The sequence below is a fragment of the Mytilus trossulus genome, chromosome 4 (assembly GCF_036588685.1).
Source record: "Mytilus trossulus isolate FHL-02 chromosome 4, PNRI_Mtr1.1.1.hap1, whole genome shotgun sequence".
Classification (NCBI taxonomy): domain Eukaryota; kingdom Metazoa; phylum Mollusca; class Bivalvia; order Mytilida; family Mytilidae; genus Mytilus; species Mytilus trossulus.
Genome location: NC_086376.1, coordinates 33,444,941 through 33,549,147, shown reverse-complemented (window position 1 = coordinate 33,549,147; position 104,207 = coordinate 33,444,941). Strand labels below are relative to the sequence as shown.

Sequence of the window (104,207 nt, the reverse complement as noted above, 5' to 3'; positions counted from 1 at the left end):
GATCTGCTTACCCTTCCGGAGCACCTGAGATCACCCCTAGTTTTTGGTGGGGTTCGTGTTGTTTATTTCTTAGTTTTCTAAGTTGTGTCATGTGTACTATTGTTTTTCTGTTTGTCTTTTTCATTTTTAGCCAGTTTGTTTTAGATTTATGTGTTTAACTGTCCCTTTGGTATCTTACGTCCCACTTTTATTTAGTTTATTTTGTTTTTACTGGGATTTAGCGTACTTATCTACATCGCTTTTGGAATATATCGTTGCGAAAAGTAATTTATTGGTTGAGGAAGTTGGAGTAACCGGAGAAAACCACCAAACTTTGATAGGAAAACTGTCAATCCTAGCTAAAGTGCACCCACACGAGCGAGGTTCAAACTCACAACCTCACTGTTTTGTAGCTAGTTATAACAGTAGTAACTACTTAAATAGTTATCAAAGGTACCAGGATTATAAATTAGAACGTCAGACGTGCGTTTCTTCTACATAAGACTCATCAATGACGCTCATATCAAAATATTAATCAAGCCAAACAAGTACGAATTTTGAGCATTGAAGATCCAAAATTCCAAAAAGTTGTGCCAAATACGGCTATGGTAATCTATTCCTGGGATACTTAAATTATAATCCTGGTACCTTTGATAACTATAAGAAAATCCTTAGTTTTTCGATAAATTCAAAGTTTTGAAAACAGGAAAATTATAAACATGACCACATAATTGATATTCATGTCAACACCGAAGTGAGGACTACTGGGCTGGTGATACCCTCGAGGACGAAAAACCACTCTTCTGCCAAGGCTTCAATTCGTGTGTAGACGATATGAACTTGTTGCGTTCAAAAGCTTAAGCCATCACCTACCATACCGTGTGAGGCGTATCTACAAGTCATAGTTTCAATTTAAAACACCGATGCTGACGTGGATGGACCTACAACTTTAATATTTTCCCGTTGTACCCGCAGACTCATTTACTTCTGTATAGTTTTGAACTAATCAGATAATTAAAATCAATGGTTTGCCAGGTAGTAGAACCTCACTTAAATTTATGTGGGGTGGACGCGTGTGAAGCTAATACATTATAAATCCCAATATAACTAGAATCTGCAAATTTAGAGAATTTATTAGGGGGAAATGCCGAAGAAAGGCATAAATATTCAAGTCAAAAAACATTGATAGCATTTTTTGAATTCAGAGTATTAAATGTTATAAATAAAATGTCAAACAGGACATGTATACACAATTTCGAAAAAGTTGTGGACCTTGAAAGTGGGACGAATGATCCCAGAGGGTCAGTCAAAAATCGAAAATAAACTGACAACTCCATGGCTAAAAATGAAAAAGACAAACAAACAAACAATAGTAGACATGACACAACATAGAAAACTAAAGAAGAAGCAACTCGAACCACACCAAAATCTAGGGGTGATCTTCGGTGCTGTGGAAGGGTAAGCAGATCCTGCTCCACATGTGGCACCCGTCGTGTTGCTCGTGTTTTTGAAAACCCGGTTAATAGGCTAATTCGGTAGGTCATATTCATGAAAGGGAAGGGGATTGTAGTTACAACGTAAGGAATATATCCGATATCATCTGGGAAAATGTTATTCCATAACGGTCAACCAACTCGTGATTGCGTCCGTAAAATTTACGAAGGGATCATTTCATCTTAACCATTTGGAACACTTTGTTTAATAGCTTCCTTGTGATCAGCAAACCTCTATCAAGAAAGTCATGATACAAGAACAGGAATATCGTATTAATTGGGAGATATACACCCCGTATGCAGGTGCTGCTGGAATGTTGCTACTTAGAAAATGGAAAGTTTATAATTGGAAAGCTGAAATCTTTTCTTTTGTCGTAAATTTTTTTTTTCAACCGACCCTCATTGTTCTTTGTCAATTTCTATATGTAAGTCAAGATATGAGGCCGACTTAACTGTATCTATTGTATCCTTTATCTCTAGTTCGATGGGATAGATGCGTTCAACATAGTCACCAAATGTTGAATTATTTAGTTAGAGAACATCATCTATCCTATAGTAATCTATGATCGTTCATAATGTCATTCCGTTACCTTTTTTGGTTGCATTTATCTCGTGAATAAACTACGCTCTGACGTCACTTTTCACATTTCACAGCGTAAAAAATAAAAGCCACAATCGCTTCCAACTCGTTTGAAAAACATTAGATTCCTAAAGGTATGTATGATTAAAAATAAATAATTAGTTCATAAAAGTGCCATTTTCCTTAACCTCTTTTGAAAACATTTTTCAACAAGTCTAAAATCGTATTTATAGTGAGGAACAGACCCAATGCGGCAATCCACCTTTTTGTTTGCATATTTTTCAAGGTCAGAACTCATATCCGTTTCCTGTAAGGCCAACCAAGTTGTTTTAACGGCTTTTGAAAAAAGCAACCACCTTACATTATTCTATAAATTTTACGGGAAAATATGTCAAACTGAGATGAGAAAATCAAAATGGTTGAATGTGCAATTAAAACCGAACATGAAAGTACTTCAATAAAAATAATTGTAGAAAACATATAGTAATAAACGGACATTCAAAGTAGATATATTATTTAAATAAATAAAAATATTTCCATTTAAAACATTTTTTTAGTTTTATCATGTTTAAAAGGCAAATTATACCTAAACACATATGAAGTCAAATGTTTTACTGATTTTTTTCTGCCCTTTTTTTTAAACACAAATAGGTAAGTTAAATTAAAAACTTTTTGTATTATATTTGTAGATCAACCAAGTTCATCAAGCAGGGGGAAAAGCAAAATACAGGACTTATAGTTCAACATCTTTAATTAATGCCTACACTGCAGTTAAGGAAGATAACGTATCAATTAGAAGAGCAAGCATTACTTATGGGGTACCATTTCAAACATTAAGAGACCGCATAACTGGTATTGTTGACCCAGAGTGTTGCACAATGGGCAACGGACCTTTTTTTACTTTAGACGAAGAAAGCAGGCTGGTTTCACATCTGAAAGAAATGGCCCAACTTGGGTATGGTTACAATAGACAAGAAGTGGTTGACATAGCAACTGACTACGCAGTTATGCTAGATAAAAAAAGTAAAAATGAAAAACCCTTAACCCTTACCTGGTTTTATGGAATGCTTGGACGATTGCCCGATCTTAAAGTTGTAAAACCAAGGGCATTGGAAGTTGCAAGAGCAAAAGCTGCCAACAAGGAGAACATTACTAAGTACTTCAATGAACTTGAGAAAGCCCTTATTAAATATGATCTGATGGACAAACCTCATTTGATTTACAATGTTGATGAGAAGGGTGTAACCACAACCACAACCCATCAAAGGTAGTATCAGGAGTAGAGACATCACCGCAGGAGGTTAAATCTGAAAAGGGTGACATCGTGACTATCTTAGGGTGTGGAAATGTGATTGGCAATGCATTACCCCCTTACTTTGTCTTCAGATGACATGACAGAGAATGAATGATCAGTTGCTGGAGAGGTCTACACCAGGAACAGTTGGCACTGTCTCTAAGTCGGGGTGGTCTAACTCGGACCTGTTTGTGGATTTCCTCAGCAATCATTTCTAGAAATGTGTTCCAGGCAATGGGCATGTGATGTTATTGTTAGATGGACATAAATCTCATGTTGCTGTAAGCACAATTGAATGGGCAAAGCGTCACAACATTGTAATACAGTTACTTCCAGCACACACCAGTCATCTTTTGCAGCCATTGGATGTAGGTTGTTATGGTCCTTTGCAAAATATGTACAACAGCATATGTCACAGAACTATCAGAACAAAACAATGTGCACTAACTCGTTATGATGTTTGTAGCATGGCATGCAAAGCTTACGGAAATGCCTTATCAGTCAGTAATTTGCAGTCAGCTTTTAGAAAAAAAAAGGCATTTATCCATTCACAAAAGACATTATTATGGAATTAACACTGACACCATCAGTGATATTGTAGACAATGAAGAAGCGTTAAACAGTGCTGTAGTTGAGAGTGTGAATGATAGTGAAAGAGTGGGAGTTATGAGTGATGAGGAGAATGTGGGTGTTGTAATTGAGGGAGAGGTTGGTTTGGAGTTAGGTAGGAGTGGTGTGAGTGATAGAGATGAAGTTTAGAATGATAAAGAGAATGACATTGTTGTGAGTGTGGGTGATAGAATTATAGATGTGGCACTGCAAGAGAAAGGAAGTAAGAGTGATTTTTTTGTACAGAAAATAGTAAACATGAAACGAGTGAAAGGTGAGAAAAAAAAGAAGAGAAATATGTTAAGTAGAATCATCAGTGGCAAGACTGTGACAGAGGATGATAAGTTAGAGAGGATAAAAGAGCATGTGAGTAAGAATCCTAGGAAGACTGTGAGTGAAAGTGTGACTGAAAGTGGTAAGAAAGGCCAGAATGGATCTGTGGGAAGTAAGAGGAAGAGAGGGCCTGAAAAGAAACAAACAGCAAAATCTTTAAACAGGGGTTCTCGGAAGCCAGGAACCAGTGGAGTGAGTAGATGTGTGAATGAGTGGGCAATTGACAGTGAGAGTGAGAGTGAGAGTGAAATAAGAGAGGATGAAAAGTGCTGTGTGTGTAAGAAGTTTGTTCCAGAGCAGGTGAGGCAGAGTAGCACTTTGATTTTTACAAAGTGGGCACAGTGTGAGAAGTGTGAGAGGTAGGTGCATCTAATTTATTGTACGAAAGTGAGAGTGATAAGAAGATAGTTTCATGTGTGTGTTTTGAGAGGAAAATGTGGATTAGTTGATAAATGAAAAAAAATAAAAATCATATTCTGAAACATTAGTGTACTCATTTAACAAAGAAACTGCTTTTGAGATTAATTTCAAAAAATCATAATTGGTGAACTCTCTGAAAATTTTCATTGATTTTTATTTTCATGGTAATAAATGATGTTCCAGGTTACATCAGTTCCCAAGTTATTGAAAACAGTTTCAAAGAACTGTTTTACAAACAAATAATGTAATTGCCTTAGACTAATAAATCCCCTAATTGACAATAGAGCAATTTGATTGGGTATAACGGAATGAGGTGTCACGTGGTTTTGACGCCATTGGAATTTGAATGTAAACAAACACGATAAGGAGGGGTAGCATGGAACAACATCGAGCATGCAGTGCCTGATAAACAATTATGAGTAATCAAGCTTGACAATGCACGGTAATAAAAAACAAAGCTAGGTCTACAGAGAAAAAAAATGTCCTTAGGATAACGACTTACCATTACTCCAGGATATATACTAGTCACGGAAAGTAGAGTTAAAGGATATTGCTAACTTCTTATCTTTCTTCCTGAGAAGTTCCTGTTTGAAGTCAGCCTCATAATAAGAAAGAAACAAGTGAATATGTATAGTGTCTTTCACAAAAGTTTACATAAACATGTAGATGTGCAAAAACTGTCTAAAAACGACAAGTAAAATTATCAAAATTTTCTTACAACGCAATATATACTACTAAATTCATCAAAGGCGAAATGTACATAACTGCAGAGTATTTCCCGAAATTCTTAGACTATCTACTGTACATTGATTAAATGATATGGTTTTGCTGTAGAAATAATGTCTGTTTGCGTAATTCATGAAACATTGCTGTCATCACAATAGTCTTGATCATAATTTCACTTGAAATACGAATATATAAATACAAGCAGATCTGGTTTGAGTACCAATGAGACAACTATCCATCCAAGCCTCAATTGGTAAAAGTAAACCATAAGAGGTAAAATCACGATCTTCAACACGAACCCTTAGCTCACACTGAGCATATAAGTCTAAAATGAGATAGAGGAAGCCTTATTTTCCTTGATTTCTGGTTCTGGAGTATCTAGTAATTGAACCCAATCAAAGAAGTTGATTATTGTGTTTGTGTACAATTATTTGTCTATATGTCTTTTTCCTTTTTAGCCATGGCATTGAAAGTTTATTTTCGATCCAAGAGTTTGACTCTCCCTCTGGTATCTTTCGCCCTCTTTCATCAATATATCTGAATTTGAAAATAAATGATGTAGTTATTTTGATCTCTTTGTTTTGACAAGTGTTTAAATGAACTACGATACATCAAATAAAAAGAGGTCAGTAAGGAAAGGCGCATAGTTTGTTCCAATAGGAATGCCAAATTCAACAAATATGTTGTCAATAAAAAGTTCAAGAATACAAATTAATTAAACTTAATTTAAGCGACTAAATAGTGTATTGACAACTTTATTTCCCTAATCAGTCTTTTTCTTAATTTTTAGGATGCTAAATAACTTTATTCTCAATTTGTATTCAAAATCTAAAAATCTGTAATTTTTTTTATAATAAAACAAATAAACGGGCAATTGTAGCATTCTAAATGCCAAAACAAGCAGAAATCAACACGGTGTGTCTTTTTTATAAGTGTTAGTTATATTTTGTGTTTCATGCCAATATGACGATGTTTGCCATTTTCATTTGATCTTAATTAAAGGCAACAGTAGTATACCGCTGTTCAAAACTCATGAATCCATGGGCAAAAAACAAAATCGGGATAACAAACTAAAACCGAGGGAAACGCATTAAATATAAATGGAGAACAACGACACAACACAAATATGTAACACACACACAAACGGCACAAGCATCAGACAAAATCCGACGAGAATAACAGTTTGTTCTTATTTCGTATGTTACGCCATTTTCCCATATAACGGAAGGATTGAATATTCTCAAACATGTTTAACCCAGCTATATTCTTTATCTGTAAAACAACCTATTTCAGATGCCTTAGGTTTTCATTGGTTCATGTCTGACATATTTATTTTCGTAAATTGTATTGTAACAAGTAAGGTCGTTGGTTTTCTCTGTGACTTGTTTCACAAATTTCATATCGGTGCCTTATGAAAAGATATCTATTGATCGTATTATTCAAAACCGTATGGCGACTAATACTTTTGTATACCATCACCATTTAAACTATTGGATATTTGTCTCAATGGCAATCATACAAAACAACGTTATATATACATGGATGGACAATTATCACTTAAGTGCCAGTCTGCCTAAGAATCAGGCAGTGGTGAAAACATGACAAAAAAAACCACCCAATTTGACATTGATTTCAGTTCATAAAATGTAGTTATGCACAAAAATGACATTCATTTCCGTTTTCTGTTCTGGTAATAGAAGATACAATTTGGTTGAAATGCACAAGAAATTAACGAATAAGGGGAGATAACTTTTGAAAATTTGCTATCAGTCTAACCAATTTTCTAACCAAGTTATTTGATATTACCAGACACACACAAATGAAAGACCAATTATTTTTAACTCAGGATGATGGTAAGTATTAAATAGCATGATTAGCTCAGTGGGTTTTTTCTGATCATGTTTTGATTTTTACCTAAATTGCCTGATTCTCACAAAGACTGGCACTTAACAAACAATTATTCTAGCCTTAAAGAAATCACTGATTGTACTCCAAGTTTTTCTCTTCTGTACATGTTACACCCCTCCCCAGCTTCAATTTTTTAAAGATTTTGAAAACAAGAATTTAATTATTGCCAGCTTTCCCTATTTGCATATTTTCTGTTATAAAATGCCTAAAATCTTTTTAAAACTGTTATGATAACATGCTAGTATTGAAAGCATATTCGAATACTATAAATGTAATGATTATAACATACAAGATTATATAAAGTATCCAATCCTGCCTCTGTCTCCACTTCACATCTTACAGTATGCCTATTTGTCAATAAAAGTTAAAATGGTCAATTTAGATTTTTTTCACAATAGCATCATCTGTAACCATATATCTGACACAATTTAACTTATGTATATACTAGAAATGTTCAAACAAAGTCATATTTGCAATAGTTGTATGGATGCAGATACCAGTCTGAGATACAAATTCATTTAAAATGTTATAGAAATGACCTTACATCTGATTTTTGCATAACTTCCAAGCAAAGTTATTGTTTTCTATATTAAAAACTTGATAATCATAAAATCATAGCATTTACAAGTTAAATTTTTTGTTTGATGACACAGCTACTTTTGCATAGGTACTATTTCTGTACTAAAAATATGTAGTACTGGAAATTTACTTTTAATATTCAGTACTATTTCTTTACTTTAAAATTATTGTAATATTTAGGTACCTGTTTTTTACAGTACTTAATTTGTACTTGAAATTTAGGTACTACAAATTTGTGGGATCTACCGGTACATTTTCAGCATTTTGAAAGTTTTTCTATTTCAAATCTCTTAAAATTATGATTTTCAAACATGGAATATTGTATTATTTCTGTACCAAAATATTAAGTAAAAATCGAGTACTGTAAAATACAAGTACCTAAATATTACAATAATTTTAGGATAAAGAAATAGTACTAAATAATACAGGTAGATTTCCAGTACTACATATTTTTAGTACAGAAATAGTACCTATGCAAAAATAGCTGTGTAGGCAATATTTTATGTTTTTTGAGCCCTGGGGCCTCAAATTTCCTAAATCAATCTGATGTTTCTAGCAATTTGAAATATTTAGTACATATTCAGGTTAGAACACACTATTGTTAGTTTTGTTGAGATACTTTTGTATTTCTAGATTATATTTATTATACCGTGGTGACAAAAAAGCAGATTATGTGTAAATATAAGCACTTTTTAACAATTTAACTTACAAATATGCAAATATAATGAATTAATTTTGTATTCAGGACTTTGAGTAAACTATGCATGTTGTGAACTGTCAATTTATGCTGAGTCATCATATTGAAGTCACAGGATTCTATCAATCTTCATTGGAACCAGTATGTAAACAAAATTATTTCTTTATGAATATTCAAGATCTCCCAAAAAGAGAGGCGTGGTTTTAGAAACAGCTGTATTTACAAAGTGCAACCTATATGGTAATTTTTTGTACCAAAAATAAATCTAAACATTGTAATACCTACACAAACCAGTTTCATTTCTTTAACGAATTCTGTATATTGACTTTTGTTGAACTCTGATGGATAATTTTTTTTTTCATATAGAAAGTTACAGAATTAACCCCGCCTAGGTAGGGTCATGCTTGACTACAATAAATTGATCTCAGATACTATATAAATATACATAGTGGTAACAATCGGTGGTGTTTGTATCCATTAAGAAAAAAGATGACATGAATAAAGAAACGGGTTAAACCCCTTATTTTCTACAAAAGAAAATATCTGTACCAAATCAGGAATACGATAGCTGTTATGAAATTTGTGTTATGTATGTGGGCTTTTGATTTTTCAATCGAGAAAGGACTTTCCGTTTTGATTTTGTCTTGGAGTTCGGATTTTTTTTTATTATTTTATTATTTATTCTTGTGAAAGTTATTCTGAATTCCTTTAAAACAAAGTTGAGCTGGTGGTTTTTTTTTTCTGTACTCGACTATTGACTTTTGAAATGAACTAAAATTTGAGAAAAAAAGTTGCGAAAACCCTTTTACTGTCATCTTTACATGTGACATGACCAATACAATTATGATCTAAGTTATCTTGGTAAAAATTATCATACACAAATATAAATGTAGTGTGTACTTGATAAAACTGATATTATTTAGCATTTCGTAAGTACAATTCTATATAAATAAATGTTTTAATGTGAAACATATTTCAAACTTATTCATTAAGATTTATTGCAGTTGATGTATAGGAAGGTTGAGAAACAGGTATTTCATTTAATGTAACAATGTCTAGATATAGTCAGTAATCTTTTTTCTTTCTCGTTTTCATCTCTAGAACAAATAAGTTTATGATTTAACTATTAGTATTAGTGTAAAACTTTTTTTTACCTTAGCCTTATTTAGCACATTTTTGGGGGAATAATAAATTTTGGTCCTCAATGCTCTTCAACTTTGTTTGGCTTTATAAATATTTTGATCTGAGCGTCAGTGATGACTCTTATATATACGAAACGCGCGTGTCTGGCGTCTACAATTATAATTCTGGTACCTATGATAACTACATTTTGTATTGATATTGATTTATGAGATACTATAATTTTCTGTTTCTCAACAGTATTAATTGAAGAAAAAAAATACTTAACATGTGATCTTTAAAGAATACTAGTATTTAAGACCTTTCTAGTGTACCTCCTATTCAAGATCAGCAATAAGAGTAACATGTTGATTAATTTTAGTATTTCATGATTGATCGATACCCAGTTCATAATGTTTTTATTTTTCATATTCTCATCACAGAAATGTTATGAATATTGAAAGAAATAAATAGCATAAAAATCTGAATTAATTGATAGTGTTTTATGTGGGTTTTTTTAATTTATTTATTTTAAAAGAATTCAGCATTAAACATGAGAGTAGTTTTGACCTTATCAGTAATGGTTGGTCTTTGTGAGCATGTCACAGCATGGTTTGACAATAGTGGTAAGTTAATCATATTAATCTTTTTTTGTTTTTGTTGCATTCATTAAATTTATAGAAACAACGAATGTAGATTCGGAGTGTTCCGTTTGACATGGTTTTGACGTTTCAATGAAGACCACTTTTTAACCTTTAAATCTCTTTACCGGTTTATACGATTGGAGGATCCTTAATTCATTAGTCTGCTTGTCTCTAATGCTACAATTGTTCGTTTATATGTATTATCAGCATATTTTTTTTGACCAAATAAATAGATTTTGAAGAAAAGTTAACAAAATAAATAGTTTTTAAGATATATATGATATCCTTGATATTTTAGCATTCTTAAAGAAAAGGACAACGATTAGAAACAATAAATGTTATTTTGATTTTCTAGATTATGCTATATAGTCCGTCTTATAGATAACATGAAACTGATGAAAATACTATATTGGTAACACAATGGACCTCTATTTGGCTAACAACTTTACGATATATTTATACTATTGGATAGCCGAGATAGTGATTTCAAAATATGTAATACAGGAGGATCGTAAAGAGGGGTATTTTCATTAAAAATACCGGTAAACGTTCACAGTAATTACTATTTTTCATGACGATATAATGATAATCACGTTAATTCTTTAAAAAAATCGATACCGATTAATTTATAGAGACTTGGGGCAAATCATGATAAATATATTTTGACGATTCACAATAACATATTATCTATTTTGACGCTAACGGTAGAGGAAAACGACTGTTTGACGCCTGGCGGTAAAAGGCGTGTTTACACTTATACATATTTGTTGCGTCTCAATTTCAGATAATAAAAAAAAGTAAGGTTTGCAAAGGAGTAGGTTCAGTAAGAACCATTTTTAGCCCCAAAATATAGCAGTTTTACAAACTTCTGTTTTAGCTATTTATTGGAAAGCAGACTAATATGGGCTGATTTTGACATTTACAATGCACATATATCGGGTACTACTATCATTAAGTCATGCTAAATTACTGACATCTTCACAATTTTAGCATTTTAGTTAAATTTTAAACGGTTTCCGTCTTAAATTAAAGTGGTCGCATTCGTGTTCATTCATAATATTGAAATGTAATTTGTAATTGATAATAATACATTAAATATATAAAGGTTGAGGAAGAACACGGATGTGGCCACTTTCATTTTTGATGGTATATAAGTGTAGTTCGTCAGACTTTCTACATTACGGACAGTGGCGTAAGGCTTGGAACAAGGGATAAATAAGTATATCGTTCCTGAAGTGGAACATGAACTCATAAAGTTCCTTCTTGTAAGTAAATTTACAAATAAAATCAAATGGAAAGTTTTAAAATACATTTTCATATGGATGTTCTATGTCTGGTTTTGTAATCGGCTCATAAGAAAATGGGCGGGGGCGAAATAAAGCCCTAATTTCACTTTATATATGATGAAAACTTTGAATGAATATGATGTCATTAGTGTTCGAAATCAGTTAAACATAAACAAATTATAAAGGGTTATGATCTTTATTTCAGTTCACTTTGGTGATTGTTTTTCCGTTCATTCCGTAACTGAGGACCACTCCTACCAATTATCTTGGAGCGGTTATGACCACTTTAGCAGTTGTAGAGTTTCTTTCAATGGTTATGATTCGGATAATTCAATGGACACATATAAAGTATGCGTAAAGGCAACAAACAGGACGATTGAAGATTACGGAGTCACTATGAAATATTACACCAATAAACGTGCCACCTATCTAGAAAAGGTATGCCGTACGATGATAGTTGCCTACTTTGAACAGTGTTTTGTAAATTTCCATTCGATAGTAACAGCCTCACATACATATTTTTAAGATCATTTTGGTCTCTTGCTGAAAGCTGTCTCATTGGAAATCATACCACAACTTAAAGGCTTAAAGGAATTTTCTGGTGCAGATTTTTATGATATGTTCTTTTATGCATATTTTCACCAATCGATATTTATCATATATTCTCATGCCTGTCAAAAGCCTTCTTCAGTTGTTGCCCTATGTCTTATTGTGTTGTGTTTTTTCTTCGTGAAGCTAGTATTTGAAATATTTGGAGTTAAGGGTAGTTCTTATACATTTCACACAAGTCATATCGGAGCCCTTATTTATACCTTAATGTTCGATGTGAGTCCAGCATCCGTGTTGAAAGCCGTACCTTGACCTTTAATGGTTAACATTTACAAATTGTAACTTGGATAGCGAGTTAATTCCTTGATTCTCATACCACATCTTGTTTTATCTATCATTCTATAGACGGCGTGCACAAAGTTGACGGCAACTGTAAAATGCCCTTTTTTAATACTTTAAACATATAATATTTATATGTATTTTTAATATGTTTTGAAGCAGTTTTTTTCATGATAAAATGATGAATGCATGCCATAAGAATCCACATTACTAGTAAGGAAAATTAATATTTAATCTATAAAGCATGAAACGGACATATAGAAAACGGCAAAAAATCGGTGTAACTTGTAACATTAAATTAGTATAAAATAGAGTTTTTGACCTTAAACTTATACAAATTTAACATTGTATTCCACATTTGGTATAATAGAATTGTATAGATTCGGACTCTGACATTATATGCAATTTACCGCAAAAAAAATCAAAAACGACCATAGTAGATATGCTTGGAATAATCTTCGGTATGTGTAAGAAGTAGTAATTTGGAAGGACTAATAATCAAAATGGAAGAATCGGTAAGAAAAAAATGGTCAACTGCTACCTTTTTATTTTTAAAAATAACTGGGTATTCGTAATGTGCAAAACCAGAGGTTTAATAAAATCTGCAACATATAAATGATTCGATAGTCCAGACTGAACACCTGAATATTTTAATTGTCCAGCTATTATGTTACAATCTAAAGAAATGGCGCTTTGACGCTGTTTTCTGAAAAGTATCCACGACATCGTCGCTAATTATTTCCATTATACTGCTTGTAGCAAATATTTATTTATATTTTCAAAATGTGCATTTGCTGTACATTTTTGTTTGGAAAAAAAAAGAAATATGTTGAACGTGAATGCTTAAAATTATGTTGTAAACTAAGTGTCCAGTGTAATTGTTACGCTTACGGTTTCTGAGGGAAAATACCGACGTCGTAAATGGTTTTTGTAATTTGAAGACGTTACATTTGTAGACTCAGCTTTGTGCACGCCGTCATAACGTCACGTGTATATATATATATGATCCTATGGATAATTCTGTTGTAGAGTTGTCACTTACTCAGACATACTTATAAATATAATTATTTTCTGTGACTGTATCTTGCATTAATTTTTAGGAGTTATATATATATATATATATATTTACAGATCTAACATTGTTGGGTTGATATTTAGACGAGTTGTATATGGGCGTTTTTCAATAAAAGCGTACTTTTCAGACCTAAAAAAATTTGAAAATCAATTAAATTTTAAGAGTTATTTTGAATACCTCTATAATAGACCTGTTTGTAAACAAAAAGTGCAATCTTAAATATTCTTTAAAATGATATTATTTTCATAATGTGTACTGTTTCGGAGGGGACTTTTACGAAACTTCTTCTAAACACACATATTTTTTGCAATTTTAAATGTTTCCTATAGACATTCCAGTTTGTTTACTTTAAAGACTAAAAACTGAATCTCATTTTTTTCTGAATTGGAAAACCATTTTTATCGATAAAGATAGACAGTTCTTCACATATGAAGGTACAACTCATGTTACGTAGTGGACATTTTGATGCGTTTCGTAGTGGACAAACCCGTTTCGTAGTGGACGAAAAGTTTCGTAGTTGACATCAACCCTATCATATGTTAATAAAAACATAATGAAAATTACATAAAACTAACCCTTGTTATTTGTTTTGCACGAATATAATGGAAAAAAGATTAAAAAAAGACTGCACGGTAGTGGTAGTGTCCACTACGAAACGTTTTTCTCCCATACTTGTTTCGTAGGGGACGTATTCGCATGTTTTATTTTTTCCCCACAATCCCTATATTGCAATAGTAACAAGACTGATTGTATTCATCAAAGCATTTATTAAGATGTACACTGATATTTTTTTCATAATTTTAAATTTTCAGATACTGAAGGAGATTTGACCCGTTTCGTAGTGGACATTTACAAAAGTACGTTATCAGTCTGGTCCATTTGATGTGCTAAATTTTTCTTACCAACAATTTAATTGTCATTATAAAAGTATGACTTCTTTTGTAAGACCCTAATGTTTATATCACTTGCAAACAAAAATTACATTGATTTTATAAAACTGTTTATTGGCAAATTTTAATTACTTCGTTTCGTAGTGGACATTTTGAGAGGGACACACCTTCTGAAATTAAAAATCCTATATTGAAAGCTGTTTATTAAAATATGTTGGCTCTGAACATACTTTTAAATTATTAAAGAACTGATGTAGAGTAAAAAAAACATTTATTTCTTCATTTTTTTACGATATTTTAGAGTATGAATGTTGAACAGGCGGTCTAGGGACATGCCATTTTGGTTGTTTTGGACCATTCAGGAGTCGATATCTTATCAATCCCTCTAAAAAATAAACTGTTTCTTTGCTTTAAAATGTTAAATCTAATTCAATGTACTGACTGCACAAAAAATACTTGCAAAGATCAAACACGTGTTTTTAAAAGTTGCTGGGACAAGAAAAAACGTTTTTATTGAAAAACGCCAATATATATATCTGTATATGAAATTTGTTTAAACATCGTGGCCACAAGTTAACTTTTTATTACTGTTTAGAATTAAATTTATATAAGGATCCTTTTTGTTACTTCTTGTGATCAATTTTATTTGGCAATCACCAATGGCAGTAAGCAGGGTTAAAGAACATCAGTTGTTCGACCTGTTAGTCAAATGCGTTTTGTTTAAATATACTTTTTCACTTTTTTGGTCTTTTGGAAAATGTTGTTTGTGCTGTTCTTAGACCCTTCTACAACGAAATTTGATTTACATGCACACGTATAAAAATTGCTGTTTTTATCCAACGCAATCATAGGTTTGAACGTAGTTTTCAATTTAGACTCGTATATATAATATACAACTCGTCTAAACATCAACCCAAAATTGTTAGATCTGTAAATTTGCTTTCGCAAATTTTTTGGTATTCCCTCGCAGGGATTCGAACCCATGCTACTGAGATATCGTGACACCATATCGACTGCACTGCAGCCGTCCCGCTAGACCACACGACCACCTGGGCTTCACAATAATAAACCTTCGGTGGCCGTGTGTTACCTTTCCTCGTCAGTTTTAATCTTACGTCGTAATACAGTACTTGATATATAAGGCGTGGAGATGTTATTGTTACAGATCAGCTCAATTATTTATAGTAAAGGATATTACAAATTAATGCAAGATACAGTCACAGAAAATAATTATATTTATAAGTACGTCTGAGTCAGTGACGACTCTTCAACAGATTTATCCATCGGATCACCAGCAATGATGGTGATACGTGGCTGTGTACATTATGATTATACAACCCGTCTTAACATCAATCTAACAATGTTAGATCTGTAAATTTGCTTTTGCAAATTTATTTTGTTCTTTCCTCGCCGGGATTCGAACCCATTCTACTGAGATATCGTGACGCCAAATCGCCTGCACTGTTTCCGGTGCGCTATATATATATATATATAGGACACGGAGTTGAATTGCGATGGTCACACTAAAGTGTGTAGTCTACGCTGAAATGCGATGATGGTCTATTTGACGCGGAATGATAGCTAGTTTGAAATTTACAAATTATTATGGGAAGTTAATTTAGGAAAAACGGTACTATTACATTTCCCCAGGATTAAGTTGGCTTTTTGTATACCCAAGACAGGTGAAGGAAGTCAACTTAGAAGGGCTGTGATTGGATGTTAGGGTACAATATATTTTTTTATTTCTATGAATAATTGCAGTGTGTAAATATACAATTTTAAAACCTATTGAAATATTTTCTAGAGAATTATTCGAAAAGGCTTCCAAAATTTCGTAAACTTGGTGTAAAATGACGGTGGGCTTAGATGACATAAACAAGCTCCGTTAGAAATTGGTAATGATATTATTTGGCTTCAATCTTTAAAATAGAGTAATAAAGTACTAACACCACAAATAACTGTTTTATTCAGGTTTTTATTGTCAAAACTGGTAAATTTTGAAAATGTTAGTATTGTCGCCTACGGCATAATAAATAGTACCGTTTCCCCTTTAGATTATCTACATTCATTATTGTCTATCTCTGTCTTTGATTACAGATGCATTGTAAATGAGAGATGGTTTTATACATGTGGATATGATTGTATACATGTATAAACATTTTATCTTTTATTCCACTTTATTCCTCTCGTGAGATCCTCGTTTGACACAATTGTGTTAAGGGAATGTCAAGCAGACTCAAGCTTCATTGTACGTACAAAGGAATCTTTTTCAAATAGGAAAAAAATTGCTACAGTCGGTTAACTTTCCACCGAATTTACTAACAATGCGGGTCTCATATTGCTCAGTCATTGATGTTTTAGAGTGATTAGGACTATAATACTGTTGTTATCCTTTTTTGACATTTAACCTATTATGTATGTTTGTTTTTTTCACACATCGTTGTCAATGTAATGGAATTTGATGCATCTGTCATATACAGGTGAGGGGTATAGCTAGCTATAAAACCAGGTTTTATACACCATTTTCTGCATGAGAAAATGCATTTTCTAAGTCAGGAATATGAAATGTTTTGCCATTCGTTTGATGTGTTTGAGCATTGATTTTGCTTGTTGATTGTAGGCGTTCTGTTTTGAAATCCTAGGAGTTCAGTTTTTGTTTGTGATTTTAATTTTGGTAATAATATGTTCTCTATGCTCTTGTGTAATATACTTGATTTTTGTTTTTTCTAAATTATCAATTTTCACCTGCTTCAGACATACTCTAAAAGTCATGGTGATCCAACAGATAAATGGTGTGCAGATCCAAACGACATTATATCTATAGTTCTGACGACGTCTACCTTAAGTTTATATCAAGGTCAGATAACCTTGGAAGTGACTGCTGTAAAGACATACTCGTGTAAGTTTTTATTTAAATTACAGTCTAGTCCTTCAATAAACTCATCATACATTCCAGACATTGCCTTTTGTACGCCAAACGTGCTTTTCGTCTTGAAAAGTCTGGTCAGTGACGATCGAATCAAACATGCTAAACAAAATCACAGTTATGAAAGATTAACCGAGCAGATGTATGTTTTCAAAGTAAATGTATCATAGAAAAAAAATAAAACTTATCATGGTTGGACCATTCATACAATATTTGAGTCGTGTAATTGTTGTCTCCTGTTTTGTTTTGGATATAAACAAATGCGAATTATCACAAAATATTAACTTTTTTGCAAATGAAGTTGATTTAAACGATTATGGTTCACCGTGGGACCTTCAACAATGGACAAACCTCATACCGTAAAGTCAGTTATAAAGGGCCTGACCTGACATAATGAATTGTGAATCATTTAAAAAAATAACATAACAAAATTCAAGTGCAACTTCTATAAATAGGTTTAACTAATATGCAAGGATAAGTCTTGACAAAACACAAAAATTTGATGGTCCATAAGCAAGCTTAAAATCCATGCAATTACCGTCATCTTGACAGCTAACTATTGCAATAAATAACTGAGTATAAACATAACAACTTTAATTCCATTGAAAGCGTTATCAAATATATGCAATGATTGTTTTATTTGTTTTATCTCTATCAACAGATCACAATTATGGAGGAACGATTGGTGGCGCTGTTGGTGGAGTTATCGTCCTTGTTGTTGTATGTGTTGTCATTGGAATTGCTTTTAGACATGTTAGAAGACGTTTTTATGTCAGATCAACAACTTTAACATCTCAAACTCCAGCTTCCGCTAGAAGTACACAGTCTGTGTCTCAAAATATGGGAGGTAAGCCTAGGTGTTTGTTTTCTTTAACGTAAAATTTGGACTATTATGCACCAAGGGATTTACTTATCGATTTCCCATTGCATTTTCATGTTTTACTTTTGCTATTTGTAAATTTTTGTATGCATTTTCGTCTTTTCATGACGAAAATAAACAAATATGTATAAACAGATTGGAAATAATTAGATATGGCCTTATTGGCTAATGACAAAATCCCTACACACATCTATTAAAACCAAAAGCAAAGGAGCAGCGTTTGCATTGCTGACTTTCATATTTAAAAATAAATGATTTGAACTTACACCATTTATACACGTCAGCACTAATCCATAAGCCTCATGTCCAGCGCTCTAGACCTCGTCCACTATATAAAAATATAACTTCAATACACGTCATGTTACCCTGTTACGGAAGGCGAATCTAAACATAAGACATGTGTTTTAATTGTGTGCCGATGTTGTTTTATTATTTCCTACACAATGTTTTTTTTATTTGATAGCAATCTAACTCAACAATTGTTTATCGTATGGGTTAATGATTCAATTTATTAAACAGACACTGGAAATATAATATAATTATATATCTATAAATACGCCATACCATTGTGAACAAATAAAAATACACCTGAAGCACCTTTTCCTTCCTTAGTCCTTGTTATGCCTTTTGGCACATAGGGCAAGGACAAGTTGCCGCCACTCCTCTCTGTTTTCTGCTTTTTTCTCAATAATTCCCCAGGTGAAACCTCTCTCTCTCATCTCTGTTTCTATTGTTCTACGCTATGTTGTTTTGGTCGTCCTCTCTTCCTTTTTCCCTCTGGTGTCCATCTTAATGCAACTTTGGTCATATCTCCTTGTGGTTTTCATAGGACATGACCAAGCCATCTCCATCTTTTCTGTAGCAGAGTGGTTTCAATATCTTGGCTTTTTGTTTTCTTATGAAGATCTTCGTTAGTTATTTTGTTTGGCCAGTATATCTTCATGATTCTACGTAGGCAGGTGTTGTGAAAGCTGGATAACCTGTTAATGTCTTTTTCGGTCATTCTCCATCATTCAGCTCCATAGAGTAAAACTGATGTTACACAGCTGTTATAGATTTTCAGTCTGGTCTTTTTTCTGATTGATGGTGTTTTCCAGATGTTTCTTAGTCTATGAAAGGCTGATCTTGCCTTGCCAATTCTAGTTTTGATGTCTTGTTCAGCTCCACCTTCTGATGTTACAACACTACCTAGGTAAGTGAAGGACTGTACCAATTCCAGTTGTTCTCCATTTACTTTGATGTCTGGTGTATTTAGCATGTTAACTGTCATTATTTGTGTTTTCTTAGAGCTGATTTTCAAACATCATGTTGGCATTCTGTTCTAATCTCTCCGTTTTTTCTTTCATTTGATTTTCAGTATGGGATACTAATGTTAGATCATCTGCATAGTCTATGTCCTCTAGGTTTGAAGTGAGTGTCCACCTTATTCCGTTGTTGGTATTTGACATTGTTGATTTCATCACCCAGTCGACTGCAATGATAAACAAAAGAGATGACATCAGACATCCTTGCCTCACTCCAGATTTTACCAAAAAACTAGTGTCTGGGTCAAAGTCTACAGTGCATTTAAAGTTATCGTAGAAGGCTTTGATGAGTTGTATTATTTTTTCAGGAATTCCATAGCTTTTTAAGATGGTCTATAACCCCGGTCTGTGTAAGCTGTCAAAAGCCTTTTCCAAATCTACAAAATTGATGATTATTTTTCTTTGCCATTCTGCACATTTCGAGGATGTTTCTGAGGACAAATATGTGGTCTGTACAGCTTCGTCCTTGTCTAAAACCTGCCTGTTCTTGTCGTAGTGTTCTGTCTATAGCTGTTTTAATTCTTGAAATTTGGATTTTGCAAAATACTTTACTAGGAATAGAGAGAAGAGTGATACCTCTCCAGTTATTGCAATTAGTCAGATCACCTTTCTTTGGTATCCTTATGATGTCACCTTCGGACCAGTTGTCTGGTATGGTGTTGTTCTCCCAAATTTCTTTAAAAACTGGGTAAAGGATATCTGATGTTTGCTTAGCATCAGCTTTAAAGAGTTCAGCATTCAATTGGTCAATGCCTAGTGCCTTTTTATTCCTTAAACTTTTTAGTGCTCTCTGGATTTCTAGTTTGGTTGGTGCATAAAGATCTATATCTAATTCTAATAGTGTTTCTGTGATATCGATGCTAACTGTATTGTTTGGTTCTTTTCTATTGAGAACTTCTTGAAAATGTTCTTTCAATCTTTCCTTTTTGCCTGAAGCACGGGAGACCCTTAAACATCACAAAAGCCAATTAAACAAACTATAATAAATTTTATAAAAAAAAAGACAGAAAATGGTGAAAAATGCACGATGAAAATCCATACATGCACTTGACAAGGATCGACAGTTTTGGTTTTAGCATCAATTTGACTTCTTATAACAGTACGATTTTTGTATTCTTCAGGAAAAAGCAATCCGGGATATCCATCAGACCAAGTGGCTTCTATAGGTGGCTCGGTTGTATTTGCATTCCAGAATTCAGGTTGCTCTTTTGTGAACCCTACTTAAATCAATGTATCTGATTTGTGTGATTGGACAAAAAATACAGTATCAACTGAACATACTTTCCCAAACTGAGGGATGAATCAAGTGTAGAAAAACATGAAATAATTTTACAAACATATGAAAATGAGTTTTTAAGATTTTTTTTTTAAATTGTGTTTTCACTGCTTGATAAATGACTTAAAAGCACTAGTGGCCTTAGGTTTTTAAAAATAGCAAAAAAAGTAAACGGTCATGATACACATTCAAATTAAGTTCTGAATAGTAAAATGAAAGTACTTCAGTTAATTGTGAAAGTAGAATTTTTTGCAGTGTTAGAAAGTGTTGAAAATTCTAAAAAGGCTATCATTAGCTCTTACCGTGCCATCTATAACGTATTATACTCCATCAAATGCCGGTTATAATTTCTCAACAACATGGATTCAAAAAAATACAACAACTGGTCAACAGCCACCACCTTATCCCAACAACTGATCAACAACCACCACCTTATCCCGACAACTGGTCAACAACCACCTCCTTATCCCAACAGTGGTAAACAACCACCTCCTTATCCAAACAGTGGTCAACAACCACCTCCTTATCCCAACAGTGGTCAACAACCACCTCCTTATTCCAACAGTGGTCAACAACCACCTCCTTATCCCAACAGTGGTCAATAACCACCTCCTTATTAAAGTACTACACTCCAAACTTGTTAATCGTGAAGACCAAAAACAATACACTGATTATCTTGTTATATAAGACTATCAAGGATTATATTGTTGCTGTTTTAAATAGTGAATCAAAAAAGACATTCACATTGATTCTTTTTAAACATAATTCATATCATATTAATTAATGATTAAAATATATTCGGAGTATTATTAGGACATTTTTATTATAATTCATTAGCAAACAAGTTATTCGTCAGCCTTTTCACTTTTAAAGATGAATAACATCAAAAGATGTGTTATTTTTGCTGATGAGACAACTTTCCAACCCTTTCCTATCATACAAGTGAGAGGTTTAGCTAGCTATATTAATGTGTTTGAGCATTTAATTAGGGACTTTCCGTTTTGAACTTTCCATCGGAATCAGTATATGTGTGATTGACCTTTTCCTTACATGTGACAGTGGTGTTAGAAACAACACAACGTATGAAACTATTATAAAACACAGTTGAAATTAGCTTAACCTAATAAACCGGTACGAGGCACTTAAACAACTCACATAAAGAAAAAAAATCTTAATTATATAAACCTTAGATTTAGCTTAAATTTGAAGACTAAGAGTACTTAAAAAAAATCAAATCAGGATTAAAATATTGACAGCATCTTATTAACTTATCAAAGGAGTACAAATAGAAATACATAAAACAAAAACACAAAATAGACGTGGATGGGTACTTATACATCCAAAAACAAAAAGACACTCAGGACATATCTGTGAGTACTCGCATTTAATGATAGCTAGTTAAATGCCAATAATAGCTAATGAAAAAAGTAATGTATATAAGACTAATATAGCAATCAGTACACATCCAATATCCAATTGGTTTAGAGTGGAAACGTCATCAACAGTTAGACAAAAAATTACCTTGTACATTTCATTTTGTTTCCATATTTTAAACTCTATTCTTGCGTTGGCAATATAGTTTTTTATATGATACTGTAACAAGGCTTGAATGACGTTTTACAAACGTATCTGCTTCAGACATATACCCGAAATTATCTTGATCCAACATATGACGACGTCTTCTTCAAGTTCATATCAAGGCCAGATAACCTTTGAAGTTACAGCTGTAAAGACGTACTCTTGTGTGTTTTTATTGACAAAAGATTGGCCGCAACAACCGTTAACCGATGTTAAAGTGTCATAATATATTTAGAAAATTAAAAAAAAGAAGTTACAATACAAAAAAAGGTAGGTTGTGGGAATTGAACAACAAGAAAAAGTTACAAAACATCTTGTGAGGCTGACATAAAAAACAAATACAAAATGCATACAGCTATGAGAAGTGGTATGATTGTCAATGAAACGACACTCCAGAAAAGACCAAATGACCCGTAGTTAAGCAATTGTATACGTCAACCCTCGACTTATTCTGGGACGGTGATGTAACAGTACATAACAAACTATAAAAATCAGTTGAAAAAGGCTTAACTCGTTTGATGAATACAAATAGGAAAAAAACTAACAAAAACACAATGCTGAGGGTTAAGTTTGCTGTTCAAACATATTATTCTTAAATCAATATGATTCATGGCAGAAATAGGAAAAGATCTTTTAATGAAGAAAAAAGACCAGTTTGCAATAAATTGTTTTCAAAAGAGTGTCTTGTTTAGTTTTGATTGTGACAGTGTATTATATATGGTACAGGATTACGTCACTAATTATATAGAATGGTACAGGAATACGTCGCCTTGGTAAGGTCGTTCCTAGTATACAGATATTTGTTGTTTAATTCGTGAATGTGTGTATCTGTCACACAAAAAATGTGACATGAACAAACAAAAAACAGTTTAGTATGAAATTTTCTACATTTCCCTAGATTTTTCTACGAGTGGAGCTGATAGTGGCTTTTTCTTTACTCAACTGTAGACTTTCGAAATAAACTTTTAAAAAAATAGGATAAACCTATTGCTGTCACCTGTGTATTTATATAGTATGCATGTGACATGACCAATACAATCTTGATCTAAGTTATCTTGGTAAAAGTTATCATACATAAATAGTGTACGTGATAAAACTGATATAGTTTAGCTAGTCGTAAGTAGAATAATATATAAATAAATATTTTAAATGTGAAAGATATTTCAAACTTATTCATTAAAACTTATTGTAGTTTATTGTAAAGGGTTGTTTGAAAACAGGTATTTCATTTAATGTAACGATGTATAGATCACAGGCAGAAGTATTTTCCTTTTTTTTCTTTCTTCTCCAGAACAAACAGATTATGGCTAAATCATCAAGTGTATGAGTGTAAACGTTTTTTTTTTAAATCAAAGATAAAATATTTGGTTCACTGTTCCAGTACCAGCATACGTTCAGATAAAGAACAACAATCAACGCGTTCCTTTAAAATGTTTTTTATTCACAGTTGATCATGATTCATTGAAATCCACTTCATAATGTGTTTCCTATCTATATTAAAAAAAAAGAATTAATAATATATGTGTTATGTTTTTTTTTCCTTCCTTTTGCCAGAATTCAGCTGTAAAAATGAGAGTCGTTTCGACCTTATTAGTAATGGTTGTTCTTTGTGAGCATGTCACAGCATGGTTTGATTATAGTGGTAAGTTAAATAATATAATTATTTAAAGTTTTTGTTAAATTCATTCAAACTTTATGTATGCAGATAGGGGGTAATTTACAGTTTGACATGGTTTCGACGATTGTCTTTCAGTGAAGACTGCGTGTTAACAAAGGCAACAGTAGTATACCGCTGTTCAAATTTCATAAATCGATAGAGACAAAAACAGATCCGGGTTACAAACTAAATCAGAGGAAAACGTATCAAATATAAGAAACTACGAAACAACAGAGACCCAACACCGAAATGTAACACACATAGAAACGAACTATAATGTAATAATGACCATTTTCTTGACTTGGTACAGGGCATTTTTTGAAAAACAAGAATGAGTCCCAAGTACACGAATGCCCCACTCGCACTATCATTTTCTATGTTCAGTGGTTAATTTGGCATTAAAATTAGAAAGATCATATCATAGGGAACATGTGTACTAAATTTCAAGATGATTAGACTTCAACTTCTTCAAAAACTACCTTGACCAAAAACTTTAACCTGAAGCGAACGGACGCACAGAAGGACGGACGAACGGAGGCACATACCAAAAAAAATAATGCCCCTCTACTATCGTAGGTGGGGCATAAAATGGTGGGTTGAACCTGGTTTTGTTGAAGGCCAACTTAATTGTAAAATTGAAAGGACAATATTACACGACAGGGTCAAAATAAATGGGAGAAAATATAGGACAGAGAAACAAACGAATAATAGCCATCAACATGTAACAGGTTAAACAATATTTTTATACGCCAGACGTCTTAATTGTCTTAATCTCTTTACCGGGTTATTAGACTTTAGGATCACTGTCTCGCCTGATTGTCTCTACTGTTGCAATTGTTAGTTTATTTGTATAAGGATCATTATTTTTGGCAAGATTTATAGATTTGAAGAAAAAAAGAAAAAAATGTATATATAAAGATATTAAAACCCATTATATTTTAGCATCCTTAAGATTAAACAAAATAGAAACAATAAATTGGATTTTTTTTCTACATTATGCTAGAATGTTTATCTTATATATTACGTTTCGAAATGTATTACAATCAACAATAACACATGATAACAACGATGAACCTAAGTAAGGAGGGCAAGTAGCGAACCATATAACTTATATTGTTGCTTCTCAATGTCAGCTAAACAATGATGATTTTCAGAGTTGAATCATTCCAATAAATTCAAAAGGAATGTTGACATATCAAATTTGCAAATATGTCGAGCACATATAGATGTTCTATTTCTTGTCCTTTGTATTATCATTAGTTGTAAAATATTTAAATAAAGTCATAACATAACGTTGAACAAGATGAACATTGTAATTAAATGTTATCAGTGTAGGAAATTATTTTGAAGACGAAACGCGCGTCTGGCGTATACTAAATTTAGTCCTGGAATCTTTGTTGAGTTTATTGATAATAAAAACCTTAAACAAGGTTGAATTTTATATTTCAGTTCACTTTGGTGATTGTTTTACTGTCAATCACGTAACTGATGACCACTCATACCAATTGTCATGGAGCGGTTATGATAACTTTAGCGGGTGTAAAGTTTCTTTCCATGGTTATGATTCGGATAATCCATTGGACGAATTTAAAATATGTGTGAAGGCAACAAACTGGAATGTAGTAAATCCCGGAGTTACTCTAAAATATTACAGCGGAAGTTTTGCCACCTATCTAGAAAAGGTAAGATGTATGATGACCTTTACTTTCATTGACAAGTTTTGTGTAAATTACCATTCGATAGTTAAACACTCACATACCTTATTTTACAATCCAAATAAAACACATAAAGAGGTTTACCATTGCAGATTTTTATTATAAGTTTTGTGTATGCACATGTGCACCAATCGATATTACAAATGAAGGAGGTTTAAAAAAAAAAAGGTTTGATCCCACTGTAAATGTTCGTGTCTGCCAAATCATCGTTATTTTTTGTCCTTTGTAATATCTTATGTTGTTGGGTTTTTTTGTCACTAGTATTTGAAAGATTTTGTGTTAATGGCAGATCTTATTTCTGATGTTTCTGTTGTGGTTTCGGTTGGTTTATGTGTTATGTCTTATTGTGAGTTTTCAAACTAGTAATAGAATTGCGTTTATTACCATCATTGTCATGTTGTTTTACCGAGTTTGAATTTATATTGCTAAACGGCGTGTTTCTGTATTTTTTACATCCAACATTCATGTATTTATCTTTTATGTTTGTGTTCTGGTTTCGGTTGGTTATGTTTTATGTTTGATCGTTTGTAGTCCAAATAACTATAAAGCTGCATCTCCACACCTTCATTGTCATGACATCTGTTTGAGGAATAGTGAAAATAATTGTAAAAGGTTCGAGATTGCATGTACGTTACGTTTATAGATTTATGAGTTTGACTGTCCCTTTGGTATCTTTCGTCCCTCTTCTTTTACGTAAGTGCGTCGCAATTTTGTGATATCCTGTGGTGTATGTCGTTGATGGAATATGTTCGTTGTTGTTCTGTGGTTTACATGTTGTGCCTAATATTTTAATTTTTGTTTTTCTCTGTGATGAATGTTTTTGAATTTTTCGAAAAACTAAGGATTTTCTTAACCAAGGAATAGATTACCGTAGCCGTATTGGCACATCTTTTTGGAATTTTGGGTCAAAATGCTTCTCAACTTTGTACTTGTTTGGCTTTGTAACTTTTTTTTTATTTGAGCGTCACTAGTGAGTCATATGTAGACGAAACGCGCGTCTGGTGTATTAAATTAAAATACTGGTACCTTTGATAACTATTTGAGTATATTTGTGCTGTATTTCTGTCACTTAGTGTTGTCGTTTTAACGATATTATAATACATTGTCATAAAGCAGGAGGTTAGGCTAGCCATAAACCAAGGTTTAATTCACCATGTGTTCTTTAAACGTCCTGTACCCAAGTCAGGAATTTGGCAGTTATTGTTAAGTAGTTGTTTCTATGTAAGTTGGCGTTTGATTTTTTGTTCCTTTGTTTTCTTCTTATAGTTAATGTGTTTCCCTCGGGTTTAGTTTGTAACCCGAATTTGGTTTCTCTGAACCGATTTCTGACTTTTCAACACCGGTATACTGCTGTTGTCTTTATATAAACACATCTGTTTTGGCATAACTTATTTACAACTTTTTTTCTGATTCGGACGATTAAGATTCCCATGACAACATCTTCTTGTCCATTTGGTCCTTTAATAGGCATATTTCATACAGGGGCTTCACATCAAGACTGACAATTTTTTCGGAAACGATCTATTCTTTAACTTTAAGTTTATATATATATTTTTTTAATGGTTAAACAAGTGCCAACTCTATGACATATGCATCAATTGAATCACCAGTGAAGATATACGGCTGAAAACACATAAAAGTATTATTCTAATGCAACAACGTTTGTAACGTTCATTTTGATTGTATAACGTCACTTTCTAACATGGCATCAATTGACAACTGATGATATGGGACGTACGCGCAAGCGCAGACGGCATATGCCAGATTTTAAATAAATGTTTTAACGTTGTTTTCTGTCAGTTTCATTAGAATGGAGATAACAATATTGTATTTTAAGCTCCGACGGCATAAATTTGGGATTTGATGGTCGCAAATACCCGTTTACTGTCTCCGCTAACGCGTCGCCAGTAAACTTAATTTGCGACCATCAAATCCCAATTGATGCCGTCGGAGCTTAAAATACAATACAGTTATCTCCTAATTCATAATTACTCTAAATATCTTCCCTCGAAGGGATTTAAACTCATTGTATTGGAATTTCTAGACAATACCGCCAACACAGTCTGTTCAGTCTAAGTGGCCCTGTGGTCTAGTGTAATTAACACAATGCAGGCGGTGTTGTCTCGATATCCTAATATGATGAGTTCGAATCCCGGCGAAAATTTTACAACCCAATCACGAGTTGGTTGATCGATATTAGTTTCATTGATGACCTATGTGTGATTACCGAATAAGTTGACCACTGTTGAATATGGATATGCACTTAAGTACAATGTTGTCCTCATTACCTTTAACGTGATAACATCGAATGTGTACTTAAATGAGCACCACGACATATGTCACATGTGGAGCAGGATTTCATGTTGCCTAGTCAAAATAATTTTTGTAATAATATGCTCTTTATAATCCTGTGTTATATACTTGAATTATATTTTTATTGAATTATCAAACTTTATCTGCTTCAGACATTCTCTAGAAGTTATGGTGATCCAACATATAAATGGTGTTCAGATCCAAACGACTATATAGATATAATGCTAACGACGCCTTCTTCCAGTCAAAATCAAGGGCAGATAACATTGGAAGTTACTGCTGTAAAAACATACTCTTGTAAGTTTTCATATTCAAAGAAAATTTCTTATTAAACCACGCGGTATAACTATAAAACGATATACAAACAATGGGTGTAAATACGTATACTTTTAACCTTTGTGGTCGTTGATATTATAATGGCCTGATATGTTAGGACAACAACATATACTTTTCCAACTCCAGCTTCCACAGTTATTACACAGTCTGGATCTCAACAAGACGTGTCACGGAACTTGTCTATACCAAATTCATGTATTTGGTTTTGATGTTATATTTGTTATTCTCGTGGGATTTTGTCTGATGCTCGGTCCGTTTCTGTGTGTGTTACATTTTAGTGTTATGCCGTTGTTCTTCTCATATATTAAATGCGTTTCTCTCGGTTTTAGTTTGTTACCCCGATTTAGTTTTTTGTCCATGGATTTATGAGTTTTGAACAGCGGTATACTACTGTTGCCTTTATTTATGAAAAAATAATACATAAAAAATAATTATGACAGACATCAACCATCGATTTCACTGAATTGCTCCTGACTTTTGACAGGCACAATAGATAGAAAGTTGTAAGAGCAAACACGTTTGTGAGCGCTTAACCCGACTCCAGCCTGAAACAATTGTGTAACATTACAAGATCAGAACAAACATAACGAATCAGTTGGAAATGTTTTAAATCATCAGATCGATACTGAGAACGGACGAAACTACGAAAGATAAAAGACCAAATGTTTCTATCTGGGAGAACCCGTAGTTACTGACAAGTTCAAATGAAAAATAACTTTCAAATGAATCATTTTCTTCTAGAATAAAGTTTGTTTGTTACAAATATCTCTGTATGTCTTCATAAAATGAGTTTGATTCATATGACAGGATTAGTCTTGACTACAAAACGAAAATTGAATGACTCCATGTAGCAGCAGACTATTGTAGTTAGTGGAGTTTATGCAAACAACTTTTTTTCCATTGAAAGTGTTAAATATATATGCCATAATATTTTTATCGGTTTTATCTCTATCAACAGATTATAATTATGGAGGAACGATTGGTGGCGCTGTTGGTGGAGTTATCGTTATTGTTGCTGTATGTATTGTTATTGGAATTGCTTGTAGAAGACGTTCATATGTTAGGACAACAACATATACTTCTCCAACTCCAGCTTCCACAGTTATTACACAGTCTGGATCTCAACAAATGGGAGGTAAGCCATGGTATTTGTTTGCTCTAATGAACAGAGTTGTTATGCAGAAGGAATCTAGTCAATCAGTATTGCATTGCATTTTCATGTTTGACATCCGCTATTTGTCGAAAAATATTTGTCTTTTCATGGCGAAAATAACACAATATGTGAGTAAACATAATGGAAAGAAATGATATGGCTTATTCATCTATGTCAAAATCATATACAACACTTGTTTTTCTGCCCTTCGCCTCAAACTCATACCGGTATTAAAGCTATCAAAACGAACCAAAGCTCGCATCTAAGTGCAAGTTCAAGATATATACTATCAGTTTGAGCTGAACGCTTTGATTAATCTTTAAAAAAAAAAGCAATACAAATGTAATACAAAACATTTTATTATCTACTGCGCACATCAAAGAGGGTCAATGAATAGGATGTTAGATTACTTGACAAAAAAACAATGCATGAATAAGACAAAAACTGCATAGTAAAACATGTATCGATAAAAAAAAATGGTCGAAATAGTGAAAAAGCGGTAGTTTACATCTTATGAGTATATCCATATAAATACGCCATTTCTTTAAAAACATGTTAAAATACACATCAAGCACAGCATAACCTGAAAGAGTTCTACTAGGCAATGCAACAAAATCTGATCACTTAAAGGGAAAAGACGGAAAATGGCGAAATAATTAATTATGGAAAATTCATACATGTTATTTGGATGGAGAGTTGTCTCATTGGTACTCACATCACATCTTCCTATATCTACTTGACAATCTCAAAGCTAAGGATCGATATGTTTTTTGTATCATTTATCTATTTATATTCTTCAGGATACAGCAATCCAGGATACCCATCTGGTCCAGTGGCTCCTCCTGCATATTATCCTCCATCAAATACTGGTTACAATGCTCCACCACAGGGATACCAGAATTCGCCTCAATATCCCACAAGTGGCCAACAACCACCTCCCTATCCAAGTACTACATCACAACCTTATCCATCATGAAGACCAACAACAAAACACTGATTATCTTGCATATTAGACTATCATAGATTAATAGTTGCTTTTTATGAAACTGTATCAAATTATATTTGTTTGAATTCTTTTAAAAATTAATGTATATTACATGAATTAATAAATAATATATATTCCGAGTAGTATGACAGGACGACATTTTTGTGATAGTTTATCAATCTCGAAACAGGTATTTGTCAGGCTTTTTTTTTAAAAGATGAATAACATAAGGAGATGTCATAGTGTTATGATTTCCAACAAGACAACTTTCCAACAGAGTCCGGATGACAAGGACGTAAGCTACTACATTATGTCAATGTAAGGTCTATAATAATGAACAAACTTAAGGTATAACGGGGCAAAAGATGTAACCCTATTATATTTAAGAAATGATTTAAGAAATGTTTTAATATGATAAATTACCACAAAAACAACATAAAAATAATGATTTACAAAGTTCACTCTTGTTAATATCCGTAATCACAATATCCATCTTTACGTTTCACACTGCTGAAAACACTTTACTCTGCTTAAACCTCTAAAAACCATCGACCTAGTCTCGACTAATTTTAAGGTGTCACATAATGCCCCCTTCTAAAAAAAAACGCGCCCTAGTGTCTTTAATCTAATGTTTATATATCAGTTTCAAAATCCTGTAAATAAGTAGGCGGCTGATGTTCTCTCTGTAGACGAACGTGAATGTCATAATCATCCTCTCCTCCTGCTTATGTCTGAAGTTATGCGATAATGTTTTCACTATCACTATCGACTCTTTCCTCAATACTATCTTTATCTTCTGAAATTCTGAGTTCATGAACTAAATTTTCCTCCGCTTCTTCGCTTTCAACATCATCAGTGTCAGTGTTTTCACTCAATGATTTTATGAGGATCCGATTTGAATCTGTTATTTCTTTTATTTTTATTCCCCTCGATTTGAACTTCAGTTTCTGGTTCTGACGCCCAAAATGTCTTCAATCCATTCAAGTGAACGATCTTTGATTTAACATTTCGTTTCTTAAATAGTAATCCACATCAGATATTTTTTCTCTAAAACTACACATATGTTCTTCTCCAACGGATGAAGTTTGTGTTTTCTTCCATACTTAACCGAGGGGTGTCAAAACTCACTTTCGTTTGTTAGTCAGTCATCCCTTTTCTTTTGTTTCTATTTGTGCAGTTGGTCGTCTAGACATGCCATCTTCATTATTATGGTTTGATCCATTACGGTTTCTTGAAGTTCCAGAGCCACGATAATTTCAAATGATCTGCTCTGACTTTGAATCTCTTTCCGAGAAGGTAACGCCTAATTTTTTTTACAAAATACACTAATGCCAACATTTTCTTTTTCGTTTCACTTTTTGTCAAGGTTATACTTGCGTGGTCAAATGTTGAGCTAACAATGACCACAATTCAATCATATTTCAAACGGAAGGCCTTTAAAATCATATTCAACAATATTTGAAATAGATCTGCTAACCCGGCATAACATTAAATTCGTACAGTCCATACGGTGTTGAGAATGACATTATTTGCCATGTCGTCCTCTTCATCTTAACTCGCCAATATCCATTTGCCATATCAACACATCAAAAGAATCTTGAACCAAATATCGTATCAAATGCGTATCAAATGAATCGTATATACGTGGTATCGGGTATGCATCTTTTTGTAATTTCATTTACCTTCCGAAATTCCACACAAAAACGAGTGTTATTATCTTTCACTTACACAATGGGCGGAGACCATAAACTAATAGATGGTCTTATCACCTAACGTTCCAACATAATTATCATAAATTACTTCTTTAACGTCCTGCTCCATGAGTGGGATCCTCCTTTGGTTTTATTTAATATCAGATTCATTACCAGTATTAATACCATGACTTCCCAAGTCTGTTTGACCAATTTCTGACGGTTATTTTGAAAAAATGTTAATATACTCAAGCAATAATGTTTTAGTATTTTTTTCTATCCTTTGTATGTTGGATATTATAAATGATGTACCAGGAGCTGCAAACTGCTACTCCAGGATCTTATCAATCATTTTCATTTTGTGATTATTTCCTATTAAATTCAGCGCCAGAAGCCCCAAATTGCTGCTAGAGCAACCTGCAATTCGATATCGTAAGCCCACATCGACCTAGTCCAAATCAATTTCAAGGTGTCACAAAATTAACATCAACGAGAAATAAATATAGCAATTAACGACACCTTCTAAATCAAAGGTTCCCGACTTGTGCTTGACTCATCAGATCGACATGAAACATAAAAAAAAACACATACATAGATGAATTTCATGAACAGAAAGTACCGCTTGATTCATCTTTATATTAAAAGTAATCCACTTTTTAACAGAATGTTACATTATATTAAACCTAAAGGGTCAGTTGAGGACTACATGGAGTATATTTCAAAGTTAATACAATCTTATTTTAGCATGATGTACTTGATAAAGGGTTTCTGGTCATAGGTAATATATTGAACAACGGATGGGTATATATAATAGAGGGAATAAAGAAAGCTTAAAGGGCGCAGTTTACTTATGAGTTGGTTGACCGCTATAAGATATATAATATGTGTCACTGAAGACCATGGATATGTTATACTTATTGTTATCAATCCTATTTTCTTCGTTTTTTCCGCGGTCAAAATATTAGATTTATTAGGAAACTAAAGTTCAAACTCCCGAAAGCACATTTAACCTTAGATGCCTAGGGCTTTTCTGTTTGGCCTATTATGTTTTAGAATCATACACTTTCTAACCTGTTTGCCTATTTTAGCCCTCAATTGAAATATTGGTTTTGAGCGTTGGTTCTCAATGCGCTTCAACTTCGTACTTTATTTGGCCCTTTTAAACTGTTTTGGATTCGATCGTCACTGATTCATGAGTCTTTTGTAGACGAAACGCGTGTCTGGCGTATATACAAAATTTAGTCCTGGTATCTATGACGAGTTTATTTTCTGATGAGGGTGAATCTCGAAATGCGACATCAAACTGTTTATTTATTTGCAATGAGCTATACGAGGGACACTTTGGGGTAGAAACTCCTTACAAAACTTATTATATCAACTGCAAATGGAGTATATATCTCTCCAAGTAGATATGATATTCTAGAGCTTGAATTTCATCATTTCCTTGATAAAGGTTTATTGTTACAATGAAGCTATTAAACTAAGATTTCCTATTGGCAAAGTTTATTAAACATTTTTGTACTTACAATACTGCAAATTAGCTTCTTTAGTATTACTGTTTTCATCAAAGTGAAAATGCACGCAACTTGAAACTTGAATTTGTTATATGGAAGCAGCTCAAATTTGGAAATTGTTTTCATTTTGATTAGTGCATTTGAAGAATATGAAAACATAAAATTATCTATCAATTTGATGGTGGTCTCCGAATGCATAATAACTGAAACATACACTGTATTCAAACTTTACACTTGGAAGTGTTCACTTGAAGATGCTGAGAAGATGCGCATGAAGATATAACACAACAATATTATAGGCATTTAACTACGGGTAAACTATTTAGCAAGGGACACATTTTTATATCAAAATAAAAGATTTTCGAAGTCTGACAAATTACTTCAACCACGTATTAGTATATAAAGCTTTACTCTAAAATAAGTATACAGGTAAAACAAAAAACAAAACAAAAGTACAAAAACAATATTTCAAAATTTTCTTCGGGAAAGGTGTAAGTTCGTGAATAATCAAGATTGTGATGGGAATATTTTTTTAATCGGGCCATAATACTGCAACTTTTACATAGAAATAGTTATGATATTAATATTGTTACTTTGGCACATCACATTAAACTTATCGAAGCATTGTTCGTGTATGCATTATTTGAGTTGTAACTATAAATGAGACAACTCTACAAGAGACCAAATGACACAGAAATGAACAACTAAAGGTCACGGTACGACCTTCAACAATGAGCAAAGCCCATACCGAATAGGCATCTATAAAAGGCCCCAAATGACAAATGTAAAACTAACTAACGGCCTAGTTTATGTACAAAAAATGAACGAAAAACAAATATGTAACGCATCAACAAACGACAACCACTGAATTACAGGCTCCTGGCTTGGGACAGATACATACAGAATGTGGCGGGGTTGAACATGTTAGCGGGATCCCAACCATCCCCCTAATCTGGGACAGTGGTGTTAAAGTACAACATAAGAACGAACTATAAAAAAAACAGTTGGTAAAGGCTTAAATTGTTACACCATGATGACTGCTGTTCCCATATTTTGACTATTTTATTTATTGTGTCTGTTTAGTTGTTTGTATCATTGTAAATATAACAGAATTTGATGAGACTGTCATCAAAGTCAGAGGGTTAACGCTATACAACCAGGTTTAATCTACCATTTTCTACATTTGAATTCCTGTACCAAGTCAGGAATATGACAGTTCTTGTCCATTCGTTTTTGATGCGTTTTGTATTTTAATTTTGCCATGTCATTATGGACTTTCCTCTAAGTTCGGTATTTTTGTGATTAAAATTTTAACTTCTAAGATGGATACAAATAGAAAATAAATACATATAACAAAAGCAAAGAGTGGACGTCCGTTTTGGTCATATTTTCAATAATTTTTAACAGATTTTGCGTAATTTACTTTGGCTTTCGCCCAAGATCATAAAGTTTTGTGTCAAGGGATTCAATATCATTATTGGAAACTGGTGGTTACAGAACATATTTTGATCCTATGAATTGGCCAAGGATTTTCTTGAGCTTTTATTAACAAAAAAAGCACTAATCGTCATATTTTGACAATTTATGTTGGAGCCAAAAATATAGTCTTCAGAACAGACATCTTTTAACATAGATGTGAATATTAAGAAAAATATTCATTTAAGAACCAAATTAGCATTTGAGATGAAGTTGAAATTTAAGGCCATACCTATTTGGCCTAAAGTGAACATAGTCCTTTACAAAGTTCTATATGATTTAGCATTACGCACTGTGATAAACTGCCGTATTTCTAAATTACATATACCGATTTATACTGAGGAGCAACATGGTAAACCTTCGTGATCAGGTAGTAACTTGTAAGACACCAAGTAAAGAAGTGTTCTCTCTCGTCGTGTCTCATGGCTAAACATATTTAGTTTAAAGATTAAGTTATGTTTATATTTTGTTTAATTAAGTAAATGTCATTTAGGTTGTTTGTCTACTGGTATACTGATTGTTTGTGCTTGACTGATATTATGTACATTTAAAAAAAAACAGTAGATCGAGTTATTTATCCGCTTATCACAAGATTAATCTAAGTCATGAAGGCAGTCAGACCTAGAACTAAATTAACCGTATGTATATTTTTTCATTATATATTTCTATTGTTATTGAATAATGTGTTTCATATTGTAATTATAGTAGCTCAGGATTTCGTCAGAATCTGAATTTACAATTAGAGTACATTTCGTGCGAACAAAGGTAGTATATCTCTTGCGAATTCCAATAATGTAAGACAATTTGCTTCATATTAGACTATTTAATGAATGAAGATTTCAGGGTGTTGCATACAAGATAATATAACCACCCCGTATAACCCCGATACAAATGAATCCGGACGTTGACGCGTTCGAAGCGATAATCAGGACAACATTTGGGATGACAACAATTTTGAATGCCTCTCTAGAACTTATACGAGTATATATAGATAGGTCAATGCGCATGATAGTTTATTTGTTCAATTATACAGTTATTGTAAGTTTTGGATATTGCATAGAACCTTTGATAAAACTGCTCGATGCAAAACGCACAGACATGGTGCAATTTCGTACGTTTTATGAGATAAATAATGCTGAATATCTTTTCGTAAATATACATTTGCGAATCAATACCTTAGGCAATAATAAATAATTATACGTTGCATTATTGTGTGTCTTCCAATGTTCCGTAGAACTTAGAATAAACGCAATATCATACTAAATGAGTTTTCTCTTACTGAATTGTTCGTTCCACCAAATGTGTCGCGTTCGTTGTGCGTTTTTAAATAATCACTGTACAGTTCGTTGACAAAAGCCATCACAAATCACTTTCTTGTCAAGATATTCGAGATGCATAGGTGTCGGCGACTCTATTTCTATATTTTATTGTACATTTTTATGTGTTAACTTAATCAAACTAGTTGAACTTGAAATATCAGTCATACAAAGCCAAAATTTCAATGTTTAACCAACGTACATCAGATAGGAATGTTTTTATTGAAAATTGAGACTTTCAACGTTATTCCAGATGAAATGAACAGTTAATAAATATATTCCAGATAACGTAAAGTTCAGTCAATAAAACTCTAATGACTTACTTTTCACAATTTAAGGCTATTCCAAATACCGATGTTTTCCCACATTCGCCTAGACGAAAGCAGACATAGGATCTCGTTTAACTTAGTTTGCCGAATGACTTACATGGCATTACAATTGCCTTTTTTTTTCTTTTTTTTTTACTTATCTAAAGCTTTGTAGATGTGGTGTGATGGCCAGTGAGACATCTTTCCACCTAAGTTTAAATGAAGTGGGTGTGTTTATAAAGCAATCATTAAAGTCCCGGGCAATGTACAACATTTCACAATGAGGAAAACCTATAACATATAGTCTGCTAAAAAAGGCCCCGATTTAAAAAAAAATCAACTAGTGACAAAATTAAAACGAGGAAACTAACATATATGTATTGATAACTTAAAAAGTATGTATATTAAAGAAGAAAAATATGACAGATCTATATAACCAATGTACTACAGGCTCCTGACGTTGGACCGACACACACACACAAAATGCGGCGGGATTCAACAGGTGAGTCCACAATCCTCTCCTTTTCACAGGACACTTGCGTAACAGCACAACATGATAAAAAACCTGTAAAGTTGCAATTAGCTCAACTCAAAAGGGAGGTACAAGGCACAAAAACCATATACATAAAATATCGACAAAGGAGTAATTAAATACTGTAACTGATAGTTATTTCAAAGCGAATAAAAACTAGTAGTCAATCAGCTAGTTCTCAAAAGCGCGCTAGTTAAGGAGTTTGTGTTACACCCCAGGGTACCGCGATTTTTTTGATAGATTTCAACTTCATTATCTTATTGATAAAATACAAGGTGTTAGACTAAAAAAAAAGTGTCCAAAAGAGGATTCAAAACGTCCCTTCCAATGGTCCCCTCATTTAGCAATCACGACTAAGTAATTTTTAATTATTTTTTTTAATATAAAGCGATTAAAAAAAGATAAAGTATAGGTTTAAACAACTACAACAGATACAGAACTTATGATATTAAATGTAACTCGGAAGATTTTTTGTTTAACAAAAAAGTTTTTTACATTACAAACAATCTGATTTTTTTGGTTCAAATTAAGGCATATTTTCTCCTTTCATAAAGAAATTCGTTATACAATTACCCGTTTTAGTTAATTAAACTTGAGATTTAATCATTATGCAATGATTAAATAATTTGGAGTATTTATATAACGTCTAAAATATGAATTATTTAATAAAATATATGTACGTGCAAATACTCGTGAAATACCGGAAATCATCAAATTACCGTCTTTGATTCAGTATACAACATGTACAATGTATTCACACCTAAGCATTATCAATTTGCAACTGAAAACAGACATTTTATTGTCGATTTATAATCTTTTTGTGAGACAAATTATTTTATAAAGTGAATGGGTTACGAAATATTTATGAAAGAATTACAAATTAAGGTAATTTTTTTGCGTTCAGAAAAGGTGCACTCTATCAAACTCAATAAAGGTGTGCTTGATTACATTTTGTGTTTAGCTATGAAGTGATTGACTTAAGATTGTTAAGTCAATCAATCGACAAACATCGCTTTGAACGAACGTCAAATAGTCAGTTGTTGGGTTTTGTAATACTTTTTACTTTCTTAGTTTACTTAGAGATACAAAAAAAAATGGCTTTGTTGGTTTCAGTTTAAATAAAGATTATGATAAACGTTGGTTGCGAAATGCTCATGAAAGAGCTTCGATATCATTAAATGTCGAGACTTGGTAGGAATGGTTAACCCTGAAACATCCGCCCAAACAGAAATTAAAACAAATCGAATGAAGCTAGACGAAACTGATGTTTTGAAATTGTTTCAGACTCTGCAAAGCTGGCCAATTCCATTATAACATCTGATCAGTTATATGGCTTGTTCTCGGGTTCTGTTGTTTCTTCGGAATTAATGTTTTGAAAAGTGGTCCCGCATTGATTTTGTCACTGAATAGTATCGCACAATATTCATAACGAAATTAGAATGGCAGGTCCTTGGGAGGGCAAATCATTACGATAAGTTCTAAAACCATCACAAGCGTGTTCTTGGGAATGGAAGAAATGTATGTTAGTTGGGGGAAACAAAGTTGCTTTTGTTGAATTCTTTTGTTTTGAAAAGAGTAAACAATCCTATTGATTTACACTTAAATGTATTAATTTATTTGTATCACATGGAAGTATGTGCCACAAAATAGCGTAGAATGGTTTTAGCTTGTAATCAAACAGGAAGAAGCCGATGAAAAATGTTTCTCAATAAAATGCAAAAACATGCAGCTGACAAAGGTTACGACTCCATTGTTAAAAAACCTTACGACACTGTTGCGGAAGTATTGGCTTACTATTTTCACAGTTGCATATCAATTATAACATTGTAAGTCTGACAGATGCATCCCTCAGATGCAGATTATTAAATGTGTAATCAATGTGTGCAAATTTGGTGAGAATGTTTGTAGAAAACTGCCAGGATTTCACACCAATACAGGTTGTGATTCAGTAAGTGTTTTGTCTGGTAAAGAAAAAAGCAAAGCATTCGGCTTTTGACACGTTATGTGGAGTTTTCAGAAGGTCTATTCCATATTGGTGAAACCTTAGAAGAGGTTGGCGAAGAGTTGTCAAAACACTCGAGATGTTTTCGTGTTCTATATATGGCTACGAAATTAAAAATATCGATAAATAAAGATCAGAACGTTTTGAAATGCAAAAGATGCAATGTTAAAGCACATTAAACAAGCCAATTTTCAGACGAAGATTTGTAAATCTGCTCTTAAACACAACACTGGTCTGTTGCCAAACAACTATGATTGGATTGTTTATAGAGCGCTTTGATCAGTATCAATTTCCTAGACCAACCACCAGCGTTAGATGCTTTGGTAATTCTGATGTGCTGTTCATGTATAGATGGTTGTGCCAAAAAAGATGTTCATGTGTTCAACAAGGTTTATCCTAAATAGATAGCTGTATGTTAATGCTCGAAAGCTTGTAGATATAAGCATTATTAAATCGTTGATATTGCTAACGATGACGACAAAGATGATGGAAAAGATGATAATGATAATTCGGTAGATGCAGGTGACCCAACTGTTGATGATTCTATGGATTGACCTTATGTGTGACCTTAAAATGTGGTGATTGGGTTGTTAAATTAAAAAAAAAAGAAATCTAGAAACCCTGACAGTTTTGTGTGTTTTAATATTCGAGTTATTTCATAAATGTGATGTATAAATTTGTGACAGAATCGTGCATTTCTGGTTGCTTATGTTTGTGTTTGTCGTTGATTCTATGTTATTGTTTCTTACCTTTAATTTATTTTCAACAGCCTTTATATACTTTATGCTGTATGTTTCAATGTGAAAAAATATACCATTTTATCAAGAAAATTAGAAAGTATGCTTCTTTTCATTCAAAATCATGACTTTTGGAAATTGACCCTCCCCCTTTTTTTCTTGGTCCTCTACGATTTAAGAATTAATTAAAACTTAGCCTGCGTTATAATAAGGTATGATGTGTTCCATTTAATAAAAAGTATAGTACTGAATACTTGGTTATTTTTACATTTTTCTGTAATAATGTGCAAAACAAAATTTTTTATTTACCCTGAAATAAGTCCCCTTTTAACCCCTTTTGGACACTTTTTCAAAAGTCTAACACCTCTTAAAATTTTCTTCAGATATTACTCTTTAAATTTATTCAAAAAAATTGCGGTACCCTGGGGTGTAACACAGAACTGATTTTTTGCCCTACCAGCTGATGGACTATAGGAGGTAAATCATGTACCTAAAGATAAGGTCAGTATATATCCAACGGTTTTAGGTAAAGACGTAATAAAACGCATGAACTTGTGCAATGCCAAATAATTATAAGTACTATCAGTATTATATGCTCACTTAGGTCTTTTTTCCGACCGGCAGTAAAACCTGAACGAAGTTGGCCACCCGTTTAGTTGTGTGGGATGTAGAAGTACGGAGTCACGTCCAGTCCGAATGGAAATATTAGATCCAATATCTCGTGTAGAGAGAACACCACGTTAATACACTGTGCGAACCCTTGCAAGAACTTTATGAGAGGCCCATAAATGGCCTGTTGAAAGGCAACAGTTATGTCCTTTTTCAATATACCTCATTTAATCCAGTGGCAGTCCAAACTTCTCTGGCGTAATTCCGGAGAGTCTCCCTCTAGGACCTACATGTAATATGTGTTGCTACTTTAATTGTGATTATCCTGAACACGCATGACATATTTGCAAGTAAACGTTAAGCAACCAACAATTAGCCAGTACGTACGCGTGTCATTAACAAATAATGGGCTGCTGTCTGCATGTATTGTTGGTAAATTATTTTTGCATAACATGAATATTGGTTATAATCATACCAAAGTATAATTCAATACATGCAAAATTCATTGACAAACGCAATATTGTGTCAACGAAGCGTACACAACATGAAAACAAAGACACTTTAAAACGTGCATTTTCCTTTTTCTAGACACAACATAAAGATACGAAAAAAACAATCGTAGTTAGTTAGTGTGTCGTTTTGAATGCGATACGTATATAATTCATTAACAATATTTACTTCGACGAAATTTTTATCCCAGATCTGTCAGTTAAAGTTTTACTGTAGTCTTTCTCGTCTAGAAAATATCCCCGTTACCAGACGATCACAGAAATGTATGTTGCAATATTTTTTAAAAATTACAATTTGTCGATCTAGATATGTTTGAAAAGGCTATTGTTAACATTTTATCATATGGATGTGAAGTATGCGGATCTGAAAATTTAGATATTCTTTGCGATTTTGCAAGCTTATATTACGTCTGCAAAAATTCAACCCCAAATTTTATGGTCTAGCCACGTATCGTCTTGATTTTCTGGTGTCGCTTAAATGAAGGAAAAGAGAGCCAAATATCATGTTTATTATATATAAGTTGTTGTATGACAACAAGATTTTTGTTATGACTGTGGGATATATCAAATATATCTTCGAAACGGGGTCGTATTGAGTTTTCAAATTAGATTATGAGGCCTGTTCATTCAAGAAAGGTCAACAGAGACAATTTGACTAAAGGGCACCTTTACAGATTGCATAATTTGTAATTTATTTTGAACATTGTAAATCAGTATTACTATTTTTTTATAACCAAATCGATAAAAATCGTTTGTCAGTTGAAACGATAAGGTAACACAGCACACCAAGATCTGATAGATTGTGTCACTGTTGCGACTCAATTAACTGACATCGGTGACGAATGTCATTATCTAATGTCATGTAATGATTTGATAGATTGAAGAAATAAATACCTTCCATAACATTGTAATAATGATAAAGATGTTAGTAAATTCAAAGTTGTATGTTTAAATCGAAATTGTTTTGAGCTTGAGAAACTTTGTAGATTTATTAAATCTATTTCTGTGAAAGTCAATCCTCCTGATTAAAACAATTATATATTAATTTGAATTTTGTCAAAATATCTTTTATAATATTATAAAACAGTCATTTGTATTTCACACATGCGGTATTCAATATTTGTTCTTATTGTAATATTGCCTTCTCTGTAACTTTGTATTAGTTTTTTTAAAGTCACTGGGATCTTTTATATATGCATCCTTTGAGTAATAAAACGATAATTTTTCAATACAAAATTCTGATAAGAATTTTAAGCACAAATTATCTGCTATATAAGTGTAAACTTAAAGAAACACACCTATGCATTTTTTGCAATGAAACAAAAGAAACAATAGAACATATTTTTTGGGAATGTAGCATTGTCAAAACGTTTGGCTTCAACTAGTTGATAAACTACATTCAGATTGCAATTATGAGCTTCTGACATCAAAACAAAACATCCTCTTGGGATCAGATATTATAGATATCTCTGGAAATCTTCTCACTATTCTCATGAAGAACTATTTATTCTTGTAGATTGAACTCACTGTTACTTTGTGTTAAGATTGCACTAATTTCTATATTGAATTATTGAAAAACTATCTTTTCACAGTTCTCCTGCAATAGGTGAAAAAATAGAAAAAAATGGGAACCATTTCAACAACTAGTTTTATGATACAAGAAAGATAACTCATTCTTAACTGAAAATAAATGTGTAACACAGCTGGATGCACATCACAATTAAATCTTATAGATATCATCTATGTATATGTATGCAAGAATGAAATATGTGTTACTATGTTATGATAGTAGGAGTTAAAATACTGAGGTTATTTTTAATGGTTTCCAGATATTGTTGGGAGAGAAAATAACAACAAAATATAGATGTATGTCACTATATATATATTTTTTTTTATTATGAGTAGTAACTACCCTTGAGGCAAGTGAGGCAATTGCCTCACTAAAATTTCGACACTGATTATTTTTGTTTATACATAAATTATATGTAAATATAATAGTCATTTGTTGTTCTGTCTCAACCTTGATTTCTATAACTTGTCATCATTCCTTTTAAACTATTCTTCCTGGATATAACTCAGCATCTCAACGGGTGATGCTTCTCGATTAGTAACGATAATCATCATAGATCTCTAGAAACGGGAAAAGCGACACTGAAGGTAAAGAGGGAATAATTCTAGTAAAACTATTTTTGTGAACAGAGTTTGAGTATTGCATATAACTTCATTAATACAATCCAAAAACGAGAAGTAGACTGACAAATCAAGTACTGGTCTTCGGAAGGGGGCAGTCCTGTCTACATATTCATTTCTCCGTTTCACCAACTTTTGACAAATCAAGTACTGGGCATCGCAAGGGGGCAGTCCTGTCTGCGTATTCCTTTCACAGACTTTAATCTTTCTCTTTACAGATAAATAAAATATAAATAATACGAAACATGCATGGATTAGTTTTTATCCATGTTTCTTTTATAACCTTAAAAACTGAAAGAATATCCCATATTCCAATTTGATATTATTGAGGATTGGTAGAACCTTTAACACAGGATTTCGTCTTTTAATTACTTATTTGGGACTACGGAATTTCGTTTCTTTATATTCGGGGTTTCGGAATTGGACACCCTCAACCCCTAACCCCTAAATTTATATACTAGTATTCTGGAACTAAAATACCACCAACTATTTTCAGAAATAATTGGAAATTACGGTCCTACATGTAAACGTCAAAAACTCCATTCCAATTTCCCCTGTACCCATATCAGATATTGATAGAATCAAATACCTGTATCTTATCTCATTCTATCCCTATTTTGTCTACTCTTTGTCAGCATAAAAGCGAGTTTAATATTTTGTAACTGCGACTGTATTATGGTGCTTACAGGAAAGCTTAATTTTTCGTTTGCAAACAAAACTGTTACTACCGATGGCCATGCTGCTACCGAATTGCTGATGGAGAAGGATTTGGAAGAAGACATTAATCATTGAGTTGATGATAATGTGCTACCTTTAGAAACACAGACTGCCCTGAAACGACTGAAAATTTGGAAAAGAGTTTCATGAGTGGCGAGAGATTGTGCGGTCTTGCCATGCTCCATGTTCATGATTCTGAAACGATTTGACTTAACCGGCAATAGATAAATTTGGCAAACTCTACTGAATCAATGTTTGTTCTATATCAGTCTGGCAGTAGACCCAAATAAGTGATATTTGAATGATTATCTTACATATAATTTAAATAGAGTTGTTAAAATTTGGTGTTAGTAAAAGACTTAAAATATGAAAAATTTATATAAAAAGTGTCCAAATTCAAAACATTATCAAACTCTCTAAAAATGCCTAGAATGCAGGATATTGCACCATTCGTTTCATACCCTCCCAAAAAAAAATTCGCCTCGCTTCGCCTCGCTTCGCTCGGCTCAATTATTTTGCCTCACTAAAATAAGATGCCTAGTTACGGCCTTGAATTCCATATAAAGTTAAGTGCCATTTAATAATTGTATATGTGCTATAGGCCTGGCCATAACTCGTTTTGGTAAACTTTGAGGTCCACTTTGTTCTGTAAAAGTTGAATTCAACCTTTCCCTGAAGGCCTATTATAGTTGTGTTACTTACATACCTGCGTGTTCGGACGGTCAAATAGTGAGGTTTTAGCATCCAATGTGAAGGTGTACATATGGATGCCTCGAATTCAACTATTTGTATTCAAAATTAGTAACTAACATATTTTTAAAATATTTAAGATTCTTCTTTTAAATGTATCTACAGATTACCTGGGCATTGTTTGGCATGTTGGTATACGCAGCAGTGCTATTTTGCTTTAAGTCTTTGAATGGGTGGGAGCAGAATTGTAAGTAACATGATAGAAGCTCAAATAATGTGCTTAAATGGTTTTAAGATATTTCTTGGTTCCTTCCATTCTAATGAAATTTGAATTGATATTATTTCATTCGAAGAAAGCTGGTCTAGATCACAGTGGTTTTTTAAAACTCATTGAAGTTGAAGATGATATCATGCTGCATAAACAGGAATAAACGACAACGAGACAGTTATTCACCATCCTATATTAACAAATATATAGTGTACATTGTAGAATTCATAAAGTATAATTCAAGAGGTTTTTTTCAAATGTAGCGCAAATTACCTATTTACCAGTAATCGTTTTATGTCATTTATGAGAAAGTTCATCAGACCTTTTGTATATCAGCTAAGACATGTATATGAAGCAGGTTGTTCTTTGTGTTTCCCTAGGTATTTGAGACACCCATCCTTATATTAATAAATATTGACGAAGTTTAAGATATATATAGAAGATTTTTTTTTTTTTTTTCAAGTCAAAATTCCTCAGAAACAAACTCTTACACGCGTAGTAGGTAAAAGTAAATAGGATGAAAACTCTTGCTGTTTGAATGACGAGTATGTGTGCAGTGTTGTAAAAATCATTTTCTTAATCACAAAAATACTTATTACAGTTGTTTTTAGTATATTTTAGCGATACTGAGTTTGTTTATAGTGCTAGCAGGGACCATTCCTACATACTGACTTGGAATGGTGAAAAACACTTTAAAAGGAATGTAGTAACTTTTTTTGGATCTGATTCCTCCAGACCTCAGGATAGGTACAAAATCTGCATTCAAGTCAAGCAATGGATATTATTAGTAGCTGGTATTTCCATCAAATATTATACTGGAACTGGAACAAGCGCACACTATAAAAGGGTATGTTCATCTTACTTGTCATTGTCGTCTCAAACCACAGTGGCGTATATTACAGATGTTTCAGGGACGGATATTTATGCCAGTCGACTTTCATGCGTTCTACATTGTGCTAAAAGCGACTGGTATATACTTCTGCTCCTAAAAAGTCTATGTTACGCGCCCCTGTATGTGTTCAATTCTAGGGAACGAACAACGCATACTCTCTTTAGAATTGTTATTCGTGTTATTATTAAAATTGTATTCTAAAATAAAGCTGCATCTATTCAAAATAAGCGAATCGTTGAATATCATCCTTTGCGATTGTATAAGATAATCTTAGAAGCCCTGTTATATAGGTTCTTCTCCAATCTGGATGATTTTCACAGAAATATTATTAGTTAACAAAGTGACAATATGCAAAAGTTAGACGTCATTATACGAAATTAAGTTGAAATTAGTATGTGTTTTGTATTTACAGACACTGATTAGAAATTCCGATAACAATTTAAAGGAATGGTGTACAGAGGAAAGGGAATTCTTACATGTAGAACTGACTACACCAAATGGATATAACCCACAAGGATTGGTCCATTTACATATAAAAGCTGTTAGAACTTACCACTGTAAGTTGTATTCATGTAAAATGAAAGTTCTTGTCCACTCGTTTTTTGATGTGTTTTGTCATTTGATTTTGCTATGTGATTATGGACTTTCCAATTTGATTTTCCTCTGAATTCAGTATTTTTGTGATTTTACTTTTTACACATAGACAACAAAGATATGGTACGAGTACCAATGAGACAGCACCCAAGCGACAATTTTTAAAAGTAAAACATTAAAGGTCAAAGAACAGTCTTCAACACGGAGCCTTGTATACAATTTACCAAATGGTATAAGGTGCACAAAACAAGTTAGCTTTGAAATGTAAACTAATATTTTGTATAGTGAATGGATGATTAACCAAGAATTTTCGAGGATAGAGTGGAACATTTACGAAACTTACTTTTAATTTATCTAGTATGAATAGCATTTAGTGGTCCTTTACTTGATTTGGATGTTTCAGCCTGTCACAGAAAATCCTGTCAACAATGTATGACAAAATAGACTGATTTTTCATTCCTTATTGCTTACTTTCCAATTATGGAAGGTGATGTGTCCCTGGTTATCTCTAATTAAGTAAGGGATTTTGTTAACATAAATTACTTGAAACAACATATTTTTTCTAATGTGTCGTGCAAACATACTAGTAGAAATTCTGAATAATTTAAGGAACTGTTCACCAATATCAGAATTAAATGTTAAAAGGCTTTGTGGAAATTACGTTTGTTATATCTTTGAAAACTGATCATAACCATAACATTTGCTATGGTTTTATGACAGTACTTTTGGCGACACTATATGATGCATGTTTACTTGATTTGTATTCTATTGTGTAATCTTGGATTGTAATAATCTTAGCCTTTATATGTTTATCACTCAGATATCCTTTTTATGGACACAAAGAATCGTGATACTTTTGAAATGATGTTTGTATTTTATTTCAGATCAAAGTTTTAAAGAAACGATTGTTGTAGCAATTACAGGGATAGTGGCTTATCTTATTCTCATTGCGATTTTTTGGGTTTTAAGAAGACAGAATCACACAGAAAGATCTTCTTATTGGAATAAAAAGACTACTAAAAAAACTTGGTAATGATAAAATGAGATTTATAGAAATTTCAGGGCTCAGATATTAATATGTTTTTATGGAATATATCGACCATAATGTATTTTCGTTCAGCCTCTTTGACACATAAGCCATTTTTCAAATGTTTAAGCTTAACCAACACATTTAGAATCGTTGATTGATGATATTTAAAACAGAAAATCCTTTATCAAATGACGAAATCAAAAGCTCTAACATATTTAACGAAGGAAAAACAACTGGACAAGCTTGATACATCACAAATTCATCCGGAGAAATCCGACCATAAATAGCCAATTCAGACAGGGACAGTGTATACTAGTATATAAAGTACCTGATCCAGATGACATCCATCAATGACAACAGTCGTTTATCAGTTAGGATGGAAACCAGCTCACTGCATACTAACGCGCGAAGAGGTTGAACAATGATGCCAGCCTATTTATCAGTCAAATAAACAAGGAAAGCAATTACATATTGCAATAACTGAAAAAGTGCTATGTATTTTTATACTTTTATTATTGTTTAATACAATTTTAGTTAGTTTGATTGTCTTATAATTGAATGATTTCTTTACTGTAATCAAATTTATAAGAGGCGGAAGATTACACAGGGATCAGGAATCAAATTCATACCTAGAAAACAATTGAAAAAGTCATGGTCAGTGAAAATTCAAAGACAAACAACAGTCTTCTTATCACAAAAGAGGGACAAAAGATACCAAAGGGACAGTCAAACTCATAAATCTAAAACAAACTGACAACGCCATGGTTAAAAATGAAAAAGACAAACAATAGTACACATGACACAACATAGAAATCTAAAGAATAAACAACACAAACCCCACCAAAAACTAGGGGTGATCTCAGGTGCTCCGGAAAGGTAAGCAGATCCTGCTCCACATGTGGCACCCGCCGTCGTGTTGCTTATGTGAAAACAAATCCTGTAAATAGTCTAATTCGGTAGGTCACATTCATGAAAGGGGAGGGGATTGTAGTTACGACGGTGAGGAACATACCCGATATCATTTGTGAAACGGTTATTCCATAACGGTCAACCAACTCGTGATGGCGTCCGTAAAATTTACCAAGGGATGATTTCAACTTAACCATTTGGAACTCTTGGTTTAATAGCTTCCTTGTGAGCAGCACCCCTCTATCAAGAAAATCATGAAAGGAAATACAAGCACGGGAATATCGTATCAATTGGGAGATATATACACTGGAACATTTTCAAATTGACCAATGAAAAAAAAGTATTCAGTATTGTCCCAGTTACTATATAGAAAGAGAGATAACTGCAGACACTTATTCATTTTCAATAATAAAACTACAAACAAATGTGTTTATATGTTTATTTAAACTTGTATATAACTAACAATTAACAGTAGATTATCAACAAATGTATAGTAAAATCTGGATTATCTGATTTAAAAATAATCATACATAAAAATAAATGCACATCTCTTTGAAAACTATCTGAAAATGATTAATCATGAATATACCCTGAACCTTAACAGCTCCTGCAAGTTAACATTTTACATTTAAAATAATTAAATCTGATATTGCACAAAAAATAATATTCACTTCTTGCATATTGTTTGAAAAACATTAACCGGGCTGTAAATCAGGGGTTCAACATATGGTTATTTAAGGAGTTCCTATAATGCTTGAAAGTAGTTTTTTTTCTTTATAAATTGTATCATCTACATAAAAATTTTCATAAGATGAGCTAGGGTGTCATAAAATGCTAATAAAAAAATGTTTGCTTGACTATCCATATTAGTTGAAATGGAAACAATGCAAGGACAAATTACTTTATTACAATATTTATGAAAATGAAAAAAATGTGTTATAAATGAAAAGAATTGGAACTGATTTTTAGTAACCTTTTTTTTAAATTGTGCTAGTCAAATATTGCTATTTATAACTCCATTCGTGGGTCAATTGACAATCTTAGATGAAGATCTTATTTTGCTGAACATTTTTGCAATTTATCCTTATTCTCAATTTATAAAAAAATCTACAAAATATTTATAAAATCGGTAAACATGGCTAATAAGGGGAAATAACTCCAATGTCAATGTTTAACCTTATTTGACTTAATCATAGATCTTATTGAGGTGAACATCTTTGATATTTACAATTTCTATCTATGATAGTTACTGCAAAAATGCATTAACCCCATCTTTTAAAGACAATAACACTTAAGAGTCATTATAACAGTAAGGCCATCATGGTTTATTAGTAGATTTAATTTCACTCTTTTATGGTTTTTGCAAAAAATGTAAAAATAATAAATACCTTGAGCATCAAGATAACACCTAAATAATCAATGAAAATGACAAATGCAACATCTCTCTCACTCTGACTAGATATTTAACTTGGATATTTGTCAGATTTTTGTGTTTATGTGACAATTCAGATATTTAGAATTTTTTTTTATTGCGAAAAATGTGACTGAGTTGTACAAGCAATGATTAAAACTCAAATTTTGAAATATTTTATATGAATTTAACAGGATTTTTCTCAAAATCATAAAAATTAAAATCGCATTTCAGTCTAAAATGACAAAATTGCTATAATAAATGCACGCAATAGTTTCTGAATTTACGGTATCTTTTAAATAGAGAAGAATATTTGAGAAAGTTGGTATAATATAAATGTTGATTTATTTATCTATTTTGATTGGCACAAATTTTTTGTTGATTGAGGAAACTGGATTTCATAGTTTAAACATAATCTGTATACAATCATATAAAGGTAATTGATTTTTGTTCAGCAATTAAAATCATGGTAAACCTTCACCCCCAAACTTCACTAAAAATAATAATGAATCCATAGTCGGATTATTATTATAATACCCCTAAAATGTTTTTTACTATCTCTGATACAGATTTTTCATCAATTTCAACATTAACACAGAATGATTCATCAGCTTTTGGTTCTTCCAATGTGGAGAACTGAGACTTAAGTAAAGCTGGTGGCATAAAATGACCAGTTCTTTTCTCCAGCCTTTGTTGGATACATTCCTGACTTCCCTTTAAATAGATGATCATAACTTTGCTACAGTCATTTTTACAGGAATCACTGCAACCATCTAAGAGAATCTGTCGATATTGTTTCTTCAGTGCAGAACAAGTTAATACACCAGAGTTTCCTGTTTCCATCATCCTGAAAAAAAATTCACACAATATATATAAAAAAAAAGAAGATGTGTTATGATTTCCAATAAGACAACTCTCCACAAGAGACCAAAGCGACACAGCCATAAACAACTGTATGTCACCGTACAGCCTTTAACAATGAGCAAAGCTCGTACCATTTTGTCAGCTATTAAAGGCCCTAAAATGACAATATAAAAAAATTTCAGGAAAAAACTAACTGCCCTATCTATTACCATGTTTTTCACCATTTTTTTCTATTTAGCTCGGTTACAACTTGAATACAGACATAAACTGAATTCTAAAGTTAAAACTATAAACTTTATTGAAAAAAAATATAGACTATTAGATGCTTTTGATTTTGAATACATTTAAACATGATAGAGAATCAAGTACCAATTCTCTAGGAGACCAATTTCTGCATCTATCAAACTTGTCCAATTTTCCAACCTTTAAATTTGTGTAGTGCTTATACCTACTTTAGAATAAACTTGTTTATAGCTTGTAACCATGGCAGCCTGTCCTAAAATCAAAATCAAAATATATGACAACAATTTATAATGCATGATTAAATTGATAATAAACTATAATTATGGGATACATAATTTATCAGAACATTCTTTACAGTCATTAAACTTTTTCCTTAAGTCTGTTACATGAGACTGTATGATTCTACCTAGAAAATAGCGTAACCTCCTCTGAGACTCTTACCAAAAACCTTTAATTTCTGCACTAGCTCAACTGCTTACACCTGGCAATGTATCTTCTCTGCAAGGGAAGCAATCCAGTCATACTGCTTACACCTGGCAAAGTATCTTCTCTGCAAGGGAAGCAATCCAGTCATACTGGTTACACCTGGCAAAGTATCTTCTCTGCAAGGGAAGCAATCCAGTCATACTGCTTCCATCTCAAGAGTCATCATACCATCTTCTCTAACCATAGTTTTTTTTTTTAGTTGGACACAAAATTCGAATAGAGAAAATGATTCTTTCAAATAGAAAATCACATGATTTCTTCTGGTATTCAAAACTGGTTATGTATCTACTTTGCAAGGGAAGCTATCCAATTAAAATTCATTTAAATGTGTACTGATACTATAATGTTTTACAATGAAAGACCCAAATTTCCAACCAAATCTTAACTTTACTGTTCATCATTATCTTTTCATGTGTATTTCATACTTTTTGTAATTCTGTTATTAACTGTTCTACACCTTTAAAGCCTCAGAAGCTATGACGTAGTTTAACTGTTAAAGTTTTGTAGTTTTTGACAACTTGGCAGTAATAGCAGGTGTGGTCATAAATTATTTTACAGAAAGAAAAATGCTAACTTATATTTGAGAAAAAATTGGACTTTAATCAAACTACCACACTGGTATAAACTCAATAGTATTTTTATTTAAAATATCTGAAAGGTCTTCCATAATAAATATTTTGACAAACATTAAAATTTGTAAAATGTCTATTTCTTGTGATTCAGACACAATGTTAGAATAGGATATTTTTTTCATAATGGGTTTCTTTATGCATAAAATGCATAATTAGGGAAATCAACAAATTTGTTGTCAGTTTAACTTATATTTGAGAAAAAAATTGGACTTTAATCAAACTACCACACTGGTATAAACTCAAAAGTATTTAATATCTGAAAGGTCTTCCATAATAAATATTTTGACAAAAAATAAATTTGTGAAATGATATTTCTTGTCCATTAGACACAATGTTAGATTAGGGTATTTTTTTCATAATGGATTTCTTTATGCATAAAATGCATAATTAGGGAAATCAATAAATTTAGGACTCCAAAGTATTATGCGTTTTTCAAATAAAATGCAATATTTCTTGTGCCTCAAAGGTTTATATTACATGTACTAATGGAACATCTTCTTTCTTCCTTTTATGCGAGTTTACCTTCACTCCTAAGCACTGATTTTGGGCTATTTCGTGGCAGCAAATTTTTATTGGAAAAGGAATCCTGAGTGCAGGAGAAAACCTACACCCTACAAAAGGAAAACTGACAATCCTTGTCAATTAAGATTGGACTTGAGTCCACCACCACGCAAGGTTCAAACTTACAACTTCCGTGCTGACTGGCTGGTGATTACACTATGAACAACCTAGACCACTCAGCCACCAGAGCCCCCCTGATGGAACATGATACATGTATTAATAACATATTTTTAAAATCTAGAACCTACCTCATCTGTTAATGGGATACTCTGTGCCATCTTGGTTTTATTTTCTACAGAGTGAAATTCATCAGCATCACGAAACACAATATTCAACTAAAAGAGAAAGCAGAAACATTTTATTTTTAATTTGATCTAAAGACTTAACCCTTTCCTCCATAATGTCACCTTTTGACGCCATCCCCTTTACTCCATAATGAGGCATGTGTAATGTCTCAGTTGAAATGTTTTGCCTATAAAAAAATCTGTATCAGACTTAATAAAATTTGTATCTAATATAAAAAAAATATTCATGAGAATATCTGACCGCAATTTCATTGATAAAATATTTGTTTTTGCAATGCATTAGTTCTTTAAAGCTCATGACCTTTTTTTATTGAAAAAATCCTGTGCATATCAAACATGTAAACAAAAATCATGGAGGCATGTTCTTTTTCAATGGATGTGATTTTAAATTGTTTAATGTTCTTATATCGCTCTCTTAATTTAGTCATTTTTTTAAATTATAAAATAAGATTAAAGCTGAATATCATTCAAACATGCAGTACATCAGACAAATTCAAATAGCAAATTATAAACAATTTAACCATAATTATAACTTTATTTGTATCACTGCCCTTGACTACAATTCTTTGTATAAAAAAAGAAGATGTGGTATGAGACAACTCTCCACAAGAGACCAAAATGACACTGACTATAGGTCACAATACGGCCTTCAACTATGAGCAAAGCCCATACCCATAGTCAGCTTAAAAAGGTCCCAAAATGACAATATATTACAATTCAAACAAGAAAACTAACGGCCTTATTTATGTACAAAAAAATGAACAAAAAACAAATATGTAACATATAATCAAATATCAACCACTGAATTACAGGCTCCTGACTTGGTACTTTGTGTTCATTTGTTGTTGTTGCTACAATTAGATTTGAAACATTTAACAGCATACCCCTTGGAACCCCAAACTACTAGAATGATGACTAACTAGAGCAAGGATAAAAAAGATGGCACATAAATGTACAGGTAGTTTGGAAAACAGGGAAAATGGCATTATGTGCTAACTACATATACATGTATCTATATACTAATAAGGTAGCCCAATCTGTTAGTTTGATTCAATTCAATATTTTATTTGATAAAGCTGCTCAAGACAATCAAGTCTAATAAAATTCAATTGACTTATTACCAAACAAAAGACTATTTTAATTAAATAAGCAAGTATATTATGCCTTTAGCCCTTGTTACTGATATTTGTATGATCTTTCCTGATTATTTTTTTATGTCAATATTGTTGTTGCTTGACCATGTTGACATGATTGTAGATATCTTTTCTATTGTTGGAGATATTGTGTCAATTCAGGTTTTTTGGGTTTTTGTTTGGTTGCTGGGTCAAATATGTAAAAAGTGACAAGTGTCTATACCTTTGTCAAAGAAACAGTGCTTTCATTGCTGTAATTCATCTTGATAATACTTCAATGATAAATACAAAGACTCACAACTCAAAGGATAATCAAGACAAACCTAAGCGTGCTGAACATATTTTTAGTTACAAAATATCTAGTGGTTAAAATATTAAAACGGACAGCTAAAATAAAAAGTTTTGTTTTTTTTGTTTTTAGTCAGTATAGTATAGTTTTATATGTATTGCAAACATTAAAACAAAAGTTAGAAATTATCAAAAATCATTAGCTTAAAATCTTATGGTTTAAAAAATATACATCAACAATTGAATTATTTCAGAAAGAAAACATCGGGGGAGGGGGGTAATTCAATTGGAATGTTTGTTTGTGAAATAGCTTGGAACACTCATTTCTATCACAAATTAAAATGGACATAAATATGCACCTTAAGTATTGATTACCTTTGAATAAGTTAAGAGTGATTTTCCTATCTATAAAAATGACTAATTTCAGTTCATTAATTTTTAAATACATCTAAATTTCCTTCAATAGCTTTTATCTCTATCATTTTGTGTCTATATCTAAAGGATTTTATTCTGTTTTCATTTTAAGAATATCAGTAGACATTTTAAAGAAAATTGCTACATTGAGGGCGGCATATTTTATTTTATTTCAACTTCTAAAGAAGCATAAAAAATGCATGAACATTAAAAACATACCAAGTACAAGTTTTATACAAAGGTCTAAAGTATTTCTTTAACTCACCTCTTTTGCTAATGCTTCTCCAACTACAGTCCTACAAAATAATCATAAAAAAGGTAAAAGAATAACCTGTAATATATATTTTTAAAATGTTGAATTCTGCAATGCATTTGACAGTATTTTGTGTTTTTGATCTGAAACAGCAAAAAGTATAATCTTTCTAATCTTGCAATAAAAACAAAACTGGAAACTTTTTTTTCTTGTAGCATTCAACAATAACAATATTTAGATACTTGTTCATGTACCTTTTATCCCTCATAACAAACCATTAATCTCACTGCATTTCATCAGTATTTACTTATATTATTTAATAATTAATGACTCTAACAACACAAAATTAAAGAGGTGTTAGTTTCTTCTTCCTTACTTATGGAATTATTTTGTAAATTATATCAAAAGATGATTTACCAGTGATTAATTATCAGATGTATCATGAGCTTTTAAAAATATTATGGGTATACATATAATAATTTTATTGTATAATGTTAACTCAGTGCTCTATTTATTCATCATTTCAACATTAAATAATCCTTAACTATACCCGAGACTACCATAACTATAACATAGTTATATTAGTCTCAAACTATACTTTACTTCATTTCTTGCTTTTTTAAACATGTTTTTAAAACCATCCTATATTTAACTAATTGTATATTCAAAAATTTCGTTAAATAAATTAAATTTTGAGAGAGTTCCATGTATTTGATACCTATTTAGTATTACAGGGTGCCATAAAGAACTCTTACCAAGTTTTTGTTATGCATGAAATATTTGCCATAAAGAACTCTTACCAAGTTTTTGTAATGCATGAAATATTTGCAACTGGACATTGTAAGGGGAATTAACTCTAATATTTTTTTTAAATATCTTCTCTATAACTGAACAGTTGCCTCCCATGAAACATTTGGAGGGAAACCTAGAAAGAGAAATTTTAAACATGCAGCTTAGCACAATATGAAAGGTCAACTAACTTTCCAGAACCACACACTCCCATTAAAATACAAATCATGCCAGAATATGATAGAGAGACAAGTTGAACAGGTGCTCGAAGCAGATGACAACTTCCGGTTTATAACCTTGAACTCAAGTCATGTGACCAAGCCGGTTTGTTTCTCCATTTTGCATTGATGTGGATATCAAAAGTGCAAATATAAACATTTAAGGTTTTTCGGTTGGATTTTATTTGCATTTTTGAGATGTTTCGAAAGAACAGTAAAAAAGGTGACCCACAAGTGGAATATCAGTGCACCATCAGATTCCTGGATGATTCAGAACCGATTCAATTATTTTTCAAGGTTTGTTCAACACAACTATTCAAGCATGCAAAATAAGTTGCTGATAAAACTCAGCAAGTGACAAATAATATGTATCTCCTCGAATTTCTTATCAAATTAACATGCTTCAATTAAGACTATTTTCCATTGAAACACATTTCTTTGCATATATTTGTACTTCAATTTAGTCTTGTTAAACATGTTTAAAATGGCAAAGAGATGTACATATTTTGTGTACATGTAGCCTGGAACTACTATACTAAAGGGACTGGAAACTGTTATACCAATCAGTGAAAAAAAATTCAACATCATGGTCATTTGAAAGAGATTTTACCAGCGCAATTTATCGATACACCATATTGTGACAGTGAGTTTTGATCTTACTTGTTGTAATTACTTTTTATAATAGTTATTTGTAATGATAATCCCTATTATTTAAAACATGATGGCTATGACGATAAAAGATATCTTAATCTTTGACAGTTATAATTAATCACTGAATCCCCTCTTTAGTATAATCATAATAGTCCCAAGAAGAGAGGGGGCAGGATCTTTTTTGGGGTCGTGTGGATAGGGTGTTTTTAAGCTCGAGATTTGTAGATTGATTCTTTTGGGAACCGGGAATTCTATATTCGAATTTCAGGATGTCTCGATTTCAATTTCTAAAAACTCGGAAACTCAGGATTTCATGTTTTTAAGCCTTGGATTTTGGGTTAAGGACCCCTCGGAGCTTTGCCAGCAGGGATTATTTCCCTAGTACTGCCCTGGAAGCCTGATTGGTTAAGGCCTAATGAACCTTTTAATCCGACTGACCCAGAACTTTTATTTGACAATCCAGATCTGTCAGTTCTGATTAAAAAAACAAAAAATAAAAAATCTGCACAGTTTAGGTTAATATGTACCAACATGACCATATTGGATGACCAATTAAAGACCGCACTTATGCATATACGTTTCCATTAAAAGCAGCTCACTTGTACAGGGAACTGCATTGTATATCAACCAGTTATTTTTTGTTTACAATACATTTGTAGTATATAGTGGTCATTCTCTTTAACAAGTTGGGGACATATTATGTTAAATTAAGACTGATTGATTGCTAGCTGACAGATATTTTAGTAGAATTAATTGAATTGTATGTGATTGATTATAATTACTGGCTATATAAGGTATAATTATGGTATAATAATGTGTTAAATCTATCAGGTTAAGTATTGGTTTTGAAACCCGTCCTCATACATGTACAGTTTAGGAAAGATTTTAGTTTATTCAATTATTTGGCAATAATCAATAAAGTACAGATGATTTAATACATCATGTACAATGTAGGACTGTATACGTAGGTAGAGTAAGTTTCTATGTTTTATTTTGTCTTTTTTTTTGGTTCAATTTTGCACAATCCACTGATGTCACAATGGTTTGAAATGCATACTGTATCGTAACATAATATCAAATACATTTGTATATTGGTTTGTACAAATTTGCAGTAATCAGAATCTCAGAAAGAAACAAACAAATGTACATGTACATGTTGTACAGTGATTAACACTACAGTAAGTTTGAATTGATTTTAAAATTAAGTGAATAACCTTGGCTTGTGAGTATACAAAATAGACAGAAAGAATAAAGATATACGGTATCCATGCATCCAAACACAAAATCAGTATTAAAATGCATAAAAACAATAAACAATATTATTACTGTTTGTTCTTCATCCTATTAATAAGCCCTTCAATGACATGGGCCATGAATTCACTATTTTGTAGGATGAATTCTGGTAATTCAAATATAATTGCCCTTTAATTAAAATACATGTATCATACACAGGTTTTGTTTCTCCCATAAATGAACTTGTACATATCATGCATATACATGTAGAAGCAGTAAAAAGGTTCAGTTAACAACTAAAGGCCTTTTTTCTCTTAATGGATATTGTACAATGTAGATGGTACAAGTTATGATGTAACTCTGATTTGTCAAATATAATGTACAATGTAAGCTAAAAAAAACCTTACATAAATATTAATTGATGTCACACCAACATTGTCATGGTTCATAAAATTTTACAAAGAAATGAGATAATATATTGGAGAATGATATTTGATGGCTATAAGATTACACGATGGTCATCACTTGAGGTGTAATCGGTTCTAATAGACTTGTCACTGATCAATCTCCTACTCACTAATAGGTGATTTATGTACATCTGGTCACTACATTATGTGTTTGTAATTAGTCCATTTACATGTTTATCTATGATGCTTGTTAATCAGCATGATCAGACATGATGGGTATTAAATAAGGATAGTTTTGGGTTAAATTCTGGTAGTACTCATGCAAACACTTTGGGTGAGGCCAAGATTTTAAGATGATGACCTTTTACAAAGAATGTATATTACCAGTCAGATGTACTACAATGTACAATATATATATTGAATCACTCTGTTATACTTATCAATTTTTTCTCCATCAAGCTGTTGACTAGTAACATATTTTTGTATGAGTCATTTTTCTGTAATCATAATAAGAAAATGAATGTTAAGTATTTTAGCTATATAACAGCTCTATGGTTCTAATTGAATCTGTGTAAAACCTTGAAATTGTCTAGGTGCACATATAATGTCAAAAACTTAGAAACAAGTTGGCCAACTTCCGACATTTCTTACATGGAGAAGACTTCATGATCATTTGATGTAATAAACATACTTGTATATATATGTACAAAAAATGTATAAATTAAAAATGCTGTAAAATGGTTTATTTGTGCAGCTACAGTGCTACACATGTATAATATATAGATAAGCTAGAGTTAGAGGAGGGAATAAGGTCTCTGCGCAATGCTAGGCGGTGTTGTCGTAAAAGTTAAAGAAAAGGACAGGTTCCAGCCCCGGCGCCGGGAAGGAAGTTACAAATCAAATTTGTTAGGTTGATTTTCTAGGCACTTTATATATATATATATATATATGAACTTCACTATTTCTAGAAAAAAATATTGTTGGTGAGGTGACTTTTTGTGTGTAATACTGCAGTTACTGGTCTCAGTTCCATTTACTTTTATAATCAACTTTTTGTGAGGGGGAAGAGGGGGTAAAATTGGTGAAATTCACAAAAAATACACACTTTATTCAATGTCACTTAAACACATGCATATTGCACATACATGTACATGTATATAAAGTTCTACATGAACATGTTTACAAGTTATAGTTTATCTATGTATATGGAATTCATACATGTAGCTTATCTTACATTTTTTGTTCTGGTACACTAAATAAATAGATAATGCATAAATCTACATATCCATCAGCCACAATTTCAGCATCTGTCCTCAGTATGATAGCAGATACTGTTTGATACATGTATGCAAAATTATGACTTGTGATTATTCAAAAATACAATGTATGTGATATGTAATATAATGGTGCCATTTACAACATTATACTTGTTCACAGTTATCACCCCTCAGAATAATCATAGAATTCAAAATACACTCTGTATCTATATATAGAAATGTACACATTTTAAGGAGTTAGATTACTCTGGTGTATTACATTAACAATTATAAAATGGTTGGGTGTTAGATTTTTGAAAAGGGGTCAAAGGTAGAGTTTATCAACATTCCATAAAGCCTTTTATGAATTTAATACGGGATATCTATTTCACTTGCTTACCTGATGTTATTCAGAAGCAAGTGTGAGGTGTATTTTATACAATGGTTCAACAATTCATTTAATATAACTTTTTGATTTAGTTACAAGATGTATATACATCATGTACATGAGATGAAAATGTCTTTTTGATTAACATTACAAATTAAATGTATGTATATACAATTTGGAGGTGTTTACTTGAGTTGTAAATAAAAAAAATAAAGAGGGAGAATGCATATGTTTGTTGTTGTCTCTTTGCCAATTCCCAATTTCCATTCCCAATTTTATGTCCAGGTTTGAAAACACAGATAAATAAAAAAACATAAAATATAATACACCCACAATAATCCGAAAAAGGGGAAAAAATGACAAATTTTGCAGTAGTATTGTAATTTGTAAGCAGTATATATATAGTCATACAAATCATCATTTGTTTCAGTTAAATGTTACTTTTACTTAACATAGTTTATTGAATAAATGCACAGTTATACCCCAATGGGGTTGAAGGCACATATAAATGAACACAATACATCATACAAAAATAACAACAAAAGAACAAACATTATGTACATTAAGTATCTATCATGCAGTTGTTGAGTCCACTCTCCTCAGTGACCATGACTTTTTAACAAATGGAGCCGTATACTGCATAATTGACGGACACGAAAGACATAAAACCAATTTATCCACATTATCCATATTATCTATATCAGAATAGGTATTTCTAACTTTCTGTAAAAATTCAAGTCGTGACTTTCATTATCAGTTGGCATATAATGACAAATTGAAGTTTGGTAAGCCAAGGTATTGTCACTTGTATAAATCACTATGGCCAGCATCATGCAATATAAACACATTTTGAATCTGATCATTATATTATATAGAAAAAGGAGTAAAAAACTATACTAAAACTTAAGATATTCCTACATGTACCTGTAATTATTTGATGTTTTTGTTTACAGAAGGATACACTGGGACATTCTCTGTTTGACCAAGTTTGTGCTAAGTTAAATCTGGTTGAAAAGGATTACTTTGGACTTAGATATGTGGATGCTGATAAACAGAGAGTGAGTATAGTTATCAAAGTTAAAGGTCACCATACATGTATGCATAAATAAAATATGTTGGGTACTTCATGTAACTAAATATCAGGAGGACAGTGGTCAAACCATAACAAGACTAAAGGTCTAAGTCTACAAACATACTGGCATTGTAGATAAGTGTCCATACTACATATATGTATACATCAAACTGAAAATTAGCCAAAATCATGGAACAGTTGAAATAATTCAGCTCAGATGAAAAAGATCAGAACCCTTATTAATTTTGCTAAAATTTACAATGTACATGCACAAATGTATCTATATTTACGTTATAAACTCTTTAGATACACCTTCATGTAGTCTGAACCAAAATCTTTTCTGACTACTAATGTGAAGATTTATATTCAAACATTTATCTTATGTGTCTAAACAAAGTTTTGTAAAACTAGTGGTTATCAAATTTCACTTGTCCGGAGAAATTAGACTAGTGGCTAAAGGTACAGACTATACATGTATTCATTGCGGCTGATACATTATAAACATTGTATTATCCTAAATTCTTATTTAATTGAACGGTAAAAGGTACTGGGGAGTCTTCCAAAATAAAATGATGACCATAAAGATATCATACTTATATACATGTATATGGTAATTGACATGTTTGGAGTCTCACTCTGACGGACATGACACAGTGACATGTATTGTTTATGGTTCCTTGTAATGATGTATTCTTTAAAAATAAAATTCCTAAGAGTTAAGTTACATTTATCATGTTTTTATTAGAATCCAATTACTATTCAAAGCTGCTTTATGGTATACTGTTCACAGTTAGACTGTCTTAAAATAGATTTATTACATTATATGTCATTATATCCAATATCCCTAGTTAGCTATAGGTCAACCCGGAAATAATGAAAAGCAAAAGACAGTTTACCATAAATAGAAATAGGCTTATTAACATATGTTTTTCTTCAATGAAAATCTTGAATTATTAGTTGCAATGTTAGCTATATAAGGGAAACGTCAAAACTAGTAGCTTCTAGCAAATAAAATTAAATTAAAATAGTCAAGTAAAAAGTATAAAAAAAAGGTGGGATAAATTTAACACATGAATTGGATCATTTAATCTGAAGTATTTTTTTAAATGAAAACATAGATTTCCTTGAAAGAATGAAATTTAAAAAATGTTTTTAACATAAATAATATTGAATCATATGTTATCTTAAAGTAACCTTTAATATTGTAATAAAAAGCTACAAATGACTTCAGGACATATATGTTTACTTTTTACATTTAAACAAGATTTTAATATTTTTAGTAAAATGTTGTATAAATTTGTATTTAACTTGTTAAACATGATAAAAGTAATTGATATACGCTGTCAGTATGCATTAATTGGTCCAGTATGATTGGAGTACATGCTTGCTAAAAATAACAGAACACAAAATAAATTATCTTTACTGCTTTATTAGTCCTTAATCATAATGTATCCTTATGCTTATGTAATTGTAAATGGATTTATTAAAGTAAACAAATTTAAAGGACTGCCAATTAAAGAACATATATGATCTAAATTTTTACCAATGGTTACAACCAGAGATGTGCAGAGGAGTACATGTATATGTACATGTAGGTCTAATTGTAACCACTTGCTAGTGAATATAGTAAGTGGCCATGGTACCCTTGAAAATTAAAAAAATCCTGATAGCAGGAATTAAAGTTAAGGTTTTGTGCTGATGATAAATATTGGATCTGCCCCGCCCAACAAATATTAATATATAGATAAAGGAAGCTGTGGTATGATTGCCAATGTGACAACTCTCCATCCAAGTAACAATTTGTAAAAGTAAACATTAACGCTCAAGATACAGCCTTCAACATAGAGCCTGGGCTCACACTGCAAGCTACATGTATTAAGGGCCCCAAAAAAATACTAATGTAAAACCATTTAAACGGGAAACCCAACGTCTAATCTATTTAAAACGAGAAACGATGAACTATAAAAACAGACGACAACCACTGTACATCAGATTCCTGACTTAGGACAGGTGCAAACATTTGCAGCTGGATTAAACGTTTTAATGGTACCAAACCTTCTCCCTGTTCTGAAACACTAGTATAATATCACAACACAGAAAGACATACTTTATCATGCATGTGTCTTGTAGAACATTAAACAGACTGAACATAATTTAATAACAACTATTTTTGAAGCATTTTTTTATATTGGTAATTTTTAAGTTCCAAGAATGTAGGAACAAATATCCAGTTCAACATAATGTGCCCATTGATACTTGTACATATATATATGTATGTAAGTATTCCACTGTTCAATACCTATTTATGAACAAGTTATACATTCTTTGTTGTAAAATAGTAAAATTCTATGACAGATTGAATACAGCATCGATCAGTGATTGTTGGAAACATCTTGTTTGAATCTAGATGACTCAGCTTGCCATTTTCTCACCTGAAATACACTTTTGCCTTGATGTTTACCTTTATACCTGATGATTCTACCTGTAATTTATGTGTTAATTTCATCTCATTAATTATAGATTGTTTTCTTTGATGTTTCATGATCATCCTCTCTTTGTTATATATTTATGAAAATATGGTAATTGTGTCACAGTAAATTTAAGAATATGGGTTGTCCATTGATTATTATAATTTAAAAAAAGGGCGTTAAATAATGAAATGAATCTGTTAAGGTGAATAGTATATTCCATGCAGTATTCCTTTAGTAAAATATTGAGCTTTAGACTTTTAATATTCTGTTTCTTTATCAGTTTAAGATTTTGTTTGAAAATAAAAATGAAAAGATATCAACTGGCTATAAAAAAAAAACTAATTTGAAGAATAATACACACACCATGATCAAAAGAAAAAGATGAAAGGACAAGACATTGCACAGCCAGAAGTCTTAAAAGAATCATTGATATTGATTATGAGCAAAATAAGATTCACAGAGCCCTAATGATGAACAGAATAGTCAGCAGGTCCTTTTGAACCAATGACACCAGTCATGCTGTTGACATTAAAAACTCTAACAATAAGTGGTTTGTTTGTGACTTAACAATTCCAAGAAACAGTCATATTTTTGGTGATTTGTTATATACAGATGTTAGTGACACATTCAACAAGTGGAACATACAGGAATCTGTGGTCGACTCATCTGGGTGTCACAGATGATGTTCTTCAACAGTCATTTTCAACATAGTCATAATGGTGTGAGTAAAGCACTCAATGTGATGACTCCATCATAACTATTGAAACTTTTAAGTGGTTTGATTGTAAGCTGTACATGTATCAAAGAAATCTTGATGGATAATCAAGCCATGGATATTGTTTTCAGATAAGAGTTATATTATACAATCTTCACATTCTAGTGCTGCTGGAATGGAGCTTAAGAAAATCACTTTTTTTCTTTAGAGTTAAGTTCTTACTGTCTATAACTAATGTTAATGGTCTACACATGACATATGTGTTCTTTCATCAGAAGAACTTGTAGTATTGTTGTTTTCTTCAAAAGACCTTGTAGTCATGTTGTAGTATTTTGTTGATTTTATCAGAAAGCCTGCAGCACCTTTTTGATGTGACCTTGCAGTATTTTTGATGTTTTCAATCATTATACACTGAATATATGTACACTGTTTGCAGATTGCAGAATAACAAGGATCAATGTCTTCATTCATTATTTTAGAACTTTCTTAATTGAGGTTCTGTTGCATGGCTCACCAGGCTGATGATGAATCTATAGAGAATCTGTAAATGTTTTCATATACTGGTCTAGTTTGAAAAGCTGTATGTCAATGAATTTCTTATAATGGAGTACTAGAATATCTGGGTTTTTTTGTACAGGTCTTGTATGACTAAATGCTAGCTCTTGTGTTTTTGACTCCTAAATCTCCAAGAACAGTTTTTGCTATGATCTTCTAAAGTGTTAGGTTGTAATGATTCATTTATCAACTATCCATATGGATATATAGTCATGACAAAAGCTAGATATATGAATGCAAAGTTATGGATATTATTATGTTTGGTCATACACAGATATTGATTTACACCTTGTTTTTCATGTTGAACACAGTTGAAATGTGGTTACTTATGCATATGTATTATATTCACATGTGTCTGCATAAAATTGACTTGATTGTAAGTCCCCTTAGACTTCAATGTGTTGTCATGCTTGTGATTTTCACTTGTGCCCACATTTTTTTTGTTATGTAAAGGCAATGATATCTTTTATAATGTGCCGATCACTCACATAAATGTGGCATACATATGCATTTATTTACTTTCTAAATGTTCTAAGACGCTTGTGTTTTTTCTCACTCTCTGTTGAAATTTTCACTCTTGCTTTCAATAAAAATACTGATTTATATGCTAGAAAAAATCATGTTATGTGCTGCTGTTACATGTAAATTTTTACTTAATGGTGGCCCAGGCCAGCTGCAGCCTTCATGATAAAAATCATCCACAATCCAGAAGCTCAATTTAAAATTTTTTTTAGTTGGATTCTGTTGGCTTGTGGAGAAGAATTTTACAGGCCTGAAAGCAATTTTATAAGCCATTGCTGCAAGACTTGTGATTAAGCTTGAAGACTTAGCAGCTGAGATCCTACCCCAGTGGTAGATTATCTTGCTGCATTGAAGAACCATTGGTGGCCTTTGGCTGTTGTCTGCTCTTTTGTCAGGTTGTCTCTTTGACAAATTCCCCATTTCGATTCTCAATTTTAAATGCACTATATGAAGTTTTTTTCTGTAATTTAGTTGAAGATTGTTTTTTCTAGATTTCTTGTTTTACAAGCTCCACAAGGATTTTTGCTTAGAAGACAGTGCTATTTTTGTGTAAGCTCCTCAGGGATTTCTTTCATGTTCATGTACATACATTGTAGTTCAGGGTTTTAAATACTGGCCTTGGAAATTAAAATTTTGTAAATAAAAAATGAACAAGGCCATCATTCCCAAAAATCATAACTTTTTTATTTGTTTGTGAAAACACCATTCATAAATACAACTAAAATAATATGTTTGAATGTTATTCATTAATTTGTGTTCACATGTTTCAAGTGCTTTTGTCAACACCCACACTCCATCCTGAAGTTAAAACTTGAAAACATCAATGAATTTGAAATCTAGATGTCATGCTTGGTGTATGGTATACCAAGGTATTTTTCAATAGACATTATTCATTAGATTATTTGACAGTTTGTCCAACTCCTAGGGGAGGCTCATTGTACTTGGTTGTAAAATAAAACTTAAAACATCCATCAAAAACATTGAAATTTGTCATCGGTCATACTTCAATAACCACCTGTACCTGAGAATAGATCTAAGTTAGGCAGTTATCCAACAACTTAATGTCATTTCTCCATTAAAAATTCACTTAGATCTTGAGAATTTTATTTTGTAAAAGGATGCTAAAGTATGTAAGATATTGATGCTGAAACTCATTTTCAGTCTCTGAATAAAACCTTTATTTAGCTTTGATATAATTTTACAAACCTATGTGAAACACAATATATGATCTAATTATACAAGATTTGAATACCTTTAGCCAACACTTAACACTATGTCAACTAATGATAAGCAAGAAAAACTGATATTCACATCTCCTTGGCAGTTCATTTTGTTGTCCAAAAACAGTTTGATGGTTGACTCTATACTCATGATAGGCTGACTTCAGTCATGTGCCATCATCCAATGAGATATTTGCCTAAACCGTGCATGTGAACATGTACATCTTACTGAAAGTTTTGTCATGAAAGCAGTACATCTCTGTGTTTCCATTTACCTTCAAGGTAGCATCAGCAGGATAAGGGTACACAGTACAGAAAAGGCTATTTTACTACTTTTAGATCCCAGAGTAACTCTTTCATAGTCTGTTTTATTGAAATAGGTCTCTTTTGTGATGAAGAACAATAACTTTAGAACTTCTCTAATACTTTTTAGGAGCACATCTCTGTACGTTTATATACCCCATACCTAGGAGTGGGCTAAAGTTGCATAACCTTGTCTGTTTGTTTATCCATTCATCTCATCAATATTTAAGTGACACTGTTAAATGTACTACTAAATAGAGTCTGAGAATTTTATTTTTTTGGTAAGCAACTTGTTAAGTTGTAAGGTTTGACTGCTCCTCATTTCTGTCAGACACCTACTTCCTGTTTGCATGAATTTATAAACATACAGAATGCACTTTAAATTTTTCATCACCCTTTTCTCAAGTATTACGTTTTTTTTTACAGAACATTACAACTTTATATTAAGTCAGCATCTTGTGAGTGCTTTTCAGATCTGTCCGACATCTTCTTCCTGTTCTCAAATACTTTGACTTACGAGTAGGATCTGCTTAACACGACAACACCTGCATTCATGTTGTTTGTGATTTCATTTTCATTTCTTTTGCTAACATAAAAGCAATTCCAGTCCAGTGAACATTAAGTTTTATCAAGTATACATGCATTCTGCTTCTGGAATAAGATTGTAGATAGTATAAGCAGACATAACCATGCAGACAATATTATTTACTACTTATTGAATTCTTGTCTGTCTGGCTTAAGTACAGAAAAGTACTTTGGATCTATCTGGTGGTAGGCCATTGGTTACTTGTAGCTAGGTCATTAATGTACTATAACAATGCTATCAAGTGTTATTTTCTCAACATCAAGGCAAGACAACTTGACAAGATACAATGTTTTTATAGACAAGGTGACAACCTTGAGTGACCTTGACTAAGGTCATTTATTGTGAAGGGAAAATCTTCTTAAGTACTAAGTGTTGACTGCATGACTTCTAAGGATCTAGCAAAAGCATTTTCATTACCAGTATATTTTCTGGCTTTACTTAAACACGATGCAGGATTAGAATCTTATATAGGTGTTTTTTAACTTGAAAGACTCATAAACAGATAAATATATGTTTTGATTGACATTATCTATATTATATTTATTGATTATTGATTTAAAAATTAAATGTATTTTGATTATAACCTTCAAATTATTTTTGAGTTAGAAGATTAAAATTAAATTGCAAGTTTGTTTACCTTAAGGAATATTCTTAGCTTCTGGCCATCTTTGAGCGTACCTATGGGCCTTATATCTGGAGTAGGGAATATAAGCCATATGAATAAAATAAAAAATAGATAAAAAATAGAATTTAACTTAAAAAAGTTGTAAAAAACAAAAGAAATTGTGATTTTAAAATATGAATAAAAGAATAGAAAATAGGCAAAAAAACAATTAAAAAAATACTGGCTTGAAGGTGACATATATAAACAATAAGGAAGATTCATGTTGATAAGCTGTTAAATAAAAAGGATAAAAGAGACGCAAACTACAGAATTATTAGCCGTGATATCAGAAAGTTTTTGCTGTCAACTAAAAATAGTTCTCTGTGATATAAAGGTCTCTTGACATTTACTTATTAGACCTATTGTAATGTTACATTTTATTCACTCTCTCATCTAACGTAACTTTTACATAAAATATGATGGTGGTATCAGTGTTGCTATTTGTATGGCTCGACTATTGATTCTGTGAGATAAATGCAGAAATAATAGCAGAGATTGTGTGTCAGAGTAATGTTAGTTCATTTTTAGCTCACCTGGCCCGAAGGGCCAAGTGAGCTTTTCTCATCACTTGGCGTCCGTCGTCCGTCGTCGTCCGTCGTCGTCCGTCGTCGTTAACTTTTACAAAAATCTTCTCCTCTGAAACTGCTGGGCCAAATTAATCCAAACTTGGCCATAATCATCATGCGGGTATCTAGTTTAAAAATTGTGTCCGGTGACCCCGCCAACCAACCAAGATGGCCGCCACGGCTAAAAATAGAACATAGGGGTAAAATGCAGTTTTTGGCTTATAACTCAAAAACCAAAGCATTTAGAGCAAATCTGACATGTGGTTAAAATGTTCATCAGGTCATGATCTAACTGCCCTGAAATTTTCAGATGAATCGGACAACCTGTTGTTGGGTTGCTGCCCCTGAATTGGTAATTTTAGGGAAATTTTGCTGTTTTTTGTTTCTATCTTGAATATTATTATAGATAGAGATAAACTGTAAACAGCATTAATGTTCAGCAAAGTAAAATCTACAAATAAGTCAACATATTCAAAATGGTCAGTTGACCACTTTAGGAGTTATTGTCCTTTATAGTCAATTTTTAACCATTTTTCGTAAATCTTGGTAATCTTTTACAAAAATCTTCTCCTCTGAAACTACCAGGCCAAATTTAAACAAACTTGGCCGCAATCATCATTGGGGTATCTAGTTTAAAAATTGTGTGGCGTGACCCGGCCAACCAACAAAGATGGCCGCCATGGCTAAAAATAGAACATAGGGGTAAAATGCAGTTTTTTGCTTATAACTCAAAAACCAAAGCATTTAGAGCAAATCTAACAGGGAGTAAAATTGTTAATCAGGTCAAGATCTATTTGCCATGAAATTTTCAGATGGATTGGACAAACTGCTGTTAGGTTGCTGCCCCTGAATTAGTCATTTTAAGGAAATTTTGCCGTTTTTTGTTATTATCTTGAATATTATTATAGATAGAGATAAACTGTAAAGGGAAACAATGTACAGCAAAGTAACACCTAAAAATAAGTCAACATGACCTAAATGGTCAATTGACCCCATAAGGAGTTATTGCCCTTTATAGTCAATTTTTAACAATTTTCATAAAATTTGTAAATTTTAACTAGCATTTTCCACTGAAGCTCTTAGGCCAAGTTCAATATATATAGAATGATTGTAAGCAGCAGTAATGTTCAGTAAAGTAAGATATACAAACACATCACCATCACCAAAACACAATTTTGTCATGAATTCAAATGCGTCCTTTGTTTAATATTCACATAGACCAAGGTGAGCGACACAGGCTCTTTGGAGCCTCTAGTTTATACTTTTTGTAATTAATTTTATTTTATTTTTTTCTCTTTTTTAGCATTGGTTAGATCCTTTGAAGGCCGTTTATAAACAGCTGAAAGGTGGGTACCTCATTACTTTAATAATATGCTGGTTTGTAGGGATTTGTTTTAGCTTTAATTTTTTTTATGCATCTATCTTTGGTATGGGGAATACAAGTTTCTATAGTGCTAAATGTATGAGAAAAAAAGCACCAAGCTTAAAGCACTTCTATGTTAGATGAACCAGTTTGTACATTTGTTCTACCTCAAATATGGAAAATATTGCTGTATTTTTCATGCAGCATGTCAATTTGAACAGCAAAGATTTGTATAAAAAGCCAATTGTCCTTAATTAGTGTGACCATCTTTAACATTTATTTTACATCAGTGGCCAGTCTTGCATACAGAATTAAAAAAATTGGCGTCTATATCGAGGGTTTCACTCAAAAATGTTTTAATCAACATAATCTAATTAAAACAAGTAATACAGGTAAAGCCCCTTCTAGTTTGCTTTTGTTTGTTTCTTTTATTTTAACTAAATATATATAGTCTTAACACCCTATGTACATGTATATCATATTTAGAAATATACTTATATATATACATGTATATCTAAAAGTTCTGATGGAGGATTTCTTATAAATTGTTGCTGCCTGTATTAAAAGTATACTTTAATTGATATCCAATATCTTGATTGATAAAATTGATACATCAAATTAGAATTATAGTGGTTGCAAAATTCCAAAATGCTGGTGTCAATGTGCAATACATTTTCAGATATTCTTAGACAAAGCACTGAATCTTGGGGTAAGGCATTAATAAATCTGTCTCTGAATTTCAACATAAACTTTTTATATTTTTAGTGAATTTATATATCTCTCTTTTATTAACATGACTATATTTATTTTACAATGTACTTGTAAATGATACAAAAAACATGAAAAAGATGCAATTTCTCTCACTCTTTGCTAATTCATAACTCTTAAAATAATCATGACTTTTCACAACCTTAGACTGAACTGTCAAATTAAACTAAATGGATTTATTGTAATATATTTAATTCTTTAATCCCCACATTGTTGCAATGACCATGAAGAATGTCATAGACTGAGATGCACAATGTTAAATTAAAAAATAACGTAACATTGTACCATTAAAGTTAATGTAATCCACATATGGATTTAAAAGAGCCAGATTACATTGACATTTTACCGATATCTTTACTTTACTATTGCATGGATTCTTCTCATTAACTCATGTTTATTCAAATTAACCTTATTTCAAATTTAAATTAGGCACATATATATTTACATTAAAAACAAATATATGTTAAATATGTTTGAAACATTTACTCTTAATTCACACTCTTTTAACAGTGATTTTTTTTTAAACCATTATATATATATATTCATTTTTCAGTACTTAGTGTAAGCATAAATTGTGCCATTGTCTCAGATACACAAACCAGGAATTTGTTGTGAGGGTAGAGTCCTTTCTCACAAAAGCATGCAACTACTATTTATATCTTTTTGTCTTGCCTGTCATCCATATTGGCAAAGGCAAGACGTGTAAATCATATAAATCACATGGTACACTGAAGATGAGCAAGACAATCCAAACGGTGAAGTTTCCATACAATACAAGCAATGCAATTGTCCTTCAAATCATTCTCAGGTTCAATAACCCATGTTTTGACTGGGGTTCATATGATTTTGACCTTATTTGCATGGTTCATTGATCATGGTCATCTTGCTTTTTGTTCATTTACTGTAAGAAATATGTAAACTGTTTGTGGTAAGGTCACCTGGTGTACATGTCACTATTTATATATGTAAAACTAATACATGTCAGATGATGGTGATGCCCCCTTGTGGGTTTTATTCATGTAGTTTGACATTAATTATGCTGTTATGTAGGCAAGACATTTCAATGTGCCCACTCTTGTTTTTTAGGAGATGTGTGTAAGTAGATTTTTTTGGCTTGTCTGTTCATGCATGGATAATTTAAGCTTACTACAACTGATCATTGATGTGTGATCAGTGTTGGTAGGTTGTTTTATTTGATTTACAACTGGCACTAATATTTTAAGCCTAATTTCAGCCCATTGCCCCCTCCTAGAACTACTGAATAGATTTCATTTTATCTTTGGACATCAACATCTTATCAAGTATGAATGAAAATAGTTGTAAGATAAGAATTCCAACCCAACAACACATCAAAGACAAAAAGAACTCCAAAGGTCAACATACACCATTGTTAAATGATAAAAAAAATGGTCAATAATATTTGTCAAGATCTAGATCAGCCTTAAGCTTAGTCTAGACAAATTATGAATGAATGCAACAACAAGGATACCATTGAAAAATACATAATAAGACTTGAGGACTGTTTACTTGGGAAGAGTAAGAGAGTGTAATTAAACTGAAGTTAAGTATACAAAGAATTATTCTTTCATTTTAGGAAGAAATGGCTCTACCTCAAGGTCTAGTACAAAATTATCATTTTTTTCTACAAATATGCCAGCGTTAATGCTACTCTTCTATATATACTTTTTGAATAAATCACAGAAGCTAACCTCAACTTAGCCCAACAAATAGAGGCTACTGATCTTAGCTTCTTTTTATGCCCCATTTATGGACATTATGTTTTCAGGTCTGTACATCCATTTCTCTTTCCGTTTTGTTCGTCTGTTCATTCTTCCGTCTGTCCCACTTCAGGTTAAAGTTTTTGGTCAAGGTAGTTTTTAATGAAGTTGAAGTCCAATCAACTTGAAACTTAGTACACATGTTCCCTATGATATGATCTTTCTAATTGTAATGCCAAATTAGAGATTTAACCCCATTTTCACTGTCCACAGAACATAGAAAATGGTAGTGCGGATGGGGCATACGTGTACTATGCACACATTCTTGTTTGGTTTTAAGAACTTCTGAAATGCTTTCATCTGAACTCTGTTGTCTTCCTTTTTTTTTAAGAAATTACTAGTAACTGAAAATCTGTCAAAATCTGAATACCTTTTGTTTATTAGACATCAAGCAGCCATCAACTAAACTAAAGTGAATTAAATTTGAATAAATCTATCATATTTATACTGTAAGGGAAAATTGTGTCAAGGATTTTTAACATAGTTTTATGTTTGTGTTATCCCATAAATAATTGTAAAAAGTTAATAATTCCATCATAGAAATTATGAATTATTCATCATTTGATGTGGTATGTTAGAATGTACGATTTACCGTAACACATAATTGTACATGTGTATTGAACTTGTCAATTCTTTGATATTTTTTTTACTATAGATTTTATATCAGACAGCACATTTTATTGATAAATTTCCTTAAAACATAACATATTGTAGGTTTTCTGTGGTTATTTTACATGATTGTATTATGGTTGCTATGGCTACCAAGGTGAAAAATCTTCACAAACAGGCTACGCCCAGTGTTTTTTTTCTCTCAATAATTCCTATTATATTAAGCATGTAAAGACCTGGATGCCATCTGTCAATTAATCTCTACAGTTTCATCAGGTGACATACAAAGTTCTATACTAAGAAATCAGACACACTCTGAGCTTTCTACTTAAACCAGCATGAATTTAAACAGCTTATTTTCTCAGTATGAAACCAAGAAATAAATGTATCTGTTTTTGAATGGTATATTATTATTTGTCATGTTAATTAATGGGGTTAGAAAAGAACAACAGATAGCTTGTCTTTATTGATAAATCAGTTTTCACAACAGTAACGGAATACTTAGCCTCAGTTTAATTGAGTCAGATTTTCTATATCATTTGTTTGGTATTATTTTCCAGTAAATTGTGGACTCGGTCAACCAGTGCATTTCGTGTTTAACTTTTCAATACAAATTAGTCATGCGATCTCTCTGCCAGAAAATCAAAGCTTTGGAATTATGCTAAGATGTAGACCGCTGTGTTCCTAATGTATAAGGGGATTTGATTCAGAGACAAGTCAGAGGAATTATTATAGGACATGATTGTAAATTAAATAAATATTGTATATGAAAATTAAATATTATATATAGAAAACTTGTCATCTTTTTAATTATATAAAAGAAATTCCAAATTTTTAATGTTATTTTAGTTTCTTAAAATTCTTTGGAATTGAAGAAAAAAATACACTTTTTTCACCCTGAAACTACACTAGAATTCTGCTATTTTGTCATTTTGTTTCCTTAGATTTCATAGGAAATAGGAAATTATGTTTGCTACTTTTTTACACCCTAATTCTTGTTCAGGGTAAATTTCTAAGTAATTCTCTATGCATGTATGGGGAAAACAAGAATGAAAGATTCTATATTTTGTAAATTGGAAGACTTTTGTAAGTTAATGGAATGGTGGGGATGTGTTTTGTTGTAATGAGAAATGTTTGCATTAGATATCTAAGACAAATAAATATTAACCCTGGGGTATATCCATGTTATCTGATGTTAGTTTATATGTGTGAATAATAGATAATAATGGTATCATCAGTGAGATATCTGTGATAAGAATCCATCCTATATATGTAGGTATTTTACCCCCACTGAATGATAGCAATACTCAGTGCTAAGTGAAGTCTAGACTTAAGCCTAAAAAGCTATAAAGTACATGTAAAGAAACGATTTAGACTTCATAGGTACGACTAAAGTTTAGTTCACAATTTTCAGGAGCTGCACACCCTGTCTATTTCGATTCTGTCAAGATTATTAAATTTTGCTTATTAATATATTAAAAAGAAAAGCAAAACGCTTTTTCAGTTGATGATATTATATTTTCATAGGCATGAAATTCTAAGCATGGTCTTCGCCATTATCTTCAGCAAATAAAAGCATGGTATTTTTCTTTGTAACACAATCTTCATAAAAGATATCTCAACATCTTAGATTCTCTTTTAACATGCTCTAAAGCATAAGTAGTGTACTCATTAATGAGGAACTTGAATGACTTAGAGATGAAAAAAAAGCCTTAAAAGGGGTTTTTCTTTCTAGAATTTTTTATTCAATGTAATTTACGAAAATGGTTTTGTAACTATGATTTATATATACTTCATTCCCTGAAGTATTATTAGAATATTTTCTATCTATGTCTTTTATAAAGTAAGATAATGACAGGTATACATGAAAAACAACTTTCAGTTTTGCTTTGTGATAAATGTATAAAATCTGACATCCTTTTTCAGGTGTAAATCCGACAGTGCTATGTTTTCGTGTGAAGTTCTATCCTGCAGATCCCATGAAGTTACATGAGGAAATCACCAGGTACATATATAGAGAGTGTAACTTATAAACTGCAAAGATGGTGAAACTCTTGTTTTCAAACAACAGAAATGTGTCTGAAAATTATACACGGCAGGGGACAACAAATTATGGAAATATGCTTACTTTCAGTTGTGTGTTTTTTGTTAGAAAAATATTCAATTCGCAATATAAATTGTAAAACTCACATATTTAGCATTGGTTTAGTTTGTGATTGTTAACGCTCATAGTAGCATTGGTTTAGTTTGTGATTGTTAACGCTCATAGTAGCATTGGTTTAGTTTGTGATTGTTAAAGCTTATATGTAGCATTGGTTTAGTGTATGATTCGGTACATTTTAATGAAAAGAGAAACATGCATCTCCAACATTTCTTTACATGTTATATCCAATCATCAACAAAATAACATGACATCATGGACATGGAAGGAAATTGATTAATTTGATCAATTGCAGTTTTTGTTTTTGTGGAAAATGTCAAAGTGTTAACTTCAAAGTAAGAGTCTTTAATTATTAATTGAAGCAAGCCATCACATCAAATATTTTATTCCTTTAATGTATAACATCTGACATGGCAATGAAATGATAATGCTATGAGTTGTAATTACCATTCCTATGGTAGCTTAGTTATTTGTCTGAAAATCAAACTTATAATCTGACATCAAGATTGAAGTAACTAGAGGTATATAAGATTTGGAGTGTTTGGAGATGTGAACAGTCATAGATAGGATATATCACCAGACAACATTCATGCTTGAATTGTACGACCGGTTTCTTTCAAACTACTCTATTCATTCTGTTTTTCGGTTTCACTTCAGTGATTTTTAGTTGGTTTCAAGTTATATAACATGTGTGGTGAATTTCTATAAAACCTTAGATAACTTCTTCTCTCTGATGTTAATTTATGTATCTATAATATTCAGTTTCTGCTTCTTGTAGTTTCCAAGGTTAAATTTACGTAAAAATCAAATATAGATTTAAATAAAACTGTTTTAATTTATTAAACCAACCAAGCGAGACCCTTGTGGGTAGTCAAGGTCTCGAAACACTCCTGCAGTAGTAATAATTGTTTGATTGATGGGTGGTTTATTGCTTAACTTCCAGCAGCAAATATTTCAGCCACATTCAGGACAAAAACATGCATGATGTATTATACCAGTCTAACACACTGAGTCAGATCTCAATCTGCCCTACTCTATAAACACATTGTTAACTTGAGCAGTCTCTATAATTCTTTCTTCTTTATCTGTATACTTGACAGTAAAGCATTTATGGTACAAATTTTAAACCCTTAGGTTTGACTGTTAAGCATAAGGTTCAAGTTTTAAACCCTTAAGTTTGACTGTTAAGCATAAGGTACAAGTTTTAAATCCTTAGGTTTGACTGTTAAGCATAAGGTACAAGGTGCAAGTTTTAAACCCTTAGGTTTGACTGTTAAGGATAAGGTACACGTTTGGGGTGTTTATTAAAATAAATAGGGTAGGTGAATTATAAGGAGTAGAGTGCTGAACTCATTTGAGTTATTAAAAAAAAAATTAAAAAATTGAAATAGAAAGAAGTAAAAACTATCTATAAACTGCCTTAAGTTTAAATTGTTAAAAGCTATACATACAATAGTAGCACATGCACTTTATATGAAGAATTCCTAATATTAGATCAAAAGCAGAACCAATGCTAATCTGTCAAGCTAGGACAAGATTAGCAGCTCAATTAATACACTGTACAGACATTTCTAGATTAAAATACTGAAAATAGTTTTCTAATTTGTTTACTAGAACATAGAAAACTTACACTGTGCCATTCTGGGGTCTACAAAGTTTAAAAGTAATTTTCAAGGCTGTATGATTAGTTAAGTTGCCAAAAAATCATTATCCATGTATCAATAAAAACAGAAGAAGTTAATGCATGTACAAAAATAGCTTGCTCCTACATATGATTACCAGATAATACCTAGGATAAAAATCAGTAGCAGTTTTGCTAGTATATTCTGAGCATTACAAGTTGTAAAATGCTTTAAGGTGTACTATCAACTGTTTATCAATGTTAACTCTATTTACTATATAGCTACTACCAGTTAACTGCCAAGGACAAATTTATGAATAATTTTACAAATACTATCTAAAGTATTCAGAACAGGAATGTTAGTCCTGAAAGTAAACATAAGTTTTCATACCTATCTAATCAAAGTTTAAATTCATATTATTATATAGGTAAAAAAATGTTACAGGGTGTTTGCTTATATTAAAAAATGCTTTGTATTTTAAATTAGTCAGGTTTGACAATAGAAGGTGGGTACTTGACCTAAGGTCATGTTTACTTTGACTAGACTTGTGTAGGCTGAAGTGATAACTAATAGGCTAAATTTATTATGAATGATTATGTAAAGAGGGGAAAGTTGTTTTTAAAAAATATGCTAATTTCTTTCATTTTTATGTGTACAAGGCTAATTCAAAAACTGTCCTTAGGGTAAACATGTTTTTTGAGAAATAAATGTAAATGTGCAATATATTTTAGTCAATGAAACAATACATGTATCTACAATATGAAAAACTGGAAATCATACTGAGTCTGTTTAGATGGCAAAGATCTGAAAATTGTTCAAATTAACAAAAGCTACTAGAAAGGGAAGAAGACAATAAAAACATGAAGGAGTAACAGTTCTCCTTGAATGCTGAATCAACAAAGTTGATACATTTGTCCTAAACCTTAATGTTTGATATTGATTTTTTGTTTGATTTTGAAAGATGTCTTCATTTAAACAGGCAACCAAACCAGGAATCCAAAAATATACATATCTAATAACTGATCATGAGTTATTAAAATATTTAATTATATATATATATATATGTGTGTTGTTTTTATTTTACAGATACCATCTGTTTCTACAGCTCAGAAGAGATCTTCACCATGGTAGACTGTTGTGTTCACCGGCTGACGCCAATCTGTTGGCTACATATATTGTTCAATGTAAGTGTCCTGTTTGATCTTTCCAATTGTTGGAAATATCGGGGTAATGGCTTCATGCATATGCACTTAAATCAGAAAGCAGTATTAGAATTTGAAAGTCAGAAAATTAAATTGCAGACTTGTCATTTTGCATGACAACAATTGGTTGTAGAGGACTGTATGTTCTTTGGGCATTTGCCTGGGGTTGCTGTCTCAGTGATGTTTACCACTTGACCTTAAACTCAGACCAGTACCAGTTTATAAGTTGCTGCTTTAATTGTACAGTGCAGTTGTGTCCTTCATTTTGTAATTACTTAGGTCAAGGTTATCCTCCTGACTGACTGTTATCACAGTGTTGTATTTATTTGTTTGTCTAAATTAATTCCTAGGGCTGCTTTAATATAAATGTTGTACCAGCTTATAACAGTCATTTCAAGGTCATGGTCTACAGATTTTTAAATATCTACTGAGTTATACTTAGTTTAATGAACTTATGTACACCTTTTTGCACTGGTATCCTAACTTTGTAAAGAGATGCGACTTTTGCTGTCTCATAGGTGTAAAGTATTTTTCCTTTGAACCTCCTATATTATAAAAAGAGATCTATGTATACATTGTAGATCTAAGTACAAATGTATAAATGAAAACAATCTTTACAAATTTCATGAGTCCCAAGCCCTTTTATAGATTTCCCATCATCAGAAATATGTTCAAAATCAAATATTTGGCATACCTATAATAGTACATATGATGTAAAAATATAGGTAATATGGTATTAATGTTCTTATTTTAAGCCAAGTTTTATAAGTAAATATTTGTTGTATTCCTATTACGTAAGATATTAAATAAAACGCAATCCAATCATATTTTGTATACAGATTGGTCTGTAACAGAAGTTTTATTTTATGTGCTTACATATTAGATCAATTTAATCAATGAATAACACTGTAGACATTACGGATACAATAATGATATAAGTAGATGGTAGCATTTGGTGAAGTTAAACCATATATTACACTGAAACTGCTATATTCCAGTCTGTTCATCATGTATACCTTATATTAGGAGGGGGTTAAATAAATGAGGAAAAACTGATGCCAAAAAGAAAAAAAGTTGATCAGTAAAATTATTATTCATTCACTTCTCAAGTTTGTATGTGTTTATGATTTAAAAAGGGAATCAAACACACATGCAGCATGTATTCTACCAGTATTTCCTCATGACACAAAATCTCAACACATGCCACTCTTGACAAAACTCTAAGCCAAAGATCAGAACTTTACTGTTCATCATCTTAAAAGATACGGGTTTGCCTTCAAAACATTAGGTAACTATATCACAATTATTTTAAACTTGAGGGTGTAAAGATGTAGGTTAAAATCAATCATTATTATAAGTTAATCAAATCAGTGGCGTAGCTGGGTCATTTTTACGTGTACGCCCGAACCTTAGCGAGGGATAAGTGGGGTCCCAACCGCTCAATGATAAAGCAGCTGCTGGTAGTGGGTTCGAAAGGGACGAAGCCCCAGAAAACTATCGAGAATGAGATACCGTAATGATTCATGACAGTAAAAAATCATTGATAGCAACATACTTTTGAATCTAAATGGTTTATTTGTTTTTGGTTAAATTTTGTAATATGTTAACTTTATAATCATCGTGTTAACCTGGAAGCTAACCTAATGGTCATTGGTTTTAGAGAAAACGTCCAAACCAATATTACTTTTAAATAAGTTTAAAGGGTGCAGTGAGTGAGCATACAATCGACAAAAGCACCGTTTAATGAACACGGAAATAAATTTAAGAGGTGCAATATGAAAAAATTATGGAACACCTAGGATTTCTTCCCACAAATAGTGAATCAATATATCGTTCCTTTAAAGAGATTTAAAAAAAAATCTTAAATTTTCTTTTGATATTTTTTCTTGATCTGGAATATTTCACGAAAATCTATGAAGGTTTATAAATTGAGCATGTAAAACAATTACTTGCGTAAGGAAGATTCCGGCTATCTGTCTATCAGAAAAGAACAGAAAATGAACGAAAACAAATGCTTTCAAAATTTTAGCTTTAGACATTAGTCATAGAAAAAGCTTCTTCGGCATTTTCATAAAAATCGATGAAGGTTCGACAAGTAGTAATGTATAATTGAGAAATAACAAAATGTAAACCCTAACTGTGACCACTTATTAATTGCAGAAAGAAATACATTTTGTCCTTAAAATGCAGGAAAATTACAGATATAATTGCATTATTATATTGCTCTGAATACTCTTTTGATCATACAGTTTCTGTCCAACTTTCGTAAAATTTCACGGAGAGTCATTCAAAAGACTTTATCCACCTTCGGAACCTAAATATTGAGGCCGCTTTTGGGACATAAATGACTGGCTCGACAAAAATACAAACAGCATATTGAATCTGAGCAAATAGTGAATTGCTTTAAATATAAGAAAAGTACGTAGAATTCATAGTAGATTCAGACTTTTACAAAGATTTGAACAAATATATTAAATGATTTATTTGAGTAAATTTACTCCCTTTTATTCAAAATTACCATCCATTGAAAAAAAAAGCATACGGTTGATTTGCTGTTGACCAGTTTTTCTTATTCTATGTCGATTATTTGCTTTGTTTTAAAAATTCAAGTGTACGCCCGGGCGTTTTGACGTAAACATAGCTACGCGCATGCAAATGCATTCAATATCATCATTCGATATTTGTTATGGTGTTCATGTGTCTATCATAACAGAATCTTTATGGTGAATAAAAAAAAAACTTTTCAGAAAACCTATTACCAGTATTACTGGATATTCATTTGCGTCAATTACATTTGACTTTTGCAGTCTTTTGTAAGTTTTGTTAGCTTTAGATTGTGAACATAATTTCACAAAAAAATCATTGACAGTTCATTGATAGAGTTTGCATTTGAAACCAGATATGACTTGACTTCATGTTGCATATCTGAACAATGTGAAACAAGAATTCTGAAAAAGTTATTACTTTTCATATTAAGACTTCTTTTATCCTTTCAATCTAACCATAATTGGTGAGACGCATTCAATGAAAGTTTTAAAGAACATATACAAATGTTTTAATGAGTATTCACAAGATTTAATATCTTCTAATACATTTACATTTACTTAATATCTTATAATACATTTACATTAAGCCTTGGAAGGTTTTTGATATTTTGTGGTAATTGAAAGATAATAAAGCAAATTAATGCTTCAATAAATCATTGGTATTTATTCTTATATACATTTAAAAATAAATATTTTTGTTGAAATTTAAAATCAATATGCCAGTAATTACTAAAATAAACATTTATTTACTAAATGAAAGTCCTTTCCAAATTCATGCTTTTAGAATTAATTTATTTGATTGTCGTTTAAAATGTTCTGATCATGCTTGTTCACCTGTTTAAATCGTGATTAAAGCTTGTTATGTATAGGCAGATGTGTAAATAAAGATGTTCTTCCTTCCATAGTAGGGATAAATACCATGTATAAATAAAACATGAGTTAAGTTAGGTCTATTAGCAGGTAAATAAATGTAGAAAATTGATTGTTTAACGCAATGAGGTCCACATTGTTGACATTGATCTAAGAAATAGCCATTTACAGTAGTCACATTTCAATCTGTGACAGTTCAGGCATAATTGAAGTAATGGCTCCTTCAATTTTCTTCTGTGAAAGTCATTACAAACACATGCAGAATGTGTAGTATGTTATGTAACATTATTTCACTGCAGGATAATTTGGTGTTCTTGGTTTTGAACAGATTGAATAACAGGCATGACACAGTAACATCTTTCAGAATCCCAGGTTAACAATAAAAAGGTGCCCCCTACCCTTATAGGCAAAAGGCTTTCTTAGGGTGATGTATGGTCTACACTGATAGAATGAACGTTGAAAGTTGTAACAATTTGTTTTTAAACAGTCCTCAAATTGATTGGCTTTAATATAGGGATGCCTCCGGCAGTTCTGCTTGTAGTTCAAATTTTTGTTCAAATGTAATAGTTAAGTATAGGTATCTGGCTGGTATGATATCATAATTAAAAGTTCTGAACATTAATGGTCCATTGTATTTCCAGACTGCTGTATTTTGTAAAGTTTTCAAATGGGGGGGGGGGGGGGGGGGGCTGATTAAGATCAGTTGCAAAGCAAGGGACTGACTTTTTCCTTGAAATCATTACTCTAATGGCCTGAAAATGCTTATTACCTGAATCTAAAAAAACAAACATTTTTATATTAGTAATGCCTTGTTTTTGAAGTCAATTGCAATTCAGTTCTATAAATAGATATGGATCAATTATAATTGTGTATTTCATTTCAAACAGTTTTGTATTGATATTCTGTCTCTGGAGAAATACAAATGATTGCTTTATTGGTTATCATCCTTTGTGGCTTCTATTGGCTTTATATGGCTCAATACAAGTGTTGTAGAAACAGTAGATGTTTATTATAGCTGTAAAATTGTAATAATTACTAACAATGTAAAATTGGCCATCTTTTGAGGAAAGTAATTTGTAAATGTAACGAGAAAATGTACTTGTTAATCAAGGGGTATATAGATCATTTAGTACAATGTTTATTGATTTTAATAAGTTAATTTTAAAGCATTGATAGGCTAAAAGTTGATTTCCAGGGTAAAGTGTGCACTTATTAACTTGAGGAAAGGGAATAGTTTTAACACTTTCACCCCTGAATTATTTTTTTTGAGGGATTTTGTGGCCGGAGTTTATTCCCCTGAGCTGATTCCCTGACCAGGTTTTATTTTGCAAAGTTCTATCAGAAAAAATGTAATTGTGAAAATCATCAAATTCTAGAAAACGACAGTAAGCTGACTGTTCTTACGCCATGTGGTGAAAGAAAAGTTTGTTCTTCCTGTTGGGTTAATGTCATTTTGTTGATTGACTGCAATTTGAAACCAAATTATTCTATTTTCCTGTTGAAAATTTACGTACAGATTTTTTTCTATCTCGGTATGAGATGTAGACATTTTTACCTGTTTTGTTTTTGCAAATGGTGACATGACTTATAATATGATTTCTATTTTCTTTTATCAGCTGAAGTTGGAGATTATGATCCCCAGGACCATCCACAAGGATATGTTACAGAGTTTAAAATGTTACCTAAACAGAACTCAAGACAAGAAGAACAGATTATGGAACTACATAAAACACTTAGGTAAACAACGCTCTAATGACAAGTGTCAAACCATTCAAATGGAAATCCAATGGTCTAACAAATGCAAATGGTTTAAATGTTTTAACAGGCACCAACCTTTACCCTAACCTGAAACAGTAGTATAACATTACAATATAGAAAGACACACTATAAGATATGAATTGAAATAGCTTAACTCAATCAAAAAGAAAATTTTAACAAAATGAGGTAACATACACTGAATGAATGAGTTTGGTCTTTGTCATAATATAAATATGATATGTAAAACATGTCAAAAGGCAACTATAACCTAGGATTGTTAAAAAAAAGGTTCTTTATGGAACTTATCAAAAACTTAAAAATTATAGTAAGGTTCTTTATATGGCACTTCCTAAATCATGGTTGGAAGTCTTAGGTACAGTGTTACAGCAAGGTTTTTTTTGGAATTTGTTAAAATAACAAGGTTAATTGATTTGAGGATTTTCATGGAATTTTGTGTAGTACCTGGGTATATAATTAATATTGTCATGATTGTAACACGGTCACTTTTTTAACTTCATGAAACTTTGAGGTAAAGTATGACAAGACTTCTGCATACTTTGAGATAATATCACAAAAGATATTAAGAAAGTTGTTGAATAACACAAGGAGTTCTTGTGGAATTCATTATTGAGATAGTACTTGACTACTTGATGAAATGAAAACATCAAAGGCTTGTTATGTGCAGTCCTTGCAAAATGTATTTATGATAGCTGTAAGAGCTTTTTGGTAGGGCAAGTTCAATGTCATACTTAAAAAATCACAAACCAGTGACAATGTGTCTCCAGCCTGATCTTATAACTTGAATCCTATCAGGTTCTTCAATTATTACACATCAAACCTGTCAGACAGCTTAAAAGGGACAACCTTTAGCGTTTTGCAATAAATATGGTTACTTAGAAAATATAATTTTCTAACATGTCCAAAAAATTGCATATTTGTCGCTACACTCTTCTGGAAGAAGATCCCACTTTGACCTTTTAAAATAATATCATCAGCATTGTCATGTTTATATTCTGATACCTATCATATTTTGAAAAGCTTACAGATGTTTTAAATGATCAGGAATGACCTTAACCTATCTTTCATATTATTTAGCTTATCAAATATATATCTATATTTCCAGTGGACAAGTTCCAGCAGAGGCAGAGTCTAACTTCCTGAAGAAAGCTTCCACTCTGGATACATATGGTGTAGATCCACATCAAGTTAAGGTACTAAACTGGCTGAGGCCAAAATCTGTAATAGACTGAAAACAAGAACATCGGTACAGTTTTCCCCCCACTGTAGTATCTGTATGTCTGTACATCCCAAATTGGTTTTATTTCTCTAGACTAAGTTAGCCTGAACCAAATGTTATAAAACTTATACAGAATGCTTATTACCACAAAATACAAGTTTGAATATTTAGAGTGTCACTTTTATTATTACAAATGAAAATATTGCTGATTTTTTCATTTCCTTTCTCTAATTTAAGTTTACCTCAACCAAATTTTGTGAAACTTATACACAACACTTATCACCATAAAACTCAGATCAAGTACACATTTGGGTAGCATCACTTTTACTGTTCTTCAGTTATGCCGTTATAACTTTATATGATATGCCAATATACATCATATGTGTCCCATGGACTCATTCACCATTTACTCTTTTATTAATTTCACAGTCACAGCTCATAATGAGAGTTAACTATTTAAAATTTATCTCTGATATATGGGCATTTTTATTGCAATGCATGTACCATTTTAATTTAACAGAAATTAAGGGAACACAAATTAAAAAAGAATCACCATTAGAATTTAATATTTGATTGATTTGCTTGAATAATACTCATTGGAAAAAATCCCAAAATATGTTACATTCAGATCATGTTATTTTTTTCAGGATCAGAAGGGGACATCACTCTATCTTGGTGTCACACACCAAGGTATCATGACATTCCATGGCAGTAGACGTACACAGTTGTATAAATGGTAGGAAAAACATTTTATTGACATTTAGAAAATATTATACAACCAGGTATTCTGCTTTTCTGGCCACATATAAAGAAGATGTGGTATGATTGTCAATGAAACAACTCTCCACAAGAGACTAAATGACACAGAAATCAACAACTATAGTTCACCGTATGGCCTTCAACAATGAGCAAACCCCAAACAGCATAGTCAGCTATAAAAAGTCCCAAATTGACAAATGTAAAACAATTCAAACATGAAAACTAATGGCCTAATTTATGTACAAAATTTGAACGGAAAACAAATACAGAATCTGTAATTGAAAGAAAATATGTAGTATTGCTTGGAGATGAACTAACATATGTTCTCTAAATGATTCAACATTTGAAAATCAATGATGATTAATAAATGCTGTGCTAAGGAAAAAGGAGGCTGATCTACTTGAAATTACTGATATCTGATTCACATATTTGTTGTGCTATAAACTGGAGTCAATATTTCGTGATAAAATGTAATTTGTAACTTAAATAATGAATTTGGTAAAGTAATTGTAAATGATTGAAAGAAATTATTCTTAAGTTGCATGTTTATTTACAGTAATTGTTATTGTAATTTAATTATTTAATTTAAAAGTCTTTGTTGCTGAATTTGTTTGAAACTGTTAATATGGTAACTTGATTATTAAGTCACCAAAACGGAGTTTTTGGCGACTTATTGTTTTTGTATCGTTTCTTATTATTATTATTCTTATTCTTCTCTTTCTGACCCCTTAAACTGTCGTACCATTTTCTTTAAAGCATTAGGGGATGGAAACTTGATATTTATTCTGGGTATAGGTCTGCATCATGGGGGTTGCAGAACCCAATGTCCATGATACCAGGGTGTCATCTTGGCATAATTAGGGGGGCTCAAAGATGGGTGGGGTCAATTTTTTTTTGCATTTCATCAATTTTCTGCTGTAAATAGAGTAGATGGTATTATATTTTCTTTTATGAATATTTAGAGACACATGTCAGCTTCAACTTGGAACTAATTTTATTTCAGTAGGGGGTCTCCTTGGCATAATTTTAGGGGGGTGAATTTTTATGGAACATTCCAGAACATCAATGTCAAATTAGTTTTAGAGACATTAAATGGTACGTGATTGTATATAATTATGGAGGGAACACATTACAGTTGGGGTTGGACTTTGGAATATTCAAAATGGCCGCCGTTACCATGGAAACAGCAAAAATATGAAAAACTTCAAAATGCTTCAAAATTATTGAAACTTATAGTAAATGTTGCCTAATGTATGTAGACTAAACTTTTGAGTTTGGAATTTTCAAAATGGCCGTCGTTGCCATGGAAACAGCAAAAATGTCCAAAAATTTCAAAATGCTTCAAAATTGATGAAACTTAAAACAAATGTTGCCTACCATATGTGGACATTACTTTTGACTTCAAAATTTCCAAAATGGCCGCCGTAACCATGGAATCGGCAAAAATGTTAAAATATCAAAATCAATTCGATTTAATGAAACTTTACACATAGGTAATTTGGCATCATTGATACCGCAGAACAAACGATTTGGGGTCCGTTTTGGTGACTTTTGTGTTAGCATCCTAACACAGGATTACTTGTTTTATTTGAAATTGTGAAAAACTACAATATTTGACAGTATTAATGTAGGAACTCACAAAATTTGAAGACATCAAATAATGGCATTATTTTTTGTACAAATGAATTGCATGAAACTGGTCTTTCCTTTTCATTTATTTTAAAATTAATTATGCATCTCTGCTATTTGTCCTTGGATGGGCATACTTTTTTGTGAAGATCTCACTATCTTAAATTAATGTAACAACATAGTTTATCATTATTCTTTTTTCAAATATTACAGGCCACAGATAAAGAGGATTATTTTTGAAGGAAAGATGTTTATTTTACATGTCAGTACTACTGAGGTGAGTGATTGTAAATCAAACTTACAAATGGACAGCTAGTTGTAGGCTACATGCTCAAACACAAGCTTTGATCCCTTGATCATATAATTCTTTACATATAAGATTCCATCAAAAGCTAAAATTTAGAGAACTATTGCATACTTTTTTGAGAGTTATTGACTTGTGAAAGAAAACAACATCTTGATAGTTGAGATGCTTTCAATTCTAAGATGCCTATAGATATGTGACAATAGCATTACACAACATTATAGTGTGTGTGAAAGCCTGGGAAACAATTACATAAATTACATTCCTTTTATATTCACGACACATTTTTTGTTCACAATTTTTTCATGTTATATAAATGCACTAGTTTAACAAGTGAAAGTACTTTTATTGGTGAGGTACCAATTTTTGTGGTTTTCGTGGATGACTTTATCCACGAATTTAAGTGGAGGCATACATTTGCCTTTCCCATAAATAAATGCACTATTATATTGGCATAAAAGAACGGAGTAAACTAAATTAGTGACATGCTTAAACTATTTACAATAACTTTTCAGATGATTATTTTCAAACAAACACGTTTTCAAGCTTAAGAATATTTTGCAATTGAAGTTATCTTCATATAGAAATATCAGTAAACTTCAAAAACAAATAGACCTGAACATAAACTGTAGAAAACATGGAAAGATATGGCGAAAAGGAGCACCACACTCTAAATGATAATTTACTCATATGTATTAAATGTATAAAAAAAATGGGCTTATACCACATTTTATCATCGTTTGTTTACGTTTCCTTCTGGTGATTTACGGTTTCACAAGCGTTTATGTTCTCATAAAATGCTTATATTCTTACATAATCGTTCTATAACGTCAGGTACATCATTTATAAAAAAGCATATGACGTGGGAGTACGAATGAAACTGCCCTGGTAATATACTCATATTTTACCACGGGTGTGTACTCAAAGCCTTTGAAGGACATAGTGTTAGAATATATATTATACAGCTGACCTGTAATTGTGTTTCTTCTTTGTCTGTATTGTTATGATTTTATATTTTTAAGGATGAAGATCAAGATAAATCAAAGAAGGTGAATGTTTGTTTTAATATCTCTTTACTAATGGCTTTGTCTATAATTTACTGCTATAGACTCTCTCAGATAGTCCTGGATTATTTATTTAAAATATTTATTAGGAAACTTTGTATAAAACACATATAGTAGTGGTATAGACTCAAAACTCTGTCAGATATGAATTTTGTTTTGCTGACAAAGATATTTAATTACTAGGTCTAATTTCACATTTTCTCATTTTGAATTTATAGTGGAGAAATTAATATTGATAAATGTGTAGATGGTAAAAATTTGTTATTCATTGTCAGTTTATAGTCGGAAATACTTATTGCCGGACTAAAACTACATTTGAAAGTGGGTACACCCTGTTAAAAAGAGAAACAGACTGTTATAAGATATCATACATATATGATCTTTGAAATGTAATGCAGTACAAACATTATTGATTTTTTTTAAATTGAACATAAGTTGTACTTAATATAAAACAAAAACAAAAGTCAAGTTTTTTTTCTTAATTTATATGTGCCTCATAGCCAAAAGAAATCAAGTTGACTGCTTTTAATATAAGGAATATAAAAATGTTAATGAGAAGTTAATAGTAAAAAAAGATATGATGTGTATAGAAGACATCATTTAGGTTGTTGTAAGGTCCTGTTCATCTCCAGCATATTGCTGATAAAAAAAGATATTTTGTATTCACTGACCAAGTACTATTCACAGGAACATAGTGAGGCAAGTTTGAAATGTTTTGTTTTTAACAATTTTCTCAGATGCATGAAATGGGCAATTAACTAGGCCCAAATAATGCTAGTTACCGTTGTAATGAGGGAAGGGTGCATCTAACTGATCAACCGTAGCAGGCTTATAATATAACCCTGCTTAGATAAGCATTTGAACTTGAAACAGCATGGAAAAAAATCCTTGTTGGAATATTAACATAATTGTATGTTTTTTATTTATGTTAAAAAGAAAGATTTTTTTATTATTTTAATTTGCTTTAGTTGTTGATGTTATAATAGAACTATTTTTTTCTATGAAGGTTTATATATTTTCTTTCATATCATAAGTTTCCTGAGTTGGCATTTATACAAAAAAGATTGTATTATTGCTATTTTCTGAAATTTGGTCTTGTGATGGTATTTAATGCCATGGTATTTTAGTGTTTTGTGCGTTTCTCTCAGTTATGTAGAAAAAGAAAATAAGCCTAATCCATTAAAGTTTGTGAAAAGGCCAATTAAAGGGGAAACACTAAAATAAGCAATATAGTATATGTTTTGCTGTTTTGGGGATATTCATCTTTTTCTTTTGCAAACAGTCGTACAGTATTACCACATAAATTTCTATATTTTCATTATGCTAACAAAACAGACTAAGTGTCAACTATTTTAAATTTATGCCTGATACGGTGCCCTTAATTGTAATTCAGTTTACTTTTTCTTCCTTCATAATCTCCTATGACTAGGCTGTATATTTGATAAATAGAATGCTTACCTTAATTGAATTTTCCATATTGGCCCTTATTTGATCCTTAAACTGATATTGGATCTCAGCATAAAGACCTGTCAGATATTGGAGCCAAGGAAATCAGTGCTGACACAGAAAATATACCAATAATCTATAATTATTTAACCGCGTGGCCTTGCTCAGTCCTGTAAAACAAAGATATTACTTTATATATTAATATTAAAATATAGCAATATATAAACCTTCTGTTTGAGAATGTAACTGTTGTTTGTACTAACACTTTAATGTATTTATTTGTAGCTAACTACTAACGCCTATCTCTGTACAGGGCCAACAGAAGTAAATTAGAATTTTGTCACCAATGGATTTTCTTGCATGTCTACCTTTGGTACCTCTCCTATGGGTTATTTTATATTACTAGGTTACCCTGTGGTTTATTTTGTAAAAAGAGTGGATCATAATGCTGATTTTTGTGGTGGTTTAATTGCTTTACTCTAGAAAAAATGTTTTTAGTTTATCTTGCCTAAAAATATGTGATAGTTACTGATGTATTTTGTTAAATCTCACTGTGTACATAAAAGGTTTCATAAAATAAAAACTAAACAGTTCCATCAATCTAGTTAATCCTAAACTCATCAGTTTATTTTCAGCATTTTTTTCCTAATTTTTGTAGACTGGTGTCTTTTTATCCACATTATGGAAAATCAAAAACTGCTTTCCATTCATAACAGAAATATATAAATTTTGTTTTTCCAAATTTTATACAGTTCATAAATTACTTTTTACCATATTCCCCTTTTCATTATAGAGATCATAAATTATTTTTTCCACACATTATGGAAATTCATTTTTTATGTTTTTGATACATTATGTAAAATCATAAAACATGTTTTTTCATTTGATCCATCCATTAATGTGTCATATCTCTCACTGAATATATAATTGAAAAAGAAGATATGCAAATTTAAAAAAAAACAAAAAACTTTTTATTGTTTGAGCTTATGATAGAAAAAAATGCATGCAGTGGTCATGGACCCAACCAGCAGACTAATCCTACTCTGTAGAAATTGTAGATTTATTTTACTGTCATTCATATTTTTGTTGCTGATAATTTTAACAGGTTTACATTCTTTTTTCTAAAAAGTAATTAATTATATAACCTTTGTGTTGATAGAGTTACAGTTTGGGCAGAAAAACGGTAATTTTTGCTACAATGTACATGATAGCTTTCGTATAACCTCTTTGGCTTAATATAGTCTATAATTCCATGTATACATTCATGCACATGTTACAAGTATCAGTTAAATATTATGAATATTGAGCCTCTGGATGATCACTGTTGTATGGAACAACACATTTCAAATCAAAAGTTTGGCATTTTATATTACATCATTATGGACAAACATTAGGTTTCTAAAACTGGAAAAATTCTGTCTTTTTTCCATTTGTTGACTTTCTTTTTTGTGAACTTTTTATCATTTTCTTTTTTATGTGCAATTCCTAGGGGAATATTTCTTCCCTTTTATAGTTATTCATTCAGGCACACATTTGCATGACATTTTACTTTGAAAGCAAACAATTAGAAGTTCTTTGCTAAGCTTTCATTTAGCATCTTACTAGAAATCAACTTTTAGCTGGTCTATTTGCACTTGAAAAAAGACTGAATAGTTTGAGATACTGCACAATAAAGCAGACTTACAAAAAAAATAAAAAAAAAATAACACAGGCAAGTTCCGAATTACTAGGAATCAGATGAGAAATAAATGAGATATATAGTGTTCATTGCAAAAAACAAAAACTAAAATCTAAATTATCATACAGTATTCTAATAAACAACTCACAAAATATAAAATTGTGATTATGATACAGTTGCCAGCCAAGCAATACAAGTAAACAACACACAAGATCTTCAACCAATCATTACAAGCTCACAAAAAATATAATCTTTATAACCATACAGACTTCAACAATTACTAAATACCTGTGATATGATAGACTATTTAAAATGTCCCTGAGTCCACATAACTTGAGTTCCATGATTTAATCATAATGTCAGTACAAAATTCTAAATGTACAAATAATTAAAAGAGCAGGCCCGTAGCCAGGAATTTCAAAAGGGGGGTTTGTTGGACTCACAAATTCGACTTTAACAGTCACACTTCGAACAGAACATTGACTTTAACAGTGCTTATTTGTTTTCAAGGGGGGTTTTGTCCGAACCCCCCTGGCTACGGGTATGAAGAGAGTCAAACTCTTGTCTTAATCTGAAACATTGCTATTCAAATTTAAGTCTGAGTTTGTTCAAGTTCTGAAAAAATAGAGTTTATAGAAAGCTTGAAGCTGAACAGTTCATTCATCAATAGTATAGTCACATGGTCTATTAGCTTATTTATATTTGTAATTGATAAATGCTATCTAAATACAAAGTTCATGAAGCTTATAGTTAGCCAAAGCATGAGGCAACAGGGTGATATGATGGCTCATTCACCTCATCATTGCATACTTAATAAAAGTCAAATATAATTATATTATTAAGAGCATATAACTTATTGGAAATAAATAACTGATTTGTTGAAGTCTGCAGAGTTAATTTATTCACAGTTATTGTTCGATATAGATGATCTGTTAGCTTTTATTATTTTGTATTAAAATATTGTGGACAAATGAAATATTTTATTCATAAATATAGACGGAGTCAAACAACTGCAGTTTTTTTTGGGGTTTTATTTGTTTTTTATTCTAAGATTTTGTCAGATTGAATGTGACTGTGTTTAATTATTTCAACAGCATATGTTTTCATTTTTTTTTTTTTTGACGTTTTTTTATTTATTGTTTTAGAAATGATGGACACAGTTAATGAAAGTTGAGTATTTGTTTTCATATATATTGTAAAGTAACGTTTGTTATATTAATTAAATATTTCAATCTTTTCAGAAACAGGCTCCAGTGGGATACAAGTGTACCACAGCAGCTGCATGTAAATACCTGTGGAGATGTGCCGTAGAACAACAACTCTTCTTTACGTGAGTTATATAAAAAGAATACTGTGGTTTCATTTTTATTCCTTAGATACTAATTTTGGCTGATTTCTTGGTTAAAGGTGAACTGCAAAATAGAATGTTAAACAAATGACAAATTCTCAAAAGGCTTGTATGCAGATGTACGTAAAACCATGAAATTAAATATTGACAAACATATAAGTTTTCCTTGATCCATGAAGATTGTTACAAATGAAGAATAAATGAATCTACTGTAATATATAACAACAAAAAAATAGTAGTCATACCAGAAATATCAGTCACAATACCATGTTTAAAAAAACTATAAAAAGTTAGAAAGATTTTCTGACAAAAATATAAAGAAGCCACACAAATTAATGTGATTTTTCAAAATTTGTATATTACTGAAAGTGATCCCTAAAAAAAATTAGTTTATACATCTTTTTTATATAAATATTTCTTTAACAGGTTAGCTAATTCTGTTTCTCCTCCAAAAGTGAAGTCTGGTGGAAATATCTTCTCCAGAGGGTCAAAGTTTAGGTTCAGGTAAGAGAAAAGGATATTTCATTCATGCATTTTTACAAAGTCCCATGTCATTAAAATAGTGAAATGAAATAAAAGTGTATATAATGTATTTGTAATTGGGGAATTCTTGATGGAGACTATACTGTTACACGGATAGTATAGTTTTTGCTCATTCTTGAAGGCGATACAGTGCTTGTAGTTGTTTACACCTTTGTTCTTTAATTGATAGCTGTCACATTGGCACTGATACTACAGTTTTATGTTTTTGAGTTATGATAAATATATTTTGATATTAGTGTGACATGTTTATAAAATAAATTATCAGTCCCCTTTCTTTTTGATGAAATATTGTATTATTTTTATAGAGAAAAATATTTTACTATTTATATATACGGACATGTTAATAATACATGTACACCTTATCACTATTTAGTCCAATCCGGGAAAAACAGTCATTTATACAACTTCCTGTTTGGGTCAGGCCGCAGATAATAGAGGTCATCAGTAGTGAGCTGAGGGGGGGGGGGGGGGGGAACTTTAGAAAGCCATCAAGAAACTTTGATAGAGTATGATCCATTTTTTTAGAAATTAAAATTGAAGTAAAAAATATTTTGTATGAAGTATTTACAGTAGTTTAAAAAGGTTTCATTAAAAAGTATCATGCATGGTGAATTGTTTGAACAGGGTCCCAGATAGCTTCAACTAGATAAAAAAGTTGTGTTATTTTAGAACTTTTGGAATAAATAGCGATTAAGGTGTATTGAAAAAATGGTTAACAAATTGATAACAAAGCGGCCCAAGTTAACAAAAAAAGGAATCAAGAGGATACCATTGAATTTTTTTTATTAAAGTATAAGTTTACATGCTACATGATAAAAAGCTTCCAAGGTCTAGAAGCATAGACAAATGTTTGCTGCATGATAACTATATACCAAGATTAGCTAAAGCAGAATTAAATCATTACCTGTAAAATTCTAATTGTTAGTTACTAAAACTGATTGTAAATGAGTGAAAGATATGACCATGTGGTAGAATGAAGGATTGGATATTTCTTATTATCTATTTCCAAATATATATGAATTATTTGATGCATTCTTAACTTTCCATTGTTATAACATAATACTGATGTGTTTTAGTGGTCGATGTCAACAAGAAGCTTACACAGCCAGTGAAAAAATTGACAGAAGTGAACCAGATTTAGTGAGGTACACTTATTATATGTATTATTCTGTAATCTTATTGTCTATCTGGACTGTACTTTCGTTTATTAGTTAAACAAATATTTTCTTTTTGCTTTTCTCAGAGACCATTTAACATAATGACTTCATATTTTGTTAGAAGCTTTATAAATATCATAATTGTAATGTTGAGCATGAAAAAAATAAAAAAAATGCTACTGGGCAAAGAAAAATCATAAAACTGATGAACAAATAAAACAATGACTTAAGAACAGAGATGAAATAGAAAGAGATACATTTTTGCAAAATATTTCACAGATTAAAGATCGGAAGAAAAACTATCCATTGAAATAATGGGGTTAGTTGATGCCTTCATCTTATGATATCAGATGTCTCTCAATGACTACCTCAACATTCGTAAACAGCTATCCTCGATATTAGATATGCCTAAATCATGAAAAGAGTTTTCTAAACATATAACTGTATTATATTTGAAGCTTGGTCTTTATAAAAAAATAGGTTGTACTGTGACAAATTGACTGTTCTTATTGACATGTATAAAAGCTGGAAAAATTGATATTTGTAACTGTGAAATCAAGTTATACTAAGGCCATCTTAAGATACAATATAGTTACCTCATATTTTTATGCCTCACCTACGATAGTAGAGGGGCATTATGTTTTTCTGGTCTGTCAACCGTTCATTCGTCCATTCGTTCGTCCGTCTGACTGTCTGTTTGTTCGTTCGTCCGTCTGCTACACTTCAGGTCAAAGTTTTTGGTCAAGGTAGTTTTTGATGAAGTTGAAGTCCGATCAACTTAATACTTAGTATACATGTTCCCTTTGATAAGATCATTCTAATTTTAATGACAAATTAGAGAATTTATTCCAATTTCACGGTCCAGTAAACATAGAAAATGATAGTGCAAGTGGGGCATCCGTGTACTGTGGACACATTCTTGTTGATATCAATACTAATAGATATTCAATTTAAAACAATATTTTGGAGTGAAAATCACTTATAAATTTTCGAATGAAAATAGCAGCTTGTCTTAGTTAAAGACTGGTAGACCACAAACTCTACTTTCTTGAAATATATGATATTGTCCTATCAAAATCGAGGTAATAAATTAATTACAATATGTTTTATTTGTAGGACATCTTCATTACCTAATTACGCAAGAAAAGTGGATTCTCGACCAAATCTGAATAAGTTTAATACCATTGGATATGGTAATGCGATCAAAGAAGGTTTGTATATCTTATAATGTTGTCCATATCTCACAATGTATACATATTTGTGCTTTATTTGTCCTTCCACTGAGGCTTTTTCTTGCCCTTATCCTTTGCTTAAATGAAGTTAGAAAAAAAGAATTAGAACATTTTGTAGAGTTGCTTCCAAAATATTTCTATGCTGAACTCTACTTTTTGCTGACTCATTGCCAGTGAATACAATTTCCAACCATTAAACCATCAATTGATGCTCACAAATATTCAAATGCAATGCTGTATCTCTAATAATGGCCCATCGTTCCTTGCAATATTCCTGCTATTTATTCAGAAGATATTTTTTATTATGAATTATGGGTCTTTAGCTTCAAGAATCCCATTCCTTTCATCTAAAAAAAAGTTATCAAGCAAGAGAAAAAGCCTTTCCATACTATTCTTAACATGTTTTGTTTTATAATATTCAATGTCAGTTTATCAGTTTATTTTCATTTAAAAAATAATATTACAATATTGTTTGGTGTGTAACCTTTCCCAAAATACACTAAATAATAAAAACCATATCAATTTCTATATGGGAAGGTTCATTTTTATTTTTATTCATGTACACATTTTCATTTATCATCTTTTATTATTTTATCATGAATGAAAGTATTATGTTTTCTTCTCATCATATAATTTTTGTCATTTGTGAAATAAAAATTATCAGATATTATTAAAAAACAACTTTGTCTACAGTAAATACTTTTTTGTTATTCATTGAAAATTTTTGAATTGTATCAAATAAGTTAACAATAGAAATATTTAAGGACTGCAAAGTTTTGTACCCTGTCTTTAAGGGAATTTAGCAAATGTACAATTTTTTTTTTGAAGATGTGTTAAATTTATCGCAACCAGTTTGTTGTTTTCTATTAACAAGAACTTTGCTTTAATATTGTCCATAACAGCTATGATGTTTGTTTAAAATTAATTGACATGTTTAGTTTAGGCGAACACTTAATCCACAGTTTGTATGCAAACTCAGTAATCTTATATCTGACCAAATCGAGATTGATTTTTATAGGAGCTATTTGATAAATGTCTAGGAGAAGAATCACTCAGTTGATAAACTATTTTTCTTGTATATGAAGGAGAATATTATCTCTTTCTTCAGGATTAAGCTTGAGCACTATGCTATTTTCTAAATGATTTATTAAGTGAGTTCTACATCAGCAATTTAACTCAACAACTGTCAGTTTCTTAAAAGATTCCTGTAGCTATTTGAATGTTTTGGTCATTTAGAAGAAAATCAGTTTATACCCACTGGGTTTGCATTGGAACCGTAACAAAATACTTAGAATAGTCCAAATACATTTCATTCATGACTTTTTTGCATGTTTTTATCATTTGTTTATAATCCTAGCTTAGTATCTCTTTTTGCATGTTATATTTTATACACTATTGTAGATAAAACTAAGAAAAGATATCAAGGTGAGTTAAGTATGAGTGAGAAAGAAAATGTATCTTTCTCAAACAGAATATGCTAAAAAAAATGGTTTTAGGAGAAACAGTGATATGCAAATGAAATGAAAAACTTTTCTTGAAAATGTTTTATTAATACCAGTACATCAAACACTTTAAAGTAATTGATGGCCTGAGTTAAAAATATAATTGAAGTATGAATAATGTACAAAAAGTAGGTTACCTTGATCTACATTTCAACCAAAAAGTGACTCAAATTAAATTACTGGTTTACATTGAGGTTCATACCCAATAACCAAAAATCACAGTCATGATATTTTTTAAAGGACATAATTTTTTTTGAAGTAAGGTCATACAAAACTATGACTTTTTTTTACACAACAGTGCATCCATTTTATAAGTGTACAGATCACATTAAACCTGATATAATTAACGACTAAGTGACAAGCTGTTGTGTGATACTAGTTCAGTTTTTCAGCATTCTTCGTCTCAAATTCATATAAGAAAATACATTTCAATGAATAAAAAGCCATTTGCTTGAGCATATTCCAGGCGTGTAGAGGTACAACTAAATGCTGTAGTGTTTTATTTTCACCTGCACAGTGCATACCTGTCTGCTTTGACCTTTGATCTCGTTATGTAAATTTGACATTTTTTACAGTTTTAGCTAATGTATGACAGTGTAATTGGCTGACAATGTTTTATACAATGCCTTGTTAGCTACCTTAAATTTTGTTCTATTTTTTTTGCTGAGCTGAGAATCTGATTTTTGTACAATTATAAGATAAATTCATAGTTTTGATCCTGGTACTTTTGATAACTATTTGAATGGTGATTATATTTAGTTGTGCTCACCCTTTCTGCTAAAATTTGGCATACAAATACTTTTTAAATGAAGCTTGATCTCTGAACAGTACATTTAGCTTTAAAAGGAAGGATAACTCTATTATTGAATAATTATTTCAATTCATGCAAACTTAAAAGAAAGATTTTCAATGAAAAGATCATTTTGTTATAATATCAGAGCAGAATTTTACCTTTTGGTTCATTGATATGTCATTTTCATCATTCAATTTTAAAAAGAAAATGTTATGATTATTTTTTAGCAATAAATTGAAAATTTATAAATTCCTGCTTAAGTGTTTTCAATTCCAACTTAGCTTTGTATGTTTTGTGACTATTTATAGACGGGTATGCCACTGTGAGGTTGAGTAACTTATATAGAGAACCTTAATTTGATCAACATGGATATGTATGGTCAAGTTACTAAACTGAGTAGATATCTGAAATCTCAAACTTACATATTATGAGCCTTTGTCAATCAGATTATTGTCTTTAACGTCAAGTTACTTACTGGGTTATATACCTGAAATCTCAAAATACATTTTATGGGATTTTGTCAATTAGACTGAGTCTAGGTCAATTTTATCATCTACTATGGCCTCTTTGGTCAAGTTAATAGGCAGTATTTATTACAGCATCCTGGCTCAAATAAGTGAAAAACAAGGCCTTTCTTATTTTGATCATGAAGTATGTTTTGGTGAAGTAACCAAACTGTATCGAGGAGGAGGTCTCATTTGGGGGGGGGGGAGCTGATCCCGATCCCGATCCCAATTTTTACTTTGTCACATTGCCGTATCTCACTTATCATTGTGATGATAATGCTTGTAATTCCATGTTTCCCGCCCCACTTTGTTTCACATTTTCGTCCTTAATAATCTCAGGCTTACAAAAAAAGGGAATCCCTCATCTCGCTTAGACCCCAATGAGACCCACTATCAAATATTCCTTCAAATCATTGCATCATATATTGAAGGATAAAAATTTAAGGGTTAAGTGTTAATGTTATTTGGTGGCTATCCATTTGATATTTATAAAGTACACAAGTCTTTTTGTTTGTGTCTGTATATATGAGGCTTTCTTTTGCAATGTTAGAAACTAGAAAATGCAGTCCATCATTCTGCAGCTAAATGTGTACATGTCTCTTGTTTTAGTGTTATTGGAATGCATTTCTGTTGATTTATTTTGCATGAATTAAGGTTCTCTTTTTAAGACAGTATTCGCTACTTTCACAAAACTACAACTAAAATAACCGTATTATAGTTATATCTAGGTACATAGGAACTTCATGGGTAAATGATATTTTCTAAAATTTTGAAAAGTAAATTCAAATTTATAAGTTTCATATTTATTTAACAAATACATGTTTACATATATTCAAACATAAGAAGAAATAGATATTGATGTTTTAATTTATATGACATAGTTAAATGTTTTCCTTAAGAGTATCCTATGTTCTACTAATACTATTTGCACATTGTGTTGGTAGCTCTATTATAACACCAACTTATTACTAATGCATTAGGTCATTTACAGGGTATAGCTGTGTATAGCTAAAATAAAATAGTGACTAAAATATTAAAAATATGTATGCATCTACTGCATAATTTAGAATAAAGTTTGGAAAAAAGCTGTAAAAACATAAATATAAATTTGATTTATTATTTTTGTTGAGCCTGTGACATTTTTGGGGGAAAGCAAGACATACAGTTTCTACATCTCTGTGTCTAATGTTAAGATGTAGTGTGTAGTTTTAGATGTCAATTTCTTTGTCAAACCTAAATGGAACATTAAGTAACTGGGACAGTAACTAAAAAAAAAAAATAATTTTGTTTTCTTCATTTTCCAGTATATTACTGATAAATAGATTTACTCTTTCACTGACAACTGCAATTGCAGTCTCGTATACTTATTTCTACACAAATTGTGGCCTTTAACATGCCAGGGGAACCTGTTCAACCCCATTATTTAAGGTTATTATTATTTCAAGGTGCAATTGCAGTTTTTGTGGTTATGCAAGATCATTCTTGGCATACAAAATACAAGGCACAGGAAAATATTTGGTCAAATTTTAAATAGAATGAGGAAATTCCAAATAAGTTAATAAAAATAGACATGCATTAGAAAAACAGTGTACAGATTATAATTAAGATATAAATTGTCTTTTACAGAAACCCCAATTGATGTAACTCGCAAAGAAACCAAGGAGAAGAGTAGCCCTGTCACAAACCTGGCTCCCAGTCCTATTGTTGTTGCACCCATGGCTGCCTCGGAAGATAGCTCGTTAGATGAAGTCATTGAACACAACAAAGTTGTTCAGGTTGAATCTGAACCCCCTAAGAAAATGAATGGGTCTGTTCCAACTCATGTACTAGAAACAACATTTGATTCAATGCCTAACTATGAACCTGAACAAACAATTCTAGAAGATTCTATTAATAATGTGGCAGGATATGACGAGTCGTATGATACTGAAGAAGATGTGACGAAGTCTAGTTTAGAAGACCAGATTAAGGATCTAGAGGATTACATCATTAAGAAAGATAGTGAGCCACAACAGTCTAACCATGTCACCAAGCAGGAACCAGTCATGGAGGAAACAGTAGCACCAGTTAAGTCCAGTCGTAACCAGTCAGCACCGCCTGCACAGAAAGAGAATGATGTTTCACCTGTCACAGCTCAACCAGCCAATCAGGTTGTAAAAGAAAAGCCCAAGAACGGAGGCGTTGGTTGTTGTAAAATCTTATTTTTCACATTATTCTTTATTTTAGTGACACTGGCAGTTACTTTGATTGTTATCTTGAACTCAAACATAAAACACCCAATGGTGAGCGAACTTCGTAAACAATTTAAATTTATTGATCCTGTTAGAGACTATATCACTCACAAAGTTCATGCCATTTTAAAAAAGTCCTAAATGATGCAGACCTCACATATGATGGTTGCGGGAGATTTTTATACATTAATTTGTCCAGGAAGAAGGTGCCTAACATCATTGCTTAAGATTTTTTATACAAATGTGTAAACATGCAAGAACAAATATTGTCATTTTGCTTCATTGAAGAAAATAGGAGAAAAGATCTGTGTATTTTAAAGCATTTTGTCACACACATAAATATGTACTCAAACATTTTCATGTTAAAAAATTGATATTGCTTTATTCATATTTTTTAGAAGGTTACTATAGATTGTATGTGTATTAAACAAAAAAATAAATTATTATTTGAGTACTATGCTAATTTAAATGGCTTGATGATTTTATTTTTGAAAATGCTTCAACTTGAATATTGTAGGTAATTTTAACCTATATAGAAAACAAACTCAAAAGAAGCAGAATTTTTCTTGTACTAAAAAAGGGTTGTATTTTTCTGAGATTTTAGTATCGAAAAGAAATAAAGGCATTTATTGTTGTATAACTGTACTAAATGCATTTGTATTGCTAGTTTTGGAGAGAAATTTAACCATTGATTACCTCAATTAAATGGCAAGGTAGACTTTCAAATCATATGACATTACCGTATCAACCAAAACCTTACTACTGGCATTTTTAAATTGTAACTATTTGTCTTTTTAAACACTATTTTTGATAGGTAGTGGGAATTCAATTGAGATATTGAACATAGATGTGTCAAAAGATTCGTAATACATTTTATCTTTGGATTTTTATGTCTCTTGGGGAAACAAAGGTTGTAATAGATCATTAAATCCAGAAAAAAAAGGTCTCAAATTTAAAAAAAAATATTTCTACGAACAAATAGTTGAAGCACAGTTCTATGAAATAGAGTGTTAACCATGTGCAATGTGAATATACATATCATTTTATAGTATAAACTTTTACTTGCTGTACATCTAATGAGCTTGGTATTTTTTTTATATGAAATAGTGTATTTTTAATTATTTTATATTTGTTGTTGCTTTACTTTTGTTATGGTTGCAATAATGTATTTATAGAATTATGTCTATAGAGTCTATTTATAGAATTATGTCTATATAGTTGTTATCCTATGTATACATATATATCTTCTTTACTGAGGCCAAATAATTGTACCAGGAGAAATGATCAGATTGTTCATTTAATTTTATATTCTATATGTTGGTATCTTTTGACTACTCGTTTACATTTTCTTTAGACTTTCAAAATTTTTGAGTACTTCCTCAAACTACAATACTTTAAATAAAATAGATAGGCTAAGGGTAAAATTAACAAAACATTTCATGGTGCTGACTAAACAACCAGATATATATGCTTTAAGTGGTTAGGGGAGACAACTCAGTCAATTTGTTTAATTTTACATTGTTGACTTGTATGCTTTATTGCACTTAATTATACAGTGTTATTAATTTTTCGTTAATTTCAAAATTAGACGACTATGCTCTTGCGAAATCAATATCTAAATAATATAAGGATGATGTTATTCCAAGAATTTATATTCATTAATTAATATAAAATGCAAAATGTTTTTTTTTAAATTTTATTTATTTGCATGCATGCTTATTATCCTATTAAATTAGAATTTGTCATATGCAGAAACCTTTTAGTTTAATAACTTATCTATATAAAGTATGTGGCAGAAAACCTGTAACTTAGGACTGGAATTTTGATATTTATTGAAATTTTATTTAGTGTTAAATGGAAAGTAAAGGATTGGTATTAATGAAAGAAAATTAAGGTCTTCGTGATTTAAGTTGGCATTATGGATTATTTTATTCAAATCTAAAAGTATAAAGAGCGTGATGAGGTAGAATCCCCTTTATAATGTAAATTTTGATATGTACATCACATGCACCTGTAAGATAAGTTTTCCCTATTGGGTCCCAAATGTGATCTGTATGTCAGGCAACAAGACTTTTGAGGTGATGAAGGGATGATGCAGTTGGCAGTCATACTGAGGATTTGGCTTAGCTCAAGACTTTAATATTGGATACCACCACAATTTGGATCTAATGCCAGTCTTTGCTAAGACTTAGCCAGAATCCTAAAAATTGGGTATCAAAACAATATTGATCAGATGTTGGCATTATACATGTACTAAAATCTACATATTGGAAACTATATCCAAAGTTTGTCAGATAGAAGTTTACCTCAATCAACTTTTATATGTACATCCTTGTAACCTATTGGTTGTTTGTGGACAGATGGCCTAAGTCAGATTGTGTCTACTTGATGAGTTGTCAGCTTTGATAAAGTTAAAAGATAAGAATGTTGTCAGTTTTAATAGAGGTTAGGATTTGGGGAATTCATTAACTTCTCTGCATCTGATTTCATTGTTTTGTCATTTGGTAAAAGTTAATATAGTAAATATTGTTGCAGAACTTTTTATTCAAGAGTTTCTGGCTAAAGTTACTATACTTTTTGTATCCGAAAAGTTGAAAAGACCTTATTGGAGTAGAACTATTCATGACAGAAGACCTTTTTTTAGGCAGTAATGTATTTTGTTACTTTTCTGTCTGTACATTATATAGATAACTTACATTTTCTAAGCACCTTGTGTGATAGGTCTACTGTTTCTGTAACAAGTCATCATTGTTTCGCTTGAAGAAAAAAACAGGGATGATTTGCGGTAGAAAATTTGAATATTATTTTCGTACAATATATTTTATCTTCATTTTGTTGCAGTGTGGATTTATCCTGCTTCAACTGTTTTGAATTTTCCTTATTGCTACTCATTTTCTTATACATTGAGTTCATATTCAGTTTTTGATTTTGAGATTTACAATGAGGAATTAATATGTTCATAATTCCATTTGTTTGATTCCAAAAAAAGGATCTAAATAAACAGAAAGTAGAAATGAGGATAAAATGTAAACAATAAAACAAAAGAATGTCAATATTCAATAAATCAGTAGATCTCTCTTTGGCAGGCATTTTACCAAAATACCTTGATTGACCTGTTTTGCAGAACATTTTGTTTGAAAAAAATTGAAACAGAAGCTACAGTTTTATATGAAATTGTTAAATGTTATATAAAAGGCCCTTTGAAAGAAAAATGTTCCTGTGTGGAAAAAAATAAAAAAATAAAAAAAATAATTATGAAAAAAAATGA

General features: G+C 31.5%; 5 protein-coding genes across 11 annotated transcripts; 4 read left to right on the top strand and 1 right to left on the bottom strand.

Moving 5' to 3' along the window:
* The first annotated feature begins 10,278 nt into the window (after positions 1–10,278).
* Positions 10,279–20,878, top strand: LOC134713868 (uncharacterized). Its single transcript, XM_063575155.1, has 5 exons — positions 10,279–10,363; positions 11,873–12,105; positions 17,275–17,419; positions 18,108–18,293; positions 20,752–20,878. Exons 1-5 carry the CDS (start codon positions 10,291–10,293, stop codon positions 20,853–20,855), a joined length of 741 nt encoding a protein of 246 aa, XP_063431225.1. The 5' UTR covers positions 10,279–10,290; the 3' UTR covers positions 20,856–20,878.
* A 2,651-nt stretch (positions 20,879–23,529) lies between these two features.
* On the top strand, positions 23,530–30,783 carry LOC134713867 (uncharacterized). Its single transcript, XM_063575154.1, has 6 exons — positions 23,530–23,600; positions 24,039–24,126; positions 25,591–25,823; positions 28,322–28,466; positions 29,464–29,640; positions 30,459–30,783. Exons 2-6 carry the CDS (start codon positions 24,054–24,056, stop codon positions 30,632–30,634), a joined length of 804 nt encoding a protein of 267 aa, XP_063431224.1. The 5' UTR covers positions 23,530–23,600; positions 24,039–24,053; the 3' UTR covers positions 30,635–30,783.
* Positions 30,784–35,877: 5,094 nt separating this feature from the next.
* LOC134713866 (uncharacterized) lies at positions 35,878–48,168 on the top strand. Its single transcript, XM_063575153.1, has 5 exons — positions 35,878–35,962; positions 45,100–45,181; positions 45,814–46,049; positions 46,507–46,651; positions 47,573–48,168. Exons 1-5 carry the CDS (start codon positions 35,930–35,932, stop codon positions 47,719–47,721), a joined length of 645 nt encoding a protein of 214 aa, XP_063431223.1. The 5' UTR covers positions 35,878–35,929; the 3' UTR covers positions 47,722–48,168.
* Positions 48,169–49,052: 884 nt separating this feature from the next.
* LOC134715155 (probable gluconokinase) lies at positions 49,053–56,308 on the bottom strand. The gene is made up of 5 exons (XM_063577117.1): positions 56,198–56,308; positions 55,230–55,260; positions 53,073–53,159; positions 51,355–51,398; positions 49,053–50,885 (listed from the first exon to the last, which is right to left on the bottom strand). The coding sequence occupies exons 1-5, from the start codon at positions 56,233–56,235 to the stop codon at positions 50,567–50,569; spliced, it is 519 nt and encodes a 172-aa protein (XP_063433187.1). The 5' UTR covers positions 56,236–56,308; the 3' UTR covers positions 49,053–50,566.
* Positions 56,283–103,988, top strand: LOC134715154 (FERM domain-containing protein 5-like). 7 transcript variants are annotated; one of them, XM_063577110.1, is made up of 18 exons: positions 56,284–56,521; positions 61,113–61,217; positions 70,137–70,179; positions 70,876–70,905; positions 75,278–75,356; positions 78,221–78,318; positions 83,369–83,489; positions 84,634–84,721; positions 85,395–85,483; positions 87,349–87,412; positions 88,462–88,488; positions 91,109–91,132; positions 92,869–92,957; positions 93,402–93,479; positions 94,595–94,663; positions 95,792–95,886; positions 97,309–97,332; positions 100,335–103,988. In XM_063577110.1, the coding sequence occupies exons 1-18, from the start codon at positions 56,423–56,425 to the stop codon at positions 101,078–101,080; spliced, it is 1,968 nt and encodes a 655-aa protein (XP_063433180.1). In that variant the 5' UTR covers positions 56,284–56,422; the 3' UTR covers positions 101,081–103,988. The 7 variants fall into 7 exon arrangements, with proteins under 7 accessions (XP_063433181.1, XP_063433180.1, XP_063433179.1 ...); XM_063577109.1 differs by lacking the exon at positions 91,109–91,132 and adding an exon at positions 90,235–90,273; XM_063577111.1 differs by lacking the exons at positions 91,109–91,132; positions 97,309–97,332 and adding an exon at positions 90,235–90,273 and having other exon boundaries at positions 56,283–56,521.
* Positions 103,989–104,207: the final 219 nt, after the last annotated feature.

Excerpts from the sequence above, each read along its gene's own strand:
- LOC134713868 (XM_063575155.1), top strand. The coding sequence starts at position 10,291 with ATGAGAGTAGTTTTGACCTTATCAGTAATGGTTGGTCTTTGTGAGCAT. Across the intron at positions 10,364-11,872 it reads AGCATGGTTTGACAATAGTG|TTCACTTTGGTGATTGTTTT; the intron begins GTAAGTTAATCA and ends TCTTTATTTCAG. Across the intron at positions 17,420-18,107 it reads TGCTGTAAAGACATACTCGT|ATCACAATTATGGAGGAACG; the intron begins GTAAGTTTTTAT and ends CTCTATCAACAG.
- LOC134715154 (XM_063577109.1), top strand. The coding sequence starts at position 56,423 with ATGTTTCGAAAGAACAGTAAAAAAGGTGACCCACAAGTGGAATATCAG. Across the intron at positions 61,218-70,136 it reads TGGATGCTGATAAACAGAGA|CATTGGTTAGATCCTTTGAA; the intron begins GTGAGTATAGTT and ends TCTCTTTTTTAG. Across the intron at positions 93,480-94,594 it reads GGGTCAAAGTTTAGGTTCAG|TGGTCGATGTCAACAAGAAG; the intron begins GTAAGAGAAAAG and ends GATGTGTTTTAG.
- LOC134713867 (XM_063575154.1), top strand. The coding sequence starts at position 24,054 with ATGAGAGTCGTTTCGACCTTATTAGTAATGGTTGTTCTTTGTGAGCAT. Across the intron at positions 25,824-28,321 it reads TTGCCACCTATCTAGAAAAG|ACATTCTCTAGAAGTTATGG; the intron begins GTAAGATGTATG and ends TATCTGCTTCAG. Across the intron at positions 29,641-30,458 it reads TGGATCTCAACAAATGGGAG|GATACAGCAATCCAGGATAC; the intron begins GTAAGCCATGGT and ends TATATTCTTCAG.
- LOC134713866 (XM_063575153.1), top strand. The coding sequence starts at position 35,930 with ATGAAGGCAGTCAGACCTAGAACTAAATTAACC. Across the intron at positions 35,963-45,099 it reads GACCTAGAACTAAATTAACC|ATTACCTGGGCATTGTTTGG; the intron begins GTATGTATATTT and ends ATGTATCTACAG. Across the intron at positions 45,182-45,813 it reads GAATGGGTGGGAGCAGAATT|TATATTTTAGCGATACTGAG; the intron begins GTAAGTAACATG and ends AGTTGTTTTTAG.
- LOC134715155 (XM_063577117.1), bottom strand. The coding sequence starts at position 56,235 with ATGATTTGTATTTTAATGGGAGTGTGTGGTTCTGGAAA. Across the intron at positions 53,160-55,229 it reads GAGAAGCATTAGCAAAAGAG|TTGAATATTGTGTTTCGTGA; the intron begins GTGAGTTAAAGA and ends TTTCTCTTTTAG. Across the intron at positions 51,399-53,072 it reads GTATCCCATTAACAGATGAG|GACAGGCTGCCATGGTTACA; the intron begins GTAGGTTCTAGA and ends TTTTGATTTTAG.